Source organism: Porites lutea, chromosome 3 (assembly GCF_958299795.1).
Source record: "Porites lutea chromosome 3, jaPorLute2.1, whole genome shotgun sequence".
Lineage (NCBI taxonomy): Eukaryota > Metazoa > Cnidaria > Anthozoa > Scleractinia > Poritidae > Porites > Porites lutea.
The window spans coordinates 47,698,286-47,842,464 of record NC_133203.1 but is presented as its reverse complement, the minus strand read 5'-3'; the positions used below and the strand labels follow the sequence as shown (position 1 = coordinate 47,842,464).

At 39.2% G+C, this 144,179-nt stretch overlaps 5 protein-coding genes across 5 annotated transcripts in view; 3 read left to right on the top strand and 2 right to left on the bottom strand.

The window, feature by feature from the left end:
• LOC140931307 (transcription factor CP2-like) overlaps window positions 1–16,386 on the bottom strand; it is a 19,110-nt gene extending 2,724 nt beyond the window's left edge. Inside the window, exons 1-18 of the mRNA XM_073381088.1 lie at window positions 16,086–16,386; window positions 14,186–14,272; window positions 12,241–12,357; window positions 10,429–10,517; window positions 9,363–9,433; window positions 8,705–8,810; window positions 8,391–8,497; window positions 7,814–7,853; window positions 7,038–7,147; window positions 6,419–6,487; window positions 6,234–6,275; window positions 5,661–5,710; window positions 5,081–5,204; window positions 4,472–4,565; window positions 3,488–3,578; window positions 2,086–2,256; window positions 1,144–1,183; window positions 289–340 (exon numbers count right to left, since the gene is read on the bottom strand). Coding sequence (XP_073237189.1) covers window positions 289–340; window positions 1,144–1,183; window positions 2,086–2,256; window positions 3,488–3,578; window positions 4,472–4,565; window positions 5,081–5,204; window positions 5,661–5,710; window positions 6,234–6,275; window positions 6,419–6,487; window positions 7,038–7,147; window positions 7,814–7,853; window positions 8,391–8,497; window positions 8,705–8,810; window positions 9,363–9,433; window positions 10,429–10,517; window positions 12,241–12,357; window positions 14,186–14,272; window positions 16,086–16,213 — 1,588 coding nt within the window. The 5' untranslated portion in view covers window positions 16,214–16,386. The remainder of the gene's footprint in view (window positions 1–288; window positions 341–1,143; window positions 1,184–2,085; window positions 2,257–3,487; window positions 3,579–4,471; window positions 4,566–5,080; window positions 5,205–5,660; window positions 5,711–6,233; window positions 6,276–6,418; window positions 6,488–7,037; window positions 7,148–7,813; window positions 7,854–8,390; window positions 8,498–8,704; window positions 8,811–9,362; window positions 9,434–10,428; window positions 10,518–12,240; window positions 12,358–14,185; window positions 14,273–16,085) is intronic.
• Window positions 16,387–21,751: 5,365 nt separating this feature from the next.
• Window positions 21,752–29,660, bottom strand: LOC140929843 (cilia- and flagella-associated protein 410-like). Its single transcript, XM_073379538.1, has 10 exons — window positions 29,533–29,660; window positions 29,182–29,200; window positions 27,577–27,623; window positions 27,420–27,457; window positions 26,532–26,717; window positions 24,211–24,314; window positions 23,916–23,967; window positions 23,352–23,400; window positions 22,784–22,904; window positions 21,752–22,400 (listed from the first exon to the last, which is right to left on the bottom strand). The coding sequence occupies exons 1-10, from the start codon at window positions 29,610–29,612 to the stop codon at window positions 22,230–22,232; spliced, it is 867 nt and encodes a 288-aa protein (XP_073235639.1). The 5' UTR covers window positions 29,613–29,660; the 3' UTR covers window positions 21,752–22,229.
• A 108-nt stretch (window positions 29,661–29,768) lies between these two features.
• Window positions 29,769–45,139, top strand: LOC140931305 (ataxin-7-like protein 3). Its single transcript, XM_073381087.1, has 17 exons — window positions 29,769–30,076; window positions 31,816–31,943; window positions 32,997–33,010; window positions 33,654–33,822; window positions 36,253–36,344; window positions 36,775–36,797; window positions 36,904–36,943; window positions 37,755–37,870; window positions 38,327–38,366; window positions 38,929–38,954; window positions 40,070–40,113; window positions 40,856–40,917; window positions 41,543–41,588; window positions 42,856–42,884; window positions 42,962–43,016; window positions 44,185–44,240; window positions 44,322–45,139. Exons 1-17 carry the CDS (start codon window positions 30,014–30,016, stop codon window positions 44,390–44,392), a joined length of 1,074 nt encoding a protein of 357 aa, XP_073237188.1. The 5' UTR covers window positions 29,769–30,013; the 3' UTR covers window positions 44,393–45,139.
• A 9,513-nt stretch (window positions 45,140–54,652) lies between these two features.
• On the top strand, window positions 54,653–115,854 carry LOC140931296 (uncharacterized). Its single transcript, XM_073381079.1, has 11 exons — window positions 54,653–55,034; window positions 69,346–70,783; window positions 76,776–77,242; window positions 88,319–89,046; window positions 102,721–102,976; window positions 108,311–109,093; window positions 109,615–110,824; window positions 111,393–111,467; window positions 111,674–111,748; window positions 112,298–112,548; window positions 114,082–115,854. The coding sequence occupies exons 2-11, from the start codon at window positions 69,388–69,390 to the stop codon at window positions 114,418–114,420; spliced, it is 5,580 nt and encodes a 1,859-aa protein (XP_073237180.1). The 5' UTR covers window positions 54,653–55,034; window positions 69,346–69,387; the 3' UTR covers window positions 114,421–115,854.
• LOC140931301 (uncharacterized) lies at window positions 81,938–87,982 on the top strand. Its single transcript, XM_073381084.1, has 2 exons — window positions 81,938–87,607; window positions 87,674–87,982. Exon 1 carries the CDS (start codon window positions 84,351–84,353, stop codon window positions 85,827–85,829), a length of 1,479 nt encoding a protein of 492 aa, XP_073237185.1. The 5' UTR covers window positions 81,938–84,350; the 3' UTR covers window positions 85,830–87,607; window positions 87,674–87,982.
• Window positions 115,855–144,179: the final 28,325 nt, after the last annotated feature.

Here is a 144,179-nt window from a genome sequence, read left to right as displayed (position 1 = left end):
CCTTAATTCCAATCGTATCCTTCGTTCCCAAATACTATCGCGCTTGTTGCAATACAGACAGAACGGTTCCCTTAGTGAAACCACGGAGTAGTGCAAAAAACAAACACACAAACAAACAGTTTAAGGTTTCGATGTTCCCCTTCACTGTTCTGAAGTGAGATTTCCAGAGTTACTAATTATAAAATTTTTAAGGACAAAGCTTAGATTGAAATAGTTTTGGGCATACAGCTGTATTATCGGCATTCTTAGAAAGGCGCAAAGACTGGTTGTTTACAACAACGTATTCACCTCGTACGAGCTGCACAATAAAATGCCCTTCGTCCACAAAATTTCGCACCATCTAGAATCAACAAAAGAAACAGTCAGCCCAGGAAAATTGAACGTTAAAGATAGTAACAATGCCAAGTTTGTTTTTACTTTCATATTGTACCGTTTAATGTTTGAAAACAATTTTCCAGAACCTTTGCGAGGCTTGAAAATGCACATTAATTATTGCTTTTGCAATCCACCAGCTGCAATTTTCCAGGAAGATGCCAGAATATTCTTTCTATTTATTTTTCTTTTCTGTAAATTGAACTTTCGGCGTCATTTTGGAGTTGCGCAAGCAAACGAGGCCTAGATGGCTGACAAGAGGAATATAAAAGAATAATCTACGACTAAAAAACTCGTGCCAGGATTTCCGGGATCGTATGAAACATTCCAGTAGTCAGTCAAAAGAAAATGATAAGCGAGAACTTGCGCGACTAATGACAGATGATAAATGCGACTACAATCGACTAGAATAGGTCAGCACATTTGGGTATGAAATGAAGCTAAGCCAATCATACTTTTAACTTCGTGTTTTGTGAAAAATAATGCAGAGTTACCACTTGGGTTTTAGAAGTTGTGTCTTCCAGGAATAGACAGACGCGAGAAGCGAGTCTCGCGGCCTGGCGGCTCGCGTGGTGCGTGTGATACTCCACTATCTTTGACGACAAACGAAAAAAAAAAGGTCAGTTTGATGAAACTTTTACAAGTGTAATTCCAAGTGTAGCTGCTATTGTTGGGCCTCGGGACTTGGTCACTCAAAAAAATTGTCAACTTATGATAAAGTCTACGGTATAAACACTTAGAGGACAAATTGTTGACACAATCTTTTCTCACCTCATCATCCACAAGTATGTATATTCCTGTCGGACCTTGTCTAAAAGACAACAAGAGTGTTAATTAAACATTAAAGTATTAGTCGCGTTTGTGTTGAGGGTAGCCTGTGGGGGAGGAGGGACGAGCACTAAAATTCGCTCAGATTGTGGTACACAAATCCCACGAGGCAAGAAAGGGGGAGGGGAAGGGGGCGGGGAACACCTTATACCCACCCTACTAATCACATTTTGTAATCGCCCAATCTTCCCCTGCTTAGTTTCAAAATCTAAGATGGCGACTCCACAAAAACAAACACTGACAGTCGCTCACCCGGAGAAAAATACACACGTTCTGCAAGGTAAATTTTAAGAAAACATTCTGACCAAAAAAAAAAAAAAAAAAAAAACCTGAAATAAAACGAAACAAATTTACGAACGTGGGCAGGGAATGTTAATCCATCTGGGAAAAAAAAGCCAAAGTTTGAAGTACTATACTTGCTAGGAAATTTCGCGTTGTGGTCGTCGTGCAATGACAGCCAAAAATGCATCAAAAAGTGTGATGCACGTGCAGATCGATGAAGAGTTGTTGTTTTGCTTAGTAAGCTTATTCCTTTCTTTGCTTTCATAGTTTTCGCCCGCTCCCTAGTGATAAGATCTTTCTCCGAGAGGAGTATTAGGTCTATGAAGAAGAGTTTTTTTTGTTTCAGTGAATTAAACTTGTAAGCTGTGAGAATTAAGATACTCGTGGTCTAATGGAAGAACAGCCCTCCAGAAATGAAACGGTAAGGGGCGTACGTTGCCGGTTCTCGACAAATTCCTAGTATGGTCATTACTGTTTTAGGGGGAAATTGAGTAAAGGATTAAAGGATTCCATTGTGAGTGCTATAACCAACTTCACTCAATACAACGTACCACAATCCAGCTCAGCATTTTCGCTTGATATGACTCAACTATACTTGCTTACCTGTAAATGGCTACAAGCTGTTCCACGCTCAGATTACATTTTAGAGCAAGCTTTTTTCGAAGTTCACCCAGATTTAAGGCTTCAAGATACATGGCGTAGTACTCTTTCATTCCTGAGTTCTGCTGGGCGGAATCCAGGCAAATATACATCGTTAAAAGTGGACGGGCAGCTCTGAAAATAGTTCAAAAAAGCGTGGCCAGTTAATGCGACATTCGAACCAGCCTGTCTAACGAGCTGATTACGAGCACGGGCCCAGATACACAGTAACGTAGCCTGTTCACAGACCCATTGTTTTCTTTCTAGAGATCGTCGAGCGCGCGTTTGAAAACAAAAACCGCGAGGGGTTTATTGACCGCTAGCGCAAGGGGGTGGGGGTGGGAAAAGAGAAAATAGACGGTCGTTCTTTCTTTTTCTCGCGCTCACCCTTGTTCCCGCGCACCGAGCTCACTCTCGCGACCTCGTTTCACTCGCGTGCTTGTCGATTTTCGAAAAGAAAAGGAAACGACGTCTGTGCGTACAGCCTAACAGTAACGCCCTTACTCTGTCTGGACCATAATCGGTTCCATATTATCACGAACTTCGTGATATTGTATCGCAAAAGTTTACGTTAGATTTCTTAAACATTAACAGATCGTTGAGACACTATAACAAATACTTCAAGGATTGTTTCATTGAATTTTTCCAAAACCTTAAAAGTGGGCTAAAAAAATCTTAGCTCCTCTTTTTTTCAACAAATTATCGGGGGATGTCTGTGTTTGGTATATTACTGACAAAAAACAACCTTGTGCCCTTCAGGCATTCCGCAAGCTGACGTTTTTTTTTTACCTAATAAATATACAACTTAAACTTCGACTAAAAATTGCCGAGCCATTTTCGTCCGACATCTTGTTTGTCACACATAACATAAAGTGCCCAACGAGCAAACAATATTTGACCAATCATAAAACAATGCGACCCTTTGTGCGTATTAGCGCTGTATCGACGCGTCTGCGGAAGAGCACAATTACCTAGACTGTTCACAGTCTGCTATTTTTTCGTAAGATCGTCAGGATCTCGTGCTGACCGGTACCGGCGGCCATCTTGGTTTCTTATGTACCGAGAGGGCGGGCGTTGGAGTTTATAGCGCTGGGGGAGGGAGGCGAGAAAAAATAGGGGACTGTGAACAGTCTAACGGAAGAATTAGCTTAAGAAAACAGCCAACATTATACTTCTGATTGGCTGAAAACGATTCAACCAATGAGAAGCGCTACCCAGATCTGGGTACTGACACGTCATCAGTATGGAATTTCTGCACTCGTTTCTCAAACGTCATTTCGCGGGGAAACCAGTGGTGACGTCGAGAAATGTCGGCAGTTTTTTCAGGCCACGGAAAAAAGAGGACTGTGAACAGTCTAAATATCACCTGGCTTGGAGGGAATTATTCAGGCGAATACCATCAGCTGGCCCTAAGATCTGAATCATATCTTGCTTGGTTAATCTCAAAAGATCCGCTCCTACAAAAAAAACAATTACTATTTACAATGCACATTTACAATGCTATCATGTGGCCTAGCTAAGATCCTTATCATCAGCATCTTGGCAGAAATCAAGAACTTATAACTTAAGCCAAGAGATAGTCTGCTTCACAGCCGTTTCAGAGTCGTCCCTTGTGGGGAGGAGCGTTGCGTGACGACACTAAAAACGGCTGTGTAGCAGACTAGCCAAGAGAGGCTATATGTCAAAACAATAGAAATCCTGAGCTTGACTTTTGAAGGCCATAAAATAGAAAACTGAAAGGCTAATATGCTCGTAAGCTACCATTTTTAAATAACGAGTTGTAATTTATGGTATCAAATCGAATCGTACTGTACAGATGTTGCAGTTCGATTATAAAATGCTAAAAAAAAAAAAATAATGCGAGCACTTAATTGGTCAAAACAAGTTCATTATAATTCCATAGAGCAAGCGCCCTACGTCAGGAGCGTGCTTTTATGGGAATCAGAAGAGACCTTCCGAGCCCCTACACAACTGTTTTATGGTGTTGTGTTGACATTTACATGTATAAGCACCTGGATATTTTTAGCAACTTTAACTTCTCTGCTTACTATATAGCTAGGTTTTCGTTTTTTTTTTTCGTTTTGTTTTTAGTGAACTCCCGTTAAACATTGAAAACGCTGAGAACGTACAGACTTTCTGTCGCCGAGCAAGGCATTTTTTCCTATCGTAATTCTTATTCGCATTTTTGTTTGAATTTCATAATATTTTTAGGGTTTTAAAAGACATTTGTAAATGTTAATATTGTATTTTTAGGCTTTTTGAGTGTAATTACAAATTCTTAAAGTAGGGTGGTTTTTTAAGACGCAGAGCCCCTATGGAGACCAGCCCTCGAGTTTTCAACTTTACTAACCTGTGTAATTCACAAACATGGTTAGGTAGTTCTGAAATCTGTTATTCTGCAGCCAGACTCTTGTTTCCTCAACAGTTGACTCAGATGTAAGTTCCTACAGTAGAAAGAACAACGCGCTTACATAAAGACACCCTTCTGTAGCCAGCGCCTACTGTGCGAACATTTTCTGCTTCCCAAGTAGTCAACTGCTAATAATTCAATCATCCACATGTTCAAAAACTTTAAACTAACCTGAAATTCCGATCCAGAAAAGCAATGACACTTATCTACTCCTTTTTTCTTTTTACTGGTAAGGACAATAATTTTCTAGACGTAAGAAAAAGTTGCAGACTATATTTTCGAATCGGATTCGAAAATATCCGCAGACGTGTGGACTGCGCCTTAGACAAAACCGTTGCTGCACTTTTTTCTGACGTCAACTAAGGTATCTGAGACATACTCCTAGAAGGGTGGACTTGCATCCTCTCGGGGGGGGGGGGGGGGGTAGTAACACATACACTGTTTCATGCTACTGAAAGCAGGATAAGCTTCGGTCGTATGGAACTCACTGTCCCAAAACACGCCATAGCTTCTTTACTGTATGAACTGTGTGCTATGAATGTGACTTACCGAGACCGCAGCTATTCCAGTGCTTGTAGGGCTGGACAGTAGGGATGGGCTCGATAACACAGAGCTTGATGTCGACATCACTTGACAAGCTGAAGTAGGTGAAGACATGGACCCAGCTAACGACCTGAATATTATTACACTACACTTAACATGAAATGGATACTGTTGAGTGTTTTAGCGAATAAAATGACCCTGACACCCTGACCTGTGGTCCTTTTAGTGTGACCGTATCTGAAAACATGACCCATGAGAGTGAAATGGCGAGACTTTAGCGGTATAAACAATAGCCTGCGAGTAAGCTCTCCATTTGGGGAATATAGTGAAAAGTAGACGCGCGAGAGGCAAGCGAGAGGAGACGCGAAAGTGGGGTCTTTGCCGCCCGCTCGCGTGATCTCGCGCGGATCGTTTCGTTCGCCCAAACAGGAGAGCTTGCTTGCAGACTATATAAACAAGACAAGGAAAGGAAAAGCCAGCGAGGAAGCTCTCCAATTGGGGGATATCGTGAACAGAGGACGCGTTTGCTTGCAGGCTAGCCAAGGAAATGGGACGTCACCAGGAGTCAAACCCGCAAATGGCTCACCTCGGTGACATCCAGCAAGAACTGTTGTCATCTTCTTTGCTAAGTGGCAGCTGGAAAAGACAGTAAAGTACACATCATCAGTGTTTGTTGAGAGATATATCTATATATTGTGATCACGCTGAATTAATGCAGGGTTGCGATTTAAAGGGTAAAAAAAATCCCAGAGTTTGTTCTGACCGATGAACAGTTCTCACTGACATTGCGTTTTGGATCGCCAAATTTGAATTTGCGGTCCAACTAAGTGTTTTCTCAAGATGAAGATGTCTTCTACAAATTTGCACACAGCAAAGGAAATCTATCTTCCTAACTTTTCACTGACTTTGCTGTGAACCAAGATTCTCCTAGTCTCATACACAACCAATTTTGGTGTTGTCACTCAACGCTCCACCACAGGAAGAGACTAAGTTTTTCACCAAATTGTGCAAAACTCCTTGATCTTTTCCTCATATTAACAAGAATGTCCTTCCTCAAATCTTGCTTTTCTGTATGTAACCTCGTGAAAACAATCCTCTTTTGAGTTTTATTCCTAAGTTTACTCTTCGAGGCAATTCTAGGTTTGGATTTGAGTATTACCTCTGTTAGTTCAGTGTAGTCCACTGCTGCTCTCAGCTGGTCCTAAAAACGAAATTAAAAATCAAAACACTTACAACACAGCTTATCCACACACTACACTGATCAGAGATGGTTTTTTCTAAATTTAGGAGACAACAGAAAATTATTTATCGTCTTTTGGTACAACCAAGTGTTTGCCATCTCACCAGCTCATCTTTAGACTTGTGTTCCAACTTTTGCATCTCCACTTTGTGTTTTCTGTCTGCTCCTTTGGACTAAAGCGATACAAATAAAAAACATGATCTATAATTGACCCTCTTTGCTCTAATTCAGCAGCAGTGACTCTGACTATTCAACAAAATGCTTTTGATCCTTTAAATAGGCCTTTGAAGCACGTTGTTGTAAGGAACAAGAAGTTTGAACACTGTAGAGCTGCAAATGACAGTCAACAGGGCTTGAAAAAAGTCCTCTGTGGTGGTACGGGACAACTAGATTTTTGTAATTATGGGCAAGTTACTTTTCATTTCCACTTGCCCATGGTCAAGGGTCCGACAAGTCATCCTCAAACTAAAGTTTAAACTACATGTAAGCAATGGTAATACTAATAATAACATTATCAATTCCTCATGTTAAGTTGGTACATGTGTCAGACCTGTTCCTCAGGGGAAGAACCCTGTGATAAGATTCTCTTAAGCAAATATCTCCTTAATTAAGCAACCACTAAATCTTAGCATATTGAGTAAAATATATTATATTACTCAAGATATATTAAGTATTAAAATTTGACAAATGTATTCAGACTTAAGAGTTAAGGACTCAACTTACTTTAAACACCTTGACCTGGCAGCCAGAGCTATGTATTGGTAGAACATCAGTTGATGAATTGGGTGGAAAGGAATCCACTTGCAACCTGAATGGGACGCCGCTCTCTCCACCTTAATTAATAATAAAACAATAAAATAATAAATGCCCATGATCAGCAGTTTCAGTAGTTCTGAGTTAAGTGTCATCTTCGCAAACTGAAGCAGGCAGTTTTTTTAGACAATTATTTTGACAATTATTCTGATAAGAACTGACATGAAAATCAAGAATAAAAGCAGGTGACAGTTGCTGCTGGTATCCCCCTTCTCTTGTAACCACAGCATCACTATGTTGTATCTCGATAGTAAGAGAGTTTATGGTGCAAAGGATTGATGAGCCTTCAGACAACAATTGAGCACGATTAGAAGTCAAGTTACAGAAGGCCTAGGGCACTGTGGCCTGCGAGCAAGCTCTCCCATTTGGGCGAGTGAAATGAGGTTCGCGAGATCGTGCGAGCCCCTTGCTGGCGTGGCCACACAAAACTCGCTTCGCTTGCCCAAATATAGGAGAGCTTGCTCACAGGCTAAGAGCACTGTTAAGGCTATGAATTCTAGTCTGGAGAGCAGGGCTTCAGCTCAGATTCTCTAAATGCCAGATTAAAGTTATGTACAGTGCTAAAGTAACCTGGTTTGCAGAGAAAGAGTAGATGTAGATTTTATTGACTATAACTAAGTACAGCATGTAACCTGTATCATCGTGCAAACAGGTGGAAGTGCATTCTGTTCTTCCAATATGCTTACCACTTTTCCCCTTAGTGAACTCTGAACTAACGCAGTTGATCTGCAATACAGACATGAAATATAATAGAGAGATCAAGAATCAAGTTTACAGCAAACTGAAAACGTCAACTTGTACGACATGACCAAGTTCGTTTCTTCACATGAACTGGTCATTAACTGTTCATTGTATCTACACAAAAGTAATAGAAGTTTCACACCTGTTTCATCCATAAGAATTAGTTTGGACAAAATTTTATATCCCCATTTCCATAATTTTGAGAAACTGCATGTCAACTTTGGCGTTTCCTGTTTGCTATGAACTTGATTCTTTAATCTCTCTGATAATAAGAATGACAGCATAGCCATTCCTTCTTGAATAAGACCCCAACCTCTTTGTGTCCTCAAATTCAAAGTTATGTGTTGGGTCTGACTCATGAATAAGTCAGCACCTGAAGAGGGCCTTAGATTTGTTAGTGACCAACACTGGAGATACATGTAAGTTAAGATATACAGTAACACTACTTTCAATAATTATTGAAAGTAGTGTTACTGTATAATCTTAACTTACATGTATCTCCACACACATAATAGTACTTACAATGACATAAAGTTTGGACTCCTTTTGTGGATCCCACTCAAATTCATAACAGTTCAGTAAGTTTCCTTTGCTTCTGATATTGTAAATACCACTTGACATAGGAACATCTACAAATTTTAAAGTTGGAGGCAAATAAACAGAAATTTGTAACTGAAGATGGACAGGCATATAGCAGGAATGAAAAAAAAAGATTCAGTATGTTGGCGCCTGACAGAGGAAGTGTCTGCTTTAGGGTGGTAAAAAATGCAGTGTTTCTGTGTTTGTGTGATGAGAACCTCTTGGATTACATTTTATTAACTGAAAATATGTTTTACCTATTTCCAAAATTCTATCTGCTGGCCTGTTACTTTTCCATTCTTCATATTTTTCAGATTCTTGCACTTGAAGTTTTCTTTCATAAAAGCAAAGCTTGACTACACTCTGGAAAATTAATGTATATTCAAAGTAAAAAAGCATCATTGTTACAAAAAACATTTTCCGCTGTTTAACCATACAACCACACAATCTAACAAAAAGTGATGAGTAACATACTGTAGCTTGACAGAAACTTTATCACTATTCACAAGTTCACTATCTTACTTAAATGCACTGTGCAAAGAGAATTTGTCAGACAAGTTTTGCTGAAGACAGATGCCTATTACAGCAAAGCACTTGCCCAGATAAGAGGAGAGGAAACTGTTAAAAAATACAACACAATACAATTTAATGACATTCACGTAGTTTTTCGCATGGGGTTAACTTGATTTAGCTTTATTAGCTGGACTACAGGTCACCCATAACTCACAGAAACAAAACAAAACAGTCAACATATTAGATATAATAAATTGTTGTTGTGCCCTGATTATTCAGTAACTACTTTGGAAAAGTAAGTTTTAAAAACTGTCCTGTATGAAGTCTTGTGTATCACTAAGGAGCTTATAAAAGTATGCCACAAAACACAAGATATGTAGAAAACCTGAGGTAAGGTAGTACCTTAATGTATCGCCCCTCAAACTCTGCTGCTTTAGTTGGAACACACGTTAACTCCACCAAATAAGACTGTCCTAATATGTAGTATAAGAGACAATGAAAGTTTTGTAGGATATTTTACAATAACTTCTCTATTACATTCCCCATCCCTTCCCTTGCACTTCCACACAAACAATGCTTATAGTTACTTGAGGATGGCAAGTTTGAAGGAGGAAACAGGGACTAAAAGTGGCTAGATTTGCCTTTTTGCATCACTAAAGTACTGTAACATGGTTTCACGTGAAACAATTGTGTCGAGAAACCACTTGAGCAACACCCTGCTAGAGAGACTGCTTTCTCATGAAAACACTTAGGAGTTCTCAAGAACTCATTTTACAACTGAAATCACAGCACCCTAAAAAGAATAATGGTTAGCATTTGAATTTTTTATTAGCTTGCATGACCAATATTCAAGAACCTATTTGGTCAGGTGTGTTCGCGGTTCAAGATAAAACTGTGTTGAAACTTCTCTGTCTCTGCTAGACATATCATTAATTAAATAACGATAAGTGACCTCGCATCTTTTCCAATTGATTTCTTATGCCAGAAGATTGTGTCACGAGCATTCATGATCATTTCAACTGTGAGCTATTTGCCTTTCTAACATTAGGGAAAAAGACATGACTAAAAGGGAGACTGGGAAATTATGTTCACGCAATCTATACTGTATTCAAAATATTCAAATACTAAAGGATCATATTTTTTTTTTTGGGGGGGGGGGGGTGGGAGGGTCAACTTTTTTGTGATTTTAAAGTGTTAATGCATTTTAGATCGAATTGGAAGTTAGAAGTGTTGGTTTATGAGGGGTCTTGTGGGGGGAAGGGTGAGGGAACCAGAGTACAGGAAAAAAAACCTCTTGAAGAAAGGATGAGAAATAACTCAGCAGCACTTGAACAAAGGCCATCATGGGCGGAAGGTAAGTGCTCTCATATTACTGCACCACCATGCTAGCTTTCTCTCAGGAACTGGTTTGATGATATTACTTCAGGAATTACCCTAATGGGAGCTTCAGCATGCACCATACATGTACCTTGATTCAAATATGTGAGTGAGTCTTCTTCAAGCTTTTTTGTTGGAGACGTTGGGGCTCTCAATACATGAAAGAATCCACAGTTCTGACTGAAAGCATTTCAAAACCAAAGTAAGATTAACATGGTGTTGACATATTAAAAAGAAGACAGTCTCTTATAGTTTTGAAAAGAACACATGTATGCCTTACTTTTTTGTAATATTATCACACAACTTACATTGAGCCTGTAAGTTTATGGCCATTTGAGATGGCAAATACACTGGAGCTGAAAAGGTTGTATGAACAACAAATATTTTTAAAAATTGACATATTATATATCAGAAGAAATAAGGACGTGCTAAAAATAATGACCCTTGTATTCATAGAGTGAGTCATGGTGTTGTGAGCTGATTTGTCATTCTAACTTTTGTATAAAGTGGATGAAATCCTACGTTGTAACCATTCAAATGAATCCCCTTTGGGCAGAACTTTTGCATAAGACTATTATTTTATTGTATTTACTGTGTTGTCATATTATTTTCAAGTTGGCTCAATGTGGTTTGCAGTCCATTTTCTGCCATTCTAAAAACGATTGTTATTATCAGGGATCAATGCTAAAATGTGTTTTTTGAATAAATCATTGATGTTGCAAAGAGTGTTGAGAAATGACGTTACAGGGCCATTTATACGAGGAAAAATAAGACGCAAACTTTCCGTATAAACGGCACATTTCGTCTAAAATAAGATGCGGCTTAGCTAAGATGCGTCTTATTTTAGAACAACCCTTACCATCTGTTCTTAGATAAGACGCGTGTTAGCTAAGACGATAAAAACTTTGTATAAATGACCTTTGCGTCTTACATAAGATGCGAACAAATAGTATGCATGCGTTAATTTTTGGCGCGTCACGTTAGATTGCCGTTGCTAGGGGCAACACTCACATGAAAACAAGTCAAGAACAGAAATAAGACGCGAACCATTTATACGAGCTGTTCTCATCTTCGATAAGACATGCTCGTATAAATGGTACAGTTTGCGTCTTATTTTTCCATTGAACTGATAATTATTCTGATGTCACTGTGTATTATCCAAGACACATCATAGCCTCAATTGCATGTTAGACTCGCACTTTTTTCACCATTTGATCACTGTAAACTCTGTGACTCGTTGTGTTTTGTGTTTAGTTTTGTTTTTCAGACAACTGTAATTCTGGAAACCTAGACTTCAATTAAACAGGCAAAAACTCAAAAAAGAGTTATTGAAGAAATGCAGCAACCACTGTGAGACAAGGCTACCACAACCTTGATTGATTCTTTTAACCTTTAAGTGCGAATATCCACAAGTAAATTCTCCAGACTGATCTCTACACATTTCCTTTAAGAATTAGTTATGAGAATTTGATAAAAGATCATTGAAAGCCTTTCCCCTTTGTGGATCATTTTATTTATTCTCACAGCTCTTGATGATGTATGCACATTGTCGGGAGAAAATTGATTTTGGTTGCTCTTGGGAATTAACCTACTGCGCTTTTCATAAACACGTAAATTCTGAAGTTCAAAAGCCAACTTACTGGCGTTTGCATTATTTGCTGCCGTCAATCATCTCAGTGGACCTCTTAGGAGACAGAAGTTTACTTCAGCAGGCTCAAAAGGTCATGGTTTGTGATTTGTAATTAGTGGACTTTGATTTGTTTTGTGTGTTTCTGTATTTGAAGGATCATTGCTTGTGATCATAATTATGATTGATAGCAGTGAAGATTGTAATTATGAAGGCAGCTTTCAAACTTCAGAGTTTGGGTGTTTCTGAAAATAGCAGCAAGTTTCTGGAACCTACCCATTCTCCAAACTTCCAACAGATGACATCTGTGATGACTGAGCCCTGATCGTTTCCTGTTTCACTGCCTGCATAGAGGCATTCATAGGAGAAGAAGATGAAACCTCTACATTCACCCTAAACAAGAACAGAGATCCATATTTTGAAAGGAAAATATTCTTATTGGACATAAATGAGAAAAAAGAGTTACTGGAAACAAGGCTGCAAAGGCTAAAAATATGCTGATAAACATTCAGGCAAAACATCTGTGCCCTGTTCTTTCCAAACCATCATCTCCAAAGACATACATGTAACATGCAGGGGTGCCCCTTTAACTATACATTATTTTATAAAACTTGTTACCATCCCTGTTTAAGTAAACTGTTTGTTTTATGATGGAATGAGAACAGAAATAACATGCGATTAGAAAGACTGTAGAAGAATAACATGTAGTGGAGGGTATAATCTGATGATTATAATAATGTTTTAAGCTGGCTCTAACTTTTCAGTATGTGGAAAAATCCTGTGAAGTTACCAATCAAATGTACCCACTTTGAACACCAGTTTTCTCTCTTGGTGTTATAATCATATGTTTTTCTGCATTATAAAAAAAATTTGGAAATTTTGACTTAAGTAACCTCTCAGCTCTGGGACTGAAAGTTCCTGCAGACATCTCCCCTTTGCAGGGAAAAAAGTTACAATACAAAAAGGAAGCAGGGTGCATATGTGGACACGTTGCTAAGAAGGCAAATTAAAAAAGCTACAAATGTGAGTAAAGTAAACTTCTTGTCAGACATGCACAAATTGAAAAAGAAGTTTGGAAAGAAGATGGGGAACTGAAGAGAGTAAGCGAGAAATGACTGTTAAACAATCTATTACCCAAAACAATTCACTGTTTTCTAAAGTGATAAGTGGTTTTAAAGGTCAGTATTTGGTCCTTAATGTGTAACTAAGATAAAAGTGTTTATTCTAAGGCTCACAGTTTTTGCTTTTGCTTTAGCGAGTTTCTTTCTGGTATAGGTGGTTTTTTAAATGTGGCTAAATGCAATTTAGGTAAGGTTAAACATGAGACAATGCTGGTCAGCGGTCTCCACTACTTATCATATGTGGGGTGGTCTTGGGCTTAAGGAGGGTTTTAGTGATTTTACACTTCTTTTGCAGAAGTCAATCATTTTGCTTACGTTGCCTTTGTGTACAGTTAGCTTTGCTAAGCTGTTTTGCCCTCAGTTCCCCCTCCCCACCCCTTTGGATGTTTTTCTTGGTAAGTATCTATGCATTTCTCTACTAAGGTTCTCAGTGTGATGGTGCCTGGTGGGTGTGGCTCACAGGGTTGTCATGGTTACCTTCTAGGCTCGCTTGCAGCTCCCTTTGGTTTTATCAGGCATCTTCCCCACACCCATATTGTCAATGGGTTTAAATACAGTGTATGTAACTAACTTGTACAAGGTTGTTTGTACTGCTGACATTGGTACAGCTGGATAGTTTTTAGCAGTGTGTGACTGACTTGGTACATGCTACAAGCCATGTCAGAAAGGCAGAGAGCATACCCCGTTTTATTTGGACAAAATCAGAGGGTCACTTAAATATGGCATGTCAAATGACAGCTCTCAGTATGAGCAAATATAGATGCCTTAACCCAAACAAACTATTTTTTTTGGTACAGTGTTTCTGATGCTTTGTTAAAATTAAACCACAAACACCTGAAAAGAGCTTGACAATGAGGAAAATGCTGTTGAATTTCGCCTGTAAGATAAAGGCCAAAAGCTGTAACACTTGTCAAGCAGCAGACAAAATATCCACGGCTATTTAAAGTACAAAGACAATAAAAAATGAAGCTGCTGCTTGTAAAACAGATGTATAGCATTTTACCATGACCACTTTAACAGACAAACTTATTCATTACATCACACTTGATACTCTAGATAATCACACTCTATACTTTGTTGTTTAAATGAAGTACACTTACTCAGCTGAAGAGTCCAGATCTATGGTTTCCATATTCTGAAAGACTGCTGAAGGTTCATCCTTAAAAATGGGCAAGTTAAGAACATCACTGTGAAAACAAACAAATAACGTCAAAAGCTTATTGCATCACAACTTAACAACAAGATCATCTTTGAAAAAACATCTCTAACCTACCACCCTGTGCCCCTCAAGGAAAAGGCAGGTCTGTGCTCTAACAGAGCCTGGTCGCCCCTCATGCCTAACTTTTGCACTCGGGTTACCAGAAAATCTTATTTTTTCATACAAAATATATGCTGGGCTCCCTAGATTTCACAGATTCAGAGAACTGGGTTCCCTTCAATTTTCCTTAGAGCACAGCCTTGGGAAGAGGTACACCCTCACCTTGCCTTAATAACCAAAAACAATACTCTTTTAGGGGTCTGATTATTAAACACGGTACTGTATACAATAGTTCAGTTTCTAATTAAAAATTACAGCTGAATGCAAACATTAATGACACATTCATGCACGGTTTAGCCTCGACGTAAAGTAAAATATTCAGAAATTCTGGCAACTGAGTGTTTGAAATTTGAATATACACAATAGACAGAGTAATAAACAGGTCTATTTCTAGTTGGAATTTGTAAATACATAACTTCAGATGGAGGCTAAGCCTGTAAAAAATGCATCTTCACTTCTTTAATTCAGCGGTCATAGCGAACTCAAAACTAGACTATTTCAAAAATTTACTGCCTTGAACCGGGTGTCTTTCTGGACCAGAAGCTTTGAACAGGATGTGAAGGTGCAGAGTAATCAACTGCAAAGCCAATGTATTAAAATCTAATTCAATGATGTAAGTTCAATTAAACCTGTGTGCAAATTGTAATAAATCCAGGACACAAACATAGGTCTTGTCTTAACTCATTTCCCCCAGGTCCTATAAATAATATCGATCTCTATAGATCAATAAATATAGAAAAAAATTCTAAAAAATTTGCTTTAGTTCTGATCGCTACCAAATTTGGCAAACAGGAAGTAGACTGTTTGAGCCATTCACCTGGCTAGTTTCAGCCCCCGACCATGGATATGCTCATCATGGCAGTTCTTTGAAAATGGTGAAAAGTGGCTGGTGACACAGGAAAAATTTACAATGCTGTAAAAATAGCCATCAAGAAATGATTATCGCAATGAATTTTGACAGTTGGTACCTTTAACAATATTTCTACATGCCATTTGGCTTCTCGGCTACTGAATAACTGCAAAAATTGAGGCGAACGTTGAGTGAAAATCTTAGCCTCTCATTTCACAGAAGAGTTCTACCAGCCATGGGTTTTTGACATGCGATGAAATGTGTCTCAGTTTGGCTATTAACCCCAAAAGGGAATCGTTCCAAAAAAAATACACATTTCCCCCCCAACCCCCTCCCCCACCCCCTGAAAAAAACATGATGGATTAAAAAAAGGGCAGAGAAACTTGAAGGTGAAAAACAGGACGTTTCCACACATGGCGTGAAGAAAGTAAAGTTTATACCTTCTGACTTTTAAGGGAAATTTTACATTCACAGTTCACAGCTGATCGAAGGAAACAAACGTAAGGAAAGAAACAACGTATCAAATGACAAAAGGAGCTCGAAAATAATACAAGCCATAACGATCACGACAGTTTTTAAATTTCCTAAGTCCACACATCAAACATTTCAATGAAAAGATGATACTTTTCACCTTGAATCTCCACGGTTTTTATTACTTAACAACTGATCTATTAAGCTGAGAAACACACAGGTAAATAATAAGTAAACGCTGATGATTGGTTTTTCGGTCTTTCCTTCACCTGTTTTGCATGTACAAACCAATACTATTTCCAAGCCAATGGAAAAAGTATTGTAGGTTTTTTTGTATGTGGTGGCATGTTAGTTTTGGTACCTCATGTTATATGCTCCATCTGTTCCAAATTCATTGCCCAAGCCAGAAAGATTTAACAGTTCCGAGGCTAGCCCACCATCAAGTCCGCCATCCATGTCGTCGATTCGCCAACTCGTATGACTCGCCATTTCGGCGATTTACACGCCGTTTAGCCTCTGGAACGCATCAACTGCAAATGATCAAATCTGCGACCTCTACAGGCCTAAATTCACAAGCTTTCACCGAGAGAAATGACACAAAACCGCTGTAAATTCACTGGAATGACAGGTCAACACGCTTGAAAGGAACTCGCACATGTCTGTCGAGTGATGAGGATTGGGACGAGACAAGCCTCGGTTTCATGCATGACTTTGCGGGAAAATTCGGTTTGTTTACATTTTTCCCCGGGAAAAAAATACGCAAAAATGAACAATTTTATAAACAAACCAAATTTATTTTTAGGCTGGTATTGCGGCAAAAGGGCAATACAATCAACTTCACCTTGGGACTGCCAGTTAGCGAGTCAAAGAAAAGAGTTATTTGACATGATGCAGGCGCGAGTTAAGCCTGATCGCAGGTTATTTTAGGCAGTTTACAGGCACTCTGCTCAAATAATTTCAAACAAGTTTAACAGGATTTTAATAAGCCGGGAATAAATACCCAGCTTCCAAGAAAAAAACCAGTTGCCTATATACAAGCATGAAAACTTGGGACGCCTGTGAAGCAACTCCAGTCCGGGAATAGATGCGGGACTACACAGTAAAAACCCGCAAGTAAGAATCTGTATTTTCCTAAGTTAGAAACAGGATCTTCATAAATGGTAATTAAAACAAATTTAATGGCAGCCAATTGCTGGTGTCATGTGGAACTGCCAATAATAAAAAATTTAAAAAAATGAAATAAAAAACAACTCTAAGAAAAAAGAATAAAAAGAATATTAATATGATTACACAATCACAAAAAAAAAAACAGTTATTCATCTTTCTAAGTGTACATTTAAAAAATAAATAAACTTGTCCACGTCCTTATTGTAATTGTTGATAGTTCCTTTGGCAAAGGACACTTTTCTCAGGAGAGTTTTGTTACGTTTAAGTGTAGTTTTGAAAGCTTCAATATAAATAACAATTTATTATTAATAACAATTTCATTTGATTTTCAACATTGGCATTTACATTGCAGATGGTAGCACCTATGTCTCCAAAGAAGGATCTTGCAAGATCCTCTTTTTTGAATTTTGACTTATCTTATGTGCACAAGTGTATAACAACCTGTTTCAAATTTAAGGCTAAACAGGTTCTTATATATGTTACTGGTCAAATTTGATTTCAGGTTAAATTTTTTTAACCTAGGTTGATTCTCAATTTCCCTTGTCTCTTAGCCCTAATTATTCATGAACTAGAGCAAGAGACTATAAAGGGGACAGAGAGGGCATCCCCCATATACACCCTATTCCATAGGTAATTCGTCTCGAGTTACTTTTAGAATCGGGATAAAGTTACCTCGCGCGAGGCGTGGATGTTTCGTGGAGGTTTCGCATGACCAAACGCCGTGTAAAACATGTCGGGCGAGAGGCAATGAAAGCGTAAAAAGATCGAGAGCATTCCTGAATATTGAAGCGAAATGAGTCGGCGCTCACCTGGGAAAAAGTAATCGCTGGACTCTTTGACAACCCGTGAAATCAGTTTAACTCGAAGTTGTCGTAACCTCAGTGCTTTAATAAAATGAGAAATTTCGCCGGTCTATTGAAACCGGTCGTTTGTACAATTTAGGGAGTTTAAGATCTAACGACGCGGACGACAACAAGAACGTCAAAAAAACAATAGGTTTAATTAGCAAAACAACAACTTCGCACGTGCAACACACTTTTTTGTTCATTTCTTTCCCGTTTTTGCACGACTACGACGTGAAAATGCCTAATTTCGCGTTTTATAGAGGACGTAATTAAGCAACGACGAAATTTAATTTCTCTTTCTTAGCTTGAATATGGTCCCTTGAAATTCAGCTTTAGGAGGGTTCGCCTACAATTGACAAAGTAAGTGGGTAGGAATAATCGCTATAAAGACTGAAAAAAATAAACATCAAACCAGAAATTGCTCTCTTCAAACTGTAAATTATAAATGATCCTGAGAGAATATTCAGTGTGTTAAGGATTTCCCTGCTCTACTGTTAGCTTTATACAAGAGAGGAAGGGCGATTCTTTTTTAATTTCGGTTTCGCTGACACAGCTTTCGCAGAAATTTCGCTGTAGTCGTTTTCGTCGACAAAAGGAATAGCAAAATCGCTCTCCGCGTCTTCCCCCGTTTTGTTCTGCGTCATTTCGTGAAGGACGCGTGGCTCTCAGCGTGGGTCATCCACGCGGAACACATTCGCGCTATGTGATTGGCTGTTGTCTTATCCCCCTTGAGATCTGTGGTGTTAAAAATAACTCGAGACGAATTACCTATGGAATAGGGTGTATATGGGGGATGCCCTCTCTGTCCCCTTAATAGTCTCTTGACTAGAGCTAAGAAACAAAGGAAATTGAGAATCAACCTAGGTTAAATCAAAATCAACCTGAAATCAAATTTGACCTGTAACATATACAACATATAGAAGGGGCCTAACTGGAACATTTCAGTTTAACACTCAGGTGAAAAAAAAAACGGTTTATCCGCGGCGTCTAGCCTCTCTCGCGTGGTATGATTTTCACTGGCGCCTGCGTTTCGCTCGCTCTACTATCCCTGTGGGAAAATATTAGGGACAGCTCGTTGTCTGTACTGTATTCGGGAGCGTTTGATTGCGAGGTCCCGGGCGCTAATGGCCTGCGTTGCAGCCGGATTTGTCACTCGAGACCTAGATGGAGAACCCGGATAGAGAACTCCATACAGTTTCTATTTAGGGAACTCGGATCGGAGATTTAGACTGTCTGTGACGCACACTGAGGCGCTGACCGCTCGGGCCAAATATGCACGCAAACGTGTTGCCGCAAATAATTTTTGGACCATTTGAAGCCTGCCGTTCATCGCAATAGTTTATTTCAAGTAGATTTTTAGAAATTGAAAATAATGCATTGAATACCAAACCAAATGATTTCTAGAGTTTATTTCATTAAGCCCTGTGCAAACGGACGCAATATTGTGGGCCAACACTGAACTTCCAACATTGTTGGATGTTAAACTGTACATGTTGCGTCCGTTTGCACACCCTTTCGGTTGCATGTTGTTGCGTGTTGTTGGGAACGGACGCAACAACTCCTAACATTGTTGGCCCAACAATGTTGGGAGTTTTTGCCCGCGTTTGCACGTAGCTTCATTCTTATTCCGGGTTACTGTAAACTGGTCGAACACGCCCTTAAAGGTTTCTGGGTATTGCGGACGGGTGCAATCACCAAATGACGTAATACAAAAGATTGAAAAGATATTGACGAATACCCACACCACAGGCAGCCCAAGCTCACGTCACGTGAAAGGATTACATTAATTATTAGCGGTGTGCGAGCCGGGACGTGACTGTTCAACGAAAGCGGTATTGGGTTACATGGCGGCCGTGAATTTATAAAGGATTTGTATGGGAATCCACGTTATAGATTTAGGAAGATAAATACTCGTAGAAATTCTCAATAAAAAACATCTTACCTTATTTACATGGTGTGTTCTTGCTTGCTGTGTGGTTATTTTCCCGATCCTGTGCGATTTTAGCGATTTTTTTCATTTCTGAGTTTCCACTACTAAAAATCGCTAAAATCGCACAGGATCGGGAAAATAACCACACAGCAAGCAAGAACACACCATGTAAATAAGGTAAGACGTTTTTTATTGAGAATTTCTACGAGTATTTATCTTCCTAAATCTATAACGTGGATTCCCATACAAATCCTTTATAAATTCACGGCCGCCATGTAACCCAATACCGCTTTCGTTGAACAGTCACGTCCCGGCTCGCACACCGCTAATAATTAATCTAATCCTTTCACGTGACGTGAGCTTGGGCTGCCTGTGCCCACACCATAACACAAAAGCGAATCAACAAATACGCCCTAAAAGGGGAGGGTTAGGTCGGTCATAATACGCCTTTTGCATTCGATACAAATGTTGCTTCCTTTTCATTGGCCCGAGAGCCCACCACGTGACCTGCAAATAACTGCCTACAAATAATGGTGTGCTTATGCGCAATATCGTTCAACTGGCTGCAAACACTATTCTGCTCATGCGTAAATGAAACCACGCTTTTGTCCTTCTTGCGATCGCTCTTGCGTGAAAATGGCAGATCGCTTCGCCTCCCGAAGATATTCCCTAAAAAACAAACTCGGTGATCGAATGATAAAACAATTATTGAACTCGGTTATCGCAAAATATCGTGATTTGTCAGTGTCTCGCAGATCAATTATTGATCTGCTCGCCACTGACAAATCACGATATTTTGCTCAACCTCGTCCAATATATAATTGCTAATTATTTGCCTCCCCCCAAATTTTGCATAACCTTTGTTTTTCATTTCTCCCGGGTATCACAGCCGTCCCAAGCGTAATCGAAAACAAAAATTCTGCAAAGGTTTGGGGGGCAAATAAAATAAGGTGCATTATGGGGAATATGGAAGTGGCGTATTTTACGTTTCTGGGAAACTGCCCACCTACCCTTCCCCTAAGCCAACATTTTACCCAAGTCAGATACCTGTTAATGTTGGCTTAGGGGAGGGGTAGGTGGGTAGTTTCCCAGAAACGTATAAAAATAGTGGTTTTCAGTCGAACAACTATACAGGGTTTCTCAAAAGTTCGTTCCTATAATTTCATGCGGTATAACTTGCTCTATATTACTAGTCTATAGAGTACATATATTTAGACGTTCAGTAACCGTCACCGTCTTGCCCCCTTTGTCTTTGTTTTTTGTTGTTGTGTTTGTTTGTTTTTTTGTTTTATCACATTCATGTAGCGTGTAGAATCCCTGGTGCGCATAAACCACTTCAACCCCCAAACAATAAGTATAGGTAATAGCAGGATTTGTAGTGATATTTAGCATAAATACCACGAGTGATATTTCGAAATTGTTATACGTAATTTCTCGAGCCTTTAGGTCTCTGAAATGACTGGAAATACGATTATAATTCGTATCTGACAGTACAGCATATTCCTAGACATTTTATGCATTGCAGTTTGTGAAAAACAGACAACTCCTTAAAAAGTGTCAAAACCCTCTTTCAGTTTGATGGTCCATTCTTTATATGCCTCTTGCTTCTATATTTCTAGGAGCACGCCGATCGGAATGTTAATATATTTATAATTTTTAAAAAGTTTTGCTGAGAATGATCGTGAATGATGATTGCTGTTTGTCAGCTGGGAAAGTTAAAATTGGACAAAAAGACTTTTTGTATATGAATGTCATTTAAAGCCAAAAAGAGTGTTTCAATTCCCATATTATATGGATGCCGTTTATACCCCTGGCTTCATATATAGGTCTGTTCTCCCAAAATTTGCACGTCAATTTGCACTTCGGTTTAAGAAAAGGCCCAGAAGCAGTTTTTTTAAGTTCCTTGAGCTTGTTAACCCCTCGAACAGAGCTTTGCCGCTTTGAGTTCCACACAAAGGTTAAAACTTTAAAGTACTGCAACATACAATGGGAAACAAGACAAGTTCACTCAAGATAGCTTCCTTTAATACCTTAGGGATTAAGTCAGGGCTCTAAGAAAGAAAAGGAACGGGAAAGGAGGATTTACGTTATGATTTAAAAGAATTAAAGATTTAATCATATGCCCAGAATGTAGTTAAAGGGATACCTGTAGAAAAGCCCTTATTCCTGTATTCAGGAGGTTTGACTATGGCCCCCTGTAATGTACTGGACACTTTAGGCTCTGTATAGTTGGTATCTATAATAAGGAGATGTCGGTGACTATAATACAGATACCTCAGTACAGCAGCCACTTGATTCTGTTTCTTTAGTGTCCATATTAAGGAGGTTTGACTATAATACACTATGACTCTGTAATGTAGACACTTGGCTCTGTCCAATTTGGTGTCTGCATTACAGACAGTTGACAGCAGTGTCACAGTAGTTGCTAATTAAAATCAGAAAGGCTTACCCAAGAGTGGCATTTGTGAAGTGCAACCCTTTTTAACTGACTGATATCATATTAGCTCTGAAATAAGCATTAAATACTAGCTACATTGTCGTTAAGGTAATGCTTATGAGTTATTCAATCAGTGATTAATTCTTTCTCCTCCAACTGCTCATGACTGTTCTTAGATTCACTGTATGTTTTATTTAGACTTTGCAGCCGTTGGTCAATTTCATTTCGAAGAGTTAGAAGGTTTGTTTCATCCAGATCTTGAATCAAGATACGAACGGCAGACACAATATTTTGATTCTGAAAAGAAAGAGAAAAACGAATTTTTGTTAATAAAAGCTCAGGTGTGGTTCTTTTAAAATATTGTGCTACTACTGTGCTAGCCTGGCTTGATGTAGCATGACTTGGCTTCAATTTAATAATAATAATAATAATAATAATAATAATAATAATAATAATAATAATAAAAACAATAATAATAATAATAATAATAATAATAATAACAGCTTCATCAACTTTTGAACATGTCTTCTACTTATAAAATATATCCACTCATAAATATATATGAAATGAGTTTGGCTGCTAATTTGTTATGTTAGATTTGATCAATTATTGAAGTAGTTCAGCACAACTGCAGCATGATGTTTGAGATAAGCCTTACTTACAAAAGTAAAAAAACTCACTTGAGAGTCGCTGGAATTTCCAGAAGTTTTCTTCTCAGCACTTGTTGTTGTCATGGCTGCAGTAGTATTGGCATGATCGTCCAATAAAAGTGGTTTGAGTCCTAACTGAGCTCGAAGTTTACTGTGAACAAAAAAGAGCGATAAACAAGAGTACTTCTTGTGATTTTAATTTGCTGTTTTTTTTAATACCTACAGCTAACCCCTTAGGAGAATAGGATGGAAACAACGTTTTTCTTTTTTTGTCTTTAATTTACATGTGCTAATAGCGTGCATTTTCGCAGCTTCACTTCTCATTTGCCCACTTGCCATCTAACCTCTCACAGCTTTAATTTGCTGCCAATTTGTGCTCTCAGAAAACAACGCCAACAGTTAAACAAGCTCATTGCTTATTCAAACTTTTTATTTTACCAGGTCAGTCCTTTGTTTTGCCGTACCTATCTGTAAAATGGCTGACCCATCCCATTATTGTACAAGGATCATGAAAGATGTGTACCACATTGATGAGCAGAATTTTGCTACGTAGGAAAAATACCAGTGAAACATGCACTGACTGTAAGGGTAGACTTACTTGGTTTCATTTACTAAATTGTCATGTGATGGCTCAGATTTATCATTTTCTGTCAATAACAATGAAATAAGTCAAATAACATAGATAACAAAAAAAGAGAAAGCAATACAGTTAAAACTAACTATTTACTTATTTACAGATGGTAGCCTCATGACCACCATGTTTATAGAGCCATGTTTTGGGGAAAGAGTAAAAGGTTTGAACCCAGAAGTCATTTCATAAGGGAGGTGGAATGTGGTCGTCACGGTGAGTGTAGTTTTGAATGGATAGGACTGTTGTTGACAGGGACTGATGTTTATAAAAGCTGTGGGGAAGTCACCTTCACAACCAGCTTTGTTATTATGACCATATTCCTTCAATCCAGATGAAGACAATTCTCAATCATTTTCTTGCCTGAATACGGCCCTTGGAGTTTCAAGAAACTGCCAAACTTCCACCTTCTTTGTCTTTTCATTACAAAATGAAATACGGTACTTTATTTGCACTTAATCACCAATCAAGTAGTTTAGGGAAATTTGCAAGTAATTAAGGTAACATTGGTTATATATTGTTACAAGTCTTTACCTGTAAAAATCTGTGGATTGTCATCTCTTGCAACATCAAGTTTAAGAGTATTCTAAAAAGCAATAACAGATACCATTATGAAATTAGCCAGCAGCCAGCTTGTAGCAACATCCCTACATGTTCCAATGTCTAAGACTTGCATTTCCAATAAAAAGGCAAAGTCCCAGCCTTTGGCCGCCCTTCTTTAGTATAGAATATATAGCAGACATAACAAATCAAAAAGAAACAATATTGTCCACAAGCAGGGATAACCTGTGATGGAATTATGACATATCACAAATCCAATTTAATTTACCTTATCTGCTGTGGCAGTAAAGTCATGGTAAAATGGGATGTCTTCAGGGGTGGGGATCTCCTGTCCCTGTTTTGATGCCTCAAAAACTTCTGCCTCTTCAACAACTATAAATAAAAATCAAAGAAAACAAATTTTCGAGCTGTTTAAGCCTTGAATGCCAAGAGTGACCAAAATCAATTTTCTCTTGTCATATCTTTTCATTATCAATAAAGAAAAGTTTATAAGAATTAATAAAATAATGAGCAATTGGTATCATTGTTTGAATTAAAAATGATGCAGTCAGTGAAACAAATGCAATAATTAAAAGGGAATTACAGTGAAGTTGAAGTTGTATACCAGCATAAATGTTTCTAGACGTGTTGCATTCCAAACTGTCACCTGGTTAGCTCAACTAGGTAAGCGTTCAAACCCAGGCCGGACCAACACTCAGGGTCTTAAAATAACTGACGAGAATATGCTGCCTTTGTTGTGACATCCACAAATGGTTAGACATTCTAGTCTTCTCAGATAAAAACAAAAACTGTAGGTCCAACCCTACAGCTCTTCCACTGCTCTGATTTTTTTTTTATGGAGGGGTTGATATCAATTGGGACATAAGTCCTGTTTCATCCCCTGTCACCGTGTTGAGTCACCGTGGCGAGTCACTGTACATGTACATAGCAAATTTGAATAACAGCCACTCAAAACAATGAACTGACCGAGGTGGTGCGAAATATCATATACAGTGGAACCCCACTATATGGACACCCACTTAATGTGGACACCAGTATATAACAGACAGTTTTGTTTGTCCCAACAGAAAGTTCAATGGGAATGGCGTTCAAACCCAGGCCGGACCAACACTCAGGGTCTTAAAATAACTGACGAGAACATGCTGCCTTTGTTGTGACATCCACAAATGGTTAGACATTCTAGTCTTCTCAGATAAAAACAAAAACTGTAGGTCCAACCCTACAGCTCTTCCACTGCTCTGATTTTTTTTTTATGGAGGGGTTGATATCAATTGGGACATAAGTCCTGTTTCATCCCCTGTCACCGTGTTGAGTCACCGTGGCGAGTCACTGTACATGTACATAGCAAATTTGAATAACAGCCACTCAAAACAATGAACTGACCGAGGTGGTGCGAAATATCATATACAGTGGAACCCCACTATATGGACACCCACTTAATGTGGACACCAGTATATAACAGACAGTTTTGTTTGTCCCAACAGAAAGCTCACTGTCAACAACAACAACAACAGTCCTATTCAGGACTACGTTCACCCGGAGGATCAACCTACTTTAGAAAGCTCATATATTCTCCCCAAAATTAACCCACTTAATAAGGACAACACTTTCTGTATCCTGAGTCAGATTCTCAGATTATCGTCAACCATATTTATGGACACTGATTACCTGTGCATTGTCTATTTTCACATGTCATTATAATCATGTGCTAATATTTTATTGCAGACATGATGAAAGGTTTCTTTGAGTTACTACGATTTTACTACTCAAAAAACAGTAGCAAAATAGAGTGACATAATGTCCTTCTTTCTTTCTGTTTGACCCTTGTACTGAAGCTTTTGACAAAGTTTTCTGCCTCCAAATCAACAAGTTTGGCTCCCTTGGCTTCATGCTACAGTCTTTGGCCCTATCCTTCTGTTTGTCTGTTTCAGTTCTAATATCAATAAATTGTGTGTTTGTGACATTTTTTCAGGGAGCCCGCTATATATGGACACCCAGATCATGGGTTCCACTGTATTAATAATTTCAAAGCATTCTCTTCACATCTGTTATGTGAGGAATTGGACTGGTCAAGATTAGATTAAAATAAATTACGACAGCATGAAGCAATAAGTAAATAACTGGAAGTTTGATTCAAGATGGGCATCCCTCTAAGAAAAAAATCTATTTAACAATATTCCTCGAGCACGAATAGGCTCCGAGTCAATAGCCCATGAGGCCGAAGGCCAAATGGGCTATTGACTCAGAGGACATGAGGGCGAGAGGAATAATTGTTTTAGTAAAATCCAACTAGTTGGTCAAAAATATCGAGAATAAAAAACTTTTAGCTAGTTAAAGCTAGACTTTAATCCTTTTTTGCCCCCAAAAAGCCTGTGCTTTTCGCTACTAGGGGGCTATAACATATAGCCTAGCAGTAGCTCAACCAATCAGAAAGCAGCATTGATAATAGACCACTAGTTGGATTTTACTAATTCCAGATATGCTATAAAACAAAAAAGTAACATAACTATAAAATTATGTTCATTTTTTTTTTCACACATCGTGGCCTTTCCATTTCTCACACAACTTGGTATATCAGTTATAGCTTACCTACAGTATCCAACTTTGTAAGTTTGGGTAAATTCCTCAGTACTGTCATTCTATAATTCTCTACATTAGCACAAGGATTATCGGACAGCCACAGTACTCTCAGTTTTGGAAGGTTTTTTAGAAATCCAATTTCATCAATGTCCCCAATGCTGTTTCTCCTTAGATAGAGTTCTCTTAACCTAGGACCTGTTTATGCAAGACCAAAAGAGAAACCAAAAAACAACAACAAACATATCCTTGTCATTTGTTCTATCATTAAAATCATTCTTAGTTTTTTTTTAATAAACATTTTTTTAAAATATTTTATAGTAAGTTTCCAGTTTGTCACTAAGTCTTTACAAAAGCAGAGCTGTCATAAGGGTCATACCTTGCAAAAGAAATAAAATCAAGAGCCTCTTTATATTAGAAAGACATGAGGAAATTTAAACAGGGAAAAAGTATTTCTGGTGTTGTAATGTAATAGAAAGGAGCAATCCATCAACATACAGTTACAATAATTAATAATTGAAACTTGTATAGCGCAATTTTCCATGGAACATGATACACATGCATGTGAAGTAAACACACATAAAAATTGCTGTAAACATTTATAGGCACCCTGTCAAATAAGTACACAATTCAAACATGATGTTCCAAGTCCCAGCAGTTTGGCATCCACCAAACTTCAACTTTCAGGTCCATTGCTGGTATCACCTCCCCCCCGAAAAAGTCCTACATTTTGTTGCTGGATATGACAAAGTTTAGTGGATAACAAATGAAACCTGGCCCTTTGGTGAATTTTATGTGCAATTTTTAAAGTTTAGAGTATGTAGCTAATGATCTTATGTGCACAGATGAGTATTTTGCAAGTCTCCCAACTATATCATGGTTTAAAATTCTGACTGGTACAATGTGCAAAGTCCTTCAAACTGGTAATGCTGTTTACACTGCAAAATAAAACAAAAGAGGAGCATCTTAATACAATGACTTCATTTAAGTGGAGCTTTAATGTGTCCAGTCATACGTGGTGATGAATTACATTGAAATAAACTAAAGAATATCTAACCTGAGGCTAAGGACTTCAACATTTGGCATTTGTCGTAGAACTGAGATCTGTAAAACATATTAGCTATAAGTTCAGCTCATTGTTTTCAAAACATAACACAGTTAACAGTTCATAACATAGTTCACAGAAAGTTTAGCATATCATGCATACATGTATCACGCATATCATGCTCAAAATCCCGGTGGGGGGGGAGGGTTCTCCCATATATGGGAGTGATATATCCATGGACTAAACAGGTATGTGCCACTCAAAAGGGTTTTTGCCTCACCTACTCTAGAACAAAGCAAAAAAAATATATTTCTTGGAGAGGGGTATATTTCACTTCATTCTGACTCTCAATCAAGCTTAGGTGAGGTCATTTTATCACTGAGCCAGTCACAGGAACAAGGTTCCTATTCATACTAGGAATACGTTATTGCAAAAACCTCTTGAAACTATGGATGGTCAACAGTAAGAATAAAGGAAGAAAGGAAAAGGGAAAAAAATGATAAAAAGAAAATAAAACAAAACAAAAAAGAAAAAAAATCTACAACAAAGAAAGAAATTTCAAGCCACCATGATTCGAACTTGCAACATAACCACCAGCTGGTAGCGTACAACTCCTATACCACTTGGGCGACGCTGCCAATCAGTAAATGAACAGGTGAAATTATTAAGCTTAAACCATATTTGTCTGTCTTTGACATTGCTTAAAGTTGGTGAAGCTATTTTTATCACGAATTGGAAGATGCATTTGAGGAAAACAAGTTTAACCACTTATTTCAAAGCCATTGTGCATTATTTCAGCCTGAATTCATTCTCGGATTCAACGGGGGATTGAGGTACGGAGCTAAAACCAGTCTTTTAACCGTCGGTCACATCAATTGGCAAGGAAAGACCGAAACAAACAATTCATTGTGGGTTTCCCTCCGTGTAAAATGAATTAAAAGGTATACTTTTCAGGGAAAAGCAAAGTTTTGACAGTAAAAATCCGAACTGAAAGGTACTTTTGAGAAACAAAGGTATCCCAGCCCACAGCCTATTAACACACAAATGTTCTTTAATTTTGATTTTTGCTCTTATTTACTTGAAGCTACTGCTCCATATTGCTTAATTGCTCTCTGTAAAATACTTAAGCAATTGAAAGTAATTGCTAAAAGCATTTCTTGTTGCCATAACGGCCGAAAAAAAGAGTCAAAACAATGCTAATAGAGTTCCTTCATGACATCATTACACTGGGGACACCATCGGATATATACAAGTATAGATGGGCTAACTGAGATTGCAAGCCGCTATGACCCACGCGCGACAAAATTATTAACTCACTGCGCTCGGAATAAATATTATCTAATCTGGAACAGTGTTGCATATTCATCTCTATTTGCCTGGAACAGGTGCAGAGACTCAGAGGGACACCCACACAGTTAATTGTATGGGAATACCCCCGGCTCAATTATCACCTGACATCTACATCTCTCGGAGGGTGTTATCCACCTCGATCTGCATAATTCTTCACTTTCTACTAAGCCTCATTCAATAATATTGTTATTGCTAATACAAGGTAGATATCACTCACATTAGGCGATACCGCAAATTTCAAAAAAGAGAGACAAATTCAGTACTTACATCGTTGAGATCACTTCCCCTGTTAAGAAAGAGCACCATACAGTGTAAGTAAAGTAACTAATAATTATCAAAAATAAGTGAAACTATGACAACAAAGTCTGAAGTGTCGATTGAGTAAAAAAACCTTATAACGTCCAAGTGAATGGGGATGAATGCCAAAAAAAACCCTATCGTGTCATTAAAAAGTACAGTGACAAATAGTGCAAATAAATCCTTTCGAATCCACTGCCTGATAAGATACAGAAGCAGGTTTTTAACCGCTAGAAAATAAACCTCGCGATCTGTGACATCGATCTAAAGTCAAGAACTCTGCAGAGTACATGTCTCATTTTATCAGATCATTTTACTTACCAAAAATTTAGATTTTTAACATTCTCTAGGGAGGAAGCTCTAGCTCTTGCCAAAATCTGTTGTTCTGATAACCTGGACATTATGTACTTCAAATCAATTTCTGCTATGATTCGTTCATCTTTCCGCCATTTTCCTGTAAGTAAATGGGAGATACCGCTGCCTTTATCTAATCGGAAGTATTCGGAACCAACGAAATTGACCGAACTATCTCGAAATTATTTTTCGGGAGCCCGGCGAAAGCTTACACAAGGGACGTCTTTTGGGTGTCTTCGGCAAAATAAAATTCAAACATGTGACGCTGTCAAAAAACTCCTGGCTAAGGAAATGTAGCCCTGTTATATGCACACAAATTTTCTACGCTTTAAAAAATAGATAAGCCAAAAAAACTATTTGTTATATTAGTAATTTCTCTTTCGCATCATGGCGGACGTCAGGTTGTGATTTGGTATTGATATTTTTTCGAAATAATCTCTCGAAAGTGATGTCCAGTTTGCTTGATAACAGTAGCTCTCCTTCTGAAGTGGATAGCTTAGACTTAGATGAGGTAAGTTATCGATTCATTTTCAACATAAATCATTATTTTGATCGTTTGTGGAGAAACAAAGCTTTGACACATGCTCTTAATATCCATACTAGTTTATATTAAGCTTGCTTTATATTTCTTTGCATACAATCTTACGTAAGACTTGACATTTGTAATATTTCCATATTTCAATGTCCATAAAATCTTGTAATTTTTCTTAGCAGAATTTTTTCGGTCGATGAAGGTTATTTTTTAGGGTTGAAATTTAATCCCTATCTGTTTTTATTTGATTATTCAACAGGTTTCCCAACCTGTACAAGTTTTTTAATGACGAGATTACACGGATTTGTACATGTATGGGATAAAAATGTTTCCTTCTCGATGGAAAATTTTCTAACAGGAAAATAATTTTCCTCCTGAACCTCAGCTAACGTAGTAGATAATCCTACCTGCAGTGATGCCCAAAAAATACTTTCCAAAATGAGGGATTTCTGTATCAAACGTTTTTTGGAGTTCCCAGGAAGCATTTCCTCTAAATAAAACTGTACGAACACCCTGGAATTGCTTCAAAATGACCCATACACCACATACTGGACTGCCACTAAGAGTCAGCAACCGGAGATTTTCCCTCAGCTACTAGAAGCCCCGGGGGGAGGCACTTGAGAATTTTTTGGGTGGGTATGTGCCGCCCGGGACTCCAAATTGGCACCCCGTTCTAAAAAAACTTTCCGCTAAAATTGATACCCAGTTCTAGAAATGGGCCAATTTTTTATACTCCGTTCTAGAATTCGCACTAATACTGATACCCCGTTCTAGAAATGGGCCCATTTTTTATACTCCATTCTAGGGTGCAACAAGAGTACAGCGGTTTGCTTGTTAACGCATTGAACCGTATTTTTAAAAGCAATCTGTCCTTAAATAATTACAAATGACTGCTTACAAAAGTGGAGCTTTCGTGCATTCAAAATATTATACCCCGTTCTAAAAATGCCTCTGAAATGGATACCCCGTTCTAAATCGGGAGCTTCAAAATCACGACCCGTTTGGGTGGCACATACCCGTATAGGTAATGTATGGGAGTACCCCCCTCCCCCCTCCCCCGGGCTAGAAGCATAATCCCTGCATACTTTTTATGAAAAAAAGGAAAAGGGATCCAAAAGTACCTCCTAGCTGTTCAGTTCTCCACCCAGTAATTACACATACCTGGCAACGAAAAAATTTAGTGACAGCCCTGACATAGGACACCAACCGACACTCTCAGAATTCTGCATGAGTTATTTGATAAAAATCTATGAAAAGTTTTCCTGGTACAATAGGGCTTGCTCATCATTTTTTTCTCAATGGTCACTTTGTTATTGGCTCCCATGTTTCAACCACAATACCGTCCTAGTCTGTATCAGGTGACGTTGTTGGTTAGCCATGAGTGCGGCCACCGCATACTGTTACTAATGTTCCTACTCAGCCAATCAAAACTGTGTCCTGATGAAGACCAGAAGTACATAACAATATTGAAATATTGCAATCAGTAAAAAAGTGATTATCATGAGCAAAACATGTTAACGAGCCATGTTTTACACGTATCACATGTGACTAAATTTTTTGTTCTATCAGGAAACATCTCTCACATAAAGGGACATACACTATTCTACCATTATTATAAACACAACAGTTACCACATTACACATAAAAAATATTTTGTGATGCTTTTGCTTACAAGTAATGTTACTAGGGTCACATTTTTTTCCCTTTACTTCACCTAGGATCCAAGCCCAGAGTCCAATATTGTGTGTGAACTTATTGACGAAGCCATTGTAGGTCTTTGTTTTGAAATTCACCGCTCTATCAAAAATGGGGTTTACAGCATCCTTGAACAATCGGATGAAAAAATGCAAGTATTGTACTGTAATTTGTTAAAACATTTTAGATTGTGAAAGGTTTGAACGCAGGAGTCATTTCATAAGTAGGTTAAGTATGATCGTCTGGCTGAAGGTAATCCTGAATAGGACTGTTGTTGACAGTGACTGATGTCTCGGCAACCTGTGCAGAGGCCCTGCCCGGGGGTGGGGGGGTCCCATGTCACCCGTCTGAATTTTAAAACGTCTCGTGTCGGTGTTTATAAATGCTTGTCGCTTATTGTCGGCTTTGCTGTCACTGTTGTAATTTGGCCAAGGGAGGTTGTCTCTTGTTGTGATTTCATTTTACTCGCTGTCGCTACTTTTTTGGGCCATGTCGCTTGTCAGAATTTACCCTGGTGGGGCCTCTGTGCAGGAGTCATCTTCCTAGGCCACTTACTTTAGTGAGACCGACAGAAACATGGGACTGCCTGAACACTAATGAGTGGCAACTGCATTTACAAACCAATGAATGGACTTGGACTCTGCAACATGCATTATCAAATGTATTCTACAGACTTCTTTCAAGGACTCACTTCAGAAAGCAGGTTTACTTACGTCACTGAATCTTACGCAACAGTTTCCGGCACCACACAAACGACTTATTGATGGACTCAAGCAAAGCTAGCTATGACTCAGAGTATGACTGGACAACTGACAATTTGATTAATGATAATGTTTAACTGTGGCAATAGACAGATTGAAATGTACCAATGACGTTACAAGTCTTCATAGCCAATAACATCACAGCTTAACTGACTGACTATCAATAACATCGCGACTTAATTGACCAATCAGGTCAATAACCAGAGTTTAATACCATCAACAGACATGATACAACTCACTTTGACTCTGAAGATGACTACCACACAGGTTGTTGAAACGTCAGTCACTGTCAGAAACAGTTCTATTTATAACTAGGTTCGCGCGGACAATCATACTCAGCCTACTTATGACGTTGTACATAAATTGTTATAAATATCAATGTGACGGTGCCTTCTAATATTTCCTTATCCTGTATTTTTGTCTTTCATATATTTTGATGATAGCAGGAAACAGTTTGGTAAGTTATTAATCCTCCTGTTAAATCTTGTTTGGTTCATAATTGCACCAGGAGGGTTGTTTATTTTGTCTGTCATAATATAGAAATAAATTCATAGACTATTTAATGATTCTTTTATTTTAGTACCCTTCTTTCAGTAAGCTTTCCTTCCTAACTACAAGTAGGGCCCTGTTTCAATAACCACCCTATAAGAGTGATACAAAAAAGTTGAAGTTATGTTGTCTTTCCTATTTAGAATTTTGCTTTTTTTTCCCCTTTGATTTGGCCTGTGTTTCCTATTTCTAGCTTGCGAGAGCATCTGCTTTTTTCTGCTCAAGTTTCTAGTTTCACCCACCGAGAGGTTTTTCTCGGTGGGTGAAACTAAATACTTGAGCCGAAAGAACCGGATGCTCTCGCAGGCTACTTATTTCCAGTGTCCCAGATAAGAGATTGGTCTCAGCTCAGTGACCTGACAATGAAGGCTTACTGCCCCGACAGATGAAATATAAATCATATTGTTAAGGCGAGTATAACAAAAAAAAATAGCATGTGGTCTGGGTGACCCCTCAGGTGGTCTACATTACCCCCTGCTTGAAAGAATTAACTGGAATGCTGTAATTCCCTTTGTTGGTGTAATTTTTGTTGGCCTTGTTAATTTTTCCAGAAGTTGTAGAATGTGAGGGCCTGGATGTGTTTGGTCAGACACCCTTAAAGAAACAGGTGGAGTGCGTGTGTCCCCATTGTCAAAGAAACTTGGCTGCCAATAGATTTGCACCTCATTTAGAAAAATGCATGGGAATGGGACGAAACAGCAGCAGATTAGCCAGCAGAAGGTCAGCTGCAATTTGTTGCCTTTTTTCTTTTCACAAATACGTGACACGCACTATTTTTTATGTGAGGTAGTATATTTTTATGCATGATATGAACATTTAATGGAAGTCTTCACTATGATAATGTATTAAGTACTATAATAATAATAATAATAATAATAATAATAATAATAATTTTTATTTTAGATATTCAAAATACTTTATGAAAATCCTATAAAAAGCTGCTCACAAAACTTCAGTAAAGTATTCATAAAAAGAAGACGCCAATATCAATACAACGTTCCGGCAAAACCCCTTGGCCATTCAAAATTCCAAGAAATCTCACAGAGTTATAAAAAAATCAAGTCAAAAGTGTAAAAAGATGTTAATGTTCCATGCTCGATGTCCAGAACTCTCCTTGAATAGAGACGCTTTTTCTCATTCTCATGAATACGATAAATTTGTTGCGGCTCTAGGTCCCTATACGATACAGCATTAGGGTGACAGACCCTCATATCAAAGAATGCCAATCGATGGCACTCCCAGAACCCACGTGCGTGGATATCTAACCTCGCATCCTGAGCTTTATTAGATCCTCTGTTTAAATGTTTGCCGAAGGTGTCTTGGAGGACTGGCTCGATCTCGACATCACTGCACACCATACTCAGAAATCCAGCTTCAAGATCTCTTAGCTCGTTGTGGCGTTGAGTAATAAAACCTCCTAGTTTGCACATCATAGAGTGATCAACCGTAAAGGCTTCCCCACAAGCACATGTGGAGGGGATATCTTCCACTGGCCACTTGTAGTGTAGTTTAACAGCATCACGGGACTCCCTCTTATTCAGGTTAAAGCTCAAATCCTGGAGAGGAAGAACTGTAAGCTATGCTGATGATCCCTTTTCTGCCACCAGATCTAGTGCTCACTGAGTCTTTCTTGATGCCAACTACTTTATACGCTCTGCCCTGTGTTTGAGTTCCTTTAATCTTTCAGTTCTTACTTCCTGTTGTGCTAATTTTGTGAGAGCTTCCGACCACGTCCTATTTTCCATAATGAAGCCAGCTCCACTAGCATCATCTGCAAACCAACATAGTGCTTCACACTGGACGCTGCTTGTAGACCGTAATAAAAGGCTGTATGCTTAAGGCATATAGACCTACAGGAAGTGGATTGCCCTGTGTCCCTTCTGCTGACACGATCTCTTTCCCACCAATGACAAATAGCCGAGCTGGCTGTCTGTAGGTATTAATAGTGTAAATTGATATTATAGAGCACAGAACACAGATGTTGTGCAGTGCGGCTACTCTGTTGAGTTCGTTGAATGCATTAAAGGTATCGATGAGCAGTATGGCATCAGTGTCATCTGATTCAAATGTAGTATGCATAGTGTATAATTTGCAGCCTTGCTTCTGGATTTTTGTCCAGCACACAGCTGGAGTGAGCCACTGGCCCCAACAACATCCTTCTTAGGAACACTCATTACCCACTTTCCACAAATTCTCCTTAAAACTTCCCTGACTCCTATTGGTCTAACAGCACCTTCGCTTTTATCCACTGGAATCGGACGGTTAGCTACCAGGGGCTGTATGGTCGTAGGATCAATGTATTGTGTACACAGAGTCCTTGTCATTGTGGCTATTGCCTCACACAGCCTTGAATTGTAGATAACTGTTTTAAGGACTTGCAAGCGAGGATAGTAAAAATAATAATAATAATAATAATAATAATAATAATAATAATTTTTAATAATCTAACATATTTTATTGATAACAATGCTAACTATTAAAATCCTATTTACAATTAATTCACTTAAAAAAAACTATTTCGTCAAAACACTATAATAATAATAATAATAATGATAATAATAATTTAATAATCCTCTCCCTTTATGGGGCTTTTCGGGTATAATGAAGCAAATAACTTTTTTTTTATTGAAATGGAACATAACATGTTTAAGAATCCCAACTGGTAGGGGGTGAACCAGTGGGCTATTGTACAAGCGTAGTTGAGGATTCGAAGACAGGACTACTGAGAACAAATCCAACAAATGGTCAGTGTGAGACTGAGGGCTTCCGAGTGATAAGTCCAGCGCTCTAACTGAATGGTCACGCTGCCTCCTATACTGTCGTTACTTTCGTCCCCCACACCACTCCAGAGATGATACACTGGAAGGTTTAAGAGCATGCAATTACATAATACAGACAGGAGGTACTTTGAGACGTACTCGTCCTGCAATAGCAAGTCTGTGAGAGGGTATCATGGTCTGTAGACCTAGGTACGGATCCATCAAGAATAAAATAAAGAAAGCAGTTTACGCCCACTCCTGGTCTGTAGTCTGTAGTCCATAGACTTAACAGTGGTCATCATGTGCTTATTTTGAGAGTGAGCACATTCTGCAAGTGGTCTAGATTGAATCAGACACTAGTTTTGACTGCTAAATGCCCCTTATCTTGCAGGTTAGCAACCACAGGCAAGCTGATGGATGGGGAAGATGATTATGATAACTACTTTGATGATGACTGGACATGGAATTCAGACAGAAAACCAGGTTTGGGGGTATTTCATTTTGTCGTTGAAGCAAGGGAGTGTGCTCTCGGTAGTATTATTTTCCTTTACTGAAGAATGCAAGCAGATTTCAGATGTCACAAGTTTAAAAAATTAGTCAGCCATGGGGCTGAACTTCAGTTAAATAACAGTGCCTCCACAAGCTTCTGTATTGTTTTCCCAATGACTTATGGCTATGGGCTGGTGATTTTCTTATCAAAGACTCTTGGTTTTTTCAATTTAAAGAAGTTATCAATGATAATAACAAAAATCCAGTTTGTTGACATGGTTGTCAACAACTAATAAATTGTTATTTCTGAATGTTTCCTCTTAGTAGTTTCCTGTGAATTGACATTGTATGCAAGGTCATTAGGAATCCTACATCCATTTATGCATAGGTATTAACAATACTTATTTTTATTCCTTTTTCTTAGGCAAGAAGAATAAGAAAGACAGGGTGAGATAACGAAGTTATTATAATCAGTTCTTCAGTGACAGAGATTAGGGCAATTGTCCCTAGAGGAATAATATGAAATTATTTTGCACTGTTATATTTTCTGTAGGGAAATTCTCCAAGGAGAGCTAAAGCTCCCAGAAGAAATGGTAAGAGTAGTGCAGATATTTGTTATTTTCTTACACCCTGCTATATTTCTAGACAAGAAACTCAATGCCACACTGTCCCTCACCAAGAAGAATAGATTGGTACTGGCTGGATGTCGTATGGTGCAGACAGTGGCTGTGATAAATCCTTTAAAAAATTTGGGGGCGGGGTGCAAATCCACTAATGAGCAGCTGCTTTGCCGCTGATATTTTATGCACTTGCCAAACAAAGCCTTTAGCTTCATAAGCTACTCCTAGTTGGCCTGTTAGTTCTGTTAGTTAAAGTGCTGCTCCAATATCTCCATGTCATCAGTTTGAATCCCGTAATTTTAATCCTGAAAATTTTTTCCAGGTTTTATCACATTCCATTTAAGTTTGCATACATGACTGTGATAGTCTTTCCCCTGTTGAAGTGTTATTCAAAAATATATGATTTTAACATTCTTAAATCTTTAATTAGTTTTTATGTCACAGTATTTTTAACCCTTTAAGCCCCAATATCCACATACAAATTCTCCAAACTGATCTCTATACTGATCTCTAAGAATTAGTTAAGAGAATTTGATAAAAGATCAAAGTATTTTCTCTAATGTGATCATTTTATTAATTCTCATAACCTCATCTCATAACAATGTATGGATATCGTTAGGAGAAAATTGCTGTTGGTCACTATTGGGACTTAAAGGGTTAAATGCTAATAAGGCCTTTGCAAATTCTAGGAGGTACATGAATCTATCATGATGCACAGGTTGTGTTCAGATATGTGGGGAATGTCGGCTTAGTTTGTGATAACTTAATCCATTTGTCTTGTTAGGTGAGGCTGGGACACCACGACCTGGAACACCAAGTTCTCTTCGTCCTGGAACACCGAGTTCTAATCGCCCCAGTACACCAAGTTCTGTTAACAGTGGGGAGCTGCCGGCAACAAGGGTATTAATATTTTACAAGCTCATTTAAGATACACTGCCACATTAATTAAATTGTTAGTTATTATAAATCAGAGTGATACTGTTAAAGGTAGGCATCACATTTAAACCTCAGGAGAATCAAAAGCCAAAAAAATATTATGATGTTAGATGTTATAAAGATGTTTGTAATCAGTGAATTTAATTTAAAGTCTTGCAATTGAATAAGAATTAGGTTTTACAAAAGTTGTCACAAAGCTGAACATAAGCAAGAAGCAAAATGAGCCCATAATACCTCTCTTCACCTACCATTCAGGGAAATTTCTTTTGTCAAATAAGAATTCTGATACTAAGAAATGCCAAAGGACTGTAATGTTAGTTTAATTTACTGTGTCTGGGGCAAGGAATGTCTTTTCATGTACTGTGATTGTGTCAATGTTTTTTTTTGAAAAGACAAGACACTGTTTTTATTTGCGTTTAGACTGGTCCTACAGTGGCTGCCTTTGAAGCTCTTGGAAGTGGTATGTCTCTTATTTACTAATAAATTCTTGCCAGGATTAGGGACGTTGCTACCTAGAACATACCTCTACACAGACTACGCTGTCTTTCTACAATTATTATCTATGGAGTAAACAACAGTCAGGTCTTGGCGTTGTCAGACGTTTCCTAACCCTTTAGGCTGATTTAGCAACAGAACAGGAACGTCAGTTGACGACGGGAAAGCATGCAGAAAGAACTAAACGCGACTTCCGGTTTCCAATTTGCCGTTCTGCCATTGGTCAAGCCAGTTGTTTGATTTGCGCGCGCAGTTATCCCAGTGTCAATGCAAAATCAAGAGAAAAAAATATGAGAATTGAAAAAATGATCACCAGGGGAGAAATGCTTTGATCTTTTTTCAAATTCTCTCCACTTATTCTTAAAGTATGGGAATCAGTCTGGAGAATTTGTCAGTGAACATTGGGGCTTAAAATGCCGAATTAAAAGGCCGTCTAGAGCAAAAATATTGTTTGATTGTGTACCTGTTTTTCTGCACCTTCCTTTCAATGCTTGTCATTGATGATAACTATTCGTTTTATTTTTTAGCAGAGAAAAAAGCTCTTCTTTCACAGGTGAGGTCAACTGAATCATTTTTGGACAAATTTGTGATGTACTTTTGTTTTTCGCCAACTTTTTAAGCAACAGACTGTCTCAGAATTTCCAACACCAACTTTTCCATGAATTTACCTTTCCTGTCCTGCAAACTGAGGCCGAGCCAGCTCAGTCGGTAGAGCGCTGGCCTGCAGAGCGTGAGTTTGCTGGTTCATCTCCTGGGGCCAGGAAACAACGGAGGAATGAAGGTACTTCCTTTGCCCTGCAAACGGCTAAACAGTGGCTAAACCTTCGCTTGGCTCGAATGACCGTGTGCAAATGATGGTTGCATCTTCTGTAACAGACTTGAAAGCAGTGTCTTTGTTAGTATTTTCGTGCTAAATACGTTGACATTGAATAATTAGGTTTGTTTATTCACTACGTTTTTCTGCACCGGGGGGGGGGGGGGGGGCACTTTTGGAATTTCTGGGTGGGGATGTGCCGCTGGGACCCTGGAACCCTTAACCTTTACCAGAGCTAGTTCAGCTAAATTTTGCTTCCCTATACTAGAGTAAACTCCCCAAATCCCCCCTATCCTAGAGTAGCTGTTTCCCTAGTTGAGGTAAAATCTTCAACCAACTGATCAGTTTCCTGAAAAATGATACCATATTCTAGAGCCAAACGCTCTGATTTATATACCCTATCCTAGAATAAACTGTTTGAAAACCATACCCTTCACAGCGGCACATACCTATATAGCCCATATATGGCAGTAATCCCCCCCCCGGGTCTGCACCTCGCCTCAAAGCCTCGAATCTTTATACTCCGGTCTCTGCATTGCGGTGAGTCTCGGATTTTCCCATTCGTCACCCGGCTTAACTTCTTCGTTTTGCACATTAAGCCTCAGTACCGTTGGAGCGAAAAGAATGTACGGGTTTGAAAAATTTTATGTCACTGTTTTTTTTTTCAATTTAAAATCAGGTACCTTACGCTCTGTATTGTTTTAAAGTTGTTTTGTCAGAAACATACAGAAACTCTGAATGATGGCTTTTTTCCATATGACAAATAAATGTAACAATTGTGCAGATGATCTGACCGAGTTGTGTAACGAGGAACTGAAGAGCCTCTTTATTTTATTTTATTTTTTTACGTTCAGACATGCGGTGTGGTATCTGAGCATACAGCACGGATGTGTACAAGGTAAACAATAATAACACAAGTTAAGGTTACACTAAGAAGCCTTTTTGCCGTGGGATAAGGCTTTTTACCTCAGGAATATGTGACTGCTCTTTTCCAAGGTAAACGTACTGGCATAACAGTGGAAGCCTTAAAACTTTCAAAAGAAGCGGACATTGACAGCTACCGCCTGATATTGCTACTGACGTTTTTTTTCTCGGGTCTCTGCATTAAACAGAGGAGCGGCTATGTAATTTCCCGCTTAAAACGCTCTACACGCGGCTAGTCCTGCGGGAAACAAACTTGCATGTAACTGCTCTGATCTTGGTATGTGTAATACCGCCGATAAATGTGTCGCGAGAGAAAACATTTTCCCCTGGAGGGTTAATTAAACAAAAGGTTTCCATCGTGTAATATTTAACCTACAATCAGCGACAAAATTGTTGAGGCATTTTGCTCAAAAGTGGTAACTTCGGAGAACAAAACTATCCACACCCATCCCCCGTTTTCTCCATTCAAAGTTCGGGTGTTTATTATTTTCTATAGCTAGCTCGAACAGTGGGACAACATTGGTGGAGGGGGTAGGCGCGGGAAAGCTCTATTTTCCTCTTTTTAAGTTGGCAAACAACAGAGAGGCCCTTATTTCAAGGGAAAAGTGCCTCAACTAATTTTGTTGCCGATTGTAGCTACAACGACAAAAATGCTCTCGAGGAGAACGTTACAGTTTTCGTATAACTGATAAAGTAATCATTATTTTATTTAACAGGTCTCACAGATGTCCTCAACACTCTGATGAGCAAAGACAAGCTGTTAGGATTTTGCTTTTAGGTATACAAGCCCTTTTGTTGTATCACTTGTCAATATAAAGCGTTTTTACTCACGTGGCCAGTATGTCTGCAAATTTATTGGAACAAAAGAAAGCGTTCGCATAAGAAAATAATTCAACTCCCACAGGATCGACTTGGCACACCAATATGGCGGCCGTTTCATTGTTTTGGAAGACCAATATGGCCGCCGTGACGTCATGTGAAAACGCCCTATTGGTAGACATTGGTTAATATCAGAAACTCATAATAATGTTACTATGCAGTACATTCACACAAAACAAACTAAAGCTAAGAGCTGTAGCTCCAAATGACCAATTCAAATTCTTGTAGTCGGCACGAAACGCGGGAAAACAGGCGGGAGCCAGTCACGTGTGGTTATAGGCTTACTCCTGATTGGTCCAGATAGTTAAGTGGCGTGAGTTATTTCAGCCAGTATCACACAGTCATGATTAGATATTAATGCAGAACCAAGGAACCACAAACCCACTTTCCACACTCAACGAAAATCGCTGTTAAAGCTATTTATACAAGCAACAAAAATGAACTTTGAAAAACTGTTAGTCATAGTCATAATTCCTTGCACAATTATACCTTGTTGTTTCTGCTGTTTTTATTGTTGTCTTCAGGTTATCCAGATGTAGAGCCTCCTGTTGGAAGATTACGACTTGAAAGGTGACGAGTCTAAGCCATACAGTGTACACCTCTCCCCCGGAAATCAACGTCATGCCTACTAGCTCCTTCTCTACTTTCAAAATGCCGGCACGGAGAGTCCCTACTGGACATTAGCGATTAGCATGAGAGCGAGTGACCTCGGGCTACTTAAACATTTCCCTTCAGGAGAATTCAAGGGACATTGCGATCGTAATTGCCAACATTCTCCAGTACAATTCATTCTCCGCGCGCACCATATTCAGTTTTTATAAAGATTTCTTTCAGTTCTGGCTTAAAACGGTATATTTCAGTAAATTTCTTAATCATAAGTGTAACAAAATTCTCTTATATTACTGGCTATCACTAGCCCCGAATTCAGCGTTAATCATTCGAGTAGTTAAACAAAGTCGGACGACTGCGTATCAATTCTGTTTTTAGCGGGCTGCATTTTGTTAACACATCACCTCGTTAAGCAAAATACTGTTTCACCTCGGGTTTAACTTATATATTTTACCCAAGTACAGCGTTTCAAAGATCTTTAGTGCGTGTGATGCCTAAAACTTTCTAGAGCCCACAATGCAAAGCTATCTTTATGGTGTCATAAGAATAACACGGGATGACTTGCAACGACGATTTTTAGCGCAATACAGGGTTGCAATGTTGGAAGAATGTTGTAACCATTCGAAACAATGTTGCAACGCTGTGGTGCGCTAAAAAAAAGTCGTCTCGTGTAACATCACCTTACTGGAAAAAGTCTGAGTTCTCGCACAGAAGTCGAACCTACAACTTGGTTACTGGTCCAGATCCTCTACCACTGAGCTATGAGAGATTCGTAAGAGCAAAGGCTGTTAAACCAAGTTCACACTCCATATGCACATCTTCCATATTGCACCTTGTGCACCCCCAAAATTTTGCATAACTTTTGATTTTCACTTCTCCTGGGTATTATAGCCGTCCTAGGAGAAATTGAGGATAGTGCTAATGAAAAAAACAATTGGCGGGGGATGGAGGGGGCAAACAGGGTGTATCATGGAAGTTGGGCAAATAGCGAATTAGCCTGCCAAGCCGGCGGGTTTTGTTGGAGAATTCGTTGGCGAACGAGCGGCGAAACCGAAAGAGGGTTTGGGAAAAAAGCGCACCCGCGCGCTCTACAACAAAAGTAGCAGCTATGCAGGCTATGGTTTCCATGACACGCATCCTGTTTTATGTCGTTTGCTTTTATTCCCAGGTATTCGTGCCAGAACTTTTGCAGAATATAATCTCTCATTTTTTACTTTTCTAATTTCAGAGGTACTTTGGAAGCTGACGACGTAATCGGTAAGGAATGAGAACTTCTTTCTATGTTGATGTACTGTTGAACAGGTTTGTTAATGCAAAGTATGTTTTCTCATCAGATGTTGATAGTTATGAAGACGGTGATGGCCAGGCCTTAAGAGATACATTGAACAGGTGTGACATGAAATTTCCGTTACAGTTACTAAGAAAGGGTTTTAAATAAACTGTTAAGTACGACAGGCTACAGGCCTAGGCTAAACACAGTTTATTTACGTTTTACAAGTAGCCACGGTCGGTCAGTTTTGCCATGAAGGCAATACGGTGCGCTTTGCCTTTTCCCCCGTATAAGGCAGCGGCTCCTGGGTCACCTTTTTTTTCCAACGAAGGCAGCGAAACGTCTTCTAAAAAACGTCACATCTTGATGCGTATAAGGCACCGGCTTCAGCCAGCTTCACCTTTTTTTCCGTCGAAGGCGACAAAACGCCTTCTAAAAAAAGCCACATCTTGATATGTGCTGTCTTGTTTTCTACGAATGGCCTCTAAATGCATTACTTCACAAAAACTGAGCCTGCGATCGTTTCGTAGAAAACACTGCACCGTCAAAGATGGAGCCCAACTTACGATTTCATTGTAGACAAAAGCTGCTTGTTATTCCAATAATATCAATACGTAACTAAAAGTAAAGGCTATAATAATCACTTCAAGGAAACTAGTTTATTTACGTTTTACAAGTAGCCACGGTCGGTCAGTTTTGCCATGAAGGCAATACGGTGCGCTTTGCCTTTTTCCCCGTATAAGGCAGCGGCTCCTGGGTCACCTTTTTTTTTCCAACGAAGGCAGCGAAACGTCTTCTAAAAAACGTCACATCTTGATGCGTATAAGGCACCGGCTTCAGCCAGCTTCACCTTTTTTCCGTCGAAGGCGACAAAACGCCTTCTAAACGCCACATCTTGATATGTGCTGTCTTGTTTTCTACGAATGGCCTCTAAATGCATTACTTCACAAAAACTGAGCCTGCGATCGTTTCGTAGAAAACACTGCACCGTCAAAGATGGAGCCCAACTTACGATTTCATTGTAGACAAAAGCTGCTTGTTATTCCAATAATATCAATACGTAACTAAAAGTAAAGGTTATAATAATCACTTCAAGGAAACTGCTTTGATCTTAAAAAAAATATTTTCAACTAATTTTATGGGAAAATGTATAGAGATCAATCTGGAGAATTTGTGTGTGGATATTGGGATAACAGGGTTAATTAGCACAGAAACCTTGTGAGTTAATTAATTTTCAGCAAAGTGGTTTAGCTGTACCTGGACTTCATTTGTGCGTGTGTTTTGTAGGTTATCTTGGGAAGAAGAATCCAATGTATCAACAGGAGACGACAATTCGCCAGCGGGTAAATGTGAGTTTTTTTAACATACAAAATCACTGGGAGTTTTAATGTTTCTAATTTGACTAGTTTTTATTTTCTTGCTAGCGTTTGGAAGTTTGGCTCTCATAAAACAAAAGAGAAAGAAGAAGACAAAACACAAAAGACGACCAAGATGAGAAGGGGCACTATTGAAGGAAGTCTGAGGCGAAAGAAAAGTACGATGAAATTCGTCTGATACGTGTACAGACTGTCGTTTTCTGTTTAAGAACGTCGAATATACACCTGGATGCTTATTCTCGTGTCTGAGGAAGGAAAGACGCTTGTGTCATAGAAGTGGAGGCTTTGACGAATAACTTTCATTGGATACGCGGCGGTTTCAACTGCTAAAACCACGTTGGCACGATAAACAGTTACGTCTTGTATCGCTATATTTCCTTTCTATTATTTCGTTCCTCTTCAAGTTTAATTTGGAAAATATTTAATCTGTCACTGTAGGGAAGTCTGCGGTAGGTTTCACCTTGTGCCGACCTTGACAATGGTTCAGTCTAGTTACCTGGGTCTAGTTATTCTCTTTGTTCTGTGCCGTTGACTAATCGTCAATTACCTGTGGTATTGAGACGTTTTCGCCAACCTAAAAGGATCATAAAGGTGATAAAGACTGTTAATTTTACATTCAATGGTATAAGCAGAATAAACTGCATTACTTTTAAGCTATGGACATGATATTTCTTGAGATGGCTAACTCGATGGATTGTTAGACAAGAACACACAATATGCAAATGAACTAGTAAACGTGATCAAACTTTGACGCATGGCACTGTTTTCGTTAATGTAATAGAACCCAGCGATGTTGGGTGCGCAATGTACGTCTCATAGACGCCATAACCGTTCACAAATGAAGAATAAAATATATCATTTTGGTAGTTTTCCTCGCAATTTTTATCTTTCAGTGGTAAAGGTGAAGGTTCCGCACCCGGGAATCAAACTCCAAATCCCCTGCACATATGGTCGCGTATTCAGACGACTGTGCTGTTCTTTTTCCTTATGACAATGGGTAAAATGTTAATGGAATTATTCTTGATTCTCCTGTCCTGCATGAGAGAAAAAATCGGTTGGGAACCCCGACGCCCGCCTTCTCGGTACATTTGAAATCAATTACAAAATGGCTGCCGGTGACGGTGAGTGCTCGATCTTGACGATCTTAAGGGAAAATAGGGCACTGTGAACAGTCTATCAGTGTTATAATTAATTGCCCCGCAGGGATTTCGCCCAGAGGCGAAATCCCGAGGAGGCACCCTAGTAACTCGCGCGTATATAGGACAGTACTTACAGTTCAAATATACAGTCGGTATACTGTACTAGAAAAAATCTCGATTTGCTCGAACAGGGGCCGCGAGGAATCGGTAGGTAATGATGACGTTTCTATTGTTTGCGCCCACAAGTACGAAATGGTTAGGATGACGTAAAGACAGAACATCCCCAAGGGACCGCTTAGGTAGATTTTGTGACATTTATTGTGCAGTCATACTTTAGCCTGCGTAGCTGGCGGTATTGTGTGGGTGCGAGATTACAGTTTTGGCGGCGAAGCCGTGTTCCAAAAAAAGGGAGTAGGGACGAGGCGGTTGAAATACCACCCGCCAGAAAACCCCGGTATTTTGAATAGTCCGCACACCAGTGTGCGGGGAAACGGATTGGTCGAGGGCCATACATATGTCAATCATGTTAGATGAGCCTTCGCATATATTTCCCAATTTAGGGAGCAGATGGCAAACTGAAAAAGACGTACATGTAAAGTGATTGTGATCGTGATTTCCGCTTTAAAAAGAGCATAATTGATGACCAGATTGCCGAAATGGCGTCTTTAAACTTCACAGCGCTGGAATTGTCTTTATTTAGCCGTAAGAAACAAAGGTCAAAGAAAATTATAGCCTGCGTAGCTGGCGGTATTGTTTAGTAGTCGAGTGATATTTGGCGGCGGAGCCGTTGTAATATAGTCGAGTGAGATTTGACGGCGGAGCCGTCACGATCACGAGCGGCGAAGCTGCGAGAAATACCGCCTGCCAGAGAACCATGATTTTTCGAATGCCGCCCACTTTTGTCACCTTAGCTGATCGCAATTAGGGACGGATCATTAGAAAACTTATGGGGGGGGGGGGGGGGGGCGAAGTACAAAAAAAAAATTCGCGCAAGAGAAAATTAAATGAAAAAAAATTCTTGCACGCCAATTAACCCTAAAAAATATTTATGCTATGGCCTAAAAAAAATTCATACAAGGAATTTGATAACGAAAAAAATTCCTGCGGCTCGAAAATTCCCCTCCCCCCCCCCCCCCATAACTTTTCTAATGGTCGGTCCCTTAAATCAGCCAGTCAAAGAGAAACCTGCAATTTGAAACTTCCGATTATTTTCGCGCGAGACAGTTTAGAAATAAGCGTTGAAAGGCTAAACACGACTCCTAAGCTCGCGATAATGTGAAACGTGACCTTGTGAGTTTGCTTGAACAGAGAGTTTTTTTATTTTCTCGGATCTCGCGCGAAGGTTACTAGCACTACACAGTGCATGTATCATTCTAAACTTTGACTGAGTAAATTTTTTTTGCAACACCAGGCTTAACATTAAAAGGTCATGAAGCTGGTTTGTTACATGCATACTGAGTAACCATTTCCGGTGGTTTATTCTTCTGTAGGTGTTCCTGATAGGATTTGATCTCAGCTGCAGTTGTATAGTGTTTTAAATAAAGCGCTGGAGCCATGTCCTTCTCTCCCAAAGCCTGAAGACAGCGGATGGTACTACAGTGAAGGCCTTCTAAAGCCAAAGTTAATGACGCGAGAAGAAGTGTCAGCGGCGTGTTTACAGTTAGCATACTGTGGGTGCTCCCGAGAAGGCGGATGCTGTGTAAACCGACGCTGCACTTGCGTTCAACTATCTCTTTGCTGTTCCAAGGCATGTAAATATGGCGACAGATGCAGAAACGACAGGAACACTGCAGCAGAGGCGAATGAAGTATGACCTATAACCTTGATAAGGTGGAAGTCACATGGTGGTCTTGTGTCGCATAAGATACTTTGCTTATGGTTTATAAGCTTGTATTTCTGGCTTAAACCGTGCGGCCAAGTAGAAGAAAGTTCAGTCTTTTTACATGAAAAATCCTAGCTCATGGGAAATGTTACATAGGTTGGAAACGCTATAGAATGACTGAAAATTGAATGATTTCATTACATCACGTGACCCATCATAGCTGACCACCTATTGCATTTTTTGGTTTTTATTGTTGGATGTGTAAATCGAAATGAGAAACGTCAGTAAGTTGAAAACTATATTAAAGGAAAGTGTGAATAGAGAGTCTTTTATGCTTTAAAATTGATTTTATTGGAAAGTCACGTGACTCTTCATAACTGATCACGTGATACATTTTATCTCCCATACTACTGTCTATCGAGCTCTAAACGTCAAGTAGCAAAGATTCAGCTATTTCCCCATCGTATTGTGCACTTTTTATTGGGTTTATATAGATGTTACAGTTTAGCCTCGTTTTCATGCTGCACGAGTGACAAAAAACCCGCTTAATGACAGATATCATAACATTTGGAGTGGGCAACAGCACAATTCTTAATCAGGATGGCAAGACGAAGATTTTAAGCTATGTTGCCTGCTTCTACTCAAAATGTTTAGCGAAAATCGTTTTTTGGCGAGCTGCCTCCTGACTAAGTACCTCTCCGGGATAAGACGGCCGGTCCTACACTCTGTGAAACATTAACCAAACGCGTCCGAAAGAGCGGGAAAAACAAAATCCAAACAAGAGTAGGCGTACTGCAGTAACTGTTTAATAGACATGTCTTCGGAAAACAGACCTGGAAGTTTTTTGTTCGTACTAGATGTAAAATCAGCTGAAAAGGTGCTCCACGAGCATGAGTTGGATACGACAACAAGTTTTGTTATGTACTACAACAACGGTTTAGGCAAAGGTAAGTTTAAATGTACGGTCAGTGTATTCTGTGACTTTACTAATTATTGGTTTGTGTACACCAAAATGGAATATCCGGGTGCAGAATATTGCACGTGGCATAGAAGAACCTTTTTTAATGGGGGGGGGGGGGGGGAGGGGGGAACGAACAAAAAAAAATCCTGGCAATACTATAATAGGTTTTTAAATACAAAATAAACTAACAGAATAATAATGATGATAATAACAACACAGGAGCCGATTACTTCGGCTCCTGCACAACAATGTTAATTGAATAATGCATTAAATGACTAATAAACTTAATATCCAAATAAAAGACAAAAAAATGGAAGAAAGGTTCGAATAAGAAACAGAAATATCTTGACAAAAGAGGTTGTGATTGTAGGTGCCCTGGGATGAGGAAAGTTGCCTTCACTCTTCATGCCTCCTGCCTGCTGAAAATGGCTACAGGACACTGATAAAATCTATACCAGGGTCAGTTCAGAGCAGAAACATAACCTTACAGAAAAAAATGAACTGTGAAAGTTTATATATATGCACAATATTATATTAAGATTAGGCTTTGCTTTGTTCCACAAAATGTGCAAATGAAGGGGAAGAAGGTGTTTTTTTGAAGATCCTCAGTCTGTAACCTCCCAATCAAGGATCAAATATAATGGAATTCCATTCATCATAACAGGAAAACGAGTATATGATTGCCATCAGGGCATTGACAGACATGCAGCAGATAAAGAAAGAAGGAATACGTCCAAGGTTATTTTCACTTTTTTCAGTTAAGGGACTGGTCATTATTTATGTAAAGGGGGGGGGGGAGGGAAAAAAGATGGGGGGTCAATGCTGTTTTAGATTGGCTAGAGGGGGGGGTAATTTTTTTTCAACAATTAATAGGGGGGGTCTCGATTTTTTACGTTTTGCAAGGGGTCTTGTCTGTGCTTTTGCAAATGGGATTACTTTTATGAAATAAATTAATTTCAAAGATGCAGGTGGTGAAGATGGACAACCCAGTTAGAAGAATACTGTCAAAAAACTTCATTGCTTTAATATTTCACACTTTAATAAAACACAAATCCAGATCGGCCCGTTTACAAAGGCAACATAGTTAAAATTAGGAATCAGAAAGTACAAAAGCAGAAGAGCTACAATGACTGTGCACTCTTTGCCATAGCCTTTGCCATCACTCTATGCCACGGTGGTGACCCCACCACCAAGAGATATGACCAGAGAGCCATGCACCAGCACCTTGTTGATTGCCTGGAGTCTTCAAGGATGACTGAGTTCCCACCAACTGACAATACAGTTGAGCTTGTTCATCCTGTGGTAGGCAAAAATGTACCTATTTACTGCACACGCCAATTGCCTAACAACAACACTGCTTATGTCAAGTGTCGTGGATGCTGTGAGTGGTACCATCCAGATTTTGCTAATATCCCTGAATCTGCATTCCATCCAACAACAAAATGGTTGTGCTTTGAATGCAACCAGAAAAACACAAACACTTCAACTCATGTGATATCAAAACAAGTCTTCCTGTTGTGAGCAAAAACCTTTACCCTTTTTACGGTAGGTGAAGCAATTCTTTCAAGAAACCTTATATTACATTAATATAAAATAATAATTACACCTGTAACAAAGTATTGATTAGATTATTGTGGCTATAATAGAAATATTGTGTAAATTTAAAACTTGACATACATTGAAAGCTTCTTTCTCTGGTTTGATCAGTTCAATAAACAGCAGAGACAGAACTTTTTTTCTCAGCTGTTCCAAAAAAAAAAAAAAATCTTAGAGATGGAAAAATTGCCAATTTTTAAAACTTCCAAGGATCCAAGGAAGAAATTGGATGTGAATTTTAAGCCTTAGGCGAATCCCTTCTCTTTGATGAATCCTTTCAGAGGAAAAAAATTGTTTATTTATCACAAACAATGAGTCACATGCCTGTGGCTAATGAACAGTCAAGCCAGAAAAAACAAAATTAATACAAGGTAATGCAAAAAGAAACCAACTTGGCATACTAAAAGATTGTTGTATCCCTCCTTTTGTTAGTGGCACTGGTGATTCGTGATTCTTAGTTATTTTGAATAATTTTTGTATGTGAATTCTATCAATCATGTGTTGGATGGTTTCATGTATAGGCGAGCAATGAGCAAAACACCCATGTCCATTATACTTTTACAATGTAAACCATTGAATAAAAGGTTTACTATCCAACTAAATAAAATCACATCATGTTTGCTCACAGGTAGCCCAAGCTCACTATGAGAGCCCTGAACAACATCATCCTACTTAGCTAATTAATTATTCATACGGCAAGAAAATTATAAGACGTTGTATGGAGAAATGTTCTTTGCTCACTAAATTACCAAAATGTACATTGAATATCGCTTTGAAGCTTACCTTTAGCGTCTTCTTGTTTTCCTTTGTATTCTGACTGCATTTCTGACCTCCTAGGCACTGTTTAAGGTCTTTTTTGGAGCGACAGTTTTTCACCCAGATGACAGTAAAGAGAAGAGAAGAGAAGGTTGGCAAACCTCCAGTTTTCTAAAACAACTTCTGCTTGTATAGAGTCGATAGAATACTTTTTCCCATCCGCATTTATGGATCCGGTAGTAGAAGTGGTGCCCACTGATTTCCTCATATTTATATAACCCTGCGTAGGTTTTCTCCCCCCGTTTGCCAACTCTTTTAAAACGAACACTTTTTCCTCCCCACAGGTCAGGGACAATTCGCCCTATGGAAGTGCGTGACAAACCGGCCTCAGAAAAATTTTCCTTTTCTATATCGCTTTTCCACTGCTGTATTATTTCATCACTAGAAGTGAAGCTGCCCTCGTGAATTTCAAAATTACAACAGACCCTAACAAGAAAAGTATTACGTAGTCAACTTTAAGAATTGAAGATAAATCAAGGCGAATCCGGGGTATTATTTTTTCTTACCAGAACTTTGCATCAAGAGAATAGCTAAGGCCACATTTCTTTTTAGCCACAAAACAATCGTCCACCGAATTTTCATTCAAGCGCTTTAGCTTGGAAAGCATCATAAAGAATAATCGTATTCGTAGCTCTTTGCAGCAAGTGAAGCCGTTGAAACCGTTTCACTCTTTTATTTGATTTGAACTAGACTAGCCGGCAAAACTGTCGAAAACTGTCAAAACATTAACAACGCGACATGTTTTGATATTACATGTCACTATCATACGCGATGCTTGACTTCCGCGACCCCGGAGTGCAATGTGAGAAGTGAAAAATCAGTTACTGTGCCCAGTAGGCTAAATGCTCCAATTGTCCTTTGACGGTTGAACAATTTGACCTTGCCAGCCCGCGTCGGTTTGAATTGTCGACGTGACGGTTGGAGTCCGTTGCGGGTCTGCTCTCGACACGCCTCACCTCAGCCGTGTATTACCCACTTCGTTGGCGATTTAGGACCTTCGAAATGGGAATTTTGGCGATGTGAATGATGGAAAATGTGCGTTATTTATCAGGACATCTGTTTCTGGCGGAATTGTCTCCACGTCGCAAATGTCACGGAATTTATCGCCGCCGAGAGCGGAGCCGGTCAAGAGAGGTTTGCCAACCTTCTCTTCTCTTCTCTTTACTGTCATCTGGGTGAAAAACTGTCGCTCCAAAAAAGACCTTAAACAGTGCCTAGGAGGTCTGAAATGCAGTCAGAATACAAAGGAAAACAAGAAGACGCTAAAGGTAAGCTTCAAAGCGATATTCAATGTACATTTTGGTAATTTAGTGAGCAAAGAACATTTCTCCATACAACGTCTTATAATTTTCTTGCCGTATGAATAATTAATTAGCTAAGTAGGATGATGTTGTTCAGGGCTCTCATAGTGAGCTTGGGCTACCTGTGGTTTGCTTTGTCCAGTCTTTGCATGCTGTTGCGTGCGGTTATTGTGTGTGCTTTGTCCTCCTTCAATCGCAGAAAAAAATTGGGCTATCACATTTAATAGCCACACCCTCTTCCTGGTTGACAACATATAATAAACTTCCTTCTTACTCCTGAGGAATTCTATTAGACTGCATTCACCTGGGAGACTTCCTTAAGATATGAATTTACCCCTGAGGAACTTATTGAACAGTACTTCAGTTTTTTCCTAATAAAATTCCATGAATTCTGATGAATTCTTTGTTTACCCTGAATAACTCCAATGTCTAAGACTATTCCCCAAGGATTCCCAAAACTATTACAACATACCCCTAGAAAATTCCATTGATCTTTGCTCACTTCCTTAACCAAGGGGGAGTGCTGATATCAATTACACAATAGTCCATTTCAAACTGGGATTGTACATTGCAATACAGAATTTGCACATTCTCTTGGTAGTCACTTAGTATGGTGAAATGGCATAAGATTGGAAAAACAGGTAATGTTGTCAAAGAAGAGGAGTCCCGGCCAACACTGGCAAAAATAAATAAGAATATAAGCTTAAAAATAATAATAATTAAGTATTAAAATCCATTGTATGGGCCGTGTGATCTCTGAATAGGAATTCTCTTAAACAATCTCTTATCCTGCAACAACAGCTTCATGTCTTTTTATTATTGTTATCATATTTTTAAACAAAAGAAAAAACGTTGAAACTGGAGGTACCTTTCATCTATGTGACGTGAACATAGATCACAGGGCCCATTATCAATTAGTTGCAAAGCTTGATCAGCAATTGCTATGAATCGAATACATTTTCTACGAATTCCGTAGAACTGCAAATGACGAAGCAACGTTCGAAAACTCACCTTAATTCAACTCGAGGGAAGAGATAATTGTAGCCTCTGCACACACACTGTATATCAAGAGAGCTCATGATTTAATTGCTCATGTACGAAGATCCATTCAGAAAAATTGTCGGCGATCTTATAACTCGGTCCCAGTCTCAGGATCGAGGAAGGGCCCTTTCGTCTATCCCTTCAAGTGACTACCGAACTCACCGTAGCCGCAGGGCTAGGCGGAAAAAATGAACAGTCACGTGGTTTTGATCATGCAAAATAGCATTTTTAACCGTAGTCGTAGTTTGTAGTCGCCGTATCTTAAACTCCCTAATATCGAAACTACGAAAAAGTGAGGGTAAATCCATGGCCAATTCAATAAAAAACTAAGGACAGCGTAGCAAACATTGCAAGTGTACACGAAAACAATTACTTTCAATCCTACCTCGTGACACCCTGTGTGACATGATAACGCAACGCAAATAGCGTGACATGAGCGCATATTTCTGTGTATTTGGACTGCATTTCTCAAGCGAAACCTTGTGTTTTTGTCTATTGTCGGCAGAGAAAATGAAAAGAGAGCTTTGAAACGTGAACTGGTATTTGACTCTCAAAAAAAACGACAGCTCAAACTGAGGAAAACACTGTTTCCTTCGGGTTACAACGGTTAACCGCGTTTCGGCAAATGGAAAGTAACATTAGTCTGTTATGACCTCTTAATGTCGATGTGTATTCTCGAGGTTACCCGTTGAAACTCCTTATTTGCACCACATCGCTGGAATTTTTCTCGCGAAGAATACGTATTGCGAAGCACTTTCTACATAGCGGAATCTTCTTTTGCCTTTTGCGAGGAATTAGCGCATAAAAAAGGAAAATTTTCCAGCGCACGGCCGTCATCGATCACGTGTTATCCCGCTTTCCTTGTCATCAAGTGAACTTCTGGGCCAAAGTATTTGCTGTTTAGGCGATGATACAAACTGGTGTGTCTATCTTGAAAACAATTTCTTTGGCATTCTGTGATTTACGAGCTGGGAGATGAAATAGTTGTCCATCCAACATCAATAAAAAATGATGCCACTGAATAAATGGCAGGCGGTCATCTAAAATCATTACAAAAGTACATTTCCTAACCTGGTCTAACCTGTTCAACGCCTACCTACGCTAAAGGTTTCGATCAGTTAGGTTTGAAAAGGTCTGCAAAAAAAACCCATCTAAATATAGGGCATAGCAGAAACGGCTGGCCCATCATTTCAATTGAGGTTCATAACCTACATATTGTCCACGTCCTTTCACTAATGGCACAAGTCAATGTAAAAAATAATGCATGTCCACTCCGTTACTCTGAAGTACTTCATTCGCTTAAGTTAACCATTTGCCAGAACAATTTTCATCGTACCTTAGTGTTTCCATCCTTTTTCCACTATTGATAATACTTGTGAAAACATTACATCCGCAGCAACGGCATTCATCACAACACAAATGATTTCCTCTCGACCCGACAGGGTATCAGGAACGCGCGGCGGGACAAGATTAAGTAATGACATACGGTTCGTACATTTTACTCTACGTATACTACAAATCAGGACGAAACTTTACAAATTGTTGTTTATAAACAAACAATTTGGCCCATAGAGTAATGTCATCGCACAAAAATTCAGCAGCGTCAAAAATCTAGCCGGAAAACACAGATACATATTTCAGACATGTAGCATTTTCATTGGCGCTTGGGTATGAGCGGAAGCTTTATGGGATCCTGGCGGAAGCTACGGTAGTTTCCGAGAATCGATGTTTGTATTATCCTAAACCGCCAGTCTGGTTTTCAAAAGCCGACGGACGAATGATGTTATATCAGTTTTGAAAGTCAAGATGAACAAGTTTAGCGCTGAACAACTCATCTTGAAGCTTTTCACCTCTGTCGTCGAACCACGTAATTCAGTATCGATCATCACTGTCCAGAAAGCCTGAAGACTCTGGATACAATATTGCAGCCGAATCAGGAAGTCGTCTCCAGTACCTCTCGGCTGTCCTTCTGACCGGTATGTATATTTAGGGACAACCGCAGAGGAAAGTTTTCCGTGAAAGAAACCATAAAAATTAACATATTAAGACGAAATTCATCAAAGGCTTTCTTCCTAAGATCAAGAGGTAAGAGTTGTATATTACATATAGAATACTTCGTAGAAAGTGCGTGGTTATGGTATTTTAAAATACGACTGAGTCGTTGCAGTTTGAAAAATCTCACTTCCTGCTCTCGCTTATACTCGTTCCGTGGTTTAATATTTGAGTTTGAACGCGAACTTGAAAGTGCGTGGTTATGGTATAGACCTTGTCTCGGTTTTCGACGCCATCTTGACGAGTAGGCAAACGCGTGAGAAATTACAGTGTTTGTATGAGAATCTAATGTCGAATAATTTCCGTAAAACGGCTGTTCTGAAAAAAATATCTTTTGTAAACTAAAGCTACAAAGCAAAGGATTGTCCTAAAAAAATTGGGTCGCGTACCTGTGCTTAAATTTCTCTAGAGGCTTGCTTTAGATTTTCCATATATTTGTCTGTAATTTTCCCGGGAGTTTCTTACAGACAAATGTATAGAAAATTTTTTAAAAAGTGGTTCTAGGTCTTCTAGTGCATGTAACGCCCTCAAATTTTTTTAGGAGAATCCTTAGGAGTGGAGCTTTAGTTTACAATATATATTTTTTTCAGAACAGCCGTTCCACAGAAATTATTCGACATTAGATTCTCATACAAACACTGTAATTTCTCACGCGTTTGCCTACTCGTCAAGATGGCGTCGAAAACCGTGACAAGGTCTATTTAATACGACCGAGTTGTTGATGCATGAGAAATTAATGTCACTCCCTGCGCTCACTGTACTCTTTTAAGCTCGTGTTTATACTCGTTCTATGGTTATTAAAACCTTAGAATACCGGCGGCCACTTGAATATTTGCGTCTCTTTGAATGACAAACATTCCCGTGATGTTATTCGTCGTTCAGCTGTAAGAGCAGCTGTCTGTAAGATTCGAACTATATACTGAAAAGTCGCTGCCACACTATCTTACCGAATTGGCTGAAACTTGGCATGTAGACTTGATTTGGGGTCTTTAATAAGGAATAGGAAAGTTTAGGTTTTAATTCCTCCTATTTCGGAAATTATCGCAATGGCCGGTTTTTGGGTGCCTCGGACCGGCGCCATATTGGTTAATAGAAGATGTTTTTGAGCCTTCGACTACAACCCTGTCTTCTGTGTCTTCAAAGCTAATCTTTCTTTGCCAATGCAAATTGAAAGAACTATCCCTCTTTATTGTATTTTTAGAAACTACTTCGAAATTGATAACGTTTTCGCAACGATATGATCGATTAAACTTTGGTGGGTTTACTTCTTGAATTTTTTACACCCGCAAAATTAACAGAACTTCAAAGGCGTATATCTCTCTTGTCACATCGGATTGAAGCTTGCCACTCGTACTCTGCCTGAATACTCATCGTTTGTAGTTAAAAAAAGGCCCGGTTCAAACGTCGAATTTCACATGTGCCGAACTTAACGCGAGAGTTAAATGCATGTGAAGTGCGACGTTTGAATCAATTAAATTCGACTGTTTATATACATTAAATGCAACGTTTGCCGTATCTGCGACTGAAACAGTCGAAGATTCGACTTTGGTTCGACTTTTGATTCAAACGTCGCATTTCACATGTGCCGAACTTAATGAATGAATTTTAGTAAATTATTATTATATTACTGGGAATATTGACAGCGAAGAGAGTTAAATTCGACAGAATTCAGTGAGTTAAATTCGACGTTTGAATCAAATGCCGTATTTAACTATTTTAGTCGACTAAAATAGCAATTAAATTCGGCACATGTGAAATTCGACGTTTGAACTGGGCCTAAATCGATTTCGTTAATAAAAAAATTGCATGGGCAAATTTAACGGAGCAGAAACAAAAGTAATGAATGGAAGAGTGTTCTAGCGACTTTGTCAATAAGCTTTACACCGAATACTCGCCAGGTGTCTAGTACGGCCCACAAGAAAAATTTCAGAATTCCCATTTTGGGTTTAAAAAGGGAAATAATTCTCAGGGATTTCGAAGGGTTTCTTTGAGAAAACCCAAAATTGGGAAAGTGCTGCCAAAACGAGATATGGCTTTTTAAAATACGATTTTATTCACAGTAATGGGATTTGTTCAGTCCCAAGTTTTACCCAAGAATGGGTTATTTTTGGGCCAGTTTTTTCGCAGTATTGGGATTGAAACTTTCCATTCTATTCCCAATAATGGGATTTCTAGGTCCCAAGTTTTACCCAAGAATGGGTTATTTTTGCGCCCGGGTTTTCCCAATATTGGGATTAAAATTTCCCATCCAAATCCCAAAAAGTCTAGAATAGACTAACAGCTTTTGTACAAATCAACTTTGATAATTTTCATTTTCTTATCAAACAGTTTTAATACACTTAACTATATTTTTGGTTTAAATAAAACATAGTGCCTATTTTGTACAAATAAACTATTTGAATTTATTTATATACATAAGTATACATATCTTAGAATTTCAAAATATCTTCTTCGAATGCATCCATCAATGTCTCAAGTGCATTTACACTGACTGGTTGTTCGATTTACAGTACAATACGGAAAGCTTCAAGACTTCTTGCTATAATGTATAAGATAGAAAATTAACTAATCCAACACAACATGCTTCAAAGGTAAGGTCTTTGCTTGGTTAAAACTGTTAGTACCCTTGAGGAAAGGTTACAACAATAAACTCTCAGAAAAAACTTCTCAGAAAAAATACAGTCCTTTTAGGCATTAATTGTCATAAAATCAACATCATCACTTTTAAATTGATGAAAGGTAACTATATTTCAGACTCCTTGTTCACTTTTATCATAGTCATCTTCAGCTCGGATCAACAGGTTCACCAGGGATTCCACATACTTGTGCCTTGCTGGCTTCTTGGATACCACTTCCAACAGTTGAGATAGTGTGAGGGACATGAGATTTCTAGGTGTGACAGAGAATGTCTTCTTCAGCAGCCTTGAGATCTCCTCTCTACCCAAAACACTTCCACATATAAATCTCACAATCATCTTGCAAAGTTTTGGTGACAACTGAATACTGCTACCCCCCTCTGCAGTATTAGCCTGGAAAGGTGGTGGGTCTCTTTCTTTTTCATTTTCAGATTCATCTGGTGAAAGTGTTGACCCAGAGCTAATAATATCGCCACTGTCCTGTATTTTTTAAATCAGTAATGCAAATCAAGAACCTACAAAATTTAAATATGGTGTATGTTTTACAATGCAACCTGTGTTAAATCCAGCAGATGGAACTGCACATGCACTGGCTGTGCCTCATGCTTTATACTTGATAAAGCACTCCTGCTATTTATTAAACTATACATAAATTTAGATTATATCTCCTTCCTACCAAAAATCAGTATGTACTCACATCTTCGTCACCCTTTGAAAAAACCAAGTTATTCGTTCTGTCTTAACGTTTAACCTTCAATGCAATAAATAATAATAATAATACAATAACGACCTAGTGATAAAAATATGCATGTAACGCATATTTGATCACGAGCTTAGTAAGGCCAGCAGTCGTTTGTATATTTTAAGAGTTTGTAGATTCTATGGCTACCCTAAGGAGCAATTAGATCTGCTCTTCCAAGTCTAATTATCTCAGTCTTCACATATGCTATTGAGGTGTGGGGTTGCTCTTTGCTAGGGCTTTTAAGTCTGGATACTAATTGAAGAAATATAGTACTTGTGATATTTTAACCACCAGAGACAGCAAATTATGGAACAAGATCACATCAAATACCACTGCACTTGATGATCTCTTACCGCCGAGACGTACTAGGCACTTACGCAGGAGGGGCCATGATTACATATTACCTAGAGTTCGTACTTCACGTTTTAAATCCACTTTTGTAAACAGATGTCTTTTTAGCAATGTCTGCCATTAGTAGCTAGTTGTATTTTTTTTTATCTTAATTTGTTTCATATTTTATATTCATTCTAAATAAGGCACGGTTGATGCATTATTGGCTTTTAATAAAGACTATTATTATTATTATTATTATTATTATTATTATTATTATTATTATTATTATGTTCATTTTCATCTCCACAATATGGGGAACATGTTAAGGTATCATCCAGGGTAAAAAATCATCATTTTCCTAAATTTGCAGTTTTTAGACAATTAAATAGAGCTCATCAAGAGCTTTCTTTGAAAAAAAATTCTAGGAAAAAGTGTCTTTTCTGTGAAGACTTATGGAGTGCAAAAGTTTTTTCTATGCTAATTATTTTAATTGATCGTTGACAAGTCCTTTCATACTTGGTAAGCGTGCCGCTGTTGAATCAAGCTAATCACGCAATTTGACAGAAATCGTGGTTTACAAGTATAGTGCTCACTGTTTTCCCATGAGTTTGAAAGTGAATGCCTCCAAAGAAGAAAAAAGAGCTTGTCCGTTCGAGTCGTCCTCGACTCCAAGACAAAAGAAGACGACAAAATCGCTTTGCCGCCAAAGAGTGGGCTTCGAAATTAGCAGAGAGCGACAAGGGCTCCTACTACAATCAAGGAAAATGGCTAAACGATGACAAAGCTCCTGAGAAACCCATTGAAACTACCGCGGAATCGAGTTTGAAGAGTTCGTTAGCGAGCGGAGCGAGCTTTTTAGGCCGCGAAGCAGCCAAGCGAGAGACGAAGTCACGAGAGGTCCCGCCCCATATAAAAATCGGACGAAGTACTGTTTTGAAAGTCTATTGTGGCGGGAAAGAAGCTTCAAGAAAAACTCCAGGAAGCGGTTTGTTGTCCATTTTTCCAGGGAAGAGTCGAACTTTTAAAAAATGTATCGAGTAAAAGTTGGCTTGGCTCAACTTGGCTTGTCCGGTGCGAAAATGAAAACTGCTCGTTGCAAATAACTAATGAAGCTTTCTCGACAACAGAGAGGATTGAACAGAGCAGAGCTTTTGAAATAAATTGTTCATCTGCTGTCGGGTTTCGTTTTCAACTTTTGCTGCTGTGTCACTATTGTTGTCCCTTCTCTGGTATGCATCAACATTGACAGCTTTGGTGTTATAATCTGTTATAATCTCATCACGGGTAGTACGCCGCCAAAAATCTTTTTCCACTGTTTTCTCGAATTGAAAATCAGGGCAAGTTGAGGGTACGTTTTAAACTCGAAGTCGGCAACCCGTGAACCAATTTGGCTGAAATTTGGCCAACTTACTGTCAGTTAGTTTTTCTAAAAAACAGTGTCTGCGAATTTTGATTTCTTTTTTCGTTTTCGAGTTAGAGTATTTTTTTCACAGGTAGTGCTAACGATTTGTTATCCCTAACTTCACCTGCTTGTAACAACAGAAAAAACGCACTTGACAAAAATCTTAGACACGGTTTTTTAGTCAAACGTGCGAATGCGAATGCGAGTGCGTTTTTAATTGGCTTCTTCCGTTAATTTTTGGCTGGACTGGACTTAAATTAACAGTGACACCCACTTTCACAAAAAGCTTCTCATTTCTAAATCGCGTTAATAGTTTGATTTTTAAAAGAATTAAGCAATAATCTGGAACTATTAAGCTTTCAGAAAATGTACGGTTTATGGGGGTATTTGTTAAAAGCAAAAGCTCTAGCGCCGATCAACGCAAGGAGGGTGCTTGAGGGTGGATGATACCTTAAATGTATGTGCTTTGACCAGTTTAGGATGTTATGTACCAGTAACATACATATTTTTAGTGTATTATATATTATAAGCTTATATATTAGCTGAGATGGAAACCTAGTAAGCTATGACCTTCAATCCTACCAGTTTTACAGTAGTCAAAACATGTATCGTGCTGTACAGTTTTTATCATTCTCAATCAAGTCAGTGCTTTTAATTTGGAACGGGTAAGTATAAAAATAAAAGAGATTTTACATTTAACTCAAAGAAAAAGAGAAGTAAGCCTTAAACCTCAGTAGTCATGTTTCATTAGAATTAAGCCTCGTTGGTGTATAGGTATAGGTATAGGGAAATCATTGGTATGCACAAGGGTCGAGTCCATGACGTCACCCGTTGTTATAACCTGGGTTAAAATGAGTTCCTCCATCTAATAACTGTCTTCCTGTTTCGGTATAGGTTAATAATGAACTAATTCGGTATAGGTTTACTCATGAGCATCTCTCTACTACAGTAGGAACAATAGGCTTGCCTAGGCTTGCCCGTTAAGTAACTTGAGCCTGGTTTGAATGTGTATTAAAAGGCAAAAATAGGAATAAGAAAGTGATCACCTAGCAACGCGAGAAACGGTTTACTATATCTTATTTAGCGCTAAAACTCGGATATATGTAAACAAAACACATACACAAAATAGAACTGAAAACTCTCTATTTCAATTTTTTCTGACGTTTTTTTCCTATCTATCTCGAGGAAATGAAAAAATATTGCAGTCTCAGCGTTTCACGCACCGTTAGTCAGTTAATTATGCGAGTTCGCAAGCCCAAAGTTGAATACAAATTACCTCGACAGGAAAGACCTAAGGGAGCACCTTGACGTATTATTATATAAACAAGTTGAAATAACTTAACAAGGATCAATTAAAACACGCGACTAATAATTGCTAGCAATAAAACCACAAGAGAGATACCGTTTTGAAAACTTTATTAAAAACAATGACAAAAAGAGTCAAATACACAGCGATTTGTAAGGAATGGAAATTAATTAATCTTCATCTTCGTTCTCCTCTTTAGAAGGGGAATAGAAATTGGTTTCCAACGTTTTCGCGTTTTTGTGTGTAACTGTTCCACAATCGTGACACCGACGAAAGCCCTCTTTCCTGTAATTTCTCCCCTCGGCAATCTGGTGATCGCATATAGGACAAATCTTGTAGTAGTCGTGCCAAAAGCATTTAGGACATTTCCTGATCAATGTCCAGTACAGAATAGAGTTCTCGCAATGTTCACAGGGACTTTTAGAGTGAAAGGCGGTGGACGTTTCAGGGCTACTACTTTCTGTTTCCTGACTGTCGTTTTCAGTGTCGTTGTCGCTCTCTTGGGTGCCTTCAGCTTCAACGCCATTCTCAGAAGCCACTTCCTCCTCCTCCTGATTTTCAATATCCGATGAACTCTCCTCATTATTACTCTCGTTATCGGAAGTATTTTCTACATTTTGGTAGCCGTTTTCCTTTTCTATTAATTCACTTAACAACTTTTTGTTCTTGATTAAACCTTAATCGATTCCTAACTCTGCAAGTCCATCTAGAAACGTATTCAGCGTACGAGGCTTGGTAACCTCATTGTTATGAGGGAGTAACACATACTCAACTAGCTCAGCGATGTTTGTGACGGGAATAGTGCGTTTATTTCGACGTAATTGTCCACTGGGAGTCCAGAAAAGAATATCTTTGGACGCAGCCATACTATGCAGCAAATCAGAAGCACGCTTTTCCGGCACTGCGCGGGAAAGATGACTCAAAACATCTTTTATTCTTGGTTCTTCTTTTATTCTCGGTTCTTCATCCTCGCTTTCATCAACAGAACTTTCGCTTTCTTCATGTTCACTCTCGTGTTCTTCTTCAACCAAATCTATCTGATCAATCATTAAGTAGAAAAGATAGTATGCAAAGGCACGTGATGTCTAAACACCGCAATGCTGGTCTCATCCCATTTCAAACAGTTCCAATGTTTTCACAGAAATGTCAGCGGTTTCGCGTCGAGCATCCTTTCACCTCCATGATTGCCGGAATGACCGGGTCCGGAAAAACGGCCTGGGTTCGATCTCTATTGCAACAAGCTTCAGAGACCATTTACCCTCCCCCGGAGAGGATCGTTTGGTGTTATTCACATAGCAGCCTGCGTATACACAAATGTTAGTCTCCATGCCACACATTGAATTCGTCAAGGGAATTCCTACGGCTTTGGAGCAGGATTCCTATTTTGATGTGAACAAACGGAATTTGATCGTGTTTGATGATCAGGTGATTGACGCCAGTAAAGACAAGCGAATTGTGAACCTCTTTACTCGTGGTTCTCATCATCGCAATCTGAGCGTGATTTATATCGTGCAGAATCTATTTCATCAGGGGAAAGGTAGCCGCAGCATAAGCCTAAACAGTCATTATTTGGTGTTATTGAAGAATCCACGAGTCAAATTGCAAATCTTGACTCTGGCCAAGCAAATGTATCCCGGACAAACTAATTTCTTTTTAAATCAGTACGAAGAGGCTGTAAAAAGACCTTTTGGTTATCCTCTGATTGATCTGAAAACTACTACGTACCCAAGATAATTGTCGGTTGCGAACAAACGTCCTGCCCAGTGAAGAAGGCTTTAACCAAGCAAGGTTTCAAGAAAATATTCCTCAAGAGCTTCTAAAATATCTGAAGCAGCAAACTCTTTCACCTGTCCCGCTTCTTCCAGCTATGCAAGAAATACAAGGCAACATGGATGACTTGCTTTCTCGAAACGATCTTCGGGACGATGAAAAAGCTAAACAATACTTTCAGTTGCAGAACAGATACCTGGCTTTTAAAGAACAATTAAATACAAGAACACGACCGGAAGAAATAATCAGCACTGTTCCAGACTTAACATCAAGGACACAAGATTCTTCGACAGCAACGACAGCATTCTCCACTCCCCTCAACCCCTTTAATGTAACACCTGCAAGCCGCTATCTCTCAAAAAACCTGACAAAGAAAGCCTCACCCCTCCACCACCCTTAAATCCTGCTTTCCTGACCCCTCCTCCCACGGTAGAAATCCCATCGCAACAAGGCCCGAAGCACAAAAGGCATCGGATTAAATTTGTAAATTATTTGGATGATCATAAAGCTCATGCCAAACAGCTGAGGAAACGTCGGCATAAGAAATTCAAACCTTACAAGTACTCCTTGGGCGAAGAAGATGAAGATTATTTAATTTCCATTCCTTACAAATCGCTGTGTATTTGACTCTTTTTGTCATTGTTTTTAATAAAGTTTTAAAAAACGGTATCTCTCTTGTGGTTTTATTGCTAGCAATTATTAGTCGCGTGTTTTAATTGATCCTTGTTAAGTTATTTCAAATTGTTTATATAATAATACGTCAAGGTGCCCCCTTAGGTCTTTCCTGTCGAGGTAATTTGTATTCAACTTTGGGCTTGCGAACTCGCATAATTAACTGACTAACGGTGCGTGAAACGCTGAGATTGCAATAGTTTTTCATTTCCTCGAGATAGATAGGAGAAAACGTCAGAAAAAATTAAAATAGAGAGTTTTCAGTTCTATTTTGTGTATGTGTTTTGTTTACATATATCCGAGTTTTAGCGCTAAATAAGATATAGTAAGCCGTTTCTCGCGTTGCTAGGTGATCGCTTTCTTATTCCTATTTTTGCCTTTTAATACACATTCAAACCAGGCTCAAGTTACTTAACGGGCAAGCCTATTGTTCCTACTGTAGTAGGGAGATGCTCATTAGTAAACCTTTACCGAATTAGTATGCAGGAAGACAGTTATTAGATGGAGGAACGCATTTTTACCTAGGTTATAACAATGGGTGACGTCATGGACTCGACCCTTATACATATCAATGATTTCCCCTATACCTATACCTATACACCAACGAGGCTTAATTCTTATGAAACATGACTCCTAACCTCAACCCCTCGACTTCATGAAGGCAAACTGGACGGCGATCGAATAAACCAGGAAATTTTATATTAGCTAGGAAATGTTGATTTAATATTGTTCTAGTCTTCGCCAATGCAAAGTACCGCAGATTGTTGTTGTTAAATAAAAACACGCCAAAAAGTTAAAGAAAACTAAAAAAGAAAGAAACTGGGAAGGTTTGTAGCATTCTGGGCCGTTTCCCGCCGAAAATATATGACCAAGGTTCTTACGTTTAAACGGTTTCTTCTCCATAACATCGTTTCATTCGTTTTAAGATTTCCTCTGCACTTAGATTCTCTATATCCCCAAATTGTTCGTTTTGTTCATCTTTATCCGTTTTCTTCAGCTCTTAAGTCTGAATTTTGCGTGGACGAAGCACTGGAGTTAAATTTTCTTTTCCCGCCGCCATCCTTAGGAAAGAAAGAAAGCCGTGTAGCGTTGGGGACGAGAATGCCCCGGTTCTCTTTCCCCGCATGCGCACAAGAACGGCTCGCACGATCAGCAGGAGACGAAGTCAATCTCGACCCAGAGCTCTTCTGAGCATGTAGAGGAGAAAGATCAAGAGCTCTGGGGAACCCTGGAGCAAGATTGTCTCTGACTGGTTTCAGCAATAAAAGTGTTTCTGATTGGTCCATTTAAATTTGCACGAGAGCGGTTGAACGTGCGGCGTGTCTGGCGTGTTAGCGGGTTTTTCCCAAGAAATGTTGAAGTAAACACGACCGGCCGATTCTGGATTTCAGCGATTCCAAAACAACATTTGCACGACTAATTACGGAGAATTACTGGATTTTCCAATTTTCAAATAAAATAGCTTAGCTACATATCGAAATTGAACCAGAAAAAGATTTGAATGTGAAAAAATAAAATAAAAATACACCGACATCTTTGCCAGCTATAATTTAAGAAGCATGACACATTACTGATCATTCTTTGACTTCCACGTTATCATATTCAAACGAAGTGGCCGAGTATGAATGAAAACTTGAGCTTCTTGTCGTACTCAGGTGAATTAAGGCATGGGTCCTTGTTACTTGCGGGGTTTTATGATTTGATCTTGTTTTATCCAGTATCTTCCTTCTATTTAAACTTAGACCGCTGCATTTAAGACCACAACCACTTTGGACCTTAAACACTACTTTTTACATATCACGTGACCAGCCATTCCCATAATTATGCAAAATTTGGACTCTGCAGACTACACCACTTTAATGAATGTGACCACAATCGTTTTCCCTTCCATAATATTTTATTTGCAGTCAAATAAGCTAAATTAATCGGGGATTTGTGAAATGATCCATTCCTTCGTAATTATTAGATATTTTTCTCTCGTCCCAGTCTCCCTCTTAACAAGAAAGGTTATAGTTTACAAAGCGTAGATAATTTAAGAAAACCCCAATTAATTCCATAAACTTTGTGTCGATAGTGGTTGAAAAAAAAAAATTAAATTACAAGTGTCATTTATAAAGTGGTGTAAATTTGGATTGAAATAAAAAGTAAAAAATGGGTGTGGCAAGTTACGTGACAGAGATAATACACTCGTAATAATGAAAAATGAATCCTTATGGGAAATATATGTTAAATTTAAAATATTTATGCGAAAGGTAAAATCCCTACTAAAACAGACCACCCCCCTCCAAATTTGCAGTGCCCCATTCCTTAATTCACCATAGCAAATTGCCCCAAAACAGACTTTCAAGAAAAAAAGTAAAGTAAAGTAAATCTTTCCCTAAAGTGATGCGTGTAGAATGAGATTAGAATAGTTGTCTTCTTTTCCCACGATATCGCATTTCAAAACAGCTTCGCTGAAGTTAATGTTCATGAACAAACATAAATAAAAGGACGCTAAATTCACATTTTGGAAAGTTTTATTGGAATTTCGATACGTTTATCTTAACAAGCCATTCGGTTTCACTCACCGCCTCGTGAAGTAGTCCACTGAAATATTTAATCAACTGTCAAGCATATGCAAACTTCAAGTCTCAAATCTGTGATTTGGAACGTTTAACGGTATTTTTCTCAGCAGCTACCACAAGAGCCTTGGATACCTGAAAATTCTACAGGGCCTTCGCGACGAAGTAGATATAAAAGAAGCAAAAAGTTTCGGTCATTCTCGTCTCAGAGCCCGTCGTTTCTTGGTCACGTGGCCGGGAAACAAGGGGTCGGTTACAAATTAAGCCGAGTGGCTCTGGGGACGAGAATGAGTTTTGGTTCGATCAAAGAGCATGCGCTGTGAGGCCCAAATAGCCAGATTTTGGCTACTCCGGCGCAGAGTTTCCCAGAGCTTACGCGCGCATTCCCCAACCCGTAAGCACTGGGGTCGAGAATGGAGACGAAGTCTGAACGCTAGATCCAATTCGTCCTGATAGAAATTCTCAGAGTGACGGCAAAGTTTCGAAGAGCCGCTACATTAACTTATTCTGATTCCATCAGCAACAACTTGAATAGATTTGTGCTGATTTTATGTAACTCGACACGCGTCGTTGCACCTTCAAGGAAGATTCCTTCAATGGACGACCGCATTTGAACTTAAATAATAGTATCTTCACTTTATATTTCTTGTTTTAGGAAAACAAAAGAAAAACAGTGCGAGAAATACGACTAGGAATACGTGCATCGCGGCCATACTTATTTGACACATAGTCATTCACAGTTGCGTTATTTTTGTTATTTTTTAATTAGTAGGCGGGATGGCGAAAAGGGCTTGCTTGCAGGGGTTCCCCTCCTCCCTCCTCCCTCGCGCGCGGTCTCGCGCACAAATTCCCTTCCCCTTCCCTTTCGAACGCCTGCCACGCAGGCTACTGGCGACAGGGTCGACCCTTCTATTAGAATTTCGTGGACCAAAAATATCTTGTTGCTGTGCCAACAATGTCAGTTGATGACATAATACTTTTTGAATTTGTACGTTTTTTTGCACTATTTGCATTATACAAGTGTGGGCTGATATTCTAAAAACTGTAAAAACAGAAAACCGTTTTTTTTTAATTAAAGCTATTCATGGAATAATCCAGAATGTATTCCTCTTCCAGAAAAACGACAAACGACGTACCCAGCTTGTATACACACTGAGCCGTTGGCATTCGTCATTCGGCCATAATCCGCAAATCAAAGCTTTCCTCTAATCAAGTAACTCCTGAGATAATACAATTGTCACCTAGTGTGTCACACGCCTGCCAACTCTTTCGCATTATGCATGAGTCTAACGCCTGCGGACTAAAAACATTGATTTCGTGCAGCAAGAGAAATTTGTCCACGCCTGACTCACAAATCCAGACAAGTTGATCTTTAACTCACGATTAATAACAAAAATTCAATTCAATTTCCCCATAAATATTCGAAAAAGACGCTTAAAGCTGACTTTATGTTGTAACTATATCACAGCACGTTAAAGATGCTGCCTTTTAATTTTTGCTCTGGAAATACTCAAAGGTACGCGGAAAATCTTCGGACATTTTCGGCAACGTTTGGAAGTCTTCGTAAAATCATTAGAAATCTTCAAAAGCCGCTGGGACGTTTTCGGAAAAATCTGATGCATTTGACTTAGAGAAAGGTGGCAGGCTTATTGTGTCCCAGCATTAAATATTATTCAAAGAAAAGCTAAAACACAATCACTTTGCTTGGAGTCAAACTCAGAACCTTCCAGATCCTAATGGACCAGAGGTAATTGCCACCATGAAACCTCTTTACTGAAGAGTTCAAAGTATTGTATTTAAATAAAATGATGTCACATTCCGTAACTCAAAAAATGATAGACAAAACTACGGTGGCCCGTAAGGGACATTACAATATATTTTTTCCATGGCGCGATAATTTCAACTTATCGCGCGATAAGTTTAAATTATCGCGCGATAACTTTGAATTATGGCGCGATAATTAGTCATTTTATCGCGCGATAAATGAGAAAATTTAAAAATTATCGCGCGATAATTAGTCAGTTTGAGAAAATGCAAGGGGTGACAGGCCGCACATCTATACCGGCGTGAAACCTTGTGTAAACCTTTTATATTTTAGCTCTAACGAGCATGTCCTTTAGGGATTTTCCTTTCTTCTTGGTACTTTAAAAATTTGGCGAAGTAACGGTTGGTTTTGTGTAAGATTCCATTTTTTCAGTAAAACTTCTTTTAAAGTAGACACTGAGGGCTGGTACTGTGTCACGAAAGGCAATATATTTTTTTCCTCTTTGTTGTTGTGTTTCAGGAGTGCATCAATATGATTTTCATGGTGAAGATCCGTAATTAGGCGCAAGACCTTGCTGTGCGTTTCTTTCACCATGGGTTGAGAGAGAGGTCTGTAGTTATGTTTGTCGCCGATTTGTATTTGACCCTCTCTTATTTTGTCAGTTTTGTTCATGACTACTGCGATAAACTGACTAATTATCGCGCGATAATTTTTAAATTTTCTCATTTATCGCGCGATAACTGCTCATTTTATCGCGCGATAATTTTAACTTATCGCGCGATAACTTAAGAAAAAAAAAAGATTGCAATGTCCCTTACGGGCCACCGTACAAAACGCTTTTCACAATTGAAAATGTTTTTTTTTGCAATTTCTTTCTTAATAATGATGTGATATGGCATTGTTCACCTTATTCCATGACAAACCACCAAACAAGGGCTATTTTGCACATTTGTGACCGGTCAACAGGATGAAATGCTATTTTAATAAGCTACCTTTGCCCGAGTAAGTACAGTAATAGTATTTGCCATTAATAAAAGATGTTTAAATGCACTAACACCACATGTTCTAGATTTCTTTTATTTTTGTACTCTAAAATTCACCTATATTGATCACATGATTTTGATTTTTGTATTGCTTTCTATGCTTATTATTTATAGATGATAAGAAGAACTGTCAAGACTTTTTTAACAAATTAAAACATGGAGTATTATTCCAGTTCAAAATTGAGAGGTTACTTGAAAAAAGAAGATGGATTAAAAGTTTTGGATCTGAAGGGAAAAAGACTCTCCAGGGTACCTGTTGCGGTCACCGAACTGAGTGAAATAGAGAAACTTGTGCTGGAGGAAAATAACCTGAACAACTTGAACAACGTAAACAACCTGAACAATCTTATTGTGCTCAAACTGAATGGTAACAAATTAACATATCTACCAGCTGAGATCGGTGACCTCAGGGAGCTGAGGCAGTTGTGGGTGAGTAACAACCAGTTGGTTGGTTTACCTACCAGTATACAGAGGCTGACCAAGCTTGAAGAGCTGGACTTGAGTGCAAATAATCTAACTGAATTACCTGCTGAGATTGGTAAACTAAGGGAGCTGAGGGAGCTGTATGTGAATTTCAACCAGCTAACTCAATTACCTTCCGAGATTGGTAACCTGAGGAAGTTGAGGGAGCTGTGGGTGAGGAACAACCAGTTGGTTGGATTACCTACCAGTATACAGAGGCTGACCAAGCTTGAAAAGCTGCACTTGGGTGACAATAATCTAACTCAATTACCTTCTGAGATTGGTAACCTGAGGGAGTTGAGGGAGCTGTGGGTGAGGAACAACCAGCTGGTTGGATTACCTACCAGTATACAGACGCTGACCAAGCTTGAAGAGCTGCACTTGTATAACAATAATCTAACTGAGCTTCCTGCTGAGATTGGTAACCTGAGGGAGCTGAGGGTGATGAAGGTGAGGAACAACCAGTTGGTTGGATTACCTATCAGTATACAGAGGCTGAGCAAGCTTGAAAGGCTGAACTTGGATGAAAATGATCTAAGTGAATTACCTTCTGAGATTTGTAACCTGAGGGATCTGAGGGGGCTGTGGGTGAGGAAAAACCAGTTGGTTGGTTTACCTACCAGTATACAGAGGCTGTCAAAGCTGGAAACGCTGGGCTTGGATGGAAATAAACTAACTGAACTACCTGCTGCGATTAGTAACTTCAGGGAGCTGAAGGAGCTGTGGGTGAGGAACATTCAGTTGGTTGGTTTACCTACCAGTATACAGAAGCTGTCCAAGCTTGAAGAGCTGGACTTGAATGGAAATAAACTGACAAACCTCCCTGCTGAGATTGGTGACCTGAGGGAGCTGAGAAAGATGTGGGTGAATGACAACCAATTGGTTGGTTTACCTTCCACTATACAGAGGCTGACCAAGCTGAAAGAGTTGTCCTTGGTTGCAAATAAACTAAAAGAACTGCCTGCTGAGGTTTGTGACCTGAGGGAGCTGACGCATCTGTATGTGGGAGGCAATCCTTTAAATGTTGATGCAATAAGATGTGCCCTGAAGTTGAAGAAGAAAGGAGTGTATGTAGCAATTGATATTGCAGGTGAGCTGAATTATACAGTAGCATTCAGATTTTTCGAATCTCTCAAAGAAAAGAAAGTTGGTTCCACATATTAACATGTTCAAAAAAGCCAGGGTAAAACTCAACTATTTGCCAAATAAACTTGAGTAAACATTGAAGATTTTTAGCGTTTTGGCTGAGTTTGTGCTTTGGGAGTTGTCTATTGTTTCTAGTCTGTCATTATACAGCATTCTTGTTCAGCACGCGTGCAAAGACCGCGCTTGGCTGGCTTCCCGAATGCTCACCGAGATATAATAATTTTGGTACAGTGAGACAGGCAAACGCGTGATACATAGAGGTTTAAGTCACAATTTTTAATCAATTCTCGTGCTTCTTGTGCCTTTGCAAAAAAATCAAGAAGTGCTACATACTAAATCTACTTACTATTAAAAAAATATCATTTTTTCATAGGTTTAATGCAAGCCAATAATTAAACCAAGTCGTGACGGGAATATCTCGGTGAGCATTCGGAAGTCAGCCAAGCGCGGTCTTTGCACGCGTGCTGAACAAGAATGCTGTATAATGACAGACTAGAAACAATAGACAACTCCCCAAGCACAAACTCAGCCAAAACGCTAAAAATCTTCAATGTTTACTCAAGTTTGGGCTTATAGAAGATAATGTCACAGTTTTTCAATGACCATGAAATTCAGAGTCCGGGTAGTTAGTTAATCAATTGTGGCCCTGAAAAAATTTGAAGGAAAAAAAACTACGAATTTTTAAGAAAATGCTTTTTTCGTGAGAAGGACTCTTAAACGCTGACAAACGTCAACAAATAGCGAAAACTATAATTTCTATATGTTTGCTTTGCTTGAAATCGCGCGCATTTACAAGGCCCTAAAGCGTTTTGCTGACTTGCAAGGACCCATCTGTTATAATGATGCCCAAAATAAAGAGATGAATCTCATAGTTTATTAGATATAATCCGTGTAAAGTTTGCTTATCATTTTCGCATAAATTATGACCTAAATTTGGAAACCGCTGAATTTCTCGAATTGGGTCTTTGCGATTTTGGTGAAACTCCGTTCAGCGTAAGGCACTAATGCGCACTATGTGTAGCCAATAGATTTTCACGAAAAAATGCCGGCAACAGCAGATTTTCGACTCAGACCTCAAAGGGGCGTGGCATTATAACCACGTGACATTTACTCCGATCGCCAAAAATTTTATGTTATATTGTAGATTGATCTATATGTTATCCATTCTATGTGTTAGACTTACGATAAAAGTAAAGGTGGGGATACCAGAGAGCTTCAAGGTAGGATGGTACCCCCCCCCCAAAAAAAACTGGGTCGAGTCACCTTAAATGACAGGATTTTGGGTAATTTCTAAGGTTAATGAACGCCCGACATTGTACCCCATCTTAAACAACATATTACATCAACAAGATCAACCTCAGTTTCACCTTTACCCTAATAAAAGGGAGTACCAATCAAATATAATTTTTACAACAACTGAATTATGTCTCGCATGCTGATTGGCTAATTTTTATTATCAATAAGAGGACAGACACGTACAATTTTAATTTATGCAAGACGCGGTCATTTGCCGAAGGAATGCCGAACTTCTTTGTTTTTGCTTAGTTTAGTTTCGTAGAAGATTCACTTTCTGTCCTCTGAGAAAAATAGCCAGATAGCTCTGATCATAGTTAATTAAAGTGGAATGGTTGGGAAACCCTTTGTTATAGGTTTTTGTTAGCTTTTTTGGGCCTCACCGAGCACAACGTTCAAGAGCATTCCTATCATTTTGAAGTTATTGACCAATAGAAACATTGCATTAATTTATTCAGTCATAATTTGTGAACAGAAAAAAAAAGGACTGTGCACGGTCAGGGAGCTTCCAACATAGCCTACAGCACCATTGTTTTCAACTTTGATGTTTGCCGGGTTTCCTAAAGCTGGTTTTCATATGTCTGGAAAATCCCAGACGAAAGGCGAATTGACTGTTTCCCGACTGTCCCAGATTTTTGCCGACTAATAAAAACTCGAAACCGTAGATATCCCCGATCATATAGACGGGGACAAATCTGGAGAATCAGGAGCGTTTCTATTTTCCCGGCGCCTCCCAGATTTCTGCGATAGTCGGCGATCATTCCCGACAAATGACAACTCACATTTGTACCGTCGGGGACGTCGGCGATGGATCTCGCTCATTACCAATCCCCTAAATTGCTGGGCTCCAGTCCCTCTAACACAAATAAACGTGACGTCTCTCGAGAATCTGGGCAGACTTCTGGCGATTATCCGATATATCGGCAAAATCTGGGATGGTCGGCAAAAAGTAAAATCGTGTGGGATTTTCCCGACAAAATATGAAAACCAGGCTTAACTAGTCTCTTCTACTAACTATGCTCTGATGCAAGACTTGGCGCCCTGTTTGGATTCTCTAGCAGAGGAAACTAAACAAGACACTTAGTTTCCAAAAGCGGAGACGACGTGCTTTAAATTGTACAGTTTCAAAACTGCGATTTAGATATTAAGTGTTTAATATTCCTACATAGCTTTAAAGTTAAAAAAGTAAGAAAACAATTCTGAAAGTATAGTTTATTAAAAACAAAGAGATTTTTAACGGTAGTTTTCTTTGGCAAGTACTGAGTGTGTTTCTAATCCTTTTTTCCGAAAGCTAAACAAAATTTTTGTACAAACTTTATGAAACTTTGTAAGTACCTGGTGAGTTGAATTGAAAACTTCATGCCTTTAAAACCCACCTTTCGGTTTGATTGTACACAGCTCATATGGCTGAATGGCGTTCAGGACAACAAACAAGATAAGAACTGAAATGATCAACCGGCCGTACGTACACGATTTCTGTTCGTACTGATTGGTCAGCAGCTCCTCAAAACTGCCAGGCTATACTTTAATCTACAGACAGCTCAACTGTACATTGCTTCGACTTGTTCGGTTACTTCAACAGCTTCAAAATCTTTCCTTGAAATAATATTTAACCTTGGGCTAGTTAACCACTTTATACAGCCCTAAAATGCCTCCGTTTTTCAAGACAAAAAATAGCGCTGTTCTCATTCTTGTTTGAATTGCTAAACAATTTAAATTCCTAATTTATGCAGGGAAGTGGCGTGACTTAACCTGTCAAATTTTTGTCATCAGTAGCCAATCACCAAGCGAGAAAAGTTATTATTTCGGCGGAGCGCGAAGTAAAGGATTCGCAACGCTCAGGAATGTCCCAAAGTTGCTTTTTTTTAGACAAGATTGGGCAGGCAAAGTCTGTAGGTTTTCGGTTTTATTCGGTCATTTGACAAAGTGAGAGCCAAATTAGTTCGAGATATCAAGAGATCACTTCGATTTCTTTGATTTATTCTTTAGCTTAGAATTATTAATTTGGCTTTCCCGGGATTTGAACCGACTCACCTGTGTGACCCGTCAGATCAGAGGAGACTCTAAGTTGAGGGATCAGCCGATTGCGCCACTGCGACCCAAGGTAGTTTGGGATATGAAAAATAGCAATGAAATTATGCACTAGTTTTGGGACAAGATTGGGCGCGCAAGTTCGTGACTTTTCGGCTTGTTTGGCTATTTCACGAAATGAGACCGCAATTACTTCGAGATATCTTGAGATCACTTCGAGTTTAGTCTTTAATTTACTCGAAGAATAAGTAGTGTTGAAAAAAATTTCACGAGTTAGCGCACCTTAAAAAATGCTGCAAGACGTTTTGTCTTTGTTGAGTGCTACGTAATAAAATTGCTGTCATGCGTTGGGCGACTTTCTCGAACGTTCTCTACGTTTTTGCATCATTCATGAATAATTAATTAGGGCATGTTGACATTTCAGCGCGAGTCAGCAGATTTGCGTCAGTTACTGAAATCATAAAATATGTCGAAAGGCTACTACTATTCGCCTGTTTAGTATTTCCTAGAACCTTATGTGAAACAGTATACAAGTTCCAAGCAAGTTGTTTTGACGAACTAAGTCTTTTCCCATGAGCTGCAGTGCTGTGTTTAGTCAAGTGTGATGAAGGTCGAATTTCAAGTTCTGTGCTTACAAGTTGGCGGAAGCCGTAAGATACCTGAAGTTCAAGTGCGAGTTTGTGATTATTGGCAGAGGCTGTTTAGTTTTACTTAAGTTCAAGTCTAGTTTGTGTAGGCGGATGCTGTGTTTTAAAGCTCTGTAAAGACTACGTTCCTTTGGTATTAAACTTCCTTGTGTTAATACGACATCCGTGCGTGCTGATAGTCAGTGAATAATTATCCTCAAAACATTCGAACTCGTAACATTGGTTTTAGCCAATTCCATGCTCAACGTAATTGACTCCTTACCCATGCCTTACATATCTTTTATCGTAGATAAGACGATTATGCTGTTTTTGAAGCCTGATGTAAAAAAAGTACAGAATTCTTTTTTCACTGTTTGTTTTGTTAGACTTGTTACTGACCGCCAGTAACCTCATATTTGACCGACCGTCGATAAAACCCGGAACGCGGAACATTCCAGAAACAAGAACAATTTCTTCTATTCGGATATGATATCGGTTTCTTTTTCTTTCTTCATTTGTTGTTTTTATGTTATTTTATGTTACTTTGTTTATTATTAATTTTTACAAATATTATTTTATTATTTTTATTCTATTTACTTTTTTTTAATGAAAATTATTTTTATTTTTCGCATGCTCCGGAATGTTCCGTGTTCCTGGTTTAATCGACGCCCTATAAATAGACTTGGGTCTAAACGTTTAGACCCAAGTCAAATTTAGAAGGATTTGTATGGAGTCATCAGAGCATACCTGGGCTAATATCTCAGAGACAATTTGCCCCGAAATGCTAGTTTTTGGCAAGTATGCCTCTTGGATGTTGCTCTTTTCAGAATATCCTGACAAATCCCATAATTTCACAAATTGACACCTTACTCTTACCATGTATCATTTCTTACTATTCCTCCACATTTACAGTTAATCAGGTCCACACCCACGACGCCGAAGTGTACGCTCCATAGCGTCTTGTTGACAATAGCATTGCGCTAGTGTAAAAAAGTCATAAATTTTCTTTTGTTTTCTTCATTTTTACCGGCAATATTTGACTATCTTGAGCTTTTGTTATTGTAAAAAATGTTAGTGTTAAACAATGTTATGATGTCATTTTATCATCAACAAGAGGACAGATGATAAAAAACTGGCGTCAATTTGTTAAATTCCCACAACTATAGAATGGTGTGTTAGTATGTGTAATCAAATGGTGACGAGTGAAATTAGGGAATAATTTCACGCGCGTTTTGTCCAAATCCTAATAATACTAATAATAATACTAAAGGCTCGGGAAATTATTAGGATTTGGACAAAACGCAAGTGAAATTATTCCCTAATTTCACGAGTATACCATTTGATTACCTATTAATATCATGGGTGACGAATTACGTTAGCAATCTTGGATTTTTAATATGTCTATCCTGGATCGTATCGATCGAGAACTCCACTCTCTCAAATGTTTAGACCTTAAATTTGGCGTACAAAGTTCAGAATTTTTCAGACTTTTTCGGCAAAATACCTGTTAGAATCCTTCTTGATGTTCTCTTGTGTGTTCGGGTTTTCTAAAGCGTCTTTTTGTGCCCTGACATCTTCATTCACTTCGTCGCCATCTTGACACTGAGACGTACGGAGGGTTGCCATGGCAATTTTGTAATTTCACATGTGAAATTACAAATTAACGCTGAAATTTCGCGCCAAAATTAAGGAGTAATTCGTCACCTATGATATTGTATCTGTAACACTGGAAATTCTGGTTACAACAGAGTATTGAAACCATAGTGAAAAATAAGAAGTAAAGATGAATGATTATCATATCATTGGTGTGGGGCAAAGCCTGGTCTCAGAAAAAAATTAACCCCTCCCCCATGGCCTCTAAAGGTCAGTCATGTGATGTAACTACACATGTCATAAGTACTGCTCTGATCGGCAATGTTGGACTGGAAACTAAACCGCTATAACGACATTAATTATCTTTATTTAGTCGTATTTTTTTTCCACCAGTTCCTTCAGAAATAGAAGCACTCGGAGAAAGAGCACAGCTTGCTTATCAAAGTGCTCTTAAAGATGGAGCTGTCAATGTTTACCGTGGTCGAGTGTTTCTTATTGGCCAGGATCGGGCAGGGAAAACAAGTTTAAAGAAGTCTCTCATTGGTCTACCATTTAATCTAAAAGAAAAAAGTACTGAAGGAATTGAAGTGGATCCTTCAAAATTTCAATTGGATGTAGATGCAGCTAAGAATTGGCAACCCATCCCAGATGAGAATAAACAAGGGTTTTTGGGATGTTCGAACAATGTGGCACAGATGGTGGTGAAAAGACTTTGTAATATTCCAGGTAACGATAACTGGGCTCCGGAGGAGAAAGAACCGAAGGAAAAAGCCACCAGGGACCTTCAAAATGATGATAACAAAAATAAGGAACAGTTTGGTACTGATGAAGAACGGGAGAAGGATTTTTTTGTGAACCAGGTTTGTCAGGCTTATTTGCTCAAATACCATCAGTTTTTAAAACTCACTACATATCTTCATTTTACAAAACAGGCCGACACAACCACAATCGGCAACAAAATTACTTGAGACACTTCACCCTAAAGGGACTTTCTGACGTTTTACTGACTTCAAAACGGGGAAAAAACGATTTTCCTCCCCCATCGGCCCTCCATGCAGTGTTGTGCCGCTGTTCTAGCTACCTGTAGATGGGGTGTGGATTCTTTTGTTCTCTGAAGTTACCCTATTTGAGTACAATACTTAGCTTCACACTAGAAGCTAAGTAAATCTCAAGTAAGCTCTTAATGCATGTGCAATTGAAAATCTTAAAGTCTCTCTGTAGAAAACATGGCTTCACACTTGTTGACAAAGAATATTACTTGAAGTACCAGCTGTCTATCATTTTTCGCGGTGAAATCGTTTATGCATATCACAACGTGATTGCTCGTGACAAAAACTAAAACTATGAGGCCTTTGCGTTGCGTTGGAAAATAGCTTTTTGTAGTTTCTTCTTTATTTTTTCATCATTTTAACTCAGAGGGTTTTAACCCTAAAAGAGATGCTTAAGTGCTTCGTTTTTTTTACGAGTAGTTTATAGGAGCGGCAGAAAAACAAAACAAAAAACAAAATCTTCTTCAGTATTTTACTAGAATGGCTGAACAACGCGCTTTTTGGCAAAGAAATCGCCTTAGAGCTTGGGCTCGGCCTCTCCTGCGATGCTCTTAGCTAACCGAGACATGGATGTTTATGTCTGTTCATTATAATCTCGGGACTGCTGCACGTACACGTCATGCACATCGCTTTCAGATATCTTCCATTTGTTATTGGTCAAGTGTTTTCTCAAGTGTGGTGTCGACCATACTTGGCAGCGAACTTCGACTTCTCTGAACTACGAACGTTTCCGTGGTCACCAAGTAAAGTTGAAGTAGGTACATTTCACTGACCCCTTCACACTCAAAGTAGTTTCCAGTACACCGAGATTATACCGTATATCCTCAAATAATAGCCGTCCCTCGATTAATTGCCTCCCTTGGACGGAAATATTTGAAATAATCGCCTCCCCTCCGCTCCTTTCGCCATCTTATCTTCCTTTTATCCCCTCCCTGTCCAAGTGTAAGTGCAAGGTGATCCAGCAAATCTGATCATTGACGATTCAAGCTATGAAAATTATTCAAGGAACTAATAAAATTTGGAACACTTAAAAAGCCCATGTTCAGTTAATTTGATGTGATTATTTTTTGATTTAATGGCATAATAAAAGAAAATATTTAGGCATGAGTTCCAGTGAGGAATATTTGAAATAATTGCCTTTCCTCGAATAATCGCCCCCTTTTTGTGCGAAAAAAGAAATAATCGCCCCCGGCTATTATTCGAGGAAATACGGTCCTTGAGAGCTCCGGTTAGTGTGAAACCAACCAATGTCGCAACAATTTTGGCACCGATTGTCTGAATCGCAAAAGTGGCCATACATCCTAACGAAAACTTATTCTACTCATTTCTTTATTTGTTTTGATTGACGTCATCATGCCTACTACAGAACATCATTGGAATGTGGTGATTTCGTTATTTTCAGTGCGTGACATTTCGTGTCACGCTTAACATGCCTTGGCATCGTGCGATGTAGCGCCTCACGATTTCTTATTCTTTCCTTTATCGAAACAAGGAAAAAAGTGAATAGGACAGAAAATGAAATAGTTTTCTAGGCAACATAGCAGTCATAATCGCTGAAAATTGCTGTTTAGTAGAAATGTCCACGAGTAAACCAAGTTGAGTATAATATGAAATAATTAAATTATCTTTTAGAACTAAAAGAAAAAAAAACTAAAAATACTGCGAGTGAAGCATTGCATTTCAATTAATTTGAATCAGTTGCAGTCTATTTCTATTGTTGATATTTGACTGTTAAATAACTGTGCATGTAACGCAACACGACGCGAAGGCGATGAATAAAAACCGAAATTCGAACCAAGATAAGTGTTTGTATCAAGCTACATTGTATAAAAGTCCGTGAGAATAAATCAGCTTATTACAAGACTTACGCATTCAATAAATACAACAAAGCCTGGCTGAATACAAATTTAGGCAAAACACCGACTTTATTTACCGTCACGAGTTCCAGGAATTGCTTAAAAAAATTCTGAGAAACGTATTGCTTCAATTCAAAGGATTTTTTTACCTTCACTTGCCTTAATTCACACTCTTCGCTTGCAAAAACGTGGCTTTCTGTACGAAACAGGATATCTCCCGGGCTTTAAGTTTTCTTCGTGTATTCTTTAGCTTCAAAATAGCCTCGATCTCGAGGGACAAACTTGAAATCGAGGCAAATACGGTGATAAACATACATCCAAAAGTCTCAAATGAGGCTGGCTTCGGGCACAGGCAACACAGGCTAGTCACGTACGCGAGCTAAATTAGTCTGGTGCGAAGCCTGGTGACCTCGCAGCAACAAAGTTGGTTACTTGTGGTTACTCGTGGCTAGTCTCCTCCTAACTTCATTTTTTCTACTGTAAAGTACATTCTTCCAAGACTCTCATAAGTATATGGGCAAATAATCTACTGCAAAGATGTAGCGATGCTATGCAGCTTTGCTTTGTGTAAGAAGTCGGAGCATTTTCTTGTCTAGTGCGAAGAACGTAGACACTCTGTGAGAGCGTAGAAAATTCGTATAAATACTTCATATAATCTCAACTAATGACGTAACAGCTATAATAATCCTATAAGCTATACATTATTTTACTACTTACGTGAAATACGCACAAATATGTTTGGAATGTGCAACCATGTCGATATTCTTGACGAGTTTTGTCGGGATATTCGGTCAAAATTGGGTTCGATAGAAAAACGTAAGGAGTAATCGGAACCAATTCAAATCAAGGATGAAAGATCACGACGAATTTCAGTGTTTTCGGCTAGGTTTTGACCCAGCAAGCACTGAGCGAACAGAGCCTCGAGTAAGAAGAAAATTCAGTGAGAGACTGAAGTTTGTTATTATTGCTCGATTCCCTTGGCCTTTGTATGTTGTTGTTTTCTACTTCCTTTTCTTGATTTCATAAACCTGTCAGCAGTACGCATCGATTTTACAAAGTACATTTCAACCTATACAAAACAACAAACACCTCAACTTTGAATAGAGGGGACAGGGGAGGGGTGTGGATTCTCTTGTTCTCTGAAGTTACCCTCTTGAGTACAAATGTCTCAACAATTTTGTCGCCGATTGCGGGTTCTAATGTATGTCAAGACCTGGAAAAATGTAGTTCATGTTGAAAAAGGTGATAAATTTTTTAAACCAAAACTTCCATCGCTGATTTGACTTAAACATTTTTGTGGACCTAAAGCTTTATAGGTCCTTTCAATTGACTAGCTTTAACTGTATAAACTATTAACACTTAAATTTTATGGTAGTTCGAATAACGGAGATGATGCAATTGGTATCGTTAGAGAAAGTCATTAGACCGCACACGCCATTAGTTTTTTTTCCATTTAATCCTTATACCGTGGAACCTCTATTCAAGGGACACAAGATATGTTTGGTAACGGAAAAATATTCACGTAATCTTTGTACAATCCGTTACTACGGATAACACCCTCCTCGATCTGCTTAATTCTTCATATCCTACGAAAGCCGAATCATAAATCGCTTTTTATCGGTACTTAATATATAGGTGAGCTATTAAGGGGATATTTGCCTTTGTCTCTGGTTCCACTCTACTAGGCAGAGATTTCAACATTCTCATAGAAATCGTAATGTTCTTTGTCAGTCACCTCCAAGTTAATTTCTGACTAATTTTCTCGTCTTAATGTTTTGGAAACCTTTTTGGTTAAAAAAGATTACCCCATGCCTCCAGTGATGATGCCTCAATGTTAATATTAAATTATTTCTACGAAGTGAGGTGTTGAGGCCAATCCTCAACAAGAGAACAATTTTGTTTTCCTAAGTCCGTTCCATTCGATTTTTGTAATTCATACTCCCAGCATGCTCAGTGAGCGCGTCTCACTGTGGTCGTGTAGCGAGAAAGAAACCATGTGCTTTGTAACGCGCTAGTCGCCGGGAGTTTCTCATCGTATGGTGAGTCTTAGGAGCTCGTGTATTTCCAAATCCCGTTCCAACAGTGATTAAGTGTTTGTTTTGTAGGTTTTTACTTGCGAGGTGAAGCTTGTTAGCCAAAGATGAGACTCCAATTCCGATCCTGTTGTGTTGTTAAGAAAATACGCTGAGTGTGCAACTCTCGATTATTAAACTTGTGTTCAAGAACCCTTGTGTTGTGAAGGCGCGTTTTGTCCCCTGGACATCTTCGTAAAAACCATACGAGCATCTTGCCTGTGATTAGTGGACGTCCAAAGTCTTAACTGTGAAAATATTTGTGCATGTGAATCGAAGTGACATCAAAGGTCATGACTCAACGAGGAATCCTACTCGAGCGTTTGGAGGTTTTGGACAGATCCCGAAGGGGATATTTGTCTAATATTACGAAACTGTGTCATCAACTGGATGAAAATCTCGGAGACTTCGGCAACGTCGTCAAGATACGAACCGTACAAACTAGCCTTAATTCCGCGTGGGAGCAGTATTGTGTTTGGGTTGAGAAATACGGTGATTTACTCGATACCAGCTGTGAAAGGTATCAAAGAGTCTTGAGCGACCGTGCAGACTCACCAAATTGGAAGCAGAAAGGGAAGTTACAGCTGCAAGAAATCAAGTAGAACTAGCCAATTTAGAGGCTTCCCTTGCAGAACAGGAAATATCTGATCCAGTCACTGGCCTGGAGGGTATCAGATGGTCTCCAAATCTTGACCTAAAGGACTCAAAGTCTCAGTCCTCAAGGGTGCCACCCGAAACTCTAACATCTGTTATTAGTGCCAATAATGTACCAGTGACCAAGCCATCTCATACATCAACACCAGGATTAGTAAATGCCCAGACTTCCAATACACTCACTTCTGGAAACACTTTTTTCAAGGTGCCAAGTGTAAGTTTTAGAACCCCTACTGTTACGGATGAGGGTACACTTGAGACTGTTAAACCCCGTATTCAAGACAACGGCCAGTCACAACCTGCTGACCCACCCACTGAAGAAACCGCATGCCTCACGAGCACCAACCGCTGTACAGCCACACCCAGTGCTGCTGGTTCAATTGTGAATGAAAGTCTTGTCACTATCATGTCTTCAATGGAGAAAATGAGTGCCGCCTATGATCTACCACATGTACAAGTTCAGAAGTTTGATGGATCCCCTGAAAATTACCCAGCCTTTCGTCAGAGATTTAAGCAGTTGGTTGAAACCAGGCCTCTTAGTGATGCTGTGAAAATGACCCGTCTATTACAGTTCTTGAACGGTCCTGCCCTGACCGCAGTGCAGAGATATGAGCCAATGCCTTGCCATTGGCAAAGGCACTCAAGACACTAGAGGAACGTTTTGGCCAGCCATTTCAAGTAGTGAGAGCATGTGTTGAATCACTTACGAAGGGACCTGCTATACAAGCAAATGATAAGGACAGCCTGCAGCGCTATGCTGATACTGCGCAAGTTACCTATGATACCTTAGAGTCAATGGGATACCTTAGTGAGATGAATATAGATAATCTGGAGAAAGTCATCGCGCGGCTGCGAAAGTGGATGCAATCCAAATTTGCCGAACATTTGAAGAATCTCGAGCGTAAGGGACAGAAGATGCCAAATTTCAAGGATTTTGTAGATTTCCTCAAGGAGAGAGCGTTTGTCCTGAGCCACCCTTTCTTTATTAAGTCAGCAACTCCTAAGGGTTTTACCTATTCTTTAACAGCAACAAACCCTGAATCCTGTGCCATGTGCCATCAACACCATCCACTGTACCGTTGTGAAGTATTCAAATCCAAGTCTCCGAGGGAGAGAAATGACTTTGTAAAACAGAAGAAGATTTGCTTCAATTGTATCAACTCAAGTAAACACAACTCAAAGAAGTGCAAGTCCTTAATCAGGTGCAGGGTAGAAGGTTGAGGGAAGTCACATCACACATTGTTACACTTCACTGAACCTAAAGACAGAGGGAACCAGCAAAGAGACGGTCCTAACGGTGAGGACGTTAATCAAGGCTTAAGGCCTAATCAAGCCACTATTTCTATGTGCTCCACACTGGCCGCAGTTAGTTCGTGTGAAGTGTTGCTTCAAGTCATCCCAGTTCGAGTGATTAGTAATTCTGGCAACCAGATTACTACCTTTGGCCTACTAGACTCAGGCTCCGACATAACCATGATTGACCCGTCTCTCGTGAAACTGCTGAACATTAAGGGCTCACCAAGTAAGCTGTCACTCACGACAGTAAACAATGCCGATACAGAAGAAGAGGGTCTGAGAGTTGACTTCCAAATTGCTTCAGTAGACAGCGAGAATGACCATCTGATTGATGTCAAATCTGCCTGGGCTGTAAAGGATCTTACAATTCCCCTAAAGCACACAAAGGTGACAAGGTCTGTTGGACAGTGGCCACATCTGCAGCAAGTGTGCTTCCCGGAAGTAGAGAGAAGTAAGATTTCTATCCTGCTTGGTACAAACATCCAAGAAGTCTTCACACCGCTTGAAGTTAAAAGAGGTAAACCAAATGAGCCAATCGCAATCAAGTCCTGTATTGGTTGGAGTATACTTGGTGGCTGTCCCAGTGTACCTTCTTCCACTCCTGTGCAAGTCAATCTCATTAATGGGGAGGATGTTACCCTAAGTGACCAGCTTGAAGAATTCTGGAGAGTCGAGTCCTATGGTACGAGCAAGTGTGAAACCAAGCCCCTGTCTGTGGAGGACCAAAGAGCTATGAACTTGATGTCCAATTCAATCTGTAAACGTGATGGCTATTATGAGATGGGCCTCCTGTGGAAACGTGACAATCCTGTGCTTCCTAACAACAGAACACTAGCTGAAGCGAGACTGTAGCACTTAAAGAGACGCTTCCTTCGAGATCCAGAACTTGAAGTCAAATATAGAGCTGTGATTGAAGACTGTGTGACCAAGGGATATGCAAGAAAGCTCACGAAGGAGGAAGCAGCAACAGTCAGCAAAACCACATGGTTCCTGCCTCACCACCCAGTAAGCAATCCGAACAAGCCAGGCAAGGTGAAAGTGATGTTTGACGCGGCTGCAAGATTCAGCGGCACATCCCTAAACGAACAGCTCCTACAAGGACCTAGTCTGACAAATGACCTGTCTGGAGTGTTCATTCGTTTCCGTGAAGAAGAAATTGCCTTCTCAGCAGATATCGAGGGCATGTTTTACCAGACCAGAGTAACCCCAAGTGATACAGATTCTCTGAGGTTCTTGTGGTGGCCTAAAGGTATTGACGAACCTCCAGAAGAATACAAAATGTTGGTCCATATTTCTGGTGCTGAGTCTTCACCCTGCTGTGCCAACAAGGCGTTAAGCATGACAGCACAAGACAATGAAGAAAATTACCCACCTGAAGTGATCAGAACAGTTCGTAGAAATTTCTTTGTGGACGATGTCCTGAAGTCCGTCCCAAATACTGACCAAGCCGTACCTCTGGCCTCAGATCTTATGAAGTTGTTGAGAGAAGGAGGATTCCGCCTAACAAAGTTTGCGAGCAATAGTCGTGAATTACTAGCCTCAATTCCTCCCGCGTCCAGGGCGAATCCCAAGTTGGACCTAGATCTAGACCAGTTACCCTTAGAGCGAGCGTTGGGTGTCTACTGGGACGCACAGTCAGATACTTTTAAGTTCAAGGCCTTACAGGCGTACAAGCCATCCACCAAGCGAGGAGTACTTTCCGTCGTAAGCTCCCTATTTGATCCGTTGGGATTTCTTTCACCATTTGTGTTCACAGCCAAGATTCTGTTACAAGAGCTGTGGAGGCAGAAGTTGCCTTGGGATAAAGAAATTCCAGAGCCGTATTCGTCCCTCTGGCAGAAGTGGTTGCAAGAGCTGCCGTGTGTTACTACAATCGAGATACCAAGGTGTTACAAGACCCAGTGCCTTAGTACACAAGCCACTGTGCAGTTGCACAACTTTTCCGATGCGTCAAGGCATGGTTATGCAGCAGTGTCTTACCTACGGTTCGTTGATGAACAAGGAGTGATCCACTGTTCCTTCGTTATGGGGAAGACCAGGAATGCGCCCATTAAAGAGTGGACTATACCTCGCCTAGAACTGCAATCGACAGTGTTAGCGGTACGGCTAAGTAACTCAATTCTGAAGGAGCTTGACCTGCAAGTAGATGAAATCTTTTTCTGGTCTGACTCAATGACGTCCCTGCAATATATCAAGAACCAAACTAGGCGCTTCCAAACCTTTGTTGCGAATCGCGTGGCCGAGATTCATGAATCAACCTCCCCAGAACAGTGGCATCATGTCCCAGGTAGTATGAACCCCGCTGATGAGGGTTCACGAGGCGTCACCATAGAGCATTTCCAACCCGGATGTCGGTGGTGGTCAGGTCCTTGCTTTCTGTGGCAGCCTGAACAACACTGGCCTAATGCTCAGATGGAAGACATTCGAAGTGATGATAAAGAAATACGAAAACCAGCCACAATCATGTTCACCACCGACACGTCCCAAGTTGATCTCCTACTACAGCGCTATTCGTCGTGAGCCCGTTTGTTGAGAGTGATGTCGTGGGTGCTTCGCTTTGTCAAGCCACTAAAGAAGGAAAAACCTGAATGTGTCGTCGGACGTACACTTACCCTTGTTGAGCTTCAGGGATCAAGCGAAGTAATTACGCGACTGGTGCAGCGCCAACATTTCCGTGAAGAGTACATGGCTTTGAAAGAAGGCAGACAGGTGAAATGTAGCAGTAGTTTGGCCACTCTTAGTCCGATCCTAACTGATGGCATTATACCTGTTGGAGGAAGAATTCACCGTGCGCCGATTACCTTTGAGACCGCCCACCCAGTGATTCTTCCAAAGTCAAGCCCTGTGTCTTTATTGATAGTTCGTTACTACCACCATGTGCTGGGCCACGCAGGCCGTGAACATGTGTTGTCCGTCCTCCGCCAACGTTACTGGATACTGAGAGGAAGAGCTTTGGTGCGTCAGATCCTGAGCAAGTGTATAAGTTGCCGCAAGCGGAACATGCCTGCCTTACAGCAAGCGATGGCGGACCTGCCAAAGGAAAGGCTGGTACCTTATCATCCCCCGTTCACCTTTACGGGCCTCGACTTCTTTGGCCCCTTCTATGTGAAGCGCGCTCGTAGCGTTATCAAAGTGTATGGTTGCATATTCGTGTGCTTTAACAGCCGGGCAGTCCACATCGAAGATGTTAGTTCCTTAGAAACAGATACGTTTATTTTGGCTCTCCGCCGGTTCATCTCTGTTCGCGGCTGCCCTAAGGAAATCTGGTCAGATAACGGCACGAATTTTACTGGCGCTGAGAGGGTACTTCGGCGTTCGGTTCGAGAACTGAATGAAGAACAAATCAAGAGAGAGCTACATTCGTACGATGCGGATTGGTTCAAATATGTGTTGCCAAGGTGGCGTTTCCAACCCCCTACCGCGAGCCACATGTCAGGCGTGTGGGAGAGAATTATTAGAAGTGTGCGGAAGGCTATGAATGCTGTCTTGAGCAAACCAGGCGCTACAATCCCTTTGGAAACCCTGCGCACCGTATTCGCCGAAGTAACGTCCATTCTAAACAGTCGTCCCATTTCCCCAGCAAGTGATGATCCAAGTGACATGGAGCCACTCACTCCAAACCACCTACTTCTACAGCGGCGAAATCTCGCCATATCCCCAGGTGTCTTCGCCAAGGAAGAGCTCTACTCACGCAAGCAGTGGAGACATGCGCAATTCCTTGCTAACTGTTTTTGGTCGCGATGGGTTCTAGAGTACGTGCCCACCTTACAGCAACGCCACAAGTGGCTACTAAATAAGAGGAATTTAGCGGTGAATGACCTGGTTCTTGTGGTGGACAAAACTGTGCCGAGATCCCGCTGGTTGCTGGGTCGCGTAACGAAAGTGTTTCCTGGTGAAGATTCACGTGTCCGCACCGCCGAAGTGAAGGCAAAGGACTCTTCTCTTACTCGTCCTGTGACCAAGCTGTGTCTCCTTGAAGAAGCTGCGTGACGGGTTTGCCGTAGAGTGCACTGAAAGTTGCAAGATTAAGCTGAAAACATTGTCGTGAACTAACAGTCGGTTTAGAACTTTAACATTTATTAGTGATTGTCTACGGGGGCTCGTTCAGCCCTACCCCCCGGGATGTTGAGGCCAATCCTCAACAAGAGAACAATTTTGATTTCCTAAGTCCGTTCCATTCCATTTTTGTAATTCATACTCCCAGCATGCTCAGTGAGCGCGTCTCAGTGTCGTCGTGTAGCGAGAAAGAAACCATGTGCTTTGTAACGCGCTAGTCGCCGGGAGTTTCTCATCGTATGGTGAGTCTAAGGAGCTCGTGTATTTCCAAATCCCGTTCCAACAGTGATTAAGTGTTTGTTTTGTAGGTTTTTACTTGCGAGGTGAAGCTTGTTAGCCAAAGATGAGACTCCAATTCCGATCCTGTTGTGTTGTTAAGAAAATATGCTGAGTGTGCAACTCTCGATTATTAAACTTGTGTTCAAGAACCCTTGTGTTGTGAAGGCGCGTTTTGTCCCCTGGACATGAGGTTTACTATTTTTGTTGAAATTCGCATCGCCTGTGGGATGCGTGTGGGCTCATTGTGGAGAGTGGAAACTCGATTTGGCTATGAGTAGGGTGTGAAGAATTATGCAGATCGAGGAGGACATCCTCCGATTGAGGTTCTGCGATGGACGTTTTTGTAGCTAATGAATCAACACTGGGTGTTTTTTTGTTTTTCGTATTCTCTGGTGACTTAGAATATATGTTATACATCATATTTGATCTGCGGATAAAGTGATGAAGTGAATTTGATCCTGCAATATAAGTGGTTGAAAAAGACCCCTATCCACTCGATCCCTAACATTTAAGACGACAGGACTCAACACTCTATCCATTGAGCTAATTAAGCTAACTGGGGGAAAGTAGGCTATTGCGAGTTCGTAATATACACGATGGTGGGAATGTATTAAAATGACTCCCAATTATGAAATAAGTTATGTATTTGAACTGCTTTTCGTACTCTTTAACAGGTGGCTGATCCAAAAGAAGACCGTGTTAGTGAACTCGCGTCAACAGGACCTGATCATGAGTTAATGATTGATACCGCTTCACCACCAGAGGAGATCAAGGAGCGTACTATACAGTTGATAAATTATATGAAAGGTAAAGATGTTAAGGCTGAAGAATCTGTTACCAGTATTGAACTGTGGGATTTTGCTGGACAACACCTGTATTATGCATCCCATCCTGTCTTTTTATCATCACGTGCGCTGTACATCTTAGTGTGCAACCTCAGCAAGTCATTGCATGACATATCCAAGCCCTGTGTGAGACAAGGATCTCGTAATGTTGAATTGGAAAACCCAAATGGAGAGACAAATCTTGAGAACTTATTGTCTTGGCTTTCCACGGTGCATAGCGTCGCACAGATGAGAAGAGAAACCTGTGATGATGTAGAAGAAACGGTGCCTCATCATTTGCGTCCCCCAGTGATCATTGTAGGAACTCATGCAGACAGACCATTTGAAGACATTGCAACAATGAAAACAGAAATCCAGAACGCAATTGCTGGTAAGGACTATGAAGGACATGTGGTGCGGCCCATCTTCAGCATTGACAACACTGCGAAATTACTTCAAAATAAGATCAGAAGTGTTTTTAGGAAAGACGAAAACATTGATGACATCCGAGCTCTACAAGTCAAAATCATGGAAGTGCTAAGACAGCAGCCTTACTTTGGGGAGGAGATACCTGTGAGGTAAATAATGGTTTTCAAAAACAAGAACACAATTCCATTAAAATTAATAATAATTTCATCGGTAACTCAGTGACTCTGACGTGACACTAAAGCGTGTCCAAACAGGGTGTTACCAAACTTAGACTTAAGACATAAGACCCCCTAAAATCGGATCCGTCGCCGAGAAGTATAAGTGAAATTATAACCGAAGTTAAAGTATAAACTGTCAAATTATCTTCTGTCCGATCCTTTCCACGGAAGTTTTGGTCAAACTGAGCGGTAAATTTTAGGGGTCTTAGTTTTCGTAGTTTCGAAAACAAAGACCCGTCGTAGTTTTCGTTATTATGAAACTGAACTAGGACCCTCAAAAGCGAACCGTAAAATATATATGAAGTCGGATTACGACCGTTCAAACACTACATGATGCCGCAAAACTAATAAAAACTATCATCAGCTCGATCCGCCTCTAATTTGCACACATATCAGTTTATTTTTGCGGACTGGCGATTCTTTGTGTTTTGCGGTTAGGACAGATTGGTTTTTCTCGCTGGGAATTAATTTTTGCGATTTTCAAAAAGTAACCAGTACTCACCATTGATAATATTTTCGTTTTGGTTAAGTACGTGCACTCAGGGTGTAATAGAAACACATATTTTCAACCAGTATTACATTATGCGTACCCTGTGTAAAACCAGTAATTCATTGTATTAATACCGTTTTGTTTCTGAATGAAAGAGGCAAGTTGTAATCGAACAGACACGATTTCTTAGTAATGTATCTTTGCGGAGTGAATTTACGTGAGAGAATATTTACTCTGGAGTAAATTTTTGCGGTTACTTCAGTTTTCTTTGCGGGAACTTATTTTTGCGGATCGATGGAAAAATTGCAAAAGTTAGAACCCGCGAAAATTTCGTGCCACACAGTATCCTCATTATCGCTTTCGGAAACGTTACCGCGGGTAGAGGGCAGGCACGGAGGGGTACAACGTTCATGATTTTTCTGGTGGGTATGTGCTGCCTGGGTGCCCAAATTTTGACCCTGTTTTATAAAGAATACCCTTTAGGCTAGTAGCTCAATTTTAAACACACTGTTCTAGATTTTAGTAACTTTCCAAAGCCCTCCTTTTTTGAAAAACAAAGTTATTTCTTTGCCTTTTCGACTTAAACTTCGACTTCGACTCAAAATACGACAATTTTGTCTTTTTCTGTTTGGAGCGCAAAGCACGAATGCAGAGTAATAATAATAGACAGTACTTCAACTGAATAACTAGTGGCCCTCAAACTAAAATTGTAAAACAAAAATAAAATTAAGTAACCAAAAATACACATCGTTAAAGAAAGAGAACTATAAATTTATATATATGAAATACGGTATTACTCGACAATTACTTTACCACAGCCTACGACACGCAACAGGGGTTCAACAGTTTGTTTATTTTTTATTTTGCGTTTTATGGCTGTTAGCAATTTGAAACTTTCATGAGTTCGAAATCTTGTATCCCGTTGTAGGTGAAAGGAAAAAAAATATGTAACCCCGTTTTAAATCAGGAATCTCAAACTCACTGCCCCGTATAGCTATAGCTCCCCCGTATAGCTATTTTTGGGGAGTGCCCCTCCACCGGGTTCGGGGGTGGGGGGGCTTTCCACCCCGGTCAAACGTTTAAAACCATTTTCCTTTCATTAAGCGAGATTTAGTCCACTCAGTCGCTGTCAAGTTAAAATAAGACGAATGTGCTTTAACTAATGTCGAAAACCAATTGGCTCTTTTCACTGAAAATACCTCCTAGGGCTAAGCAGACTTCTGTTGACAAATGGCGCGCACAAGTTCTCGGGTCCAAGAGCCATAATAGGACAGAGAGGGACACTCAGGGCGTTGGCCGGGATATCTTAATCCCAAAAAAGTTATTTTTAGAACTATGCGGACCATGCGAAAACAGTTTCCGGTAAACTGGTTGACTTCCGGAAGACTCGCTTTCACGATTTCAGGGCGCCAAAGCGAGGCGGCGTCAACAAATAAAAAAAAATGGCGGCACAAGTGGAGGGATGATGTGAAGTTGATAAATTGGCCTTCTTCAACAAAGAACCTACCATAAAAACTGCTTAAAACTTCTACACAATTGGGTTCTTTACAAGCAACGGTAGAAATCGGTAAAAGCGACCGCGTGACCATCGTTTTTGTTTGAACAGCTGGAAAGAGGACAAGAAGCATTGCGGCCCGGATAAGCGTTGAAGACAAAATGCGCGGGTCCTACAAAGACGACCGTACAAGCAACCATGTGGACGTATTTTCTATTGAAAGAGGAAGGAAAAGAACGTATAAAGGTTTCCAGTATTTTTGTCACGGACGTGACCGGGAATCTTGTGGAACACACCTTTTCCTGCTTGAGTGATATTTTGTTCCGCACTTCACATTGGACAATTAGCAATTCTTTATTGAACACGAGGTTAATAGAAGCGGAGCTTAATGTTCCTAAATCAGTAAAGAAACCAAAAAGCTCAATTTGATTGACAGATCAAATCATGTGTGGAAATCGGTAAACAATAGGTTTCATCTTTACAGAATTTTCAAACATTGCAAATCAAATCGGAAACAATAGCCTATATGGGTTATATGGAATCGCCAGAAGTTTAAATTGTACTTTCAAGCCTAAGAAGAAAAGTAGAGCTTTGTTTTCATCTGTCGACTCGCCAAGTTAGAGGAAAAAGGTTTTTTGTGCAGCTAATTTGTGCTGTTCTTTGTAAGTGCAGACAATGGTGGCCCGGTTGCTAGAGGTAAGGAGCCGTTTCTCTGTAGTTTTCTCTGTCCTTTTTTAATTGAAATCTATAGCTTTCGTTAACATTTGCTTTCATTTTTTTTTTCTCATAAGTCAGTTGAATTTGATTTCGGGGGAAAATTCGTCTTTAAAGGAAATGTTGAGTTCACCCAGCCCTTCTACTCGATTAAACTGTAATTGTCAACATTCCATCGAGCAAAAAATATTGAAACTTTGAGGTATTTTCATACCTTCAAAAGAGTTGACCCAAGGATTTTGTCGAATTCTGAAAGGTTCTTACTCTAAAAAAATTAGCAAAACAACGAGCTCACGAATTATTTACTCGCGAGGTTAAAACACTATCACTGAGTGTGTATCCTGAAACCGATTTTTGCTTGTAAAAACTTTATTTGTGTAAGGTTATTTGTGTTTTTCATGTTGCAAACGGTGTTGAAATAAATACGACAGTATGATAATCTAATCTGGAGTTTGTTTTACCAAGCCTCATATTTTCCTCATACACCTGTACGACCCTGTAATAATTAACCTTTACAGATCCTGCACCACAATGTATAAGTAAGATTTCCATACAACCCCAAACATTTGTTATGTGTGTTAAATAATATAAGCTTGCTGCATGCATAATAAATGTAGGGGTTTGGATGCACAGGACCTTTTGATGTTGTGTTTGCCACTTATTGATCCAGCAAGTTTTGTCTACTTTAGTAAGCACTCATGGTGTTAGGTGTCGGCTGCTGAATGTAGTCTTTTCTTTTTTTCTCTATAGAAAGCACTCAAAAGTGTTAAGAATATGAACTACTGCAATAAGTTCAAGCTGTGCATAGCTTCTTGTTTATAATTATGTCTTATTTCTTGTACCTCCCCTCCTCAGTGAAAGCCTAATTAACTCATTTTCTACATTGTATGGTATGCAGACCCCATATTAAGCAGACACCCTGTATTCAGCAGTCGAATAGCTCAAAATGTGGCAAAACGTTTCTTTCCACAATTTAAGAAAAACAAACCAGTATTTAGTGGATATCTCTAATAAGCAGAAAGCAGCAAAGTTTGTGTGGATGTCCCCCTAATTCTAAAATTTTTACAGGTTTTTTTTTATTTATAACAACCTTGTATGCATAAAAATAGGTGGTAAAAAGAAGGATGAATGAGGATGCAAAGAGAGAAGAACTGTGTCCTTATGCCAGGCTGGCTCCCTCCCTGAAGATATAATATAAAATACAACATGTAAAGGTTTTATAAAACTGGTACATCATTTTTATGTTGTGTGTCTTTTAGACTGTGAGCAGTCTCTCTTCCGCTTGAAAATCTGTAAGCGGGAGTATCTGAGCAGTGAAGTTGCGTGAGTTGCGAGGGCGCAAATTCGAATACGCTGCTCAAATACTCTCGCTTACACATTTCCAAGCAAAGGAGAGAGACTGCTTGCAGTCTATATGTCTTTCAGTGTCTGCAAACTTTTCTGTTGTTTTCTGACAGGTTGAATTGAAGGAACAATAATACTAGCAATCATGAATTCTCTTTTAAGATCTTTGCATGACCTTGCCACGGAATTGATACTGGGGAAAATAATGTACAAGTTTGTCAAACAGTGCAAGTTCTATATTTTGGGGCAAGGGAGCACTTTTTTATTTATTTATTATTTTTTACACTTCTGTTAAACTACGTGGCTGCCAATGCATTTGGGATTTGAAATTTGAGGAATACTGGTAAGAGTGTGACCAACTGAGTGACACACACATTATTGTGAAAGGTTTGAACCCAGGAGTCATTTCAAAAGTATGTTGAGTTTGATCATCCGGGTGAACATCGTCACTGTCAACAATAACAGTCCTATTTAGGACTACGTTCACCTGGATGATCAGCTCAACCAACACATGTTATTGTACACACTACATTAATATTAATTTGTCTCCTTCTAGATGCTTTCCTCTACATTGCCTCTTTCAAGCCATGGCATGAATAGATGCAATTGATTCAGTCACACACTATGTTTTATTGCTCCAGAATGTTTCTCTCAATGCAACCCTGGCATGCAGGTGCATAATTTGATTAACTCACCAATGAAAGAAACTTGACCTAATTAAGAGGTCAAGGTGTGACCAAAGGTTTTATTTTAATGTGATACTGCCATTTTTAACTTAAACCCTTCCTCAATGAAGGTCATATTCTCAAATACTGATCATCTTAACTGATAATAACAGCCTCAATTTCCTGTGATGTCTTAGTGGTTGCATGAGGCCTGATCAATCATAATGTGCAGGCCAGCAACATGTGAAAGATTGGGGTGTCATGGTGGATGCCTTAAAAGCAAAAGATCACACAAACTTGCTCTGCCTGCAGACTCAGCTTTAAGATTAACAGAAATGCAACATTAATATCAATAAAGTCAATGTTTAAACATGTTGAAATGCAAAAAGGTGCCCACTTTACTATTGTCTGTATTATACTTCTGATTGGTTTAGGCAGCAAAATTCAAGAAAAATTTGCAAAGCAGCATGTATATGAATCCTTATAACAAAATCTTATGAGTCTGAATAAAACAGATATCCCATGCATGTCCGGAACATAAAATTAATGTAAAGTTTTCTTCAGTTGGCTATAATGTTTGCAGCTCTAATGATTGGTTGAAACCTTTTAACACAAAGAAACTACCCCTTAAAATGGGTATGGATACATTTATTTTTGAAAACATTGTTTTTTCTGAAAATACGGTTAGAAACTTTTCAAACATACTGAGCTATTCATCTGCTTAACATAGGATGTAACTTTTAATATGGGGTCTGCTTAAATATACAGGTTTTGCCATACACTATTATAAGTTTGTATTTTTTTCTGTGTGGGAGGGGGTAAAAAAAATAAGACACAACTCAGTAAGAAGCTATAAACAGCTTGAACTTATTGCAGTAGTTTTTATTCTTAAACTTTTGAGCGCTTTCTATGACGAAAAAAAGAAAATACTACATTCAGCAGCTGACACCTAAAAACATGAGTGCTTACTAAAATAGAGAAAACTTGCTAGATCAATAAGTGGCAAACACAACATCAAAAGGTCCTGTGCATCCACGAATGCCTGAACTTTGAATTATGCTGTGGTATGATTTGCATTCAAACCCCTACATTTATTATACATACAGCAAGCTTACATTAATTATTTAACGCACATAATGAATGCTTGGGGTTGTATGGAAATCTTACCTACACATTGTGGTGCAGGATCTGTAAAAGTTAATTATTACAGGTGTATGAGGAAAATATTAGGCTTGGTAAAACCACATAAAGTAAATAAACGCCACATGAGATTATCATACTGTCGTATTTATTTCAACATGAAAAAACACAAATAACCTTACCCAGAAGCATTGCGACAGAGTTATACGCTTCGGGGTTATATGCTTCTGCCTTACACAAATAAAGCTTTTACAAGCAAAAATCGTTTTCAGAATTCAGTGATCTTTGTGGTGTTTTAGCCTCTCGAGTAAAAAATGAGATAGCTCGGTGTTTTGCTAATCTTTTTCAGAGTAAGAACCTTTCAGAATTCGTTAGGGTCCATTTTTTTTTTTGAAGGTAAGGAAGACTTCAAAGTATTCAAGAACGTTTTCCGATTAACTTTACTGAGCAGTATTTTTCGCTCGATGGAATGTTGACAATTACAAATTGAATAGAAGAGGTGGTATCTGTGTAGACCCTGTGTAAACTCAACATTTCCTTCAAAGGCGAATTTTTCCCAGAAATCAAATTCAGCTTGTGACAAAAAAAATTAAAAGCAAATCTTTACGAAATTTCGAGATTTCAATGTCAAGAAAACTACAGAGAAACGGCACCTTACCTCGAGCAACCGGGCCACCATTGTCTGCACTTATTAAAGAACAACACAAATTTGCTGCTTCCCTAACTTGGCGAGTCGACAGATGAAAACAAAGCTCTTCTTTTCTTCACAGGCTGGGAAGCAGAATTTAAAGTTCTGGCTATTCCATATAACCCATTATTAGGCCATTGTTTGCGAAAGGATTTTTAACTGCCATTTGATTTGCAATGTTTGAAAATTCTGTAAAGATCAAACTTTTGCACATACCGATTTTCACACATGAATTGATCCGTCAAAACCGTCAATCACATTGAACTTAAATGGTCTCCTTAATGATTTTTAATCTTGCTGAATAGTGGCTTTAGGAATATTAACCTCGCCGCGAATATTCCGCTTCTATTCACCTCGTGTTCAAGAATAATTGTTAATTGTCCAATGTGAAGTACGGTACCAAATATCAGTCAAGGCAGGGAAAGGTGTTTTCCACTTGATTCCTGGTCATGTCCTTGAGAAAAATACTGGAAACCTTTATACGTTTTTTTCCTTCCTCTTTCAACAGAAAATACGTCCACACGGTCGCTTGTACGGTCGTCTTTGTAGGACCCACGCGTTTTGTGTAAAACGCAATGCTACTTGTCTTCTTTCCAGCTGTTCCAACAAAAACGATGGTCCACGCGGTCGCTTTAACTGTATTTCTACCGTTTCTTGTAAAGGATCCGTTTGTGTAGAAGTTTTAACTATTTTCTATGGTAGGTTCTTCGTTGAAGAAGGACAATTTATCAAGTACACACCCTCCGCATTGTCCCTCCACTTTAGCAGCCATTTTTTTCATTTATTGACCCCGCCTCGCTTTGGCGCGCTGAATCTTCCGGAAGTCAACCAGTTTACCGGAAACTGTTTCCGCATGGTCCGCATAGTTCTAAAAATAACTTTTTTGGGATTAAGATATCCCAAAGGCGTGACTGGGAGTGTCCCTCTCTGTCCTATTATGGCTCTTGCCGGGTCCTATTTTCAAATGAACCTTTTAAATGTCAACCTTAGATTTTTAGCCGGTAACTCTCTCAGACTATTTCTCTGTGCCCCCACCCTACCCCGAAACTCCCTTTTAACTTTTCCCTCGGTTTCTGGTGATCTCCGGGGTGGCAACGATAAAAATAAACTCTCGGGAAAACGTAATATAGCATATACTCTTTTTTTTTGCCTTTTTCGTGTGATGTCTACCGATAACCCAGTTGATGATCGAAAGCGATTTTGATAATATTCTGGTAATGCAATTAGGGTTGCAGCGACATGTCAGTCGCCAGCGAAGACAAAAATCTATCCACAGCGGAATGCCGCTTTTACCAAAATTATCGATAAATCGGGATAAAGCATGTTTTCAGTGTACAATTTACACATACGTATTCTATGGCTTTCATCCTTACGTCTGCCTGAATTTATATGTCTACAAATTAGAAGAAGCGAATCGAGCCGATGATAGTTTTCAGTAGTTTTACGGAGTATATAGATAGAGGATATTACACGGTGGCGCGAAAATATGAATTTTATTTTCGAGTGGCAAAACAATATTTTACGAACGAGCGCAGCGAGTGAGTAAAATATTGTTTTTGCCACGAGAAAATAAAATTCATATCTTCTAGCCGCCGTGTAATGTTCTTTTTATTATATAGACAAAATGATATCGATAAAATAATAGATTTTTATTCGCCAAAAAGTAATCGTGACGTTTCAAATTTACAGTACAGCAATAAAAGACACTGTTTACAATGATCTTCAGAAATAACACTGAGCTGAATAGGGCTCTACAATGACAAACTATCAGCAAAGCTTTGAAAAATGTGTAAGTAAAATTCAAAAGACGCAAGACGCCTACAAATTTCGGATGGAAATTACGGAAATCACGTCGTCGATAAACTCACGTGTGAGATCATGGAAAATAAACCACTCGGGTCCCGGATGTAGTTTTTATGAATTTTACGAGTGGTATATTTTCCAGTAAAACACTCGTGTCTATATAATAAATAACAATTATTCACCTCAGTGTCGGTGGCTAGTGGTGGTTATTTACCGAGGCCGCGAAGTGGCGAGGTAAATATCCACCACCACTAGCCACCGACACTGAGGTGAATAATTGTTTCAGTATTAGTATATACTAAAACAGTGAGATAATTGAGCACAAAAATGATGATTTTTAACTCATTTACTGTTGCCAACGATTACAATTTTGGCACGCAATGACCGAACGGCCGCGGTCGTCGCTTTTTCTTGCCGACAAATAAAACTTTTGAAGGCGTTTGTTTCCCTCTTGTGGGGAAATTTCTTCAAAAGGAGATGTGAATTCTTTTTGTTTTTAAAATCATTCTGTAAAAAAGAATATTAAATTTAGTTTTAAGCTTATTTATGAACAACTCAACTAAACCAGGTGACCACTTGAGACCCCACTTAACGCTAATAGGCCTCTTGCAATAGCTGCTCACGTGATCAACTTTCTGTAAACATGTAAATAGTTCGCTTTTGGACGATTCTGTTAGCACGAACTGAAAGAGCATGTTAAAATTAAGTAACCTTTGGATTTTCAGCCGTATATCTAAAAAGTAGCGATCGCAACGTAAGCGGCCCGCGAATATTAGAAGGAATTGTCTGAGAAAAACAACTCTCGCCACCCAGTCACGCTTGAATAGTTTTGCATACAAATCCTTGTAAATTTCGATACTTATGAACTGTCGCTAAGTTTTTACCTTACGCAGTTAAGGACTCAAATCGCCTGTTTAGAATAAGAGGGAGATTTGAGCCCCATAATGCTTCAGGAAATAATTTACGACAGTTTGAAAATTTCCAAATTTACAAGGGTTTGTATGGAAAACTGGATGGCAAGAGTTGTTTTTCTCTTCTCATTTTTGGCGGTCGTTGCGATCGCTATTTTTAAGATATAAGGCTGAAAATTGACAGGTTACCTGATTTCAATATGCTTTTTCAGTTCCTACTGACAATATTTTCAAAAGCCAACTGTTTTCGTGTTTACAAGAAGTTGATCATGCGATCAACTAATGCAAAAGGCCTATTAAACCAGCTGTTTTAGGTAAGCCTATATTTATCTTATTTTTACTTTAGAAAGACCACAAGCAATAACTACAGTATGTTCTCCAGTATCCGGACACTTCAGTTTAACATTGCAATAACTTTCCTTTGTTAGTCGCAAGAGCTCGGAAATTTGGCTTAGCCGGAGAAAATCTATTTAGTCCTTAATATGACGAAAGATAATTAACTTTTTTACGTTTCTTTCCACCGCGAAATTAATATTTTTTCATGAGAGCTCCTAGGTTGCCCAGTATCAGGCCAGCTGGCCCATTATCCGGCCACAACAATAAACATAGGCACGTTAAACGTGCATGAGCTATTTTGAATGCTTCAGTGTAACTATAATACTTCGGTGTAACCTTACCAAGAGTGATGAATCTACCTTTTTCATCCTATATGTAGATTTGGTTTTGTGCGAAATTGGGTATTGTGCTACATAAATGAAAACGCGAAACGCTCAGCTGAGTCAATCCTAGCTGATCCTCAACCTATATATTCACTTTCCTCTGTCTTTCCCTGTTACATCTGGTGCAAGTGAAACAAATTGTTAAAGTAAAATAAATTTCTACTCACCAACCGTTGTTTAGAAGGAAAACTCTAAGGTTTCCTCGGAGTTTCTTAAGCCAAAATGTGACTCAACGAATACTGAATAGTTACGAAATACCAGGATTTTTATTATTGAGGTAAATGGTTGCATCATCATAATTCACGAGGTTTTCACGTGCGATTCTACTCAGTGAAACTGTCTTTAACTCCGACAACTTATTTCTTCATGTTTTAAAAGCTATTGCTTCTTAAAAGACGAGAGCCTTTTTTAGGGCATTGGTTACAAAACGAAACAGGTCTTCATACGTCCAAGTTACTATTTATCATTGTGAAAAGCCAATCTGCATGAGATGTACAGTCACACAGCTGGCACGTGAAAGTGTTGGCCCCCTTTCGTGGTTCGTACGTGAGGGAATTCGAGTTATCACACAGTAATCTAGTAAACAGAATTATAAAAATAACTCTTGCACACAATTTGCATGTGAAAATGTTGGTCTTTGGCCCTTTTACAATTCGTACGTAAAAAAAAAAAGGCAAATTGCTTACTACAAAATTTTCTCAAGAGATTTTAAGAAATCACGTCGGCTTCATTACAACATCTGCATTTAAATTATGTTTCATGCAACGTCAAGGTTGATAACCTAACATTTATTGACATTTGTGAGACAGTTTTTAACTCTTCATGTTTTAAAACCTATTGCTTCTTAAAAGACAAGAGCCTTTTTTAGGGCATTGGTTACTAAACGAAACAGGTCTTCATACGTCCAGGTTACTATTATTATATTGTTGTGAAAAGCCAATCTGCATGAGATGTACAGTCACACAGCTGGCACGTGAAAGTGTTGGACTTTGCCCCCTTTCGTGGTTCGTACGTGAGGGAATTCGAGTTATCACACAGTAATCTAGTAAACAGAATTCTAAATATAACTCATGTACACAATTTGCATGTGAAGATGTTGGTCTTTGGCCCTTTTACAATTCGTACGTTAAAAAAAAGGCAAATTGTTTTACTACAAAATTTTCTCAAGCGATTTTAAGAAATCACGTCGGCTTTACTACAACATCTGCAATTAAATTATGTTTCATGCAACGTCAAGGTTGAAAGCCAAGAAAATTATCAAACTGCCGAAATATATTTCTACTTGTATCATCTTACTCCACTCAATACAACAGTATCTAATTATGTGTCACCTAGCTTCTTCCGATTTTATTCCCTAACGCTTTTGTTTCTACTTAAGTTACGCATCTTTACTAAATAAAATACGTTTCAGAAACTATAATACTTAGTATGCAGGAAGGATGTACATGTTGTTCACTTATTATTGTTTTTTTTTGTTGTTGTTTTGCCAGAACGAAAAAGGTCTGTTGAACTTTGTAAGCGAGAGAATAATATTTTTAAAGCTTGTTTACAGGATTAACAATGCTCGGTACAGCTTTCAAAAAAATTAGCTGCCTTTTTAAACTTCTAAAACCACATTTTATAGGGCGCATACTTTCGAATTAAAGTCTATATCTAAATATCAATTATTGCTTCATTGGAAGGGCTTTGAAAATATATGATCTTTTATACTCTACCCAGTTGTAGCAGGTGAAACAGAACTCATACTGACGTGCGTTGTACCGATAGCCGAATTAGGTCAGAAATGCCTTGAAGCAGCATCCATACTAAAATATGAACCCTTAAACAGCTGCATCACTGTACACAGCGTTTGAATCATGAAGATATTTAATGTAATTCTTCCAAACACCTGTAGCCGTAATAAAAGACGAAAAAATTGTGAAGAATCAAGATGGCGGTCTCAAAGCGCCCTTGTTCGACCTTTACCAATGCCATGTTTAAATAGATGCCAAGATCTCATTGGTTCCTAAGCATCAACTCATAGTACCTTCAACCTTATTGGCTCTTGCAACAAACATCCCAACATACAAAGCCACAAAGATGCAAAGCCACAAAGATACAAAGCCACAAAGATACATACGCTCACACCACTGACATATGAGCTATTTTTTCAAAATAGCTCAACAACGTAATTGTACGTAAATTGTACGTACAGGCAAGCGACTAATAAGCTTCTCTTGCACTTGCAAAGTAGTCTGGCAATCGATTCGAAAAATATAAATCGATCTGGGAACCTAGCATCGTGAAATAAAACATAACAAATGACTGGGGTATGGTGGGGAACGCAAGCGGCTGTTAAATGGTATAGTTCTTATTTCCTTGTCTAGGAACTTTTTCACTGATTTAAGGAACGCATCCATGGACAAGCCAAAGCAGCGGTTTGCAAGCTCAATTAGCCCATCTGCAAACCGGTCTTTTTCTTCATTTTTTGTGAAAAAAAAAACACTGGCGAAGGGACCTCAATCTGAGTCAAAGGTCACTCTCCTATTTAGTCTGACCTACAGTGTTGATTTCGTCATGCTCAGTCCCCACATTTGGCCTGCTTTTTCTACTACTAATTCCTCCTTCTTTTACACCTGTCAATCCCGTTGAGACATTTTTCAGACCGTTGCAACCTCATTCTAGCAGTCACAACTGGGGAAAGTATGAGAATTCCCGGTTTAACTCCGTCGCTTCCGGTTATATATAGAAAATGCAGTCACGCGAAATAAGCCGTGCACACGAAATCAAGTCGCCTCTGAATGAGTGAAGAAAATAGAATTTCCATAAGGAGTTGAGTAGAATTACATTTTACGATTATATCATATATCCTAAGCTTTAATTATAGTTATAAATATGAAATAAATCTTATCCGGATAATGTACGCAGCTGATTCACCGATTCTGTACAGCAAAGAAAAAACTGCCCGGATACTGGGCAGCTGACATCGATACTTGGTGAAAGTTTGTGGCCTTCGTTATTCCAAACAAATCGAATTTCAAGAAGAATTAATAAACTTTCTGAGAACCTGACTTCTTTAAATATCTTCACTTTAAATATAAAACAGTCTCTTTGAAAATATCACATGTTACCTACCCTTTTCTGAGCAGCACTAATTTTACTGCGCAGTAAACAGCGTGATATTAGCCATGACAAGTTTACTCACCTGAACAGAACGGCGTCTTCTGCGACTGTTTCGCAGCTTTAAACTCGCCAAAACTTTTATCTTAAAGCTGAAATGTTCAGCTTTAATTCGAAATACTTCGTTTACCGAGAAAAGTGAAAAGAGCGCCTCAAAAACTGAGTTTTTTGTTTAAGTGGCTGGATACTGGTACCGTCCGGATACTGGGCAACATACGGTAATGAAAAATCTCTAACTTTGCACATGACCGCTAAACAAATTCCAAACGTCTTGGCGACCTTTGCTGCAACTTTAGTCGCCACTTTTTTGCTTTTTGTTGACCAGAATGTTCACAGCTTGGAGCGATTTTCTTTAGTGATGTTTACCGCTTCGTTTTGGAACGTGTGCTCTGTATTGTAGTCGGTGCAAGTATAGTGTGCAGTGACATGGGTACTATAACGCGCGTTATTTAGTTTCTCTTTGTTTTTATAAACTAGGTGGCTGAACTTTGAAAAAGTCCTCAACGCTTTACTTTCCAAGCCCAAGCCAGTTTATTACCTGAGTATAACGAAGCTACGGACCCATGCCAAGGAGAAGTGCTTCATCCATAGTAAGAAAGAGTTTACCACCATGGTGAATTTCTATCATGACCTGGGGGTAATTATCAAGCACCGTAGCACAGCCATCTTGAGTACCCAGTGGCTGATAGACTTGTTCGGGCAGCTGATCACTATTCCAGATTTTGAAGAAATGGTAAGAAATACATTTTAAACATGTTTTTAAACTTGCAATGGTTTCTAATGGCCCACATTTCGGATGACTTTACAGGTGTCTAACCGTGCTATAGCTTATGAACATGATTATTAAGTGCGTTGCACGCTATCTCTTTGAAAATGTTAACTGTTGCAAATTATTTGTGAACAGCAAAATCGTAGTGGGTTGGCTCTCTATTGAATATTTGCCCAGTGTAAAACAGTTAGGGTGGGCGTTTTCTCGTGGATGTAATTCTGAAATGAAGTCTTACCCAACCAAACCTATAACAACTGAATTCAGTAGTAGTAACGCTTGGTCAGCAGTCTTCTTGTAATCAACCCGCTATACTCGCTATACTATACAGTTAATCATTTTCACTGCACCTTCTTTCTTGAACGATAAAATATCCCAAGAGGATTCCTGTTTCAATTTCGAAGGACAGCAGGTGACATCACGAGGTAGCCGCCAACAGTAAAAGGAGCTTATAACTAATTTACCTGCAGTTTACCCTTTATGTAAGCTCAAAGGAATCGGACAAACAAACAGAGTGAAAATACATATTGTACATATAAACGAAGCCTTACTATTTACCGCCCAAACTGATGCACGCGCGAAGCGAATTGCGAAAAATTTGTAACAACGTCTCAACCTACACAAAACATAGGCACGTTTTACGTGCATGGGCTATTTTGAATGCTTCAGTGTAACAGTATCGGCAATCTACTGTTTTTATCCTAAATTAAGGCTATGTTTTGTGCGAAATTGGGTATTACTGTACATTAATGAAAAAGAGAACCGCTGCGCATAGCTGATTCGTTCCTCATACTACCGATTCACTTAGTCGTTGTCTTTCCTTCAGACATCTGGTGCAAAATAAACAAATTGTTAAAGTACTATGAATATCAACGTACCAAACGTTGCTTAGAGGGAAGACTCGAAGGTTTCAAGGTTTCGTCATGGTTTCTTAAATTAATGAAGCTTGTCGAAGACCGAATAGCTAAGAAATGTCACGATTTTCATCATTAGCTATCATTGTTGTAGATGGTTGCATAATCATTATTCACGAGGTTGTCACGTGCGAATCTACTTTAATGAAACAGTCTTTAACTCTGACCACTCAATTCTAAAAGGGTTATAAGTTTTTGCTTCTTAAAAGAAAAGGGCCTTTGCTTCATACGTTCCAGTTACTATTATTACTGTGAAAAGCCGGTGTCCATGAGATGTAGAATCGCACAGTTTGCACGTGAAAGTGTCGGACTTTGCCCCTTTCGTGGTTCGTACGTGAGGGAATTCGAGTTATCACACAATAATCTAGAAAACAGAATTATAAAAATAACTCATGCACACAATTTGCACTTGAAGATGTTGGACTTTGGCTTTTTTACAATTCGTACCTAAAATAACGTAAATTGTTTACTAGAAAATTTTCTCAAACGATTTTAAGAAATCACCTCGGCTTCATTACAACATCTGCAATTAAATTATGCTTCATGCGACGTCAAGGCTGATACCTAACATTTATTAACTTCCAAGAAAATATTTCTACTCATATCATTCCACTCCTTCAAACAATATGTAATTATTTTTTCAACTAGCTTCTTTCATTTTAATTCCCTAACCGCTACCGTTTCGACTTACGTTATGCATCTTTACTAATAAAATAAAATACTTTTCCATAACTATAATAACTCTAACTAACTCCTCACCTAATTCATGTATTTTTTTTCCTCCGGTATGAAAAAGGTCTGTTGAACTTTGTAAGCGAGAGAATAAAGCTTGTTTACAGGATTAGGAATACTCGTCTTGCGTTTCAAACTTCTAAAACAACAATCTATAGGCCGCAAACTTCCGAATTAAAGTCCATAGTTATATAAATTTCAATTATTGTTTCATTGGAAGAACTTTGAAAAATATATGATCTTTTATACTCTACCTTGAAGCAGGTGAAACAGAACTCATAAAATTAATTCTGAAATACGTGCGTTGTACCGTTCGCGATAGCCGAATTAGGTCAAATGTCTTGATGTAGCACCCACACAAAATTATGGAACCGTCAACAGTTGCATCACTGTACCCAACGTTTGAATCATAAAGATATTTCAATACTATGCTTCAAAACACTTTTAGCCGTAATAAAAGGCGAAAAAACTGTGAAGAATCAAGATGGCGCTCTCTAAGTGGCCTGGTTTGACCTTAAGCAATGTCATTAACGGTTAGATGCCAAAATCGCATTGGTTCCTACGCATCAAATCATAGTACCTACAACCTTATTGGCCCTGCAACAAACATCCGAACATACAAAGCCACGAAGCCACGAAGATACATACTCTCACACCACTGACATATGAGCTATTTTTTCAAAATAGCTCAAAAAACGAAGAAGTTTAGCTTGTACGAAGCAGTATTGTCTCCTACATACGCTGACTTTCTTTTTGCTCGTTACGCAACCCTCTCCAACTAGATTACAGGTAGTCTCTCCTCCTCAGGGATAGTGGAGCGAGCGAATTACGCGAGCGCGCCTGAAATTTGTCACCCTCGAGGAAGGTGACAAACGCTCCTGTATTTTAATCGCTCAAATATCCCAGAGGAAAATAAGGGGCCACTCGTAGTCTATCCTCAGTAGTATATTAGGCATAGAATCAGCCTTTTTTGCGGTGGAATCTTCGGTGGAATACATAAACGCGGATGACGTCATAACCTTTTGTCTTTATCTCATGAATTAAGTGCGGTTGAATCTCTTTAAAGGGTTAAAAATAGCACACGACCTTATCTTAGAGCCAGTTTACATCGAGGTGGAGGACCCTAGGTAGGTGAGGTAACCCGCTGATGGTCACCCCAGCTATCATGTAAACGTGGTCAAATTAAAGTGGGACATTATGTGGATAGGCGGGTTACCCCACCTAAGCGGGTTACCTCACCTGCCTGGGGTCCCCCACCTCCATGTACACAGGCCCTAAGATAAGGTCGTGTACTATTTTCAACCCTGTGGACAGGTTTTCCAGTTATTTCTTGGTAGCTGAAGGTCTTGCTTTCTGATTGGTTGACGACTACATGTAAGAACTAGGAAAAGTATTCATTGGTTGATTAAGGTTGTCGAACTCGCCTGTGACGTAGTTATGCAAGTTACATTTCATACCGCTTTCATTGTTCAATAAGTTGTTCAGGTTTGCTATGCGCGCAAATCGTTAATTTTTCATGAGTATGAAGCCACACTAGCCATTTCTACCAAGAAAAACGCTTTTCCACTTTCCCATATCCCTTTTTCCTTTTCCACATTCCATTGTTTCACATTGTTTCCTTCCACCACGACAACCACGTTTCTATTGTTTTCTCTCAGCGCGAGGTTATGGTGAACGTTGTAAAGAAAAGAAAACTTAACTTCGTAAATCTTCTAACGTTATTGGAAAGAATTGTGTGACGAACCAAACGGAGGGCTGCTTAGGAGGCTATCCTCTTTACTTTTATTCACACAGTAGTACAGAGTACGTAACTTTTTCTGTATATGCGCCCCCACACAAAAACAGGAAACTCTAGATCTTTTTCTTTGTTTGTTAGTTAAATTATTAAACTAGTTATAGTTGTCACTAAATCTGCCCCCGACCTTTTAAAACCCGAATGAAGACACCTTGTGGTTGTCGATGTATTTGCCATGAACCTTTGAAATGCAGTTTTCGTATTAGAGTTTCTGAGTGTAATTCTTTTGTTCTCTTTTGTGTTTTCTCAATTATTACACTTTGTTTCCTGGGTTAATGAAAATCCTCATACATGACATGCCTAGGATGGACAATATTGTTTTTTATACATCTCATAATGAGTTCAACCAACACTGCAAATGTAATAGAACGCGTGTTAAACAGCAAAACCACCTTTAATTATCTATTTGTAACTAAATTTCCTATAACTAATGTGTCGAACGGATGCTTTGGCTTCGAGTGTGACATTCTTGAACGCAACTGATATAAATGATTTCGCAATAAACTAACCCTACAAAAACATGGACCACTGTTTCAAGTTTCTCACCTTTGAGATATTTCCCAGTTCATTTTTTCTGGCATGTCCTTGTATCAAATAAAATAATCAGGATTTCGCCATAAACTAACCCTAAAAACACATGGACCACTGTTTATTAAACCCTGAATACCTTAATATAGAACAAAACCTGGTTATTTTACGATAGCACCTTTCTTGTCTTTGACTGGGTTTTGAGAAATTTGAGCTATTCCTGATATGGTTTGAATCGAGTTTGTCGATCCACGTTGACAAAACCAGTTTAAAGTTCTGTCGATCCACGTTGCTGATTTGTGTCTGACAAATCAAGTTCTTTAATACCAAACAATTGTGCAGTACTGCTGAATAACTTTTTAACTCTATAGAAATATGTATCTCGCAATAACCTTCGCGAAACTCGGTTTGGTAACGGCACTCAAGTTAAGCCCTGTCGGTCGGGGTTACGAACTGGATGGGTGACCAACCGCGAATATCGTGTTAAAACGTTGTTAAAGGTCCATACGTTGTTCTTTCTCTTCTTCTTCTTCTTTTTTGCGTATTATGTAGTGTTATTGTTAACAGTGTATTGAAAAGCACATTGAGCATTATTTCGCCGCCCGCATTTAGAAAAAGACAAAAACAAAGAACAAATATGGCCCGGTGCAGTTCGCCTGAAAATTATTGTTATTCGGGCCGTAATACGGAGCTGAAACTTTGCAGACTTTGATCTATATATCTGCGGGGAAACCGGCAAACTAAGAAATCTGGGTTTTCGACAGTGTAAAACGATCATAATTCCTTTGATTCCAATCTCCTGTTCCTCTGTCTGTTGTTGTCGGCGTTGCCTTCGCTGTGCTCATCGATGTTCCTTCTACTCCGCGGTTTCTTGTTGATGTCTTCTCCTTCGTTGTTCACGCTGAATTTGAAGTTGGCGTTCTCGCTCTAGAGGAGTTTCGGTGGAAAATCTTCCCGGACGAGGATTTGGAGCCACTTGTTGTGCTTGTGTACGACACAATTCGGCGAATGCGACTCGTTGACAAACCCAGTTTGCGCGGTTGCTGAGCCACGCGCACGCGCACGCGCAGAAAATTAACCGGGACCACCGTGCGCGCCTAGTTTCATCAAATCGGGAAAGCTTCGCATATACTAACAGTAATACGATACTTCTTCTTTACGCGGGGGACATTAGGGTGCCTCCTCGGGTTCCGGCCTCTGGGCCGGAACCCTGCGGGGGCAATAAAATAACCAATAATTTACAAGTGCATTAATTAACTGGCTCAAAATTCTCCCAAAATATCACTATTTTAAGAAAACTTTGTTATTGTCCTTCACCTTATTCCGTCTTAGGTTCCTAAGGTTGCCAAGCACTGGAAGGAAGTTAAAGAAAGCGGTGTTCTCTCCATGGAACTGGTTGATCTTGTGTTTTCCAACTTTCTCCTGAAGGGTATTGCCAGGAGAGACATTCTTGATTTGATGGAACAATTTGGATTGATTGCAAAATTTTCATCTTCAAAGACGGGTGAAAAGTACTTTGTTCCATCTCAACTCAAAGCTTCGCCTGATTCCCTTTGGTCCATGGCGCCTACAAGGCTGGACCCATGTCCCCTGTATGTTTACTTTGTCAGCGGTTCTGTTCCTCATGGTCTGTTTACACGGCTTGTTTCTCGATCTGTCCGTTGGTGTTCTGAAGCTGGTCCAACTCAGCCCCCTACCCTGTTCCACAATGGAGCGTGGTTTGTTATTGGGAAGCAAACTTTCCATGATTTTGTTCTTATTTGTAAAAAGCAGTTTATTAAGTTTTTTATCAAGCAAAGAAACCAAACTCAGCAGATCTCAGTAGATGACACAAGTGAGGTGGCGGTGCAGGTTCGTAAGTTTGTCGAGGCAACTTTGCAAGTTTTGTCACGTGATCTCTATAAAGGTGGATTGCAGTATCATATTCGGGTTGCCTGTCCGTATTGTCAGCGGGAAAAATGTTCAAGCCATAATCAGATTACATGTTCTCATGAAGATTGTCTTCACCTCCTTGAGTTAAGACAAGGCGATCCTCTGATTTGCAAGAAGAAACCTGCAGAGGAGGTACTCACAGTTACGGGACAAGAAAAGTGGTTTTCACAAATAGAAAGTAAGGTAGGTAGCAGTGAAATGCAATCTCTAGCAGTGCTGTTAACATATTACATATCAAATCGAATACACATACTACTTAAAATTGTGTCTTTATAAAGAGTAGCCACAGTGACTGTAGCCATATATTTAAACTAAAGAGGCTTCAACAAAGTCCATGGATGTGCTTTGTTAAGGTTATGGTATGAGGTTTAACGTATGCCTTTATTTATCCTACCACGAGTTCCACTGGAGTGTACGACAAGGCTTTGTTGCTATCAACTTAGCGAACATTGATACTTAAAATCAAGAAAGTTGATAAGGTCAATTGGCTACCATGTATTAATAATTGTTATTGGCGTGTAGCCATAGCAGTTGGAAATATAACTTTTTCTCAAGGTCTTTGTAAATGTGATGTTTTGCTTTGCAGGTGGGCAATAAGTTTGTAGCATCTACCGTGTTGATAACATGTTTTGCAAACTTTCATTCAAAAAGCCCCTAGATATTAAATTTCTATTTTAAAGTATCCAATTTTGGTTCCCATGCAGGAAGCGTGTTCTCCATCGTCATCACCTGATACTGCACAGGTTCGTCCAGAGCGTCTGGTACTGAAAGTTACCCTTCTAGCGAATGAGTGGGGCTCGTCTAAGGGTGGCTTGTCAACAATAAACAGGACTCTTGCCATACATTTGGCAAAAGACGAAAACGTAGAAGTGACCATTCTTGTACCTGAATTTGAGTGTGGAGAAAAAGACAAGAGAGTTGCCAAAAGTCACAACATTTCCATCAGGGAAGCAGGGCATCTACCTGGCTTTAGTGATCCTCTTGACTGGTTGAGCTATCCACCAGAAGACCTTGACATTCAGGTTGTGATCGGCCATGGAGCAAAGCTTGGTAGACAAGCACAGATTATCAGAAAGTCTTATCGATGCAAGTGGGTGCAGGTTGTTCACACTGAGCCTGAAGAGCTGGCAATGCATAAGAACTATCCAAGCGCCATTGCCAAGGGAGAAGGGAAGAACAGAGCTGAAGTTGACCTTTGTCAAATTGCAGATCTCGTTGTAGCCGTTGGACCCAAGTTGAAAGAAGCGATCTCGTCCCAGTTGCGTTCATCTCGTCGCGAAGTCTTTCTATTTGTACCAGGTTCCTTTACAGAGTTTTCAGATGTTGAGCATTCTGAACAAGAGAATGTAAATTTCAAAGTGTTAACCTTCGGTCGCGGTGATTTCGAAGACTTCAGTCTTAAAGGATACGACATTGCCGCTCAATCCATAGTTGAATTGAAGGACAGCTCCTATAGTCTTGTTTTCGTTGGTGCATCCGATGGAAGGCAGGATGACGTCGCAGAAATCTTACTCCAGACTGGCATTTCAAAGAACCAGCTGATTGTCAGATCATTTGTGAAAGACAAACAAAGATTGAGAGAGTTGTTTTGTGAAGTCGATCTGGCCATCATGCCATCAAGAACTGAGGGGTTTGGTTTGACAGCATTGGAAGCCATGTCAGCCGGTCTTCCCATTCTGGTAACTGGAAACTCCGGATTTGGAAAAGCACTGCGTGGTCTTCCAATGGGTGAGTCATTTGTGATCGACTCTGATGACCCCAAGGAATGGGCCAAGGCAATTGCAGCCATCCGTCAAAAATCAAGGACAGAGCGGCTTGAGGAAATCCAAAGACTGCGAAGAAGTTATGATGAAAGTTTTTGTTGGGAGGGACAGTGCCAGGCCCTTGTTGATAGGATGTGGAAGATGGTCTATGGTAAGAAATCAAATTTACCGATAGAAAAGTAACGATAATAATAATAATTAGTACCTGATGATTTTCAGATGCGTATCTTTTCAGTATTATCCTCCATTTGGCCTTCATAATTCATCGCTGTATGTCCATTGCTTCTGCTTTAGCGATTGCATAAATACATTTTTGCTATATTATGTTTCGTGGTCCATGTGAATCCCTGCAGAAATATTTTTGTTAAACTTTTATTCTTAATATAGGGATTCACATTCTCCACGCTGTTCTTCATACATTCCTTGGGTTACTGATGAGGAGATTTTGTTTAACAATCAAGATATTTTTTTTACCGGCTGATCAATTCCATTTTTTAAAACTTTCATGTATAATTTTATAACATATTGGCTACAATTGGAAGAGTTAACGATCAATTAAAATTTTGACTCTATAAGATTGCGATACATCAAAGTCATCTGATTTCTATTCATATCGAGCTGCAATGGTGGGTTGTGACAAAAAATGAAGGTTGGAATCGTTCATTTTTTTTAAGAGTGACATAGTTTTCTGTAAATCATCAATTTTTTAAACTTTACAGGTCTTGGAAAAAACAGAGAAGATGACGTTCCACAGAACGACTGTGAAAAAGATGATGCAACAGAAGCGATAGCAGGTAATTTCATTGTTTGCTTTGTCAATTAAACCAGTAGAGTGAGGTTATTTTCTTCTGTTAAACCAGGGTACTTTCGATTTTTCGGGTGCTTTTAGCTTTTCAATGCTTAGTGTAGCATCTCCAAGTAAACTGACGTAAATAATGTTTCCCTCCCCCGCTTACAGGCCAAACCATTTAAATTTACTGCTAATTTTAAACTTTTGCAGGTGTTGAAAAAAACCGAGAAGATGACGTTCTAAAGAATGACTTTGAGAAAGATGCTGCAACTGGATCGATGGCAGGTGATGTTATTGTTTGCTTTGCCAATTAAACCAAAGCCAAAATATATTTTTGCAGTAGACTGAAGTTACTTTGTTCTTTTAAAACCACAGTAATTTTTCTGAAATTGTCGACTGTTTTAAGCTTCATTCCAGCGCACAGTGCTGCACCTGTTTTATGGAACACGCTGCCATTGACTATAAGAACAAATAGCAGCCTCGCCATTTTTAAAAAGCATCTTAAAACATTCCTTTTTAGGAAAGCTTATAATCTACTAGAATGACTCTGAAGTTTAATGCTTTGAATATTTTCATTTAATTTTGTATAGAATTTTAGACTTTTATTTTTTAGATTTTTGCATAGCATGGAATTTTTTTTATTATTGTTATTGTTATTATTAGCTTTTCAGGAATTTTTTTAATTGTAACTTAATGTTAAGCGCTTTTGAATATGTTATAGTTCTAGTACTATACAAATTCTTTATCATTATCATTATCACTATCTCCTATTAAACTGGCGTGAAATAACATCTTCATGTATCTTATTTTGTCTTTTTCATCTTCTGCTTACAGGTGAACCCATTTTCCTTGCACTTCAACAAATCCTGTTGGAAGCACGCATAGAGTCCAGCAAAACTGAGCTGTCGCAGGCTTTAAAGACAACTGCGTTGGAGAAAGGTTTTGCGATTTCTGACAATCAAGGGGAGGGGAACTGCATGTTTTTGGCACTTTCAGAGCAGCTTGACCTCATCAAAGGAATTCAAATGTCCCATGATGAGTTACGCCGAACTATTGTTCAACATCTTCGGGAAAACCCCAGGCTAGTAAGTACCTTATTATTTTTGCTTGGGTAGATTCATTTGCGAGCCGTAAGTCGTCGCATTTGCCCGCTTTGCTTTTAAGGTTATAAGTAATAAGGCCCCGTCCACACGTAGCGTATTTGAATTTTTTTTCGCCCGTCGGCATAAAACGCTGAAATTATTGAAATATGGTAGCATCCCTCACAGAACAAACGCAGTGGTACTAGCATATAATGTATGACATCGTCGTATTAGAAAGCCTCTGTTTTCGTCCGTCCACACGTAAATGAAAAGTCCACTCTGGGGACCGCTTTCTGGGGACCTGCGTGTTTGGTCCCCGAAAAGGCCCTTATCGTGTGGACGGAAGGCTAAAAATAGCCTGATACGTGTGGACGGGACCTTGAATTCCTGCGATTAATTGAGACGCTTTACGGGTATGCTGCAAATGAATCCATCCTTTATGAGCAAAACAACAGCTCTGCGTGGCCATCACGCTTGTTTGTACTTCACTTCGTCGTCCACTGCACGACTACGACGTGAAACGTTTTGAGGAGGACCTTGAACGCAGGCAACGAATTATTGTTATTGGCTCCGGATGCTGTCCTTAGAATTCAAATCCTACCTTTTTTAATTTGAAAACGCTACGTAAGCGCCATAAAAATTTAAAAGAACGCAAATTCGTTTCCTTTATCGCATTTTTGACTCGGAGGTGTAAATGGACACTGATTTTAGGAAATCTGTTTCGGTCGCCTCGATCGTCTGACTTATGTCCTAATTTCTTATAATTACGTTATGTTGACAAGTATGAAATCTTCACCGAAAGCCGCTTTGTCCGAACAGCATATGTTTATATAGTGATATGAAATGAACTGAATACTTTATTTAAAGAGGGTAAAACTTGATAGTTATAATACCAACTAACAAACTTGAGGTCCTCAATACTGGTTATATATGTAGGGTCATTTCTGACCCAACGTATTTCCAAACTTTTATTATTTCATAGTAAACACCTCTTCCCCTCTCTCTCACACGTGTAACGGCACCTCCCAAAAAAGTCCTCAAGTACTTTCCTTAAAGTGTTGGTCCCTACTGTTCTTAATTGTTTTTACTGGACTTTTTACAAGGCGAATAGTATAGGATACACAGGTTAGACATCGTTTTGGAAGTGAAATCTCATTAGTATGAAGTGGAACAAATAAATGTCGGTGACATCTTTATCTCATGAATAAACTGCGGTAGAATCTCATCAAGATAACGTCTAAGTTATACGAGCTATTTTTATGTAGTTTCTTGTATAACCAGTTATTCTTACATTGATGATGTAACTTGCAGGGATCATGTTCTTATTTGGTTAGTATTTTATTGTCCATTGCAGACAACCTTTTGGCCTGGTTCCGGTTCACTACTAAGGCGAATATATCTACTGTAGTGGCGATACCAATGGGGTCCGCCTTAGAGAGAGCTGAAAGTGCAGCTGCCTGAGCTGAATATATACCTTCTACAAAAACACTCCACCTCTTCCTCTATTAACTACAGTATTTTATTTTTTTCTTACAGCCGGATGGGACAGAACTGTTTCATTTTGTTGACGGATATCCGTCTTGGGATGCCTACCTCACAAGCATGTTGGCGGATGGTAAATGGGGTGATCACGTGATTCTACACGGCGCGGCATACTGTTTTCAAACGTGCATTCACGTGATCAGCAGTCTTCAGCATCACCATGACGTAATGATCTGCCCAGAGTTTGATGTTACTGGTAGCAACCGGCTCGTGCTGGGTCACGTGCACGAGCTTCACTATGTTAGCCTTATTCCACATAAAGGAGGTAAAGATGTCTTATTATACTGCGATTCAAGCGTTGCTAACTCGCGATATCAAGTTGAAGACACTTAAGTTGAACAAGTGGCTGAACCTTTATTGTGGCAACTTATTCGCAAAGATGCTGGCAAGAAACAAGATGTCTATTATTCATATGTACAGTTTTATAATCCGTCAATGTTATGATAACGGTACAAATAGCCATATAAATAGACTAAGTATTCATAACAAAACATTTTGGGTTTCAAAAAATTAATACAGCCCCTTCAATTAGTTAGATAAATTACTGTAGTGTTCTTAATAAAACTTGGTTTTTAGATTTTTACTCCGTTTGCGGCGTGTTTAAACACTTAGTCTTACCGTCTGCAAGTAGGCGAGTCAGAGTTTTTTTCTAACAGTTTCATTAGTATTTAGGTGTTAAGAACAGCTTCTGTTTCAGATGTCACTTGCCTGAAGTCTCTGAAATAACCCAGTGTCAGTTTTATTCATGACTAAAATTTTTTCTTAAAAGATCACCCGTACCTCAAGATGTTCCTACCCACAGAGCATCATGAGTCAAAACACATTTCCAATCGAATTTGTTGGTAAGAATCGTTCCTGTTTCAGGTGCTCTTTATCAATCTGTGAATATTTTCAGCCGTTAGAGTAATTCTTTTTTTTGGAATTTTAGTTAATGGAATCAATGCTTAAGGGTATTGTGTGTGTAAATACAACAGCCTCCCATCCCGCCCCGTCGCGGGGGAAAACCAATTCCCTATTATACAATGTAAGTATTTTTATATTAGACGTAATTTACTAGCGTACTTTTCTTACCATCCTAAGTATATATATACCGTAAAAATCCGAAAATAAGCCCCTCCATGTATAAGCCCCTCCAAATATAAGCCCCTCCAAATATAAGCCCCCCCAACTCGTAACGCAAAAAACCCTCTGTTAAATCGCCCCTCCAAATATAAGCCCCCCGGGGGGCTTGTACTTGGAAATTGCCCTCAAATACAAGGTAAAACAAAGCAAAAACGATATATATTTCCTTCCAACTATAAAGCTAGCCCAATCGATTTTGAAACGCAAATTTCCCTCCATAGATAAGCCCCTCCAAAAACAAGCCCCTCAAAAAGGGCCTTTGAAAAATATAAGCCCCGGGGCTTATTTTCGGAATTTTACGGTATTTTGTAGGCCACTGCTTCTATTTAGGTACATCAAGCAATAAAGGTTATAGTAAAAGTAGTTAGGTTTAAGGGTGACGTCCCTCTACCTAGTTAGTGAGAATTTTTTTAAATTATCTAGTAAAGGTGTCGCGTAGTTTATCAATTTATACATTAAATAAGTGACAAAATAAGTCTAGTTAATCCGTCAATTAGCCATTCATAAGTTCGGGTCAGTGTTAAAGACGAGAGTAATTCCGGTCAAATAAGGACGCTATTTTCCTTCAAGGCAAGAATCACGTATCTAACATCCATTGTTACAGAAAATGAGCTCTAATTGATTAAAATTGGCTAACCCTCTCAATATATTGTTTTTTCTTGGCCTAGTTAAGAATGCGCGTAGAGACTGGCTTAATCTTAAAACGCATGAAACGAGCCAGATATAATGGATTTTTTTTGACATTTACCATTATTTCAGTCACTTTCTGAATGGAGGTATTCCTAAGAACTTAGCTTCAAGTTTGATCATTTTCCTTAAGAATCACGAATCACAAAGTAAGGAGATCGCGCGTTTAGACCGATCGAAGCACGGTAATATCTGAGCTGCTTTTACGCCTCCCGCGTTAATCTTTGCTCGAATCAGTGCGCAAGTCTATTTCCTATACAATTGTTCTAAGATTTCACTTTGTGCGAGCAATGACTTTTGTCTGATGTATTGTGTACTTTCTTTAAATTCATAGCACGCGAAGTGCGGCCTTCAGAAAATTTCAGTTTTTGAATATACCCAGAGAAGCATATGCACCACCTCCTAGAAACTCGCGCGATGCTTGAACCTTCCCAAAAAACATGTCATGTTTTCTTATCATGAAGTGGATACCGGCAGCTCCCTGCGTCAGGCGTTTGGATAGAAGAGATAGCGCGATGAAGAGAGCACAGTGGGAAGAAGGGAAGAGACCAAGGATACTTACCATTTACACAAACCACCCGGGTGGAAATATTGTGCATAAACACAACACTATACAATTTGACTTGGTGCGAGAATGACGCGTTACAAAGAACAACCAATTCAGCTGAACAGACTAAAAAGAGTAGAAAAATTGCATCGCCTTTAATCACAGCTCATATTTTGAGAGGCTTCCCAAACAGATCAGTTGCCAGAATCATTTAATTTTCCAACCGAAATTTCTGGTTTTCTCATGTAAATGGCAAGTACCCCCTAATCTCGGGCAGCTCCCACTTTCTAAACACCAGGGAGCAGCTAGGCTGTCGAAGGTCCATGGATGGTGGATTTCACGAAGCGTACTATGATAAGCAAAATGTATCACTCATGTAGACACTTTCGTAATTAGTCCACTCGCACGAGAGCGCCCGACATCAAAACGACAATTGTCGTAGATCGATCGTTCCCGAACGTCCCCTCGATAAAGAAGTGCTGGGCGTGCTTTGTGCCTAGAACTTTCTATGTTATGATTTTAGTAGCTTTCAAATTAGCACTATGGCTAACTTGGGGACAGAATTTCTAGTCATGAACTGAAAGCTATTTAACTCGATCAGGCGCATAACGTGGCAAAGAGATGAGCGATGGCTCTTCGACACTCCAACCTAGGACAGTTTCTCGTTTCTCCCTCCCCAAGCTCCTTGCACTACCCTCGCCCACCTTGGGTTGTTTGAGCGCCTGACCAACAAAGCCAACCGTTACATGCTATTGACATGAGTTGAAATCTGAAAACGATATTACAATTCGCTAGCGTCCGATAAGTTCGGGCGTTTTCGGCTCACATTTTCCTTTGCAGTAAGAAAAAAAACTGTTTTAAACAATCTACGGATTTTTTTAACTAGGGTGTTGATATTTATCCTTTTCTCGTGTCTTGTGATTGTTTCTGTGAAGTTTCAGCTTTGACTCTTTTCTTTTTTACTGTTCTTTTGTTCTGAGCTGATTTTCCTGGGTCTTGCCCAATTCTCTCTCCTAGGCATTTAGGCTGAAATTCGTAATGATGACATTAGGTATTAAGACACAACATTTAAAAAAGTAATAAGACACACCTTTACTCGACACCCTGGTTAACTTAGCATCCTTAAAAATAGCCTCCCTTTTAGTCGTTCTTTTGGCTTGTCACATGGCAGTGACTTACGACGAACTCTTGAGGAGGTCTGTTTGAGACACTACTATTAACGAGACTTTCACTGGAAAAAATCTTGGCTTTGCCCCCTGAAAACCATGCACAAGTGAGACCAAACTCTGCAACTGTTACCCCTAAACCGGTCAATTTTATAGGGAGGTCCCCCGGTTCATCTTCTTGATGGAGCACAGCAGTTTCCATCGGAACGGATCAATTTACATAAAAGCTTACGAAGAATGATCTTGGGCTAATAATTAAAGGATTAAACAAAAAACATTACGAACTAATTCTACGTAAAAGGTCTATTTGGAGACTAGTTACACAAGGTGATTCAGGCATTGCTACATTTCTCTTCTAATGAATTGAAACGGACCTGCTTTGTAAACGATCTGTCATTTAGTGAATTAAGCAAACACTTTTCTTTGTTCTCTTCCGTAAACTTTCCGGGTGTAATACCTTTCAAGTTTTACAAAGGGCACAGCTTTCAGAAATTTGGGTGTCCTTATCCTCTCTTGACGAAGCCAATTTTTTAACCCCTTAAACCTTTATAGGATCAAAATTTGAATTCTCATTTGTTACCCCTAGTCATTTCCTACAGAAGTAGATGGGAGAAGTTGATAAAATATCAAGTCACTGATTCATCTTGTGTGATCATTTCCGTAATTCTCATGACTTACCACTTGGTTTTACAAAGCAATGATATTATTGACCCTTAGGGCTTAAAGGGTTAAAGTTTTGCATGGTAGAAAGGAGAATTTGTCCTTTCTGTTTCTGTTTAGTGAGCCCGAAATATACTAGTACATGCGTCAAAAAAACGTGATCTCCATGACGCTACAAAGATCAGTTCTATGATGTACCTGAAAACAAACTTGACAAACTGTTTTATCTATCATTACACCATGAAAATCTCCTCTGTCGCATGCTTGACAATACTTAGTTCCACAGAACCTGCACTTGAATATCTGCAAATTTGAATCGAAGTATTCAGTTGAAAGCCAGTTTAAGGTGAATCTAGCATAGATGAGTTGCTGTATACCAGGTTTCTTGATTTCTTGCAAGAGTTTGCCTTCAAACATTATCATTTACACAGGCTTGATCTGTGCGTCTATAAACTAACTTATGGATGACTAACTTGTGCATGTAATCCGCCGGTCGTGACCATTCGAATGAAACCTTTTCATTTAAAATGCAACCACATACATTTGGTTCTCAATAGTTCACAAAATCCGGACATGAATGATTTCCCTTTAATCTCAATAGAATTGAAAGTGAAAGATACGATGGCATAATAACCTGACATATAAAAGATACGATGGCATAATAACCTGACATACCTTACTTTTTTCAGAGCAGCCCCAGCGACACATGTTTGGAAGCCACAAATAGAATGCCTTGTTTAAGATAAAGAAAGCTCAGTTTACCCAAATTTGATTTGAAACATAAAATAGTTGCGCTTTCTTGACAATAAGAGCAGCAAACGTTTGCTTCTAAGCTGAGCTATCTGAGCTCCTACAGCCGTCTTCTACAGAAACATTTATATGTGCACAGCGTGTGGTATCAATATTTTAAACCAATTGACAGCTTGTTTACAATCTTGGGCTGTAACGCAAATTACAATATTCAGAAAGACAGAAAAAAAGCCAGCTTAACACTCCCGCTGACTTTTAAAGTTACATGATTGTATTGATTATAGTGGTTTCTAGACCTTTCTACAGCCGATTGTACATTTCGAATTTAAAGCTATGTCAAGAGGACAAGTTTGACAAATGGACGGGGGTCGCGGGTCGCGGGTCGCCTGGCGCGTGTTGTATGTAACGTGTGCGAAAATTCGCGACTTCCAACCCACACCCGCGACATACATCAGCGACCCGCGACGGACCATTAGTCAAACTTTCAAGACTGATATTCTGATACTGCTGTCTTAGGTGATTTCTGTGCTGGTCATAAGTTAGTGGCTCCTGTAGCTATAGAGTAATTGTATCAACTTGCGTGTGAAGAAGATAACAAGAACATTTCACCATTACTTGAAAACGTTGGCCGAACTTTTTCAAGTTTCAATTTATGTCATGCATCTTTGCAATCAGTTGCAACAGGCAAAAGGCGACAGGAGAAAGACCAAATGTTGTCTTATTAAATAACAGGTAAAAGCCAGGAGTGTAGCCAGCCCATAAACTTGTAGGCCCGGGCCTGGACATTTTTGCTTTGATCACTCTGCCGCTTGTAATAAATTATGCGTTGATGGGGTGAGCTAAAAAAAGTGTTGATGAGGGTAGTGCATACTAGTCATGCGTGCAATTTTCAGGATATGTGGAAATGAAAGTCAGCCAGGCCTACAACTAGTCAAAAGCTGGTTACGCCCCTGAAAACGTCTCCGGCTCCATTTTACACCATCCTGCTACTACATCAACAAGTCTTGGTACTATGATGTCTTGGTTCTAACTGCTTATTTAGCTGACCCCACGCCATCAATCTTCGGCCTCGAAGGGTAGGCTACTGATTCATGGGATTTCAAAATTTCCGTAATATTATCTAGTGGTAACTCTGCCTCGTACCTAGACGTCTTTCTCTCTCTCGATGAAAATGTGCGCTCAAAGGAAGGCGGGAAGGAGACAAAGGGCGAGATGTACCCTTCCCATGGTCCCCTGCGGTTCATCACTAGTCACTTGCGTTTCTCGCTCGCCATTATCATTTGTTATTCATAGTCATCATAACTTGCACAATTTATACCTTGTTGTTTCTGCTCTTTTTGTTGTTGTCTTCAGGTTATCCAGATGTGGAGATGTTGGAAGATTACGACTTGAAAGGTGACAAGTCTAAGCCATACAGTGTACACTTCTCCCCCGAAAATCACCGTCATGCCTAGCTCCTTCTCTACTTTCAAAATGCCGGCACGTGGATTCCCTTCTAGACAGTAGCCATTAGCATGACAGTGAGCGACCTCAGACTACGTAGACATTTTCCCTCAGGAAAAATCTTTGCAAGGGACATTTTCCATGTCATTGCGATCGTAATTACCAAAATTCCCCTCTTCAAGTTATTCGCCTCGCGCATCTAATTCAGTTTTTTACAGAAATTTCTTTCTGGTCCACAACTGCATATTTCAGTAATTGCCTTAATCAAAACCATAACAAAATTCTATTATCTTATTGGCTATCACTAGCCCCGGATTCAGCATTAATCATACGAGTAGTTAAACAAAATCGGACGACCGTGTATCGATTCTGCTATCTAATCAGCTGGCTGTATTTTGTTAACACATCACCTCGTTAAGCAAAATCATATTTCACCGCGGGTTTAACTTTTATATTTTTACGCAAAACTAGTACAGCATTTCAAAGATCTTTACTGCGAGTGATGCCTAAAACTTTTTAGAGCCAACAAAGCAAAGCTATCTTAATGTTATCATAAGAATGATGCGTTTTTCAATCAGTGACACTGGCGACTACTGGAAAACGTCCGAGTTATATATGCCACAGGAGTCGAACAAATAACTTGGTTACTGGTCCAGATCCTCTACCCTCTGAGCTATGAGAGATTCGTAGGAGCAAAGGCCGTTAAACTATGTTCATACTCCATATGCACATCTTCCATATTGCGTCTTATGCGTGCCAAAAAATTTTGCATAAATTTTTAAGAGAAATTGAGGATCTGATGCTTATGAAAAAAAATGGTGGGGGGTGGACAGGGAAAACAGGCTGTATTATGTAAGTTGTGCATCCTGTTTTATGTCGTTTGCAAAATCGTTTGCTTGTATTCCCAGGTATTCATGCCATAACTTTTTCAAAATATAATATCTTATTTTTTACTTCTTTAGTTTCAGAGGTACTTTAGAAGCTGATGACGTAATCGGTAAGGAATGAGAGCTTCTTTCTATGTTATCGTACTGTTGAAGAGGTTTATTAATGCGAAGTATGTTTTCTCTTCAGATGTTGATAGTTATGAAGACGGTGATGGACAGCAGGTCTTAAGAGATACATTGAACAGGTGTGAAATATAACAAATAAGTGATCTTTATTCACCCTCGGCAAGTACGTCGTTATAGCAAAAACTGGTGATGTTATACCTAATTCTAATAACGTTGTCTTAGTAAAATGCCAAAAGGAAAAATGAAAAAAGGGAATAAGCCAAATACGAATGAATAAGGCTTACTAATAAACCACTATAAGATGCATTTTTGCAGCATAGACTTTTTTAAGGCGTAAAAAACAACTGCAAAAGTGACGGCTATTCGCGAATGTTGTTAATGAATGCACCCTATATGTTGCTAAAGTGGCTTATTAGCAAGCCTAATTTGAGGATCGTTTCCGAAATGCTCTGCGAGGAGCCTGATAGTATGGGGCCGCGAGTTCTGCACCAGTGATAAGTAATATGGAACGTACTCCGACAGTTTGAAGTAGTTGAGAGACTTTCAGAAGGACAGAACAATTTATTTTTAAAGTAACACTTAGAAATGTAATCCTTGACTGAGTTTGTTACACGTTTTCTACCTTACATTTTCATCCTGTTCCTTCTCTCTTTTCTTCCTCAGTTTCTCCCTTTGTCATTCTCAGTTTCTTGCTGTTTTGTTCTCTGTTTTTCTTTCTTTTAGTCTTTTTCCTCTTTCCGTTTGATTACAGATTTTCCCTATTTTTCTACTCTATCCCTTCTAACGTATCTTTAAAAACTCCTTAATAATTCATAAAGAAAAAACAAAAGAAATTTTATGTTTAATAAGTGTCTTTATATCTGATAAAGACACGGCTAAACTTTATGTCCATGACATCACAACACAATTGACCAATCATGTCAATAACTAGAGTTAAATACTATTAATTTAAGTCCCAAGAGTGATCAAGGTCAATTTTCTCCAATAATATCAATACCTAACTAAAAGTAAAGGTTATAATGATCACCTAAAAGAAACTGCTCTGATCTTAAAACAAATTCTCTCAACTAATTCTTTAAGAAACTGTATTGAGATCAGTCTGGAGAATTTGTATGTGGATATTGGGATTACAGGGGTTAATTAACACAGAAACCTTGTGAGTTAATTTTCAGCATAGTGGTTTAGCTGTACCTGAACTTTATTTGTGCGTGTGTTTTGTAGGTTATCTTGGGAAGAAGAATCGAATGTATCAACAGGAGACGACAATTCGCCAGCGGGTAAATGTGAGTTTTTTTGACATACCAAGTGGCAGCAAATTTAATTTTTTTACTTCAGTTTTTTTGGTGAAAAAATCCGTAAAAATTGCAAAAATTTAGTGCCACACGATTTTAGATTTGGTGATTGAAAATAGACCTTGTCACGGTTTTAGAAGCCATCTAGACTAGCAGGAAACCTCGTAAAAAATTACAGTGTATGAATGAGAAATACTGTGCTTAAATTTCTCCACACGCTTGCTTTAGATTTTCTATGTATTTGTCTACAATTTTTCGCGGGAAATTTTAGTCTTATAACAGACGCTTTCGATAAACATTTAAGAATAATATATAGATTTAGCCAGGGCTAAAAGCGAAGCTCCCGTAAATAAATTCATAATTTAAATCAAACAATAAACTTGTAATCCACAGATCAGGGCACATTCATTTGACGTTTGAGGCAAAGGCTAAGTGATTTTAGAGAAAAATAATTTGATAGTCCAAGAGTGAAACAGCTTTAAATAGTCTTATTTGTACACCCAAAAATAGCAATCATGTTCGATCACAGTAGATTAGGCCTGGAAAACAAATAGACCTGCCTATTCGTGTATTGTATATGCATTAGCTGTTGCATCATAATGTGGCATTCACCACTCACTCCAACATTGCTCCGTTTGAGAGACTATGGATAATTGGACAACCCCGAAATATGATTTTAAGAAACACACGCGCCACGATAGTCCTTGGTGGCAGCCAATTTACACGTTGTATTCCTCTGTCTAAAAGAGAGGCCAAAATAAAAAATCAGGCCGGATTTTTTGTGTTCGACAAGTTTAGTTTACTAGTAAATCTTGGCGACGAATCTGGTGGCGTGTCAACCAGACTTTTAAACATACTTTTTCTCATCACGTCTCAGGTAAACAGTACTATTGAGGCCCTTGTTTTTATCATACAGACCTCGGACAGAATTTGTTCTTTTTTGCCCTATTTAAACCTATAATTCTGCAGTTTTTCACAATTTTGCAAGAGAATTTGCACTCATTCAATATCCACGACGATCAAAGCACGCGCTTCCTTTGCACAACAAATTATGGCACTGAATTATAAAACGTTTTCATGAAGAGAATTCTATAATGCCAGGACTTTCAGTTAGAAAAATCTGGTCCTATATAATATGCAGGGTAATATGGGCTTTTAATGAAAACGATAAAAAAAATTCCCAAAATCACTTTTCGGCCAGCCGGACGGGGCTCACTGTTGACAGGCACCAAATTTGCAGTGCGATTAATAGAGTTACCATTTACGCTTCAGCATGATAGATAAATTGTTATGTTTAGGTTTTATTTCCCTTTATTTATTAAACTACGTATGGTTTTGTTATGTGTAATCTTTAAAAGCGAGTGATATTTACGCGCGGCGTTTTGAGTATTCCGGCATGAGATGTTTATGTTCGACTGGATACAACCGGTGCAGCGATAAAAATTGCGAGAGGGACAACTAACAATCAATAAAATAAATATAATTCGGTGAAACATGTACAGAGACAATAATTTTCATTCACGAAGAGAAGTATTGAGAGTAAAGTGTCTTTGAAAATCATGAGTCAGGTACGTAAGCATAAGCTTATTTATGTTTTAAGCCGGCTTCCCTGTGTTCGCTCTTTTTGAAGATGAACTCGAGGCAAGAAAATCGCTCAGAGCTTTCTGTTTACAGCCAAAATAATAACTAAATGATCTTCGGAACATTTTCTTTGAATTTGCGGTCAAAAAATGTCTAAAGGCTTTTTAAACCTGATACTATTGTAGGTTAGATCATTGCTCGTGTATAAACTTAAGCCGCATAAACCATACGCTTGACTTCAGGAAACCGAAAAAAAAAAAACACATCAAAGACATAGAGAATACTTCATGGAAAGTGCGGGCGTACGGTATTTACGCACGAGTTGTTGACGTATCAGAAATCGAACGAGTGAGCGCAGCGAACGAGTGAGATTTCTGATACAAAAACAACTCGTGCGTAAATACCGTACGCCCGCACTTTCCATGTGGTATTGTGTTTATTATATATATACTGAGATTTTAATTCTTGTTTATCGTCTTTAATGACAGACCAAGACAAAACTCTGTTACATGAATTCAAGTTAAAAACTCATGCAAGGATTATAACATAAACTTGAATTTCTGCCAGAAATTTAACCTTACAGCAAGCAAATAATGTTAAAATATTATTTCTAAACTTTAATCCGAGAGTCGGACTCCTCAATTCGGATTCTCTTCCACCTTTTTTCGGTGTTTTCGGTGACGGAACTCCTGGTTTGAATGGTCGGCGAGGTAGTAAGCGTATTAATGGAAATCGTAAATTGTCCTCCACTTATTCCTGCTCCATCAAAAAAACTCATCGGGGTTTTACTAGTGCAAGTGCTCGCAGCAGCAAGTTTCATTAGTTGCAGTAGTTACTTGTGTTTGCGACGCTTAAGATGCCTGATATGTTTTTTTGTTGATTTAGGTTCAAGCTACTATAGTTTGTTATGCTTTGCACGTTCTTGTGCCCACTTAACTGCATTATATGCGTTGGCGGAATTTCACTGTCATTAAGTTTTTGAACCATGTGTTTACGAGCACTATGGTTCGTGAGTCGCTCGTTGTTGATGTTTGCTTTTGAAGCCATTGTTTTCATCAAAGTGTTTAATTTATTTACACCCATAGGTGCCGACTTGAACCAGTGTTTTTTGGAGCCGTCTGTTTTCGTGTGGTTTATTCCCAAGTAGAATGGCGAATCGTCAGCCATCATGTTTTCCGGTCGCTTTTCACGGTAAATTTTGTACGCCACGACAGGATCTCGTTCATCACCAGTTGAAAACATTTTCGGGGAAACTTTTCGAACGTTTGAGGCGTCTACTCCAGACCTTGTTTTTGTCTGTCTTTCATTGTAAACTAGATAGTCGTTACCTTATGCGTCCTTACAAAGCTTTACATCTCCCCAGCACAAATCCCTATGCTCTTGACAACCACGCATTCCAAAATGAATGGTGTTGTTCAGCCAAACAGTATTCAACAATGATTCAGCAGAACAAACTCCAAGCAAATTGTTTTCGTGAAGTATATCGACTTCTTCGTCCGTGATAGCCACAGCCGCTTTGTCCTTGTTGCCTCGGCCTGCTTTCTTCAGCTCTTTTTGTTTAGCCTGTAAACACTTTCTAAACAATTCAAATTCTTTATCGTTAATGATACTCTTAGTATAATTATTTTTCTTCAAATGTCTTTCAATACTTGAAACAAGGCATCTTAAACTTGAAGGCTCATAATCCTCTCTGTCTTTACGTCTCACAGAACGAATAAACTCCGCAAGGTGCTTGTTTAATTCTGCGGGCTCTATGTTTTGCACTTCTCGCTCGTCGTTCTTTTCGTTTCTCAAAAACGTTTCCAGCAATTTCACATCTCGTTTCGTTTTCTCTTTCGTATTCCTGTTTTCGAGACTTTCCACGTAATCCTCGACTGAAGTATCGTGATCAACAAACCTTTTCTCGTTCATGTTTTTAAGCTTCAACACTTGCGAAAGATTTCTTTAACAAAGTGAAATGCTGCCAGCTGAATGAAAATCACCTTGTTACGGCTCACACGTCAAAAAACATGATACGCAGCACCTGATTGGACGTATCGTTTTCCTCACACGTGGAAAAAGCAATACGCGCCATTTAAATGGCTGTCGGGTTCTTAGACCAGCTTGTGAACCAAATTTATTTCGCGCCTTTTCAATGGGTAAATCTCAGTACATATATAATAAAACAATTTCTCAGGCTTACCAGTCGAGATGCTGCTTCTGAAGGTCATCAAGTGTTCCAGAATTTTCAACCCTTTTACGCTTCAAGCAAGGGCAAGTGAGTAAGCTCATTTTTGAAAAACGATGCCATCCGAAATCGGATTTCCAATGACTTTGACAGGCGGTGCATTTGTCAACAAAAAGCGCAATAAACAAACCAGCCACGAATTACAGAACAATCTTGATAGCAGCTGTATTTCATTTTGTACACCAAGTAGAAAAAGCCAGTTTAAAACATCACAAGATGACACAAAACTCTGTCAGCTTCAGCTATCAGTAAGCAAGTTTCCAGACGCTGCATACCGCATGAACTCAGCTGTCAAATTTTGACCAATCAGAACATAAAAATTGGACGTAGAGCGTGATCAACGCGTGACCGTGAGAAAAGTCAAAAGTGATTGCCTTCCCGCATGTAAATGTAACGGCCGGTTGAATTTTCGCGTCCGAGGTCAGTTCGAAATCAACATTTTAAAAGTGCGGCTCATGGACTCGACTTATTTCATACGCTTTTTAAAAAAATTGAACTTGAGCCTGCGATAATTGAAAAGTAGCAACCTGTCAGCGGATACGTTAAAAAAACACTTGAACTCAGTGGGTCGATACTTGAGCCCGCGATAGGGTCAGGCCATACTGGTCAGCAGAAACACTATTTTGACAGCTGTCAATTAATCAAAACATGGATGTACAATATCAGGTTGCAGGCTCCCAAACTAGCTAGAAAGTGTGAGATTAAACATTGGTATACCTGTGGTGCGGACGGACGGAAGGTCGGGTGGTCGGTGTACGGTCACGTGATTGCCGAATTTTCTAAAATGGATCGATTTTCTAAGCTATGGGACTTCGAATTGAGCCCGTGATAAAATAAAATACCAGCGCAAAACTTTAAACACTATGTGACCTCAATAGATAGACAAATGAACCCGCGATACACTCAGATGATGATGGTCAGCGTAAACTCTAGTTTGACAACTTTCAATTAAAAATGGCGAATATTCGAATTAACAGACTTATTTCATACGCTTTTTAAAAAAATTGAACTTGAGCCTTCGATAATTGAAAAGTAGCAACCTGTCAGCGGATACGTTAAAAAAACACTTGAACTCAGTGGGTCGATACTTGAGCCCGCGATAGGGTCAGGCCATACTGGTCAGCAGAAACACTATTTTGACAGCTGTCAATTAATCAAAACATGGATGTACAATATCAGGTTGCAGGCTCCCAAACTAGCTAGAAAGTGTGAGATTAAACATTGGTATACCTGTGGTGCGGACGGACGGAAGGTCGGGTGGTCGGTGTACGGTCACGTGATTGCCGAATTTTCTAAAATGGATTGATTTTCTAAGCTATGGGACTTCGAATTGAGCCCGTGATAAAATAAAATACCAGCGCAAAACTTTAAACACTATGTGACCTCAATAGATAGACAAATGAACCCGCGATACACTCAGATGATGATGGTCAGCGTAAACTCTAGTTTGACAACTTTCAATTAAAAATGGCGAATATTCGAATTAACAGACTTATTTCATACGCTTTTTAAAAAAATTGAACTTGAGCCTGCGATAATTGAAAAGTAGCAACCTGTCAGCGGATACGTTAAAAAAACACTTGAACTCAGTGGGTCGATACTTGAGCCCGCGATAGGGTCAGGCCATACTGGTCAGCAGAAACACTATTTTGACAGCTGTCAATTAATCAAAACATGGATGTACAATATCAGGTTGCAGGCTCCCAAACTAGCTAGAAAGTGTGAGATTAAACATTGGTATACCTGTGGTGCGGACGGACGGAAGGTCGGGTGGTCGGTGTACGGTCACGTGATTGCCGAATTTTCTAAAATGGATCGATTTTCTAAGCTATGGGACTTCGAATTGAGCCCGTGATAAAATAAAATACCAGCGCAAAACTTTAAACACTATGTGACCTCAATAGATAGACAAATGAACCCGCGATACACTCAGATGATGATGGTCAGCGTAAACTCTAGTTTGACAACTTTCAATTAAAAATGGCGAATATTCGAATTAACAGACTTATTTCATATGCGTTTTAAAAAAATTGAACTTGAGCCTGCGATAATTGAAAAGTAGCAACCTGTCAGCGGATACGTTAAAAAAACACTTGAACTCAGTGGGTCGATACTTGAGCCCGCGATAGGGTCAGGCCATACTGGTCAGCAGAAACACTATTTTGACAGCTGTCAATTAATCAAAACATGGATGTACAATATCAGGTTGCAGGCTCCCAAACTAGCTAGAAAGTGTGAGATTAAACATTGGTATACCTGTGGTGCGGACGGACGGAAGGTCGGGTGGTCGGTGTACGGTCACGTGATTGCCGAATTTTCTAAAATGGATTGATTTTCTAAGCTATGGGACTTCGAATTGAGCCCGTGATAAAATAAAATACCAGCGCAAAACTTTAAACACTATGTGACCTCAATAGATAGACAAATGAGCCCGCGATACACTCAGATGATGATGGTCAGCGTATACTCTAGTTTGACAGCTTTTAATTAAAAATGGCGAATATTCGAATTAACAGAGTACGAGTGTGAGTATCTTGAATTGGTAAGTGTGACATATTATATCAGCTTATATGTAGGGGAAAAACGACTGGTCTTTCACCTGAGCCCGCGAGATAGTCACGTGATAATTGTCAGCGGATGCCTAATTTTGACAGCTGTCAATCTAATCGTACTCATACGGACAGCTTACATAACTAAGAGGCTAGTTGTGCAAGATCTATTATGACATTTGACATCGGCTTACATGAAGCTTGTGTAGGGGTGGGCGTGTGTAGGGGTGGGCGGGCGTACGTTACGTCAGAACCAAATTTTCTCAGATGGATAGTTTACCAAATTTTAATACATAGATTTAGCCAGGGATAAAAGCGAAGCTCCCATTAATAAATTTATAATTTAAATCAAACAATAAACTTGTAATCCACAAATCAGTTAACTTTAAGGGAAAGCTAAGGCTAAGTGATTTTAGAGGGGAAAAAAAATCTTACATCGAATTGATAGCCGTATATATACACCCAAAAAATAGCAATCATCTTCGATCACATTTTAGAGCCATAATGGCTCTTGATCACAGTAGATTAGGCCTGGAAAACGAATTTTTGGAAAACAAATCAGGCCGAATTTTTTGCGTTCCACAAGTTTACTTAACAAAAACTTGCCAACAACTCTGGGAGCGTGTAAACCAACATTTCATACTTTTTATACATCACATCTGAAACAGTAACATGAGGCGTTGTTTTTATCATATAGACCTCAGACAAAATGCAGTATTTCACAATTTTTCAAAACAAATTGTACTCATTCAATATTCAGAACCGTACGAAGCACGCGTGGGCTTTTAGCAAAACCGTTCAAAAAATTTCCAAAATCACCTATACGGCCAGCCGGTTCTCACTTTTGACAAGCGCCAAATTTTCAGTGAACATTAAAAGAGTTACGCTTCAACATAATAAAGAATTTATTGTGTTTATTTTTTTTATTAAATGGTTTTATAACGATGTGTAATCTTAAAAAGCGTTTGATAAGAGCAGCATTTTGAGTACTCCTGCAAGCGTTGTTTATGAACGACTGAAAACAAACGGCAAAGCGATTAAAATTGTAAGAGACTACTAACAATCAATAAAAGAAATGTAATTCGGTGAAACATTTACAGAGACAACAATTTTCATTCACGAAGACAAGTATTAAAGCGTCTCTAAAAATCCTGAGTCTTTAAGCTTAAGCTTAAAGCTTTTAGCCGGCTTCCTGGTGTTTACTGTTTTCAAAGATGAACTCGAGGCAAGAAAATCGCTCAGCTTTCTTTCTACAGCCAAAATTATAACTAAATACTCTTCGGAACGTTTTTTCGTTCTATATGCGGAGAGAGAATATCGACTAAAGGTTTTTTAAAGTTCTGTAAGCTTATATATACTAGATCAGATCATTGTCTCAGATCATAACACAAACCATCCTCGGGGACCCAGAGGCAGTTAGTCGGGTCGATAAAATTTTCGTGGTGAAAGTTTACTGTAAGATCGAGACGAGCCCCTGGGCCAGGGGGGGGGGGGGGTAAGAGACGAGGTCTGGGACCGAGAAACGATGTTCTCACAACTTGCAAAGCGGTCACCCTGCGTGGTGGTCAGCGGATAATTGCACTTTTTCCCACAGTAAATATATTTTTAGACTTTTTAGGAGCAGGAAGCGAACAGGCAGGGGAAATCAGAAATGCTTAAAAAATTGAAAAAAATAATATCATGCATCTTCGTTTTTCTTGTATATCGTATTTGTCTTTCGGTACTGAAATTGCGGGGGAAACTAAAACGCAGCCGTGTTTATAGATCTTAACCAACAACAACGCGCTTGATCAATTTATAGGTTACATCGTTTTTGCAGGGCAATGATAACTTGATGCTGATAAAAATTACTGGAGAAAGTGTCAAATTTATCGGAAGCAAGTATATTCAGACAGCTTTATCTCTACATATCATAACTGAATAAACATCCACACTTCATAACATTTCACTTCGTTTATTACGATCAGTCAACACCTTGAATCCAACGTTAAAATTCAAAACGATCCTAATAAACAAATCACAACTACTACTGAAAGCTCTGTACCTTAAAGCGACTTTAACTTCCCTAAGGTTTGCAGCAAAACACTGCTCGATAGCTCAACTCTTCGGCGATTCTTATCAGCTATACGGAGCTATGTTGCATATTCCAAACTCTGCGGAGGGAAATTGTTTAACAGAAAAAGAAAACCACACACTATGTCTGAAAAGCGGCATAAAATCAATAAAATTGCGAATTACCAAAATATAATAGTGAGAAACAGTCCCGCCTTCGACCGCCATGTTTTTGTTTCTTCTCAAGACCGTTGATTAATGGTTTTTGACGTAATGCGCATGATCAGTACACAAATCCGCTGGCAAGAACCTTGCTGATCGCTTTGCAAGTTGTGAGAACATCGTTTGGATTTCATTTAAGAGAATGTATGGGAAGTAGCTTCCCCCCCCCTGTCCTGGGCACTTACTCTTACCGAACCAGTTCCAGAAGCGTTTGAATTGCCTGCTTCTGATTGGCCAGAAAAAAGTTTTTCTGGCCAATCAGCGAAGAGAAGCTGCCGGGTGACTCTCGTGTTTTCTTACACGACGTAGTTTTCCTCATCCATCGCCATAGTTGCGTAGCGCGTTCAACGGGGAAAGTTTCTCGACGAAAGTTTCAGAACAAAATGTTAACAACCCGCAAAATTGCAACCTGTAGCACGGCTAAAAGAAACAAACACTCTCCGATGAATTTTTAGGGCGGATCTTTCCAAGGTATCGTAAATTTTTATTGCTGATACGATACGCGATGCATGACTTTCACTTTCCACACCTTAATTTGTTCACATTGTCTAGTATACAACACCAAGCTTACATTTTAGATGTCCATGTTCGTTGCACGACTTCTGAAACTTTCTACAGCGTGAAAATTTCCGTTGCACGGGCCACGCAACTACGTCGATTGATCGTGGGAAATGCCGGCTAATTGCAGTGCCTTCTTCTTGCTTTCGCTCCAAACTCCTTTCGAAACTTTTAAGCTTAAAAGCTTACAGCAGTTGACCGTACGAATTCTGCCGAAGTTGATAGTAGTGTTAACTTTAGTCTTGTTTCCTGTGGTACAGTGGTACAGTTCAAAGCGAAGCAAAGATTTATTATTGAGAAGATTGTGGAAAGAAGAGATGTTTTTGGGCAGTTGAAGAGTCTAACCTTCCAAATGTTGCCTATAAGCTAGGGGGTTTAAAAGTCGTTAGATGCTAAAGGTTATGAATTCCCTAGTAATCCATTGGTCATAGTGATTTCACATCTCATGTCAATTGTTGTGGACCAGGTTAAGTACTTGAGGTCACTTGGAATTCAGGCCGCTTTCTTAGGGGAAAGCAAAACAAGAGATCAGAAATATTGAATGGATAGGGAGCGTTTTCTTTGTTGTATGGAAGCCCGGAATCATTAACTGGGGGACAAGAAATTCAGGGCAATGTTCTTTAAGGAGTTTTACCAGAAGAATCCTGTTGCAGGTACATACAGCTGTTCGTTGGTAAGTATGCTGATTTGTTTACTAGGAAGGTTGCTACACTGAATTCATTGTGGGGAGTTCTGAAGGGGTAAAATGGGATGTTGTTGCTCTGAAAAATGGGATTTAAGTCACTGGCAGGGGGATTCTATCACTGAGAATGGGAAAAAAATGTAAAAAATGGGAATTGAGGGTTAAACAGTTTCAATGGGATTGATATCCCCCGTTCAGGACCCTCATTATACTTAACAATAGATCTGGCTTTTATTCAAGGATGCTCAGTAATCTTATGTCTAAAAGCTGACAGACTTTTCACAAGAATTATCATTTTTTTGTCACCATTTATTGACAATTGAAAGGTGATGAAGTAAGCCTTGCGACTGCTTAATTAAGATAATAGTGCAATTGAACATTTACATATTGTAAATGGAAAACACCCCATAATACAGAACTACAGATGTCATTACATTAAATTATTTTATTTTTAAGCAGTTGAGATTTTTTTTTTTTACTTTTTTATTGGAGTTCACATGTCTACTTATAATACTGCTTGAGTTATGTATATACTAGGGAGCTGTAATATTTTATTTTATTTTAATTTGTTGATTCTTCCTGTCCCAAAGGGTTTGTTTTACTAGGTGGCCAACAAGTATACTTGAGTATATTATTTGAAAACTGTTTAGAAAAATGGGGTGTGCATTATATTCTGGTGCACATTCTACACAAGTAAATATGGTATACCTACATATAACATACAAAAACTGTTTTCCAACACTCTCTGGAAAAAAGGGAACTGTGCTGAAATTGTCTCTTACTGTTTTCGATAATTCTAAAAGTCTTTCTTCTTTTAGATTTCATTAAGCGTACAACCTGTAGAAGAGAAAAAACTCCTTCGTTTTTTGATGACAGTAATGAAAACAGGAGAATCATTCCAAGCCACTTATGTTGCGACATCAGTGCCAAAGACTGTTAGTCTGCTTAAAGAAAATCAATGATCTGTGACAGGAATTTCAAGAATCAAATCTTCACTGCTTGTATTCTAGAATTTGTATTCTCTGATTGTCTTCTACACAAAACAATAATTGATAGTTGTAATAAGTTATGTTCTGTGGAAGGTATTTTAAAGACACTGTGTGGAATGGTGACCATTCGATGAAGATTTTTACCTTTCTGAAGAGGGTGTTTAAAGATTTAAAAATAATTATCAATGAAGAATATTATTGTCAGATGAGGAGAATTATGATAGGGAAGTTATGAAATATCAAACAAATGCACCAAAGGAAAAGTCAATCATAGTTTGGCAAAAAACCACATATTATGTGAAATTACTTTTATACATGTATCTTATAATAAAAATCCCTTTCTATTATATTAGCCATAATTATAATCACAGTGAAGATTAACCCAGGTTCTCTTATGCGGTTTAGTAAGCCAGAGACCCAGGTCCTTGAAATCAACAGCTGAAGTTGGATCTTTGGAAAGTGTCCCTATTGCTTGGTCTCTTCTCCCTGGAATTTCCTTAAGAGCGTTCACTTCTTGTAAAGTTTTAGTGACTACAAAAATATCTATATAGAAATCCCACCCTTCCACGATTTCTCAACTCTGTACCTACACGTGTCACACACTGCGCGTTTATTGCCCTCCAAAACTTTCACACCAACCACTTTCAAACATTTTCGCAAACTCTCCTTTATTTTTTTTTCTTCACTTATTCGTAAAAATAAACCCACACAACCTGCAAAAATCTACCTCACTTAACCAGTCAGGATTCAGCACATAACCGGACCGAGATTTCGAACTAAACACAACGGCTGTATTTAAAATACGTACGGTAAGGGATCGAGTTTGGCGCGAAAGCAAGAAGGTGCGTGCACTGCAGCAAGCTAGCAATTCCCACGATCAATCGACGTAGTTGCGTGGCCCGTGCAACGGAAATTTTCACGCTGTAGAAAGTTTCAGAAGTCGTGCAACGAACATGGACATCTAAAATGTAATCTTGGTGTTGTATACTAGACAATGTGAACAAATTAAGGTGTGGAAAGTGAAAGTCATGCATCGCGTATCGTATCAGCAATAAAAATTTACGATACCTTGGAAAGATCCGCCCTAAAAATTCATCGGAGAGTGTTTGTTTCTTTTAGCCGTGCTACAGGTTGCAATTTTGCGGGTTGTTAACATTTTGTTCTGAAACTTTCGTCGAGAAACTTTCCCCCGTTGAACGCGCTACGCAACTATGGCGATGGATGAGGAAAACTACGTCGTGTAAGAAAACACGAGAGTCACCCGGCAGCTTCTCTTCGCTGATTGGCCAGAAAAACTTTTTTCTGGCCAATCAGAAGCAGGCAATTCAAACGCTTCTGGAACTGGTTCGGTAAGAGTAAGTGCCCAGGGGCTCGTCTCGATCTTACAGTAAACTTTCACCACGAACATTTTAGCGACCCGACTAACTGCCCCTGGGTCTCCGAGGATGACCAGCCATGAATCAAAGAAGACTGTTGATAGCGGCTGTATTTCATTTTAAGCATCCAGTGGAAAAAGACAGTAAAAAACATCACAAGTTGACAAAATACTCTGTCAGCTTCAGCTGTCAAACTGAAAGTAAACAAGGTTCAAGATGCTGTATAAATTTTCTGCATGAACTCACCTGTCAAATTTTGACCAATCAGAGCATAAAAATTGGACGGTCGTAGAGCGTGATCAACGCGTGACTATGGTGAGAAAAGTGAAAAGCCTCTGTCTTCCCTGCTTGTATTTTTAAATGACTGGCTGAATTTTCGAGTCCGAGATCAGTTTGAAATCAAAATGTTAATAGCGGAGCTCCTTGCGCGCGCGAAGCGCGCGCGCAGCGGAGCACCATAACTAAGAGAAACTATCCATCCGAGAAATTTTGGTTATGACGTCAGCGTACGTCCGTCCGTACGGACTTTCCGGGTAGTGGAAAGAAGTCCGCATCGACTCTTGGGGTAGGGGAAAGTAGAGATTTTTTTGGCGGGAAATCGCATGGCGCAACGTCGCGCAATTATATCGCGCAACTGGTTTTGAAAAAAGAAATTTCAAAGCAACTTAGCAAAAAGATTTTTCGACAGAGCCTTTATAACTTTTTATTACAACTTACGAAAGCTATTATGTCAACAAACAACAGCAGAGAGATTTTAGCGTGTAGATGACAGGTTTTAAGCAGAGAGCAAAGAGAAGGTGAACGGCAGAGAGCAAGAGTCAACTCCCGTAGAACAAGCGAAGACGATCGCTGCGCGTTAGAAGTAGAAGAAGAAGACAACATTTTAGCGAAGAAAGTCGGCAAGTAGAAAGAGTCAGAGCGAGAAGAAGGAGAAAAAATTATAGTGAAAACCGCCGGCAAGCAGAACGAGACAGAGCTAGAATGAACAGACAAAGGCAACGCGAAAGAGAGATACAAAGGCAAAGAGAACGGCAGCAACATAATGACATGATGACAGAAAGTGTTGTGTTAATGTCACTATGGCCCCGCGAAAATTCAGCCAGTCATTTAAAAATACAAGCAGGGAAGATAGAGGCTTTTCACTTTTCTCACCATAGTCACGCGTTGGTCACGCTTTACGTTTAATGGTTATGCTGTGATTGGTCAAAATTTGACAGGTGAGTTCATGCAGAAAATTTATACAACATCTTAAACCTTGTTTACTTTGACAGCTGAAGCTGACAGAGTATTTTGTCAACTTGTGATGTTTTTTACTGTCTTTTCCCACTGGATGCTTAAAATAAAATACAGCTGCTATCAACAGTTTTCTTTGATTCGTGGCTGGTTTGTTTATTATTGTTTATTTATTTATTGTTTTTGGTTGGGAAATGCGCCGGTTGTCAAAGTTGGAAATCCGATTTCGGATGCATCGTTTTCGTTTTTCACCTTGCTGGATACGGGGTTGAAAAGTCCCTCAAGCGATTCTGGCCTTACTTGATAGCTTTCAGGAGCTGCATCTCGAATGGTAAGCCTGAGTAATTATTGTATACAGTGTATGTTTGTTTTTTTATATCTAATTTCATGAAGTCGAGCGCAGTTTATGAGGCTAATTTATGCACGTTTGTATTAAGATCTGAGACAATGATCTGATCTAGTATATATAAGCTTACAGAGCTTTAAAAAGCCTTTAGTCGATATTTTCTCTACGTATGTAGAATGAAAAAACGTTCGGAAGAGTATTTAGTTATAATTTTGACTTTAGAAAGAAAGCTTTGAGCGATTTTCTTGCCTCGAGTTCATCTCTGAAAACAGTAAACACCAGGAAGCCGGCTAAAAGCTTTAGGCTTAAGCGTAAAGACTCAGGATTTTTAGAGACGCTTTAATACTTGTATTCGTGAATGAAAATTGTTGTCTCTGTAAATGTTTCACCGAATTACATTTCTTTTATTGACTGTTAGTAGTCTCCTGCAATTGCTTTGCTGTTTGTTTTCAGTCGTTCACAGACAACGCTTGCAGGAGTACTCAAAATGCGCACGTTTGTACATCGTTATAAAGCCATTAAATAAAAAAAAAATAAATAAACAATAAAATCTTTATTATGTTGAAGCGTAACTCTTTTAATGTTCACTGAAAATTTGGCGCTTGTCAAAAGTGACAACCGGCTGGCCGTATAGGTGATTTTGGAAATTTTTTTGAACGGTTTTGCTAAAAGCCCACGCGTGCTTCGTACGGTTCTGAATATTGAATGAGTGCAATTTGTCTTGAAAAATTGTGAAATACTGCATTTTGTCTGAGGTCTGTATGATAGAAACAGCGCCTCATATTACTGTTTCACCTTAGATGTGATGCATAAAAAGTATGAAATGTTGGTTTACACGCTCCCAGAGTTGTTGGCAAGATTTTTTTAAGTAGACTTGTCGAACGCAAAAAATTCGGCCTGATTTGTTTTTTCCATGAATTCGTTTTCCAGGCCTAATCTACTGTGATCAAGAGCTATTATGGCTCTTAAATGTGATCGACGATGATTGCTATTTTTTGGGTGTATATATACCGGCTATCAATTCGATGAAAGCTTTTTTTTCACTCTAAAATCACTGAGCCTTAGCTTTCCCTAAAAAGTCACATATGTGCCATTAAGTTAACTGATTTGTGGATTACAAGTTTATTGTTTGATTTAAATTATAAATTTATTAATGGGAGCTTCGCTTTTAGCCCTGGCTAAATCTATATATTAGCGCGGGGACATAGTGACATTAACACAACACTTTCTGTCATCATGTCTCTATTTTGCTGCCGTTCTCTTTGCCTTTGTATTTCTCTTTCGCGTTGCCTTTGTCTGTTCATTCTAGCTCTGTCTCGTTCTACTCGCCGGCGTTTTTCACTATAATTTTCTCTCCTTCTTCTCGCTCTGACTCTTTCTACTTGCTTTCTTTTTTTCAAAACCAGTTGCGCGATATAATTGCGCGACGTTGCGCCATGCGATTTCCCGCCAAAAAAATCGCTACTTTCCCCTACCCCAAGAGTCCATGCGGACTACTTTCCACTACCCGGAAAGTCCGTACGGACGGACGTACGCTACGTCATAAACAATTTTTTTGGGATGGATAGTTTACCAAATTTTCTTACCCATGGTGCTCCGCTGGGAGCGCGCTTCGCGCGCGAGGAGCTCCGCTAAAAATCAACGATAAAAATTTTGAATGACGTTTCGATGACTCGCTCATCATTTTCAAATTCTAAAAAGATAGATTGTTAAAAGTTCTTTATATATTAAGAATGCGTGTGAAGTCTCGTTGCATGTGATTAAAAACTACATTGTGACTCAATAAAAGCGAAACTATTTAGTACCTAATTAACACTCACTACATTCCACAATGTAGTTTTTAATCACATGCAACGAGACTTCACACGCATTCTTAATATATAAAGAACTTTTAACAATCTATCTTTTTAGAATTTGAAAATGATGAGTTAGTCATCGAAACGTCATTCAAAATTTTTATCGTTGATTTTTATTCTGAAATTTTAGTCGGCAGGAAAAAAATTTTTGCAGACAAATGTAAATAAAATTTTAAAACCTAGTTCTAGCGCAGGTAGCTACATGTAACGCCGTAAACTTTTTTCAGTAGAATCGTTAGGAGTGGAGCTTTAGTTTACAATCCATATTTTTCTCAGAACAGCCGTTTTACGGAAATTATTCGACATTAGATTCTAACACAAATACTGTCATTTCTCACGCGGTTGCCTAATCGTCAAGATGGCTTCCAAAACCGTGACAAGGTCTGTTAGACTGTCATGTGTTGGCGCTTTTTTGTTTTCAAACCAGAATGCTATCAAAGTTTGTCAGACATCAAAAGGGCCTCATAACCTGTTGCAGGCGTTCAGATAAAATGGACGGCGCTATAAGATGTGAGCAGAAAAACACTATGAGGGGGTGGGGTAGGGATTGTTTCCAGCTCTCTGACCGTCACACCTCACTCCATTCTGAATCCTAGTGCAGGCTACTTCCCAGAAGGCCCCACAAACTTTTGTCTCACCTTTCCACCCCTCCCTTCCAAAAAAGCTGAAAGTCAAAAAATCAATTTTCGAACACAACTCGGTTACAGCTAAATTTAGATTTTAATACCAAGAAGCTGACTTTTTCGCGAAAATCTAGGAATACATTTTGCTCAGTTTGACTTGCACAGTTTGTAAAAGGTTAATTTTATAGTCACTCTGTTGAAGGTGCAAACGAATTTGGTAAGCTACATATTTTTTTTTCAGTGTTTGTAGTAGGGCCAAACAAATTTCGGAGTTCTACAACTCTTCTTCAAGATTTTGCATGGAACGATCGATCGATTTGAAGGTTGTTTGGTAGAATATCCTGTTCGTGTGATTTCTGTGGCTGTTGTTTAACGATGCGTATTTATTTTAGTCTTTTTTGTGCTTTAAATATATAGAAGGACTATATTTTAATTTCAGTAAACTGTAATAAAGAGTTTTGGCGTCTGTCTTCAGATTAACTGTCTGGTTATATAAAGGCCAAAGGATTTTCAATTGAGGACTCCTTTTTTTTTTTCAACTGTGACTCACTGGTTCCGAACAGGGACTCGTGATTTTTCACAAGATGATGGAGTCACCATAACTATTTGTAACAAAATCACTGAGAGTTTTAATGTTCTTAATTTGACTAGTTTTTATTTTCTTGCTAGCGTTTGGAAGTTTGGCTCTTATAAAACAAAAGAGAAAGAAGAAGACAAAACACAAAAGACGACCAAGATGAGAAGAGGCACTATTGAAGGAATTCTGAGGCTGAAGAAAAGTACGATGAAATTCGTCTGATACGTGTGGAGACTGTCGTCGTCTGTTTAAGAACGTCGAATATACACCTGGATGCTTATTCTCGTGTCTGAGGAAGGAAAGACGCTTGTGTCATAGAAGTGGAGGCTTTGACGAATAACTTTCATTGGATACACGGCGGTTTCAACTGCTAAAACCACGACATTCATTTGGCACGATAAACAGTTACGTCTTGTATCGCTGTATTTCCTTTCTATTATTTCGTTCCTCTTCAAGTTTAAGTTTGAAAATATTTAATCTGTCACTGTAGGGAAGTCTGTGGTAGGTTTCACCTTGTGCCGACCTTGACAATGGTTCAATCTTGTTACCTGGGTCTAGTTATTTATTCTGTTTGTTCTGTGCCGTTGACTAATCTCCAGTTACCTATGGTATTGAGACGTTTTAGTCGTTTTCGCCCACGTAAAAGGATCATAAAGGTGATAAAGACTGTTAATTTGACATTCAAGGGTATAAGCAGAAAAAACTGCATTCTTTTAACCTATGGGCATGATATTTCTTGAGTTGGCTAACTCGATGGATTGTTAGAAAAGAACACACAATATGCAAATTAACTAGTAAACTTGATCAAACTTTGACGCATGGCACTGTTTTCGTTAGAACCCAGCGATGTTGGGTACGCAATGTACGTCTCATAGACGCCAAAAACCGTTCACAAATAAAGAATAAAATATATCATTTTGGTAGTTTTGCTCGAAATTTTTATCTTTCAGTGGTGAAGGTGAAGGTTCCGCACCTGGGAATCAAACTCTAAATCTTCCGCACACATGGTCGCGTATTCAAACGACTGTGCTGTTCTTTTTCCCAAATGACAATGGGTAAAATGTTAATGGAATTATTCTTGATTTTCCTGTCCTGCTTGGAGCGGAATCTGTCCCCATCCCCATATTGATGGTTGCACCTGAAACACAAAGGCTTAGTCATTCACACGAAGGTTAAATTACAAAACGACAGTTTACGTTAGTCTCTTGTGGACCAGCAAATTTGCTTACAAGTGTTTTCGCCTTAGGCACAACTCCAAGACGAAGGGAAAGGTTGTAACCTCCTTGAATTAAAGCTCCCTGCAAACTGACGGAAACTGTTTGGCCAAGAACTCTTAACATTGTGGGGTGTTACATGTTGCGTCCGTTTGCACTCTCTGTTGTACGTTGTTGCGCAAAGTTTGAAACCGGTCAAGCTCTTTGAGCCAACAACTTCCAACAATATTTTTTTTGTTCCGTGATCGCCGACGCGTAGCCCTGTATTGTTGAATCCGTTGTTGGGGCCACGTCTGGTCTCCTTGAACGTCATTCAAGATGCCAACTGTTAGACTGGTAACAGTCTCCTTTTTTCTTCAGATTTAGTGAGGTGCGAACACGCGCCTTCAGCCACGCGCGTGTTCATTTTCGTGTCTCGCGCGTTTTGCTCAACAGACTGAAAAAAAGGGGGACTGCTGGTAGTTTAGATGGCTGTAGAATTCTGTAAGCTTACAGCCTTATCGGTCGTATCCATCCCGTGATGCACTGTAAGTTCCACCCCCGTCTGGAGTTGTTGCATCCGTTTGCACATCACCGCCAACACAATCCAACGACTCCCAACATTTTGGGGCTAACAAATGTTGAGAGTTGTTGCGTCTGTATAATCGGTAATGTTTTTTGTTGCGTTCTAAAGTTGGACATCCATAAAGCGGCCACCCTCGGAGTATCAGCAAGTGTTTGCTTAATGGAGGTTGGTCGCTCAATAGAGGTTTGTCATAAATTAGCATATTCTTTAGCTTAAACATCACTATTTTGAAAAAGACGCGCCACGAAAGAAGCATTACTGGTCCACAATCGGTCGTCAACTTCTATCTCGGACTGTATCCCTTCATCATACTTTTGAAATAAAGCTAAACTAGGTGTATCGAGCCCTTGATGAACACTTTATAAAGTTGACAACAATGGAAGAGCTCTCATGATTGAGACGGCCAAGAGGTTGTCGCTGCATAAAGATGTAATTTCCCGGCATTCTTTTCTACAATTATTTTGTGTGGCGTCTTATCGGAGTTTCAACTGTATTACCGTATTTATTGTCTGCATGTATGATCGAACGAAATCGGTAGGAGAAATAAACCAAGTTAACAAGATATTTCGCGTTGCTTTGTGATGCTCACTAGTGTTCATTAAAAGAAATAGTATGTGTTTTCTTGTATCCCCTTGTTATGTAAGTTGAACTCAGTAAGTAGGCAGGTATATTTTTCACAACTTTTATCTGACGTTTTGTTCATCATGTTTTGAACTCGCTGAACTTTTTTAAAAATTCTTTGATTTCTTGTTTACAGTTTCTTAATTCAGGATGGGCCTCTTTTGCTGCTTAAGTGTTCTTGCATTCAGCGATTCTGCTTTCATGGTACCTGATGAGGGCGTTAACACATAGTTAACCACCTCTTGCTCTGTCGTCTAAAATGATAGAATCCGGAATCTGGAAACGGAATCACGTAAACGGAAACAGAAACGGAAACGGAATCTGTGAAAGAAAGTTCCAAGCGATCGATTTGGAAAACAATATTAGCAATGACAATAAAAATAAATGAATAAATGAAATACCTGGGCAGAGGAAACTGCTGTAAGACTACAGGAGTCAATTCCGGTGAAAAGACTCTTCATACCACTTCCATCAATGAATGCAAATTCTCATGGGACAGCAATACAAGGAGTACTCCTAGGGCAAATTGGATCTTTTTAAAAATTACAAGAGCTTCAATATTATTTTCCCGATTGATTGACCTGGAAGCAATAGTACCATCCCTCCCATAGCAAGTGCTGCATTGTTGCGCGAACGCGGTCGCTAAGCTTGAATATTCACGTCGCGTATTAAACCTGGTCGTTTGCGGTCATATCGAAGCGTAAAGGTCAACAGTGGTTGTTGATGAGCGAGCAATTATTGTGCAGTTGCGATGGGTTTTGTGGAGCAAGCGAGCCAGAAGCAGGAGCACACGTTACTTGCAGATTAGCCCATGGTTATTTGGAGCGGATTCGTCGATTATTCTCGAGTTTATAGCGCTTCGTGTGAAGGCGCGTGGAGATGGTCTGTTTGTTTTGTAGCCAGCCTTTAATTCTTCTTTAGTGGATAGTACCTACAATTGCAAAACTCAACAAAATGCCACTTAAACCGGCCAGGAAAGACAAGGATACGTTCAGTTGAAGGTATCTTAGCTTTTTTCTGTTATATTTTGACTTTTAGACTATTTTAGTCCATGGGAGTTTCGACGACTCATCGCATTAATTTGTCCATGTGAATATTAATATATTCAATCAGTGACACATACTACGTCTGGGCCGCCTGTGGTCATAGTGCCTTTGTCCTGCCGCAGAGTTCCAAGCATGCCATTCGGTAGAGAGACCCTGGGAACGAGGAATGAACTGGAAGTCAGCCAAGAAACGTAATCAGTGCATTCCGTGAAAGAAGCAGAAGAACAATCGACATATTTAGAGGAAATTCATCAAACGCTTTCTTCCTCAGACCAGCAGCCTTAGGTAAGAGATATATATTACATATAGAGTACTTCATAGAAAGTGCGTGATTATGGCATTTAATACGATCGAGTTGTCAGAGTTATTGAGGTATGAGAAAGCTCACTTCCTGCACTCAGTCGTGTCACCTCGTGTTAAAACTCGTTCCATTGTTATTAACTTTAGAACACACGGCCACTTACTTGAATCTCTTTGAATGACAAGTATGCTCTTTGTTATTCCTCGTTCAGGTTTAAAGCGCAAATAAAGTGACCGAATATTCTTAAGGGTGCATTCATTCGATTGACCTTATACATAACCGATTCAAATGACCTGTTTTCGATAGGCTCCTTGCATGACTTGATCACGTGATCAACTTTCGGTAAACATGAAAACAGTTCACTTTTGAAAAATTTTCCCAGCACAAGCTGAAAGAGCATATCAAAATTAGGTAACCTGAGAATTTTGAGCCCTATATCTCAAAAGTAGCGATTGCAACGGCCGCCGAAAGTTGGAAGCATTTGTTTGAGAAAAACAACCTTTGCCATCCAGTCACACTTGCATGGTTTTCCATACAAATCCGTTTGTCTTATTTTTATAGTTCAATAAAGACAATATAGTTCAGTAAAGACAACATAGTTCATAAAAGACACTTAAGTTCATTAATGACTGCATGAGTTCTGAAAATGTCACAACTATAAATATATCTTTATTTGGATCCCAGATGTATAAAGGCAAGGGAAGGGGATTTTAATGGATATGTGCTTAAATTTTTCTTACTAATGACAATAATAATGGTAATAATTAACTAAAATTATGAATTAATTTTTTTTT

What these genes read in the sequence shown, in the direction of transcription:
- LOC140929843 (XM_073379538.1), bottom strand. Translation starts at nt 29,612, where the DNA reads ATGTCCAGGTTATCAGAACAACAGATTTTGGCAAGAGCTAGAGCTTCC. An exon ending in CAATCCACAGATTTTTACAG is followed by an intron (nt 23,401 to 23,915) that starts GTAAAGACTTGT and finishes TGTTATTGACAG; the next exon opens with AAAATGATAAATCTGAGCCA. An exon ending in AATTTAGTAAATGAAACCAA is followed by an intron (nt 22,905 to 23,351) that starts GTAAGTCTACCC and finishes TTTTGTTCACAG; the next exon opens with TAAACTTCGAGCTCAGTTAG.
- LOC140931305 (XM_073381087.1), top strand. Translation starts at nt 30,014, where the DNA reads ATGTCCAGTTTGCTTGATAACAGTAGCTCTCCTTCTGAAGTGGATAGC. An exon ending in ATAGCTTAGACTTAGATGAG is followed by an intron (nt 30,077 to 31,815) that starts GTAAGTTATCGA and finishes TACTTCACCTAG; the next exon opens with GATCCAAGCCCAGAGTCCAA. An exon ending in GAATTCAGACAGAAAACCAG is followed by an intron (nt 36,345 to 36,774) that starts GTTTGGGGGTAT and finishes CCTTTTTCTTAG; the next exon opens with GCAAGAAGAATAAGAAAGAC.
- LOC140931296 (XM_073381079.1), top strand. Translation starts at nt 69,388, where the DNA reads ATGGAGTATTATTCCAGTTCAAAATTGAGAGGTTACTTGAAAAAAGAA. An exon ending in GATGTGGAAGATGGTCTATG is followed by an intron (nt 110,825 to 111,392) that starts GTAAGAAATCAA and finishes TAAACTTTACAG; the next exon opens with GTCTTGGAAAAAACAGAGAA. An exon ending in TGCAACTGGATCGATGGCAG is followed by an intron (nt 111,749 to 112,297) that starts GTGATGTTATTG and finishes TTCTGCTTACAG; the next exon opens with GTGAACCCATTTTCCTTGCA.
- LOC140931301 (XM_073381084.1), top strand. Translation starts at nt 84,351, where the DNA reads ATGTTTGACGCGGCTGCAAGATTCAGCGGCACATCCCTAAACGAACAG.